At 43.5% G+C, this 144,179-nt stretch overlaps 1 protein-coding gene, 1 long non-coding RNA gene and 1 pseudogene across 14 annotated transcripts in view; 1 reads left to right on the forward strand and 2 right to left on the reverse strand.

The window, feature by feature from the left end:
* Positions 1-574, forward strand: part of LOC101907540 (uncharacterized) — a 7,761-nt gene extending 7,187 nt beyond the window's left edge. The window contains exon 2 of the long non-coding RNA XR_009496857.1: positions 1-574. This exon is cut by the window's left edge and continues 4,818 nt beyond it. This is a non-coding gene — a long non-coding RNA (uncharacterized lncRNA).
* Positions 575-11,803: 11,229 nt separating this feature from the next.
* LOC100139210 (mitotic checkpoint serine/threonine-protein kinase BUB1-like) lies at positions 11,804-14,121 on the reverse strand (annotated as a pseudogene).
* A 4,385-nt stretch (positions 14,122-18,506) lies between these two features.
* On the reverse strand, positions 18,507-106,076 carry BEND7 (BEN domain containing 7). 13 transcript variants are annotated; one of them, XM_025001001.2, is made up of 10 exons: positions 105,989-106,076; positions 104,942-105,130; positions 102,471-102,554; positions 73,929-74,228; positions 70,816-70,938; positions 66,997-67,262; positions 55,576-55,801; positions 32,937-33,056; positions 24,161-24,211; positions 18,507-20,814 (listed from the first exon to the last, which is right to left on the reverse strand). In XM_025001001.2, the coding sequence occupies exons 2-10, from the start codon at positions 105,000-105,002 to the stop codon at positions 20,753-20,755; spliced, it is 1,293 nt and encodes a 430-aa protein (XP_024856769.1). In that variant the 5' UTR covers positions 105,003-105,130; positions 105,989-106,076; the 3' UTR covers positions 18,507-20,752. The 13 variants fall into 13 exon arrangements, with proteins under 13 accessions (XP_024856769.1, XP_024856774.1, XP_024856771.1 ...); XM_025001006.2 differs by having other exon boundaries at positions 18,507-22,433; XM_025001003.2 differs by having other exon boundaries at positions 18,507-22,590.
* Positions 106,077-144,179: the final 38,103 nt, after the last annotated feature.

The following is a 144,179-nucleotide window of genomic DNA, read 5'->3' on the forward strand; positions in this document are numbered from 1 at the left end:
ACAGAAAGGAATTAGTGATTGCCTGGGGCTGGGAGGGAAGGCAGGTATGGGGAGTGATTGCTAATGGATATAAGGTATTTTTGTTTGGTTTCGTTTATCTTCATATTTACTAATATTTGTTTGGCTGTGCCAGGTCTTAGTTGTGGCATCCCGGAACTTCAGTCTTCATTTGTGGCATGTGGGATCTAGTTCCCTGGTTCTTCAGGGATCAAACCCAGGTCCCTTGCATTGGGAGCACAGTCTCAGCCACTGGACCGCCAGGAAAGTCCCCAGGGTTCCTTTTTGCAATGATAAAAATTTTCTGGAATTAGATAGTTATGATGGTTGTACAGCTTTGTGAATAGTCTCTAAAACACTGAACTGTACCTTCTAAAATGGTGAATTTTGTGGTTTACCAATTGTATCTGGAAAAAAATCAGTGAATGGTTAATGTGGAAAAAAAGAAGATAGAGAAGCCAATATTGTCATTGTAGCATCCAGAGATAATCACTGCAAATGCTTTGATGTAGATCCTTCCAGACTGATGTAAATATATATATATCAAAAAATAATAATAAAATGGTGTCATACTGTACATACTGTTGAATGAAAGTTTTGCTTTTTTTGTATTACTGTCACTTTTCAATATTAAGAAATTGCCTCTCTAGACATAGGTGGCATCTGACTCTGAATCTTCTCAAATGTCTTGCCTTTCCACTTCCCTCTGCCAAACTGTGTTTCTTCTCTTTCCAGAGTCTTCTTAGGACTTTGCAAACAAATCTGTTCACCTTGGCTCACCAAAATGTGTTCAGTGCTTGCTGTCACAGCTTGACCTATGTTACAAGCTCTGTCATTCATATCCATGATTTCAGTGGAATTGATCCCTAAATCCATATTTTTACCTTGGCCTCTACCCCTTATACTAGACCTTTATCTCCAAATGGCTACTAGAAATTCCCACTTGGACATTCATCACTGACACTATCATAAGACTAAAATCGAACTCATTATACTTTTTAGGCCTCTGGCTGGGCACAAAAGAAGATGTGAATTATGAATTTTGAAATGGAGGTTCATGCCCACACTTAACCTTTCTCATTCAAGCCAAGCTTCTTACAAGCCATGGAAGCCTACCCTAGCTAACTTAGAAAAGGTTGATTTGGAGGGAGACAGGGTGGCTCACACCATGGTCAAGAAGAGAAGGCCAGGGAACCAGATTTGGAAAAAGGGCAGGTAAATGGCCTCCCAGGGCCTGCACGGCAGTGACAACAGTGATGTTGGGCCCTGAGCACAGTCTGGGCTGCTGTCTGCTGGCTGGGATGCTAATGGTCCTCATTTACCTCAAGTAATTCCTCAGAGTGCAGAGAGGAGTCGGATATGGGACAATGTAAAGAAAAACAAACTCCTGTCCACACAGTCTGGGATTCCTTAAACCAAGGAAAACAGAAGTAATTTTCCTCCCCACCTCATGGGATTGTAAGAAAGAGCTGGTGTGTTGGAAGATAGTTTGTGAACCACGGGGTCCCTCTACAAAGTGTTCCTTACTTTGTGTACCTCTGTTCCCCCTCAGGGCTTCCATATTCCCTCAGTGTCCCCAGACCCCCCCTCACAGCCCCCACATCCACTCACTGATCCCCATCCCACTCATGGCCCCCATATCTAAGCCATAAAGTCTTGCCTATAATTCCTTCTTCACCCAGCTGTCCTTTATCATCTTCATTGGCCCTTAGAATTCAGCTGCAACAGTGAAAATCAGTCGCTCCCAAGCTTGATGATACATTAGACTCACCTGGGGCAGTAACTGCTTCAGAGGAGCCGTGAGGAGACCTCCGGAGCTGTATTTTCAAAAAACTGAGGAAATCACAGCAGGAACAGACCCACTGACCCACCGACGGAAATCTACAAATTGAGCTTGTGACACGGCGGCGCACTAGCCCTCAGTGAAAGGGTTCTGTATTGAAACGTTTGTAAGATGTAGCCTGCGACGTACCCCTCCAGAGATTCACAATTGAAGAGGTCCTGCAGGTAAGATACCTGTGAAACCATCCAATCCAGGACGTGTAAGACCTATGAGACTGCAACACTCTTTTGTCTGGGATATTGTGATTTATAGTAAGAAATAGGCCATGGTTTTCATCCTGTTTCTGGCAGAGAGCTTCCTGAACTCTAGGGATTTTCTAAGTGGTGATACCTCAAAGGTGTCTCTTGTTAACACTAGTGAGGTGACTTTTGGAGGCACATAAGGGTGGGGGCTGGTTGCCATGGAGTCTACCCTGTGATTGGAGGGTTGGAACTTTTAATCCCACCCCCTCTGACCCAGCAAAGAGGGGCCAGTGGCCAATGATGTAATCAATCATGCCTACGTAAGGCTGTCAAGCTATTAAAAATCAAAAGGAGGGGGTTAGAGAGCGTCTGGGTTGGTGAACACATGGAGGTGCTGGGACAGTGGTACCTGGAGGGAACATGGACTCTCTAGGCCCCCTTCCCTTTCCCTACACATCTTGTCAGTCTAGCTGTTCCTGAGTTACATCCTCTCCTGCTGGTGTAGTGAAATGAAAGTTGACACAGTGGACGTGAGTTTGAGCACACTCCAGGAGATAGTGAAGGACAGGGAAGCCCGGCATGCTGCAGTCCTTGGTGTCACAGAGTCAGACATGACTTAGTGACTGAACAGCAATAACAATGATCCGGTAAGTAAAATGTTTCTATGAGCTGCTCTCGCAAATGACTCGAACCTGAGAAAGCTGTGGCAACCTCTGGTATATAGCTGGTTGATCAGAAGCATAGGTGACAACCTGGACTAGTCTTAGTGGAGCAGCGGCAGTCTTATAGGACCAAGCCCCTAAGCTGTGGGATCTGATGTTATCTCTGAGTAGAGACTGTCAGAGCTGAGTGGATTTGCAGGATGCCTGACTGGGGTCCTGAGACTTACCTGTTGGTGTGGGTGCTAGAACCCATTTAGTCCCATAACATGTATTAAAAGTTCTACCTAGAGAAAATTCTGAGAAATATACTTCTACTTTGGGGAAACCCTGGCCTATAGAATCTGTTTGGAATTAGTTACTCTAGTTTCCAAGGTTTTTGACCACTTGGCTGCAAGATTTACCTCCTCCCATGTCTCTGTATATACAGTCAGCCCTGGGTGTCTGCAGGGGATGGGTTCTAGGAAACCCCGCAGATACCAAAATCCTTGCTTGCTCAAGTCCCTTATATAAAATGGCCTGCTGCTGCTCTTGCTGCTGCTAAGTCACTTCAGTCGTGTCCGACTCTTAGCGACCCCATGGACTGCAGCCTACCAGGCTCCTCCGCCCATGGGATTTTCCAGGCAAGAGTACTGGAGTGGGTCGCCAGTGCCTTCTCTGATAAAACGGCCTAATGGTTGCATGCTGCTGCTAAGTCCCTTCAGTCGTGTCCGACTCTGTGCGACTCCATAGACAGCAGCCCACCAGGCTCCCCCGTCCCTGGGATTCTCCAGGCAAGAACACTGGAGTGGGTTGCCATTTCCTTCTCCAGTGAATGAAAGTGAAAAGTGAAAGTGAATTCACTCAGTCGTGTCCGACTCTAAGCGACCCCATGGACTGCAGCCTACCAGGCTCTTCTGTCCATGGGATTTTCCAGGCAAGAGTACTGGAGTAGGGTGCCATTGCCTTCTCTGAATGGTTGCATATAACCTACCTAATGCCATTAATACCTAACACAATGTAAATGAAATGTAAATAGCAGGCCAGGCATGGGGCAAATTCAAGTTTTGGTTTTGGGAACTTTCTGGATTTTTTTTTCCTGAATATTTTCTATTGGCAGTTAGAGGAACCCGAGGATCCAGAGTTCCTGGAGCTTGTCCAGCTTCTGTAATTGTGCTGTGATGTCCTACACCCTCATCTACCCCTGAAAAGCAGGGATCACATGTTGGATACCTTAGTCCCCTTTCCTGGGGCAGGACCCCCTGCTGTAGTGGCCTGGTAAATAGCTGTCAGTTTTCTGAATGTCTTTTGGGGTTTGTGGGTTTGGTTTCTTCTCCAGCTGATGCTGCCCAACCTCCTGGGCATCATGTCTGTGGGATTCAGGGTCATCTTGGAGGGCAGAGTGCTAGTCAAGGCCGTGGAGTGGGTTATGTGACTGTCCAGGGCAACCACAGAAGGGATGGAGGGGAGGTCCAGAATGAACACACACTGAGCAAGTGGCCCACTTGCTCCCTCCACACTGGAGGGAGTGGCCAGCTAAGCATGTGGCCCAAGGGAGTGAGGGTTCTGGGGTTAGTCCCTGCCCTTTAGGGGCCTCTGTCCAGCAGCTAAAATAGAGAGGGCCCAGGTCTGAACTTCTTCACATGCTTGTCCTGCCTCCAACCAGCCACTGGGGGACTGGCACCTCCAGTAGCTTCTGAGATTAATACCTCCTGGTTTCCTCCGATCAGAAGGCCAGGGGCAGTGATCCTAGCCCAGGGAAAGTACTGAATCCACCCTGACTTGTTAAGGGAGCAAATTCACACTGTTGTCCTTAGTCACTAGTTGCTGGTTGTCCACGTTGTGCTCTGAGGTTGGGGTCTCCCCATATCTCCCAGCTCTCCTGGCGCTGTGGCTCTCGAACTTCATCGTGCATCTGGGTGATCTGCAGGCCTCGTCCAAACACACTGAGCTTCCCGCCAGATCTGTTGGGTCAGCAGACCTGGGGCGGGGCAGGAGGTTTTACATCATTAACAAGTTTCCCAGGTGATGCTGCTGCCGCCCATCTACAGAATCATACTCTGAGGGTCATTGGTTTGGGGCATCACACCCTCTGGCTTCCGCAGCCCTTCCACCTGCAGCAAATGTCTCCCCACTGACGTGGAGGGTTTTCAGTGGCTCTCATCATTCTGGGGATAGTCTGACCTGCATTTCAGTGTGTCTCCTCTAATTCTTTGAGTGGACAGATGGACAGTGAAAAGGCGGAGGAAATTAGGAATAAAAAGATAGCTGAGAGGACTTCCCTGGTGGTCTGGTGGTTAAGAATCTGCCTTCCAATGTAGGGGACTTGGGTTCCATTCCTGGTCGGGGAACTAAGACAGGCTAAGATACAGCCAAGTAAATAAATATTTAAAAAAAAAAAAAAAGCTGAGTCAGTATTTAAACCGTGGTCAATCTGATGACAAAAGTCTATCTGCTAACCACTCTGCTGTGTACATCTGGAATCCTTTTAATAAAGAACCTGTTTCAGGTTAAGACACTGGCTATTTCCCTGGCTCTTTCTGACAGTATGTTGAGGGTATTTCAAACAAGATGATTTAGTTAAAACACTTAAGGTCTGACAGAGAACAGACATTCAAGACATGTACCTAGAAGTACATCCTATAGCACAGATATTAGAAGCACAGGCTCTAGATCAGAATGCCTGGGTTTGAATCCCATCTCTGCCACTTATTAGCACTCTGGGCAAGTTACTTAAGCTAACTCAGTCTCCTCATCTGTAGAATGGGAAGAATCCTAGTAGTACTTCCAAGCTTAGAATTGAGATCAACTGAATTCTTGTCTGTAAAGTACTTAGGACAGTATTATCGCTCCTGGTTCAATGCTTTTGTGTAAACTAAAATGCAGTGTAAATAAAAATGCAATGTAAAGAGCAGGTTAGGCATGGGGCAAATTCAAGTTTTGCTTTTTGGAACTTTCTGAAATTTTTTTCCTGAATATTTTCTATTGGTGGTTAGAGGAACCTGCAGGTCCAGAGCTCCTGGAGCTTGTCCAGACTCTGTAATTGTACTGGGTGATGTCCTATGCCCTCATCTACCCCTGAAAGCAGGGACTGCATGTTAGGTACTCTTAGTCCCCTTTCCTGGGGCAGGACCCCCTACTGTAGTGGTCTGGTAAATAGTTGTTGGTTTGCTAAATGTCTTTTGGGATTTGTGGGTTTGGTTTCTTCTCTAGCTGATGCTGCCCAACCTCCTGGGTATTGTGTCTGTGGGGCTCAGGGTCACCCTGGAAAGTGGAGTGCTGGTCAAGGCACCCTGACCAGCCTTGAGGTCAAGAATAAAGGGCTTAGTGAAGGCAACTTCTATAGGCCTGGCCCTCAGAGGGGTTATTGTGAACATTTTACCGAAAGTCTGGATGAATGGGAGCTGGTGTCACACTTCCCAGATTCAAATCTTGGCTAAAAATGACTCCTTAGTGAATTGGAATAAACTGCCTCACTTTTTTCATCTGTTAAATGGGGATAAACGTAGCAGTTACTTCACAGGATGCTTTTGTGGATTAGGTGAGTTACACTGGACTTTAAAGCATTGCTTCCCTGGTGGCTCAGAGGTTAAAGTGTCTGCCTGCAATGTGGGAGACCTGGGTTTGATCCCTGGCTCGGGAAGATCCCCTGGAGAAGGAAATGGCAACCCACTCCAGTATTCTTGCCTGGAGAATCCCATAGACGGAGGAGCCTGGTGGGCTATAGTCCACGGGGTTGCAAAGAGTCGGACAGGACTGAGTGACTTAGCTTCTTTAAAGCATTAGGACAGGGCCTGGCCTGTGCTATGTGTCCAATCCGTGTTGGTTGGTAGCCACAGAAAGTGGGTGTTACCTGTGGTCCTGACAGCATCAATCCCATCTGTTAAGTCCCTGTCACTTTGCACAGAGGGTTAAGCATGTGAGTGAAGACTGTCGTGGCTTGGCTGCTCACGTCTTGGTTTCATTTATTACAGGAACCCATCAGTTTTATTTTTCTTAGGTAGCCAGTCTTCCCAAATCCCAAGGGCCCTGGTGGAATTGTCATTTGAACTGATGTGTCAGATGCATTTAGACGTCGGATGGGTTTCTTCTTATCTTGAAGCTGATACATTTTTTATAAATCATCAGCTCCAGTGTCCTTTCAAGCTACAGAGACGATATGCTTTTTGTGTTAAGCTGCAGAATGACTTTTCCCCCCATTCACAGTGGAGCACTGACTTCCCGAGCTCTGTAAATGGGTTCAACATACGTATTATTGGAGCAACAAGGTGAAGCTTTCACTGGAGCTTATATGATTCTTTGGAACTCTGTGTTATAAGACTTTACATTGATACTTCAGGTATTCCTAACAGTGTCTAAGCAGTAAGCATGACATACATACACATAATATAGACCTGTGAGCCTTTTCTTCCTTTACCTTCAAATATTTAAATTTTTATTGGAATATAGTTGATTTACAATGTTATGTTCATTTTTTCATTTTAGAAAATGATAAGTGAACCCTGGTGTGCTGCAGTCCATGGGATTGCAAAAAATCAGACACAACTGAGCGACTGAACAACAACAACAAAAAGTGTCATTTTAGAAAACTTACACAAATAATTTTTTCAGTCACATATAATTCTACCACCCAGAGCTAACCACTGTTAACAACCTCTTTTTTTCTGTGTGTGTGTGTGTGTAAATATTGCTTTTACAGAATGTGATCAGGCCAATGGGTAACACAACATCTGTACCTTTTTAAAGCTGTAGGAGGTTGTTGATGTAGGTATGTTTTTGAACATGCTGCAATTTGGCTATAGTTGCACACAATGACCATTAATCTAACTTTATAAAAATAAAGGAGTTTCTGAAATAAAAAGTAGGATCAGGCTGAACATACTGTTTAATATTTTGTTGTCATTTAGTTGCTCAGTCGTGTTCGACTCTCTGCGACCCTGTGGACTGCAGCACACCAGGCTTCTTGGTCCTTCACCATTTCCTGGAGTCCACTCAATCTCATGTCCATTGGATGCCACCCAACCATCTCGTGCACTGTCACCCCCTTCTCCTTTTGCCTTCAGTCTTTCCCAGAATCAGGGTCTTTCCCAGTGAGTCAGCTCTTTGCATCAGGTGCCCAAAGTACTGGAGTTTCAGCTTCAGCCCTTCCAATGTATATTCGGGGTTGATTTCCTTCAAGATTGACTGGTTTGAGCTCGTTGCTGTCCAAGGGATTCTCAACAGTCTTCTCTAGCACTACAGTTCAAAAGCATTAATTCTTCAGCGCTCAGCCTTCTTGATGGTCCAACTTTCACATCCATACATGACTAGTGGAAAAACCATAGCTTTAACTATATGGCATTTCTTCATGCTATAAATATTTTTCTGCACTATTAAAAAGTCTTAAGAATAACCTCCCTTTTCATTCCCTGTTCATTATAGGAAAGTTAATTTAGTAAATAACAAGAAGAAAATTTTTAAGTTCCCATAATCTAACCATTCAGAGGTAGCTATCAGTAGTTGGGCGTATGTCCCCTTAGACTTTGTTTTGAGTTTGTGTATTAAAAAAAAAAAATTTAGTATTGTTTTTGTTCATCTGCTTTTCTTTGTCTCTTGACTGTTGATCTGTGTAAACCACTGAAAATGGATGTATAGTATTCTTTTCTAAAAACTTATTGAAGTTTAGTTGATTTAGTGTTGTGTTAATTTCTGCTGTAGAGTAAAGGGACTCAGTTATACATACATATATGCATTCTTTTGCATATTCTTTTCCATTATAGTTTATCACATGATATTGGATATAGTTCCCTGCACTATAATAGGACTTTGTTGTCCATTCATTCTACAAATAATAGTTCGCATCTGCTAATTGCAAACTCCCAATCCACCCCTCTCCTACCTCCCCGGCTTGACAACCACAAGTCTGTTCTCTGAGAGTCTGTTTGCTTCATAGATATATGCCTTTGTCCTTTAAATGCCACATATAAATGTTATCATGTGACACTTGTCTTTCTCTTTCTGATTTACTTCACTTAGTATGATCATCTCTAGGTCCATCCATGTTGCTGCAAATGGCACAATTTCATTTGGATTGTTTTTATTGTTGTTGTTGAGTTGTATGAACTGTTCATATATTTTGGAAATTAAGCCCTTGTTGGTCACATTATTTGCAAATATTTTCTCCTGGTCCATAGGATGCCTTTTTGTTTTGTTTATGGTTTCCTTTGCTGTACAAAAGCTTATAAGTTTGATTAGGTCCCATCTGTTTATATTTGTTTTTATTTCTATTGCTTTGGCAGATTGACCTAAGAAAACACTGGTACAATTTATGTCTCGAAGAATGTTTTGCCTATCTATGTTCTTTTCTAGGAGTCTTATGGTGTTATGTCTTAAATATTTAAGTCTTTAAGACACAAAATGCCTGTATAGTATTTTAATTTAAGGATGTATTATAATTTAAATGTAAATTTACATTATAACATGAAAATTATTTTAATTTTTAAAAATATTTAAACAATATTGTGGTTAATACCCTGTACCTTGATTTTGGGGCAAATCTTTCTTTCTTACAGATGAATTCCTTCAGGTAAAATTGCTGGGTCAAAAGTTTTAAACAAATTTGATATTTATTTCCAAACTGCCATCAGAAATATTGTAGCAATGAACATGTCTATTCATAACGGCTAAGAGTTCCCTTCAGCACAGAGAGAAATACTGGTGGTATCTTTCAATATTTGCCAATGAATAACCATAATTTTCTTTCCACTATTTAATTTGCATTTCTTGGTTTAATTTTTAGCATTTTAATGTTTATTGGCCATTTGATTTATGACAGTTGGATATGTATAAGTATATTATTTCTTCAAAATCATTTATTCTGCATATATATTTCTCATCTTCTCACTTGCTCTTTTTCTTTGTAAACTTTTTGAAGTACACTTAAAAATTTGTAATTAAATAATTCTTAGTTGATTATTTCTTCCTATGGCATCATATTTAAGAAATCCTTTCTCTCCTCAAGCTTGTATAAATATTAATTTCAAATTTTCTAGTTTTTTGTTTAAATCCTTGAAATACTGGAATTGTCACACATAGAGTAGGATAAGAGGGTCCAACTGTACTGTAAGTTTTTAACAGCTTGATTTGAGGTACAATTCACATACTATAAAACTTGCCCTTTTAAAGTGTATAGGCAATTTTCCTGGTGTCCAGTGGTTAAGACTCTGTGCTCCCATGGCAGGACCACAGGTTTGATCCCTGGCTGGGGAGCTAAGATCCCACGTGCTGCCAAAAAATAAAAGTTTAGAAAAAGTTAAGTATACAAGTCAGTGGTTTTTAATGTTTTCAGGGTTGTGAACCATCACCACTATCTAATTTTAGAACATATTCATAATTCCAAAGGGAAACTCTGCATCCCTTAGCAGTGACTTCCTATTACTGCTCCCCATCCTGGCCCTAAACAACTGCTAATTACAATACTCCCAGTCTCTTCAGATTTGCCTAATGTGGACATTTCATATAAATGGAGTCATAGTATATCTGACCTTTGTGTCTAGTTTCCTTCACTTAGCATAATGTTTTCAAGATTCATCCATATCAGCATGTATCAGTATTTTATTTTCTTTAATTGCTGAATAATATTTCATTGTATGGGTATACCACACTTTATCCATTCATCAGTTGATGGACTGATGTCCAAAAACTTGAGTCTGAAAATTCAAGTTTCTGATTTTTGGCTACTATGAATAATGCTGCTCTGAACATTTGTGTACAAATCTCTGTGTGCTCAGAAGTTTTTCAATTCTTTGACCTTCCCCTCCACTCTTTTCTTTTAAATTGTTTTGTGGGATCTTCTTGGATCATGGATTGAATCTGTCTCCCACATTGGCAGGTGGATTTATTTTTACCACTGAGCCACCAGGGAAGCCCCATTTCCCCTCCACTCTTACTCCCCCTTCCCAGAGTCTTAAATATAGACTTGTGCTGGTGAGTCAGCTTTGACCACTTGGGTGAGGATGTTTCCCAGGGGTGATAGCACAATAAGATGGATATAACTGGGTTTCTGGATGACCACATGAAGCAGAGCTGCCTATGACCACCCTGGACCCCTACACCCACTTCTAGGCTATTATCAGTTGGAGGGAAAAAAATCTGTTTTGCATTTGAGGGCCTTACTGCGGGGAGGGGGGGCTCTTTGTTATAGCAGCTGAACATATGTTATGCTGATTATAACAATACTTTTAATATATGCTGTATAGAGACAAATTTTTACTTAAATCTCCACTCTGTTTCATGGATCTGTCTTCAATTTCAATAATTTTATGTTTAAATGGGAGAAGGATGGGAGGGGCCTATGTCTCTCTCTCAATTTCTAGAGCATTTCTTGACTTCTCTCTTGCATTCAATCTTTCAAATGAATTCAGACTCATTTTGTCAGCTTCCACCACCTCCTATTTTCTACCTCCAAAGTCATTGGGTACTTTCCAATCAAAAGTCATTTTTTGGTCTCTGAGAGTTTGCTCATTTTCTAAAGCTGTATGTCAAAATGCTAGCCTCAGCATTTTCAAGGTGTATTTGGGGTCCACCAGCCAACATCCAGGAGTCAGCTGGACGTTTAAAATATACCCAGTCCTCCATGACCGTTGAGCCCATCCACCCAGAGAGAGGGAAAGACCAGCTGTGGTCATGGCTTCCAGAGAGGCAGGGAGGACACACACACTTGAACAGTCCATGACACAAACCACAGAAACAAGCAAAATCTTACTGAGTCCAAGATGCCCACAGCTCTGGGTCTGTGTTACAGGGAGCATCTGTGAGGTCGCAGTGGAGGAAGATGGCATTGCTTCACACCAGTGAGATACTTCTCCTAAAGACAGGGCGGTGCTGCAGTGTTGATTACAAGAGAGGAAGGGGACTGTTAACTGAGTCTGATTTCCCCCTATTCAGTGGTTAGTAATACATCAATGTACAGAATTCTTAATTCAGTCATATACAGAGTAAGTGCCATCTATTGTAATGTATTCTTCCTCCCTCCACTGCTCGAGGACAGCAGAAAGCAATTCTCCTTCTGGAATGTGCAGTTGGTCCACCACTTCATTGAACCAATGTAGGATGCTCAATTTCCTTTGTAAGATGGATTTTTTTTTTTTGCTCCCTATTCACATTGAGGGCCCTCGACATTTGGAATCTGGATGGCATTGTTTTGGAGAGCGTGCACACCTGGAGTTCAGGAGTGTTCTCCATTTAACATACTTGCATCAGCTTAACTTTTTTTCTAAAATTCACTTCTATATTGTACAGATATAGAACAAATTTCTCCTTATTTTTGCTATTGTTCACATCTCCATGGGTAACTTCATAGACTTGGGCAAAAGCCCCTTCTCCAAGAAGGTGATCAGCGTAGACCAGCAATGAGCCTAATTGGAATTCAGTCTTGGGCTTGATGGCTGGAAGCTTACATGTCCATTCATAAGTATTTGGATAGGAACTCACTGGTTTAGAAAGCCCAGCTAAAAGTTTGAGAATCAACTCCTCATCTCAGGAATTCTCTCAACAGTGAAGTTTGGAGCGTCTACATTCCCAAGCAAGCCAGCCTGCATCGATTCAGCCTGGAGCCCAGCGCTGGCTTCTGATGGATCCTCTGCAATGGCAAAGTCAGGGGGTGCCACTCTGCCTTGCTGGTCAGCATGGCTGCAGCAAGCTGGCCCAGACGGAGCAAGGACGCAGAAGGGACATCTGTGGGGCACACTAAGTCTCGACTTATCTCTTCAATTGGACTGAACTTTCTCTTTCAAGGGTTCCACCTTGTTTCTTTTGAAAGAATCCAAAGCCACATGGGTGTGCTGGTGTGCTACCATATTTTCTTTATCTTCCAGTGGGTGCATGGAGTCCACGGGAAGCCTGTGGAAGGGCATAGATGCGAGCTGCATGGCAAACCTAAAGTCTCCTGGGCTCTTGGGGCTGGGTGCCAGGCTTTTGTTGCAGTGGACACCCCCCACAGCTGAATCATCCAGAAACTCATCAGTGTGAGGCACTTCATTTGGTTTTGTAGGAAACCAGCTCATGGAACGTTCTCCAAAGGTCCTGGCTCCTGCAAGTTTATTTTTTGGCTGTGGTAATCCATACTTTTCTTTGTTTCATCTTCAAATACAGGAAAAGCAGATGACAAAGAAGAGATGATCTTACTGACTCCCCAAGCCCCAGAAGATGTTACATTTTTTTGAAACTTGGTTTCAAACGCATCTTCATTTTGACTTAGAGATGGCCATTCCTCTTTGTCATCAGAAATATCAGGAACTGTAGGAGCCTGAAACATATTCACGATGAAACCAAGAGCTTACTTTGTGTGCACGGTGGGTGATGGCTACACTTTGGATGGTGTTGCCTGAGTGAGTGCCAGTGATATGTTTGGAGTTGTGTGAAAGGAACTTGTGTTAATAACTTCTGTGTTTCACACCCTCCTTTGACCTCTGCTCCACTGTGTAGCCTGAATTCATGAGTACTTTTGTTCACACACCTGGCATCTTTGCTGACCCCTGAAAACATGGCGTCCATCACTGGCTGGCCTGCCAAAGGAGCCAGGCAAGCTACACTCTGGTTGATGGCTGGGAACAACAGAGCAGTGGTGACAGCACTTGCCATGAGAGGAACAGAAGTTGCCTCTCTGGGTTTCTTGTCCACATTCTTCGAGGTCTGCTGAGGGATGGCTGGAAGACTCAGAGCTCTTAGTTCCTGCTGGGAGTCTGTGTGTGGCCCCAAACATGCTGGACTGACTTCAGACATCCCCTGGGAAGAGGGAAGGTTCTCATGAGACATCTCTGCTACTTGGTGTAACTTCTTATGAAGCTCATCCATTTTCTGTTTTAATAGTTGTTCATCAAAAGCATTTGCTTCTTTCCTTTTCATATAATGTCTCTCTTCATTTACCCATTGTTCATGCTTTCTCCATAGATTGTATTTCTGGGCTCTCAGCTCTTTGAAAGAAACCTCCAATTCTTGGCGAATAAGCTTCTCCTTGCAATACATGACAAACTGCTGAACATAAGCTTTGTCATAAGCTTAGATGGGTGTGCAGAATATCCTGATTTAGAAATCATGATCACCCTTTGTTCCATGTTCGACCCTTTATCACCAGCTGCAGGTGTTTCTCCAGAAAGTTGTGGACTCTGATTCTTAGAAATGCAGGCTATTTCCTGGATTTGATTTTGAGTTACCTTTGATTTAAAATCTGAGCATCAAGCAGAGGTTCTGAGGTTCTTGCTGGAGTTGGCAAATGGTTTCAGTGAGGTGTGTCTGAAACATCCTGTACTGTTGTTGCAGTAGCTCCCTAGGTTTGACAGAGGAGCTGACCAGGTTCTGCTCCCCTGGTTGTACAGAAACTCAAAAACTGGTGATGGTCACTATTGCACTCGGCAAATTTTAAACAATAATTGATGAACCTTGGGTCATTGTGATATCACTTCTTATCTAAAAATTCCTTCATTAGATGCTCTGATGAATTTGTTCACAACAAACTGTGGAAAATTCTTCAAGAGATGGGAATACCAGAGCACCTGACCTGCCTCCTGAGAAATCTGTACGCAGGTCAAGAAGCAACAGTTAGAACTGGACATGGAACAACAGATGGGTTCCAAATCAGGAAAGGAGTACGTCAGGCTGTATATTGTCACCCTGCTTATTTTAACTTATATGCAAAGTACATCATGAGAAATGCTGGACTGGATGAAGCACAAGCTGGAATCAAGATTGCTGGGAAAAATATCAGTACCTCAGGTATACAGATAACACCATACTTATGGCAGAAAGTGAAGGAGAACTAAAGAGCCTCTTGATGAAGGTGAAAGAGGAGAGTGAAAAAGTTGGCTTAAAACTCAACATTAGGAAAACTAAGACCATGGCATCTGGTCCCATCATTTCATAGCAAATAGATGGGGAAACAATGGAAACAGTGACAGACTTTATTATTTTGGGGTTTCAAAATCACTGCAGTTGGTGATTGCAGCCATGAAATTAAAAGACACTTACTCCTTGGAAGGAAAGTTATGACCAACCTAGACAGCATATTAAAAAGCAGAGACATTACTTTGCCAACAAAGGTCCATCTAGTCAAGGCTATGGTTTTTCCAGTAGTCTTGTATGGATGTCAGAGTTGGACTGTAAAGAAAGCTGAGTGCCGAAGAATTGATGCTTTTGAACTGTGATGTTGGAGAAGACTCTTGAGAGTCCCTTGGACTGCAAGGAGATCCAACCAGTTCATCCTAAAGGAGATCAGTCCTGTGTGTTCATTGGAAGGACTGATGTTGAAGCTGAAACTCCAATACTTTGGCTACCTCATGCAAAGAGCTGACTCATTGGAAAAAACCCTGATGCTGGGAAAAGATTGAGGGCAGGAGGAGAAGGAGATGTCAGAGGATTAGATGGTTGGATGGCATCACCAACACAATGGACATGGGTTTGGGTGAACTCCGGGAGTTGGTGATGGACAGGGAGAACTGGCGTGCTGCAGTTCATGGGGTTGCAAAGAGTCAGACACGACTGAGCAACTGAACTGAACTGACAGCATATTAAAAAGCAGAGACATTACTTTGCTAACAAAGGTCTGTCTAGTCAAGGTTATGGTTTTTCCAGTAGTCATGTGGATGCAAGAGTTGGACTATAAAGAAAGCTGAGCACTGAAGAATTGATGCTTTCGAACTCTGGTGTTGGAGAAGACTCTTGAGAGCCCCTTGGACTGCAAGGAGATCCAACCAGTCAATCCTAAAGGAAATTGGTCCTGAGTACTCATCGGAAGGACTGAAGCTGAAGCTCCAATACTTTGGCCACCTGATGCAAAGAATTGACTCATTTGAAAAGACCCTGATGCAAAGAATTGACTCATTTGAAAAGACCCTGATGCTGGGAAAGATTGAAGGCGGGAGGAGAATGGTTGGATAAGATGGTTGGACGGCATCACTGACTCAATGGACATGAGTTTGAGTAAACTTCAGGAATTGGTGATGGACTGGGAGGCTTGGCATGCTGCAGTCCATGGGGTCTGAAAGAGTCAGACATGACTGAGCAACTGAACTGAAGTATTCTTTATTCTCAGGAAAATTCTCTTCTACTCATCGCATGTAACTTTCCCATTAACCAAGTGGGTCATCACCCTTGTAGCTCTGCATATGGGCTTCAAACATTTGAAAAACATTTTCCGGGTTATCCATGGTGAAAGGACCCAGGCCAGCAGCAGTTTCAACTGCTCAGCTTCATTTTTGAAATGTGTTTTAAAGGAATTGGCCTTAGTTTCAAAGTTTAAGTTTAAAATGTCCTTCAGTTTCTCAGCATTAACAGGTAAAAATGGCAAAAAAAAAAAAAGTAAAACAATTAAAAGGCACATAAGTATTGAGTCTATTTGGAACATCAGTATGAAAGCACAGAATGCTGTGGATTATCCCACAAGGGCTCCATTTCTTTATTGTTCTTCAGCTTTCCCATTATGACTCATTTTACATTCTTTAATTTCACCGGTAACAAAATAGAAATAAATAATACATGCATGCATATAATATGTATTTTGGGAGGGATGACCAATATCATACGTTCAGAGGTTACAAAAACGCAAATGGAGTTGGTTTGTGAAAATTCAAAGCTTTGTTCTGAATCATTAGTTACCGGATTCTCCTGGGCAGCACCCACAACTCCAGCAGAGTTATGGACACTTATGAAGTGTCAACATAGGGACAGAAAGTCCACATGACTGAAGGCTATGGGACACAGAAGAGGGAGAGGGAAGTGTGTGTCCTAGTCCACCTCTGCTGGAGAGGATGAGAAGTGGGGGTCCTGAAAACATGTTTTCCCCAAGGACTGAAATCTACGTGGCCTTAAAGATCCCTGTGACATCATGATGCTTAGATTCCAGAGGGAAAACAGATAATAAACATAAATAAACAAGACAATCTCAGAGCATGGTAAGTTACCCAAAGGGACCGAAAGACTGTGACTTGATGGGGACTGGGGACTTCTCGTGAGCTGACAGACCCCTCTGTTATGATGGAGTTTAGTTCAGACTTGAGTTATGTGGGATGAATGGGGCTTCAAATCTTGATCAACTCTAGCTTGGGAGAAAGCTGCTCAGTTTAAGTTCCCTCTTCTTCTTCTGGAACTCGGGAGCTCAACAGAGTTTATGCTCTGGTGTTCCTTGGGGCTCACGGCTGTGCCCCCAGCCCCCAGCACTGTTCCAGGCAGACCCTAAGTGTTCAGCGACCACTCACTGAAAGAAGAAACGGGGTACCATGCGCACCTGAACTTGTCTGTCATCTTTTCCCAAACTGCCCCTCCCCCCATGTTTCCAATCTCACGGTTCCGAGCGGGAGACTTGGGTGTTGTCTTCCACACCTCCTCCCTCCTCCCCAAGGCTGCACTCCCTCCTCCAGCTGAGCTAGTGCATCACTGAGTCCTCTTGGTCCTCCTGTGCTTTAGCATGTGGGGCTTGGTCCTCTGGGGTCCTCTATCCATCCTTGGTTGTTCCCACTGTTTCTTAATGGGACTCCCTGCTCCTGACGTGCCCCTCCCCTCCCCTCAACATTCCAGACTTTAGCCAGACCCATCAAGGGTGCCTGTAACTCTGATCAGACCTCTTATTCAGAATCCTTCAGTGGCCCCCACAGCCGCCCCATTTTGTGGGATGGTCCCAGGCTGACAGGCTGCCCCAGCTCCAGCCCTCACCCCTTGCTTCCCAACCCTGGCTGTGCTAAATCAACACAGCACCTACCGACAACAAGTGTTCAGTAAGTGCTTGGGTAGGACTTGGAGGACAGGACTGGGAAGTGAGTCAGCCGCCATCCACCTATACTTAGTTTTAAGGGTGGGCCTGTAGGAGGGAGACAACTGAGGCAGGTGTGTGAGCTCTTATTCTACAGAAATGCAAGCGGTGTCCCTTCTGGTGGTGACACTCGACCCCCTTCCCTCACTGGATGAGAAAGCTCTTCAGGGTGTCAACCAGGAGAACTAGAGAGCACAGATCTTCACCAGGAGGTGGGAACAAAGGTGTCCCGGGGCCAAATCACATGACATAGCAATAATTAAAAAAAAAAAATACAAGTAATTCCCTGGCAAAAGGGCCATGTGTGTGGGGGGCAGGGGAGCGGTTACAGCATGAGGGGCAGGTAGGGGCCAGACCCTCAGCTTCCAAGGGTACATGGAGGGTTCATGAAGAATCGGTTGGCAGGAGTTTCGATTTCCTTTCTTTCCAAGCAGTTCACCCTCGTCACCTTCATTCCTGCAATCCAACGGCTTTCTTACCCTCCTCCCAGCTGTAGACTAGCCCACCACCCCCATCCCCTCAAACGAGGGCCCAAGAACTGGATCCTGAACCAAAGCCTGGACAGAGCTGACAGACCCTCCCGGGGGGGCCTTTGGAGGCAGGAGGGGGCAAGTGCCTGTGAAGAGTAGCACCCTTCTGTGTTCAGAGAGGAGAATAAAAGCAATTAGGTTTGAACAGCCACTTTGCATTAGAGGAGATTGACTTGTCCTTCTGATGTGTTGTTTCCATAGAAGCGGGGCTTAACCTTTTAAGTGAAGATTATGAAGGCACCTAATTCATTTAAAATTAGGCTTCAAGCATATCAGTACTTACTGCTCAAGTGTTACTGTAGGCCTTGCCATTGATCTGATTGCCAGGCAGAGCCTGTGACTTGAGATGCTCCAAGACGCTCTTTCTGGTGGCAATCTGGTCCGTGCGTTTATTTTTAAAAATTAACTTAGTAAAGAGACGATAAAACTTTCACATAAGATCACCAGAGTATTAATAAATACCTTTTAATTAATGGCTTGCATTGGCTCCTCTTCATAAATGCGGGAGGGCTGGCGCACAGGCACGAGACAGGCGAGTTCAATTAAAGTAATTTATTGTTTTCTTCCAGAACAGACATAAAGGGCGTCTTGGGACTTGATATCACAACACATGTTATACACCATTTTCACAACTAGCCTTGCGTGGAATTTTTTTTTAAAAGAACATAGTAATCTTAAAAAAATCTAAATATTTACATATTAATAAAACATATATACAGAAGATTGAGACATGATCCATAGGTATGGAATAATAATTTTTTTTTTTTTTTGCTAAGAAAGCCTATAAAAAGGATTTCTGAGTAGAGTCTGAACAGTAGTCACAGTTAAGTAAACACAAATACAGTTTTAATTTACAAAAATGATTTGCTGTTGCAGTTTTACAACACATATTTCCAATTTGTGAATCCATTGCACATATCTGTGAGCTGAACAATCCCCACCCCCCTCTCAAGTAGTGAAAAATTCAAGCTCTCGCCCAGTCTTGGCAGGAAGTGCTTTGAAGTTTCATGGTGTATATTTAATAGATTCCACAGCCGTAAGGTAAATGTTTCTACCTTTATTCCCAACCTATTCATCGTATTCATAGTATTGTAACAGAGGTGAAAGGTCACTAATTAATCTTTTCAATTCCCTTAAGACTTCCTTCTGAGAGGCAGAAGACAAATTTTAAAACACGCTTTGCAGAAAAACAAAAGCTTGGGTTCACAGTACTTCATTAGACTCTGTGATGAACAGAAGGGTGGGTTTTAGGGGAAGGGGTTACTAACTGGCCTGAAATCGAAAAGGCTGACTAAACGTGATGGAAATCATTTCTCTGAACCGTCCTGGAGGCTCCAAAAAGAAGACAAAAGACACACATGTATGAGATGCAGCACACCTAGACCAGCTTTGTCACTTCACAGGGACGCCTCCCATGGCCTTGGGTTAACTAGCTGGTCTTCAGTGGATTCCAGAATCCTCCTGGAGCTCTCCTCCTGGCTCAAGGTCAACTGCCCTGTGTCACACATATGGCACAAGTACCTTGGATGGGGTAGGAAGGAATTGAGGCTCCTGGTTTCGCTAGCCCGTTGACGTGTTGTTGCCCAGCCCAGGATGGCCCTAGCCCTCACTCCTCAGCCGCCTTACCGCAAAAGGAGGGGGTGGGACTGAGGGCCTGAGCTATAACTCTGAGCCCTAACACTCTCTGCTTTGATCGAATAAGTGTTCGGGACATGTGTTAAATGACAGTGTAGCATACCCCCTCCCCAAGGTTTGGTGTTTCTACTGTCCAAGTTCCTTTGAAGCCAACTTTTGGGCTTTGGGTCAAGTGTCAAAGGTTCACGGTAATTTGCTTTCTACAGTAAATGAGGTGTAAAAGTAATGCTTCTAAACAAACAGGTTATTTTAAATTCACCATCTCAACTAGAGAAAGGAATCTGGAGATAAATATCTCTGTAAAACAAATACCCACATGCCAAAATACTTCTTGGAAATGAACCCACATTTTCATTTGTTGGTTTTATGTCAAGTGGAGAGCACGTGTACTAGAACCGAATGAGGTGTGAAGGGTAAGTACATTTGTGGCCAGTTGCCACATGATGCCACAACCCTGGACCACTCAGAGCCATCTGTTAAAACAGTTGTTGGGTATCATGTGGAAGGCTGCTTACTCTGAGTTTCTCACCTTTCAATTAGGTATTTTGTCACTGTGTTGACACAACCTACGTGAAAGGTTTTTCTTTCCTGACAATTCATGTATCATTTGCACTTATCAGGGACATGATATTTTGGGGGGAAATGATGTCACAAATGATTTCATCTAATAGGTTAGAGTCACCCTGTTTCCCAAAACAAGTTTTCCATCTTCAAGGCTGATGACAGTTTTAATTAATCTTGGCTTTCACCAATGCTCCTTCAGTCCTGAAAGGGCCACTCTCCTTTATAAAATGCATTGAAGCAATTTATGTTAAAATGTGTGCTTCCAAACTCTCTACCATATTCACACTGAAAAAAAAAAAAAGAAAACTGCTCCTTTTTGATGGACCACGAACCAACGGAATGATATGTTGGACATCAAAATGCTGACAGTTCAACTCTAAAGATGATTTTTTAAAAATCTTAGACCAAACTGGAGGCTTGATTATTGCATATGACAAAGAAAGAATATGAAAACTCTTCAAACATGACGGGTCAGCTCCACGGAATGCCCACGCCCTGCAATGACCTGAAATGCTAGTGGATCTTTGAGGAGATTCAAGTGGAAGAGCTGTGTGTACTAAGGAGCAGGGTCACTAAAGGAAAGTCTAGGCAGTGAAAGCTGTCCCTGTGTCTTCCGGTTTTTCTCTCCTGGTGTCAAGTATATGACCTACAACAGAGACAAGAGCGTGAAGGGGGTCCCTTCTCTAGGGAGGGCTTGTATGCTCTTCCATGACACAGCCAGATGTAGGACCTCTTGGGGAGGCGTCTGTGTCTTATCTCTAAATCACTATTTCTTAACCAAGGCTTTAGGTGTGCCAGATGAGCAATTTTAGTCCATTAAAAATCTGCAATAATGATTCTTTACAGGAAAATCCATGAATGTGTGTTACTTCTAGAGGATGTTCACATCTATTATCCAGCAATAGAAAATGGCTAAATAAAATATGATTTACCTGTAAAACAGAATATTGTGCAGCTATTAAAAGAATGTGTATGGGGATTTGTAATAAAATGGAAAATTCTTGTTAGGTGGTCAGCCAAAACAGAATAAAACCTTAGGGAACCAACTGGATGGATTTGACCTCCAGCATATAAATTTTAAAAAAATACAGAGAAAAGGCTGGGGAAAAAACACCCAATAACAATGACTATGTCTGGGTGGCAAAAGTAATTAACATTTTCTTCGTTACACTTTTCTGTATTAATTTCTAAAAGTATGTAAATGGATGCCAAATGATGACCCCCAAATCTAAGCCTAGGTGCACTCTGCACTAACCTATTTCAAATTCAGAAGTCTCCCAACTCAGTGCTGATTCCTGGCCTTGCTCAAAAATGCTTACTGTAAGGGTTGAGGGAAGAGAAATTAAGAAAATGTTTTTCCACTATAAAATCTGTATCCATTTTGTTAAAACTAGACAAACAGAAGGTTGCTTAAGTGTGATGGATTGAGATCAATGTCATCTGACGCTTGACTGTAAACTTGGCCTGGTCGGTTCTGGTTCACAGAAACACTTGGGGAGTTATACCCCTGCCCCAGCCCTCCTCAACACACATGAATTTGGAAGGAGCAAAAAGACCTTAACTGGATAATAAAGGCATTGTTAAATCTTTTAAAAAAGACCAACTGTGGCTGGCTCAGATAGACCAGATGACCAGATGAGGACGATCTGGCCAGTGAGTCTCAGATCTAGGAAGGAAGCTGCACGTATGGGACGGTCTCAGACGGTCTCATTAGGAGACTCGTAAGAAGAGAGCATGCGGTGGTGGCGCTGTGTTCAGAGAAGCCCCAGGATATGAGTTTAGGTTAGAGGCTCTGGGGAGACATGCTAGTCTAATCAAGATCATTTAATTCCACAACTGCAAGATTCGGGCACCAATCCGTGACTTCTTTTCCCTTTTTTGAGGTGATTAAGCGGTATTATTTCTCATGCTGTCTAGTGATTTGTATCAAATCCCTAGCAGGAGTCTAGTGAAAAGACCTGCCGGGGGTGTCCTACAACTGCCCTCACTGGGACCTCACAGCCTCGGAATCTGAGGACAAACCCGAGAGCTGAACTGTAGCAGACTTCAGGCCGGCTTACGACGGGGCGACACTGAAATGGAATCCTACAGGGATTAGTACATCCATCAATTCTTAGGATCTCTAGGAAACATGCAGAGAAAGTTTAAGAAAGCTACGCAGTGGACCGGCTGGGAGTTGAGAGGCCTGGGCTCCGGCCAGGCCACCAACCAGCTGTGAGACCTTGAGAAAGTCATTTAGTGTTTCTGGGCCTCAGGCTTTTTTACCTGTAAAATAAAAGGACTGGATAAAAACGAGGAACGGGACTAGATGATCTCTAACGTTCCTTTTTTCTCAGAGTCCTTGAAAGTGTTTTCAGTTCCATGAGGCAGTTCTACCATCCCGGGTTCAATTTTTTCATCTGAAACATCTCTCTGCCTCCATCTTCAGATGGGAAAATGCAAAGGTATTATTTCAAGGGGAGTGGTTTTCAAATAATATACTTCTTAAAAGCCCACTGTGGCAGAAGGCAGCCAGGTGGGCAGTGCAAATGCCCTGGGGACAATGGGGCTGGTTGGGGAGGAACCCTGCAAAGTATTGGGTTAGCCAAAGAGTTCATTGGGGGTTTTCCGTAAGACATCGGAAACAAAAGTTTCCAATGAACTTTTTGGCCAACAGATACAAGTAGAACAGCCAAGGGTTCCTCCAGAGGGCCTCCTGAAAGGGGACAATTTCATCATTAGTAGCAGCACTTCATGCCTCTACTGGGAGGGGGAGGTCAGAACAAGGATAATAGGAATTGTCCTGATACTCAGAGAAGGACAGGAACAATAGAGATCATGCATTTCAGTTCTCTTCCTTCATAAATATGGACACATAGCCAAACTAGAAGAGAAACCACTTTTCTGGCATTTCTGTAATGACTCTATCCAGTGAGACCTTGATAAAAGGAGGTTGCTGTTGGCCTCTGCAGTTTATTTCATTTATCTATCCATCTGTCTGTTGCTTAGTTACTCGGTGATAGAGAAAGCACCTTCTCACTTGTGTGGCTGTGCCTACTCTGAGTTCACTAATGTGTGTCTGTGCACCTTGAAGTCAGGGTGAGTGCTGCCTGTGTACACGTGGCCTCACAGAGTTCCTACACATGCCTTTCATAGTCGCTGGCTTTACCATGTCAAAGGGAGAGAGAACATTGAGCTAAGCTTGTTCACTGACAGGGTTTTTGTCGGGGGAGGTGCAGGGTAGGGGGTGTCTGGGTTTGGTTGTTAGAGGCTCTTCAGGTATTTCGAGAGCAGTCAATACAATCTTGAGACCAACTGAGGGATAAACTCTGTCACGTGACTCACTGGACACCTGTCCCTCGGGCTCTCAGGTGAGAACTGAGGCACAGGCAGAGTCCAAGGTTGGAAGGATTACTGGAGAGTTAAATAATGAAGTTTGAAGGAAGTCTGAAGCTTATCCCTGCCGCAGATGCAACAGTGAGATGCTATATTCAGCTGATCCGGTTACAGTGTTAGCCACCCGGCTAGATGGATCAGCTTATTCACTCACTCAAAGCACAGTATTCAAAGGGTGCCCATTATAGGGAGAGTGGTGATACTGCCCCTTGAAGCCTTTTGGGGGAAGGAGGGAGAAGCCAGAACAGACAGGAGTCCCATCATAAAACAGATGATCCCTAATCTAAACAGAAATATCATTTTATGTTAAAATAGATATCTTTTTAATGTCCCAAGGTTTGGGGAGGCAAAATGTGACACTAAATTCTTAGGACTTGCTGTTCTGAGGTTTACAAGAAGATGAAACAGAATGTGAGAAAACGGTAGCTTTTCATATTCAATTTTCAAAATCTCCCTGAATGCAGGGCACTGAGCTCCTCTGAGGACTAAGGGCTGGGTCTCTTAATGGAAGTAGTTTGCTCAAGCATCGGCATCTCTGATGTTAAAAACATTTTCAACGCAAATATTTTCATATGCCATATTTTCCAGCAGGTGATGAAAATGGAAATGTGTTTTACCTGTTGGGGTTAGAGAAACACTGTCCAGCCGTTCATCACCGTCAACTGCCTCTGCTGGTTACAAACGCAAAACACAAATCTCATTAGTTTCAAGGCATTCATTCATTCTGCCTAATACGGTAATACAATTTAAAAACTCCAGCATACATAATAGTTTTCACCTTTCTTTTCCCTTCTCAGTTTAGGCTGGATCACATTAGAGATTTTAGGAGCATTATTTAAATGAAAAAAATTTTAAATGATATAAAATCTATTTTTGTGTATTACATTTTTTTTATATCTTATGATCCTTATTCTATCACTCATTGATGATTTCAGTTCATTTTCACTTATTTACATAGGCTTCAGTATCTACCCAGAATCTGGGGTGAATTGTTTAAACATGATTGTTGAAAGCATGGAGGTCAGTGAATTCCTATGGCAGAATTTTACTGGTCATCCCCAGAAACATTCCAGTGGGGCAGGCTTATGACAGCTTGGGAATGAAACCTTTTTTGATGGCTGGAAACTCAATCTAAAATTGACATAAAGTCATGGATAAAATCAGAAAGAATAATAAGCATTTCTTCAAAAGATTTGTCACTTCTATGCTTTAAAATGCAAAATGCTGCTCATCTATTTCAATAGCCCTTAAGAGTTTTCCAAAGGTACATCCTTTTGTCACAGAGAACCTTCCACCCAGTACAAAAAAAAGAAGGTGCCTATTTGTTTCCTGGTAAGTGATGAGCCTGTCAGTTTCCTGGACGTGCCGTGGACGGGCCAGAACATTCCACGGCTACTGGGATCACTCTGGCCTGCTCCCTCTGTCTGAAGGCTGTGGCCCTGTTGGAATTTCCTGCACGTGTGCCCAAGAGGGCAGTTGGGTGAGGGCTGCTGTGTGCAACACATCGTAATGCTGAGTTGGTGGTACACAGACTAGTGCTTTGTTCTTGTTCTGCTTGTTGTGGTTTTGCTTTTTTGGCTGCTTGACATCTTAATTCCCCCACCAGGGATGGAACCCATGCCCTCTGCAGAGGAAGTGCAGAGTCTTAACCACTGACTGCCAGGGAAGTTCCCAATCATTGTGATTTTAGACACAACCAGGGTTCAGAGATGGATGGAGACATTCAGAGATTTCCCCTCGTTTACCTCTCTACCATCCTGTCTGCAGATTGCCACACGCTGGCCAGTGAAAAACCCATCGCCCCTGTGGTGTGCTAAACCCACCACAAAGAGAAAACACCGAGACAGAGTAATCAAGACCAGTTTTGATTGGAGAAGATGATGATGTCGGTGAATGCTTAATAATGAAAAACATATCCAGATGGGACAAATGGTAAGATTAGAATTCTGTCAGTAGATTTATGGGCAAAATACAGCTCACACTAAAATGTTTCTCTCTGCATGAAAAGTTTATGGCTATTTAAAATTTTGTTCAAGTTTAACAAATTTTAAAATTTTATTTCATACTTAAAAAATAACAAGCATGTTATTTTCATATTTAGAAGACATTATTCTCTTAAAAATTATTTATTTATTTATTTGGCTGTGCTGGGTCTTAGTTTCAGCATGTGGGATCTAGTCCCCTCACCAGGGATTGAACTCAAGCCCCTTGTATTGGGAGTTTGGAGTCTTAGCCACCGGACCACTAGGGACATCCTGACATTATTCTCTTCTGATTGGTTTCAGTGAACTTGAATAGGAAGATGATCTTTCATTGTCTGGGATTTAAAGTTTTCTTCAGTAATAATAATAGCTCTGATAGGCATTACCATTTACTAAACGCTTACCACCTACTGAGCACTTACTATATGCACCGTGTCATCTCATCCTTAGCAACCCCTACAGGGTAGGTCTAACTCATGCCCATTTTAACAAATGAGGCAATGGATTCAGATAGTAAGAAATTTACCTAAGGTAATAAAATAGCTAGTGACTCTGCCAAGGACTTGACTCAGGTAATGCCTTGACTTAATCTCTTTGCTATTAATAGTCCAAATATATATAACATGCATCACTATAAGCTACATTTTTAAAACTTCAGGTTTTTTAAATTAATTTTTTAAATTTCAGTATAGCTGATTTTACAATGTTGTGCCAATCTCTGCTATATGGCAAAATAACTCAGTTATATACATATAGACATTCTTTTTTTATATTCTTTTCCATTATGGTTTATCCCAAGATATTGACTATAACTTCTGTGCTGTACAGAGCCTTATTGTTTATCTGTCCTATGTATAAAAGTTTGCATCTACTAATCCTACACCTTCCCTCCCTCACCCCACTTTCGCTTGGCAACTACAGGTCTGCTCTCTAGGTATATGAGTCTATAAAACTTCAAGTTTTAGTTCATTTTACACTTTAGTAATTTTCTCTACTTTCTATGAAATACTGCATTTCACTTAGTAATGACAAAAATCAGTTCCAGGGATGAAGTTGATCACTTTGTAATTCAGCTATCCTCACTTTTTAAAAACAGGCCTGTGCAAATATGTGCTCTGTAAGAACCAAACATACACAACCCCCACATCTGTAAAGGATTATATATAAATTAGCAGCTGCCCGCTGCACGAACAGGGCCAAGTGTCTAGGATGAAAAACACGACTGTTACTTAAATTTAATTATAACATCTGTCTGTAACAACAAGCTCACAGTCTTTCTTCTCTGGTGACAGGCAAGTTGTGAGATTTGAGGAAGATTGAACAAGTCCAATAAAAATGTAATAGCAGCGACAGCTTTACTCTTAGATCCAACACAAAAAAAATTGCGATTTCCGTGCCGAGGAAATAATCTAATGAAAATTATTAAAAAAAAAACTACACCAGGAAAGGAATCATTCTAGTTATCGAAGAAAAATTATTACATGTGATGAGAGCCCCGAATGAGTTTCTATTTGGATTTGCAGAACAAACTTTCAAGTCTGTGGGGGGCACTCCTTTTTTTCTGGAGGCTGTGAGGGCTGGCTTTAGCGGTGAGTTGATTGTTTTGCCCAGGTAGAGTGTGTACCTAATTCCAGGAACTGGGCCAAATACGATAAATCAGGTTGAAGCTGTGGAATACCTTTGAGACACTGTATTGTCACTTAGACCAAGAAGGAAACACAAAAAGAGCAAGCAATAGCATTGACCCCCGGCCCCTTAGTTCCCATCACGTGACGACAGCAACACACGTGGCTCCAGTTCCAGTTTGCTGGGGTCCCACTTCCGTGCCGCTCGGATAGAACGAAGTGGGGCAAGATTTGACAAAACTGGGAGACAGAGCCTACTTGATAGGTCACTGCAGAAGCGCTGCCATTTTCGCTCTCCTGTGGTTTCTATGTGGTCTCTGTGTCACCGTCCACTTCTCAGACACTGATAGAACCTGCTAGAAGGGCAGGAGAGAACTGCCAAGGTGCCAATCACAGCTCTCTGAGCAGAGAATCTAAAGACAGGGCCAGAAGTGAAAACGTCCTAAATCAGATTAGACAACGACCCCAGAGCAGGGCAGGCAGTTATCTGGGCAGGTGAGATGGGGGAGGGGGGTGGAGTCTGCACCCCATTCTGTACCAACAGGCATGGGAATTACTAATCCAAACTCTGAGATGGTTAAGAAGTGTGTTCCCTGGCCAATCTATCTGGGGGATGTGGAGGAAGGTCCCCACTGTGTGTGTTACAGGGAAGGGAATGGAGGCCAGAGCTTAGAGTAATTGGTCTCAGCATCTGACAACAGAAAAAAACAACAAAAAAAGAGGTGTGTTTATGTATAAAATATACACAGGAGCAGGGAACAACATCAAAACGGAGCTTGTTCTTCTAGTCCAGCATCTCTGAGAACAGTGCTCTCCAGTGTACTCAGCGCAGGCCCAGTGCGCTACACCCGATGCACGTCTTCTGCCTTCGAAGGTGACTCTTCAGACTAGAACTTACCAGTCCTTTAGGGATCGGTGGGTCACTTGATGTCAGTCAGGCCCAGGCTCTGGGACACTGAGCCCACTTCCTCCGGGTGGTCTCTGCAGCTCCTCAGGCAGCAGCGTCAGGATGAGAATTTATCCCATTCTTTCCCCTAGGAGCTCCGAGCACTCCCTACACCCGCCCGTGTGCTCCCATCACCCCTTGTGACACAGAGAGCGGTTTTGGTGGAAGGAGCCTGTACAGATTTGCTGGAAGCTGATGGCATGACTGGGACCAGGGTGCAGGGACCACAGGGCAGCAGGTGGCTGGATGGGGCGGCTGTGGCTCTTTGCGTCTGCTTGGGACTAACCTTGTATTACATTTCAGTCTCTTCACAGTGATAAATCTCAGTTCTCTCTGATAATAGACTTAGTGTCTTTTGTTTTGGGGGTTCGAGAATTGCTCTGAAAAGCAACAGGTAGATACAAGTGCTCACATACTCAAAACAGTTAGGATGGGTTAATGCAGAATTCAGGCAACATAAGACTTAATACTAAGAGGGACAGTGTTCAGGCTTATTCTTGAAATCTGATTAGGGATCATCTGAGACATGCACCCAACATGACACCAGTGCTCACTTAACATGGGGTGACTCACGGTGCTGTCCTTCCTAACACCTGTCAGTCAGCTGCAAAGAGCTCCTTCTTTGGAGCCTGAGATCTAAGGGGTCAAGAGTCACAAGGAGGCCTTTGTAAGGCCTTTCTTTGTAAGTCAGGCAGAGACAGGGGACCTTCAGTCTGAGAAGAGATGAAACCCGCCGGCAGAAGGCTGATCTTCCCAGGTGTTACTCAGTTAATCCACACAGCGTGAGGTCCAGGCGTCCTGACCCAGGACTCTGAAGCTTTGGGGGAGGCTGGGAGAAGCGGCAATCGGGAGGGAAGAAAGACGACTGAGGAGATGGGGGCAGAGAAGTGAGAGAAAGAACCCGAGGAGGGAGGCCAGGCATCTGGAGAGTGGCTGCAGGGGTACCCAGGACACAGCCACCCCCAGGCTCTGGGGGGTATGCGGAAGCACTTGAACCTCAAGTAAGGGACTGATGGGTTATCCTCTAGGATTTCACGTGACTGCGATGAGCTAGGAGCTGTTTGCTGTGGACTGCTGTCCCTTTGTTTCTATTCATTGGTTCGTTGGTTCATTCAACAAAGATTCCCACGTGTCCACGCTGTGGCACATACTGTTCTAAACATTTAGGGACACACAGCCTCTGCTCCCAAGGATCTCGTGGAGGAGACAGGTGTGTCCCTGTCACTATTCTGGTGGCAGGAGATTAAAGTGTCTGGGCTACCTGTGAGGCCTCCAGGAGGAAGTAACCTTTGAGATGCTGCATGTTTCCCAGGCAGAGAGAAAGTGGGTGTGGGGGTGGCAGCCAATTTTAGACCAGGGAGGGGGCTGATGTGGCTTCAGGGGGCAGAAGCTGATGGCAAGAGATCAGGCTGGCGCTAGATGGTGAAGAACCATGCATGCCATGCTGAGAAGGGTGTTTAGCAGGGATTTTATTTGGGAGCCAACAGGAAGTCAGATGTATTTAATCTGGGGTGGGGCATGAACAGACCCCATTAGCAGAGGCATAGGGAATGAAGACTCGGGTCTCAGGATATGGCCAAGCCTGGAGCCGCTCGCTGGGGATGCTGGGTCAGTGCACGTCACCAGCAAGGATGCAGAACAGAGGAGACAGGCAGAAATGAAAGAGCCAGGGAAAGAGACTCCAGACAGTGAGGGGGAATCTGGAAGAGAAACAGAATGAAATCACAGAACCTGGGGGAAGAGCAATGTCAAGAAGGAGATTCGACAGGGTAAAAATCAGTATGGAGGTCAAGTTCAACTGTTAATATAAACAAGTGAAATCTAATGATCTGATGCAAACGTGGCAAATGTTCTTGTAGAGGAGTGAAGTCAGAGGGCAAAATGCAATGGATTCTAAGCTGCTGTATAGCATGGGGAGCTCATCCAGTGATCTGTGATGACCTAGCGGGGTCGGATGGGAGGGAGGGGATTATGTATATATGTACATATAACCGATTTATGACATTGTCTGCAGAAATTAACACAACATTGTAAAGCGATTATCCTCCAGTAAGAAATAAATAAAGTGAACTGGGATGGGGACACAAACTCTGGGAACAGAGACCCTTTGGGAAGAAATCTGACCAATGATGCCAGGAGAAAGACACAGAAGTGCTTTTAAGACATGCAAGGAAAAAGGAGTCACTTTGTTTTGAGTTGGCAAAGGGAAGGAGAATAAGGTCATGGGCATTTTTTGAGCATTATTATATATCTGCTCTCCATCAGTGGCAATACTGTATCTAATTTTAATTCTGAAAACACCCCGTGGAAGGCATCAGCCTCGTTATATAAATGGAGAACCCGAGGCTCAGAGAGGTTGAGACATTGGTCCAGGTTGCCAGGAGATTGTAAATGGCAGACCAGAGCTAGCAGGGCAGCGTGTCCTCGGCACTGCACTGTGCTGTGTTTATTGCAGATGATTTGGAGATGCAGGAGGCAGTGAAAACCGGGAGACAAAGAGGAGGGTGAGGGCATGACTTACTGTCCAAGCCTGAAAACCTTTGAGAGCAAAAGAAGCATCCCTGATAATCACGCCTGGACCATAAGAGCAAAGCGGCTGCCCTGGCATAGCAGGCCGGTGGGTCTCCTGACTGAAGACGCAACTGTGGCTGCACACTGCCAAGCACGGCTGTGCCCAAAGACAGACCTCTTCTGAGAGGTACGCTAACTTCGCTGATAGACATTCCTGTACAGCACACGTCAGGAGCCTTAGGACAGCGCTGAAACTGGCTGTACTTGTCTCCTTAGTGATGGAGACCCAAGGATGAGAAGGATCTAGTGACTTGTCTGAGGGCCAGAGCTGGTGAAGAGCAGACATGAGTCCTGGGAAATGGATCTACTGACTTCTCTGTGACGTGTTACCTAAAGCGATAATCCATTTGTTTACCAGTTAAATTAGTAGTCCACTGCTCTTTTTAAAAGCAGAATCAGTTAAGTGTAAAAAGAAGCCAGAAGGGTAAAGAAGGAGGAAGGGAAGATTTTTAATAGAAAAGTCGTCCAGGAGTTGAGTCCCGCTGGCTACTTTTATAGACCTGTAAGGGTTTGTTGTTTTTTTTTTAATTTATTTATTATTTATTTTTGGCTGTGCTATGCTGCTAATGGGCTTTCTCTAGTTGTGGACAGCAGGGGCTATTCTTTGTTTCGTTGCGAGGGCTTCTCATTGTGGTGGTTTCTTGTTGCAGAGCACAGGCTCTAGGTGTAAGGACTTCGGTAGTTGTGGTGCACAGGCTTAGCTGCTCTGTGGCATGTGGAATCTTCCCAGACCAGGGATTGAACTCGTGTCCCCTCCATTGGTAGGTGGATTCTTATTCACTGTGCCACCAGCAAAGCCCAACTATAAGGTTTTTCACACTGAAAAACCACGTGGTCCCTCAGTGCTCTGTGTCCTGTCAAGGGCACTCTGAGCCTGAGCCCAGAGCTTTCCTTCCAGGGGCTGGTAACTGGGCTCCTCAGCAGGCTTGGTCACTGTTACTTCTACTCATGGTGAGAATTCCAAGAGGCTGTGTTACAGATAGTCTCCTGAGTTTGTACTGCTGTTCTCAGAGAACGTCCAGACCTCTGTTAAATCCCAAAGTGTGACATTCTAGCATCTAAAATCTGTCTCCCCAGATGATGGGAAAAGATATGGTACATATATGCAATGGAATATTATTCAGCCATAAAAAAATGAAATAATGCCATTTGCAGCAACATGAATGCAACTAGAGATGATCATACCAAGTGAAGTAAGTCAGAGGGAGAGATGCCACATGATGTCACTCAGATGTGGAATGGAAAATATGGCACAAACGAGCCCACCCTCGAGACAGAAACAGACTTAGCGAACAAGCTTCTGGTTGCCAAAGTGGGAGGGGGAGGGGTAGGCTGGGAGTTTGGGGTTGGTAGATGCAAATTATTATATTTAGAATGGATACACAACAAGGTCCTACTGTACAGCACGGGGAACTATATTCAATATCTTGAGGTTACAAGAAAAGAATGTCTGTATGAGTTAGAGCTGAGTCACTCTGTATAGCAGAGATTGGCACAACATTGCAAATCAGCTGTATTTCAAAAAAAATAAATCTGTCTGCCCAACTCTCACATCACAGCCACACAAGCACATAAGGCTCTTAGAAGGCCGGGGTCCTGAGGTTTGATTAGGAATTTTTTTTTTTTTAATAATAACCATATAATGGCAGAAAACTGACTCCAAAGGGATTCTTCATCGGTAAACTGTCCCATTGCTACTTTGGGAAGACTGCGAATTCAGATACCCAAATCTAAATGGGCAAATGCAACCGGTATTCACTTTTCCTGGAAGAATTATCCCAGAATTGCCAAGCCCAGATTGAAAAAAAAAAAAAAAAAAGGTAAGTTAATATTTTACTTAAAAAGCCCTTTCTACTTCACATGGTATTTCTGGTAGGATGATTATTGTTATTTCATTTTTTTAACCTTAAGCAACTAGTACTTTTTATAAAGTCATGCAGATCCAAATAAAAAACCAATAGGTAACAGAAGCAGATCACAAAAGAGAGACCTTGTTTCAAACATAAAACTACCAATGAGATTAGCAATCTTTTTCATTTGTGCTATTTAAAGTAAATGGTCTGATGTAATTTTCACTGTTTAATCTTAGGGTGAATTTCAAAATTATTTGAATAAGATTTTAAAACACAAAACCAAGGCACATTATATAAAGCTTCTCCTTCAAAAGACAAAAGACAATGAAGTATCCGAGAGTAAAGAACTGTATTTTGCAACATCTAAGAATTCAGTTGAGGGCTTCTGCAATTATTTTCTTGCAGCTTATTCATACCTGAGCCTCTTTTTAACCTTCTTCTCGCCAGTTTGATTTGATCCTGCAGAATCTGAACCCAGTCTCTTGGGCCAGGAAGTTTATCCACGTGATTAGCAGTGCAATATTTTTCTGTGAAGACTGAAAGAAAATATGAAATATTGTTTAACATTTGAAAAAAGAGAATGCATATTCGAAATAGGAACATAACCCCAAAAAGGGGGGGACAAAAAAGAGTATATTTCTAAAAGATGTCAGTTCTGCAGTGGCTATTCTCCAAATCCATATGACATTCTTTGGTGAAGATGGAGCTTGGCAGGGCCCATCCTGCACACCACATCCTGTGCTTCCAAATGAAACTGGCTATCAATGCTAGTAGTTCTGAAACTGCTTTTTCTGATTGCTCCAGTCCATGTGTATGTGTCTTATGGGCAGAGAAAATGCTTCCTAGGGGGTCCATTGGCCCCCTGACAGAATTCTGCAAGTGTATTAATGTATTTCACTTTTCTGTTGTTAACTCAAAATCAAATGGAGGGGACTTCCCTGGCGGTTCAGTGGTTAAGACTTCCAATGCAGGAAGTGTGGGTTCGATCCCTGGTCAGGGAGCTAAGACCCCTCACGTCTCGAGACAAAAAAACCAAAACACAAAACAGAAGCAATATTGTAACAGATTCAATAAAGACTTTAGAAACGGTCCACATTAAAAAAAAAATCTTTAAAAAAAATCAAATGGAAAATTACACAGAGAGATGATGTTCTCATGGTGATTCCAGCTAACTGCCTCAGCGCTCACTGGATCAATGCAGTTGGGTCTTAGTGAAAGCTCCAATCCTACTTTGAGTCAACTTCTTGCACCCCGAGCTAGCAGCTCCTAGAGAAGAGCTCCCTAGAAGCACAAAGGAAGCTCTGGGAGTTGTGTGCCAGGACACAAGGGAGCAGGACAATTATCTGAGCAAAGCCGCACAGCGTGCAGCGGTGCACGCGGCGCTCCGGCTGGCACTTCCGCTTCGCACTAGCGGCGCTGGGGCTGGCACTTCCGCTTCACACTGAGCTCCCCAGCACTTTTCAACCTGCTCCCCTCGAGGCCAAGGCCTGCCACGCTGCCTCTTTGATGTTTAAAATAGTGATCGTTTTAATGTTTCAAAGGTTTCTTTTAAAAAGAAAGGACAGAGGAAAATGTCATATTCAACTAACTGTAAACAATTTCTATTGAATAAAAAATAAAATTTTTATTTGAATGAGCAGAGCTAGTGGCACTAAATCCACCACCACAGAAAGAGCTCCTCCCAAATAAAAGTGTAACTTCAAGCCTCCATGGATAAATGGACAAAGTGGAAAACGTTCAAGTAACACGTAAGCCCCTAAATTGCAGAACATACTTTATACCTACTAAATTAGATAAGCGATTAAGATAATACTAATATTGATAAAATTGTGTTGACCTGGCACATGCAAGTTTGACTGTTGGCATAAACTGGCAGAACCCTTTTGGGAAATAAGATGGCTGTATATGACGAGGCATATAAAACTGTTATTCCTCTGGACTGGTAATCCTATGTCTATAAACTTATCCTAAGTAAACAGTAATGTGAAAGAAGGGGAAAAAGTCATAAACAGTCTGGAATCTGTGGGGGATGGGTTTCAGGATCCCCATGGGTGCCAAAATCCATGGATGCTTAAGTCCCGTATGTACAATGTGTATTATATGCATGCCACCCATGCATATCTTCCCATATACTTTAAATCATCTCGGGGATGATTTAGAATACCTAATACAATGCAAATACTATGTAAATAGATGCCTGCACTTGGCAAGTTTGTTTTGTTTGGAACTTTCTGGAATTTCCCCCCAAATATTTCGATTGGCAGCTGGTTGAACCTGCAGGTGCAAAGTCCGTGGATGCAGGGGTGGGGTAGGGTGGGGGGGAGTGTACAAACATCAACAATCCAGTTGTGCAGGAAGAGATGCAGGGTGGCCTGGGGCGGGTAGCTATGTGTTGCGGGGAGCACGGATGCCTTTGAGGAATGTGCATAGTCATAGAGTCGGGGTGGTGCTAGTGAAGACAGAAGGGATGATGGAACAGATGGAGAACTGGCATTTCTGGAGACTCACTTGACTTGTAAATCCAGGAGGAGGGATTGTGAGGGGATGGGCCAGATGTATTAGGCATGGTTTGGGACACTCTGAGTTTGGGGCATCTGTGGAGCCCCCACGGGGGACGGCTGGCAGCTGTTTCAACACAGATGCCTATAGTTCAGGGAAGGGGTCTCTGCCGAAGACATAGACTTCAGGGGCACAAATGTGTGTGGCTGTTAAAATGACAAGAGAAAACACAGTGGGCAGGGAGGTTTCAACAGAGCGCTGGGCAAGCACAGAACAGCAGGAACCCCTGGGGACTGAGGGAAACTAAGGCACAGAGTCAGGAAGCAGCTGGGAAGCATGGTCTGGTGCAGGTGGGAGTGTGTGAATACACTAAAGACTATGGAGAGACCCACAGTCCTGGTGCAGAAGAGCCAGGAAGGAGGTGTGGAGAGGATCCCTGGCAGCCAGCAAGGATGTGGGGAGGGTGACCAGAGATAGCACTCTCCAAACACCAGGTTTGTGGGAGCAGGGAAGAAGAGGAGGAGGAAGGCTGGGGCAGGGGAAGGCAGGCAGCACAGTTGGAGTGGGTAGGATCCAGAGAGAAGGAGGGAACAATCAGAGGAACCATACACCAGAGGAACTGGAGGTTGGGATCCTGGAGAGAGAGTGGTGACCCTCGACCAGAATCAGGAGGAAAACTTCCTCCTCTGAACCCAGAGAAGGGGAAGACAAGGGTGAACTTAGAAGTGGCCAGAGGTGGTCATCACTGCCCCTGATGCCTCACTGAACCTGGAGAGTGCAGGGACATCTGGGGTTGTAAGGCAGTGAGGATGCAGGGTGCTGAGCAGGAGGGCCGCGTGCTTGTGGTGGCAACCACAGGGCAGGCGTTTTCTCCAGGGCACCTGGCAACTCCTTGTCTGGAGTGGAGATAGTGATGGGAGGGCTGGTCTAGGGTTAGGCATTTGCTGGCTGGTTTTGGCAAAGGTACAGGATATAAAGGACAGCATTGAAGATGTTGGTGAAGATGCCTGTTCCCCTCCCCAGAATGAATTACTGCTTCCTTCAGCCATTTTCCTTTCCACCCAAATCTAGGAAGCAAGTGAAGCCAGAAAATGGCTCAGACTTGGGACGATCTAAGAGACCAGGGAATGGAAATCTCAGTGGGGTTGGCAAGGAAGTGCCAGGGAGAAAGGGCAGCAGGACATGTGGACAGTGGTGTAGGGCTGAAGTGGAGGCTGAGAGCCAGTGCGGACAAGGTCGGGACACTCTACCTCTAGGCAGTCACGTGGATGGTGAGGTGGTGCTGATGGAAAGGCTGTATCCTAACTCCCAACTGAGAGGAGGAGGAGGCAGAATTACAGTCCAGGGAAATCATCGACAGGCTGCCCACCAAAGGGCACATGGGCCATGCAAGTAAGCAGACTCCACCTGGGAGAGAGGCAGAGGGGACAACATCCTGGGGGTGGGACTGCCTGTGAGTCTCCTCTACCAGATTATAGACAACTTCAGGGGCCTGTGTCTTGTCTCCCTAAAAGCACCTACTGTGGTGCCCCCAACTAAGAGCCCCATAAACATCTGAAGGATAAACAAATGTACTTTCTGCTTTTGTTTTGGACAGAAGTAAATACAACAGCTCAGACATTTAGGCCAATTGGAGGAGCAAGGCCTATCTGAATTAATAGAAAGTTTTAATGGCATATATTTAAAGTAACAAGATTTTATTATAGTCAAATACCCACAGCAACATTTCTTATTGTGACACTTCTTAATCAGAGTTGCAGAAAGGTTCTTGAAATTCTGTTTGAATGACTAGAAAAAAGTACCTGTATTTGGCACCCTATTAGTTTCTAAGAAAATTGTACCACAAAATGATTGAGTGTACCATCTTACAGATAAACAGCTCCCTCCTTCCTCGTAATATTATTTATGTAATTAATTTCCATAGCAACCCCTCTCTTCCTAGACTGGGAAGTGCATGCATCCAAATTAGCCCGGATTAGGAAGTAAAGATTTGAAATAAACCAAATAGATTTGGATTATGCCGACATCAAAGTGATTCCCAGCAGGCACATGTTCAGGAGTAGAGGGAAGGTCCCCTAACGTGTGGGCGGCATCCAAGGGGATCTTTCTAATCTCATCCTGAGCTCAAGTATTCTGCTGTGTGTTCAAAAGGCGACAATTGCTGGCTATTTTTTTCTCCTTTCAGCAAAAGCTTATCTGCTTTCAATCACAAGAGACCAGGGAACTCTCTGTCTCCTGGGTCTGCATCTGAGACCTTTGAAGGCAAAGCATTAGGCTTTCAGGAAAAAAAATACATCTACAAACAATTATTTCCACTGAGCATATTACTGACATTCTCGTTTCTGGTTTACACTCAAACTTAAAAGAAACTTCTAACTAGAATCTACCTACAGAGGATGAAATCCTATTCCTTGTGACATGGGTAGATGAGGCCTGAGAGAGGGGCCAAAGGTTTGTGGTTGGATTGATCTGAAAACATTCCATGCTATGTGGATAGGTATTGGGTAAGCAGGACATATTTTTGCTATCTGAATCCATAGCTAAAGGTCAAGCTATTACCCTGCTAACAGTTTCATTAGGAGTAATGATGTGAAAAGAGGCATTGCAGTAATGCGTTGGGCTTCCTACTATGTTAATAGTGGGTCATTAAAAATCAGAGAACAATTTGCATTTATCCTTAGAATGCGATAGGTCCTGAAAAGAAACTTCCCTTCTCTCCTAGTTTAATATATTAAGGGGAAGCGAGGGATAATTTTACACAAGTCCAAATCATCTGAACAAGTGGATTAAGGCCAACCATTAAACTGAATACAACTGTGGAAGCATCTACTCTGCTTAACATCATCTGAGGTCCCAAGGCACAAAGATGCGTGAAGTCGCTGGGGAAATGACAAAGGTTCAGTTTGATCTGTACACAAATTAAGGACTTTTCTCAGATGCCTGCATTCAAACCCTGCCCTTTAATTGGGCATCAATAATCAATAAGCTAGTGGTAGCTGAGCGGATCCTTCCCTGGGAACCCGGGATCTGATGTCATCATCAGTGAACACAGTGGTGTGGCAGGTGTCTGGATGTGGCAGGAGAACAGGTTGGATCGGCCATGTTCCCCAAACAGCTGTCTGTCCATGTGACAGTTTCTAGAGCAGTGGTCCCCAACCTTTTTGGCACCAGGGACCAGTTTCTTGGAAGACAATTTTTCCATGGAGCCAGTGGGGGGTGGGGGGATGGCTTTGGGATGATTCAAGTACTTTACATTTTTGGGCATGTTCTTTCTATTATTACATCAGCTCAGATCATCAGGCATTAGATCCCAGAGGTTGGGGACCCTTGTTCTAGAAGGCTCTCCATGTGGGGTTTTCTGACTCTCTGCACTGGGAAAAGCAGGGCACTGTACAGATGTTGAAAGAAAGTCCCTGCATCACACAGACAATGTAAGAAGCAGGGGAAGGCTTGGGGAGCTTTCATTTCATTATGAAATTCCCCATGAATAATTCCAGGCAGCCCTGAGAGCCTACTTCTGATTGGCAGACTTGGTGTAAACTTCTGATCAGAAAAACGAGCAGAAATCAAGGTTCACATCAAACAGAACTGAAAGTGGAGTCCTCCTTAGATCTGCCAAACTCCTGGACCTCGTGAGGGGCTGGCGACTAAGGGTGAGAAAAACAACTGTCCACAGCAGGGTCCTGGGGACGTGCAAGTGGGGAGGAAGCTTGGGACCAGTCCCAGAGGAGAGGTGGACAAGCCAACTAGGTTTCCCTGCAGGCTGCTTGCACCCACATCCACCCACCTAAGTGAGTATAAGACAGCCAGCACCCCAGCCCACAACCAACCATTCCCTCTTTCCTTTGCCTCTTTCCAAGCTATGATTTGAAACTCCCCACGTGCTGAGCACGGTCTATCTCATTTAAGCTTGGCAGGAGCCTGGTGGCACAGGTATTGTGATCCTATTTCTTTTGTGATGACAAGCTGAAAGTTCGGGCAGATTAAATAACTGGTGCAAGGTGGCACAGCCAATAGGGATTATTTTCCATATAAGTTATTTAATTTTTAAGGCAGTCATGAAATTAAAAGACGCTTGTTCCTTGGAAGAAAAGCTGTGACAAACCTAGACAACATATTAAAAAGCAGAGACATCTCTTTGCTGACAAAGGTCCATCTAGTCAAAGCTATGGTTTTTCTAGTAGTCATGTATGAATGTGAGAATTGGACCATAAAGAAGGCTGAGCATCGAAGAGTTGATGCTTTCAAAATGTGGAGCTGGAGAAGACTCTTGAGAGTCTCTTGGACAGCAAGGAGATCAAACCAGTCAATCCTAAAGGAAAACAATCCTGAATATTCATTGGAAGGACTGATGTTAAAGCTGAAGCTCTAGTACTTTGGCCATCTGATGTGAAGAGCTGACTCATTGGAAAAGATCTAATGCTTGGAAAGATTGAGGGCAGAAGGGGGTGATAGAGGATGACATGGTTGGATGGTATCACTGAATCAATGGACATGAGTTTCAGCAGCAAGCTCTGGGAAATAGTGAAGGAAAGGGAAGTCTGGCGTGCTGCAGTCCATAGGGTTGCAAAGAGTTGGACACGACTTAGCGATTGAACAACAATGAGAACACAGATTCTGGAAAAGAACAGTGGTTGACTTCTCCATAGGAATAAATCTATAGCTGACTGAGGTAATGCTCATGTGTGACAGCTGTGAACGCTGGTGGTACTTTCACCCACACAACACAGAAGGATGGCAGCCATGGGGTGGGAGACCCCTCCCCGGGTCTGTGGGATCACACCTCCCCCTCCAGATCACGGGGCCCCAGGTGGCCTTGGTAAGGAACGGGGCGGGACACAGCCTCAGGCAGCTTGGGTGTACAGCAAGGATGAAATGAGACATATGCACAACAAAGACGGAAAGACCACGCCACACAGACCCGCATTCAAAGGATGGCCTAAGGACGTACCTGAGGACGAAGAAACAGAAGAAGGGTGGGAAGAACAGGAAGCGGGAGGGGGATAAAAGCGGACATGACCTGTGGGAGAGTAAGAATTACAGCAATGCCAAACTGATGGAGACTGAGTAGTACTGGCTCAGAGGCAGACAGAAGACCAAAAGTAGACACGGAAAAGGGGCGATTCGTTTATGACAGAGCTGGATTACAATTCACATTAAAAAAAAGAAAAAAAAAAAAAGGATGGTGTTAAATAAGCAACGACCCATAGGAAAAAAACACATTCAATCCCTCCCTCAAATTTTATAGCAAAGGTAAATTCCAGATGGATAAAAGACTTGAATATGAAAGAGAAAACTTGAAAACTTTGTTGGGAAAAAAAAATATATCATTACATAATCAGGGTAGGGAGGACTTCTTTAAAAGGGCACAAGAAATGCACTAAGCATAAAGTAACCCATCTGACTGCTATTCTAAACTCTGGTATGATAAAGGTCAGAAGTTTCTACAAGTTGGAAAATAAGAAAAAAATATTTTTAACACCTGAAAACAGAGTAAAGAATTCATGTAAGTCAATAAGGAACCAACAACCTGATGGGAAACACAAGAAAAGGATGGATGTTCACAGGCAAATAACCAAATAGTAATAAATATGAAATGATGCTCAACCTCACTACTTATCAGGGAACCCACCCCTGAGGTGCTACTTGAGACCCATCAGACTGACAAAAGTCAAATTTGTTAACACCAGATGTCAGTGAAAATAAGGAAAAATGGGATTTTTGGATCCATTGCTGGGGGGTGTCTAAACGATACTGTTGGCATTAGAGAGCTGTTGGACAAATCTTAGTGGTGATGACAACACTTCTACCCTGAAACTTAGTTTCACTGCCTGCTGCACACCGCTTTCCACAGAGAATCAAGAGCAAGGAGGACCAACATAACTCTCTTAACAGAAGACGGGAAAGAAAGTGCTTTGTTTATACAGGGGTGAGCAGTTAAAAGGAATAAACTAGATTTATAATGTACTGATATGGATCAACTTGAGAAAAAAGGACACAAATTTGCAAAAGAGTACAGCATGAGGCCATGCATGTACACTCACAAATTCGCAAAATAGTAAATGTGGTGAATGGATACATACTTGAGCAGTAAAGATGGAAAATATGAATGGGGAAGACTCACACCGACTTCACTGATACTCTGGAACAGGAAGGAGAAAGAGTAAGAGAGTCTGGTGGAGGAACACTGTGATTCTTAAAAAATTAAGGAGCGAGGCTGGGGTATGAAGTAAGTCTAAACATCTGTTTTCGATCTCGGTGGTAAGACGGAGAGAAAAGGAATCTTGGAAAATATCTCCAACACACTCAAGATGAAGAGGAATGTATTATTTCCACTTCTGACCTCAAGACTACTTACTGCTAATTCGGACAAACACTGTTTGTAGATCAGTCTATGAACAGATCAGACAACATCTCCTAGGATGAGGCTGTGGACATACTAGCGCTGATGGGTCTCAAGATCATGCCTTACACACACTCTCTCTTGGAATGAGCATCAGCAGCTTTCTGTAAAAGAGAGCTAGCAGGGACTTCTCTGGTGGTTCAGTGATTAAGACTTTGAGCTTCCACCGCAGGGGACACGAGTTTGATCCCTGGTCGGGGAACTAAGATCCTGCACGCTATGCAGCATGGCCAAAATAGGAATAAAAGAGATCCAGGAGAAGTCTGGGTGATTTGCCTGCTAGAAATAACAGGTGAAGGTGAGAATCCATCATCCTGCAGGTCTCAGCTGAAGTGTGACCTTCTCAGGAATGGCCTCCCTGAGTTGGTTAACCAGTGGTTTTTATATCATACCATCTAGTGATCGTCTGGACTATCAACTCAACAAGCGCAGAGATCACAGCTGTCTTGTTTGTGGCTGGCACATGACAGGGAGCATAAGTGCATGGTTGGTGGAAGAATAAATCGGAGGAACTCTTTTTCTCAGGTCTGTGACTTAACTCAAAAGAACTGAAGGAAGAATTCTTCAGTAAATAGTCATCAATCTTGAAAGACACTGAGTCCTGGAGTTCATTTTGGGTTTGATTTAACAAGACTGAGCTTAAGTGTATCAATAAATACACCTAAACATGAAGTCTTCAGATTAGAAGGAAAGTTAAGGTGAAGCAGTCGTGCAAACAATAATGTGTTTACTGATGAGATCAGAATATCGTACTGAACTGCATACGTAGGAGCCTGCAGGGCAGTCAGCTGGCCCAGCAATCATCGCTGACCTCAACGACCATGGAATGCTTTGTCCTTGGTGCTGAGCCTTCCACGGGGCGTGAACTTCTAGTGGTGGTTGTAATGAAGAAGACTTTGGATCGCCATAAAACTGATTTCTGAACATATTTTTTAATTATGAGAATTTGGACAAATTTACTGAAGGTGGCGTGAGTGGTAAAGAACCCGCCTGCCAAGAGACATGGGTTCGATCCCCTGGAGGAGGAAATGGCAACTCTCTCCAGTATTCTTGCCTGGAGAATGCTATGGGCAGAGGAGCCTGATGGGCCACAGTCCATGGGGTGGCAGAGTTAGACACGGCTGCAGTGACTTAGCAGCATTGAACCACAGAATTTCTGAACTGGAAGCAAGTTGAAAAATTAGCCAAGTCACGCTTCCCCGCCCCCCCCCCCCCCCCCCCCCCAGGAGAGGGTAGTGTCTCGAGACCTTACGTGGCAGTTGGGAGTAAGTCTACATCCCACAATGCTCCTTTCATTGTCCCCAAACTGGTGGGACTTGGAGGTTTGAACAGTCTTGGGGAATCAGCCATTCTCAAAGATCAGAGGCCAGAGAAGAGTCTAGAGGAAAAGAACTAGATCCCTTGTCTCTTTTTTGTAAATTTGGTTTTGGCTACAGTGGTGTCTGTGTCTAAGAGGAAGTGCCTCTAGTGGTGTCTTACATTAAACAAATTTAATTTTAATTTACTTTTATCTAAGGAAGCCCTCAAGGTCTTCCCTGGTCTCTCAGCAGTTAAGAACCCTCCTGCAATGTAGGAGATGCCAGAGACGTGGTTTCCATCCCTGGGTCAGGAAGATCCCCTGGAGGAGGAAATGGTCACCCACTCCAGTATTCTTGCCTGGAAAATCCCATGGACAGAGGAGCCTGGTGGGCTACAGTCCTTGGGGTCCTAAAGAGTTAGACATGACTGAGCGTGAGCACACACACATGAGGAACCCCTCAGTAGGGCTCATCTGTAACACAACTAGTGAGAAATGTAATACTTTCCTTTGGCTTGTGGTGCAGCACGTGGCAACATGTTCACTTCCTGTGCTGGATGTGTTTCAAGGGGATGAATTATACCTGCTAAATATTAAGGTCTGGTTAATAACAAACTTGGACCTAATGGTGTTTCACTATATACCTCCTTTTTTGGCAAAGAGAAATGTTTCAAGATCATAGATGAAATTCTGCTTGCAAGTCATCCTGGAAATAATATAACTCCTTTACTTCAGAGATCAGGAACTGAGAGGTTCGGGTGAAATGAAATTTAAAAGCTCAGGAATCATCAACTCAAATAGTTGGGCAGTGGCATAAACCACGCACCCACTGAGTGGCTAAGCATTGCTTGCCAGGACGCTTCTCTGTGTATCTGTTCTTTATAGAAACAAATGAAGGGAAAGTGCTGAGTTTTCCTCTTGGTTTTTAAAGCTAGGATTCTTGGCTTGTGAACTTTTGAAGTCATTCCATGAGATCCTGAGTGCACCTGCTGGCCAGTTAATAGTCATAGGACCAGAATGAGTGATGACATATTTGGGAAACTCAGGGACCATTCTGTCCCTCACCACCACCTAAATTCAGAGACGGCTGAGATGGGAAGGACAAGAATGACGAGATGTGCGAGCAGTGGGGGTGCTGAGGTCTCGCCCATGGGAATCAGGTCAGCAGAGCAACACACTCACCCCATCCCTGCCTCCATCCACCCGTGGCTGATGTTGCAAGTGAGCATGGCAGTGAAGATGCTGGGCGTTAGAACAGGGCTGATGCCTCGGAGCTGGGGTTCTATTTCCTCTTCTTTCTTAATGGTGAACAACTCCTTTCTAATTGAGATTGGCTTAAGGAAATTTGGGAGTTATGTCAAGACTGACAAGAGGAAGTTCTCAATCTTTCAGTACTTTCCTTTTGAGCCACCGAGGTTCTGTGATGACAGATGCTAAGAAAACACAGGGATGGATAAGTATGCTGACATTATCAAGAAGCCTTGAGATGGTAAAGACAGAAAATGGCACATTTAGCTTGCTTTGGGATTCAATTTGGGAGTTTATTTAAAATCAAAATCCCATGAGGAAATTATTTCACTTTACCTTTTGGAGATGATTACTTTCTGGTGTGAATGAAAGTGGGAAAAACTACACTTCCTATATTGCATACTGTGGTGGCTGCTCTTTGATACATAATGATAATTCATGCTTTCAGAGGCGCCACAGAATACAAATTAGGTTTTACATTCAGGATCACTTTGATGGTCTTGACTGACAAGATTTATACCATCCTCAACTGCTCTATACCACCTGATTTGTCTGTTACTGTTGTTTCTTCTATCTTCAAACTGATAATTCTGCCTTCTCTAATTTCAGTGGCTCTCTTCCAGCTGGTCATGGAGAAGTTTTGTGCTTTCCCTGGTTTCATGTCCTGTGGGGTAGAGTTGTTTTGATTTTTAAGACACCAGCTTTTTCAGTGAGGATGAACTGACTGCCTAATTCCCTCTATCCATCTTTCCTTCCTTCCTGCATTTATTGATCATTAACTGCATTTCACATGCCAAGTAACATGCAAAGCAAATATCCCCCATGTAAGATTTGCCCTCTAGGTGCCCATAGTCTTGGAAAGATAAGATGTCCCAGCACAAGTAGGATGTCCAAAGATCCAGATTTTCACTGGAGAGTTCAAAATGCCTGTTTTCCCCGTGAAGCGATTAACAGCACCATTTTCACTCTCAAAGGGTCCAGTCTGGACAATAAATGATAGAGCCATCCTCCACCTAAACCATGAGTAGCAAAGCTAAGGGTTAGGATGTACTGCTAAGCTGTATAAAGGTAACGTGTGCTATAAGAATTTAGAGAAAGGAAAAACCGATGGAGGCTCAGGCACCAGGAGAGAGTCTCACCGTCAAGGTAATGAGACCTGGGCTGGACCAAGAAGAATGGGCAGGATTTGTCTACAAAGAGAGAAGAGCATTGTAGCCTGGGGAACATAGCGAGACTCAAAGTCCAAGACAAGCAAGTGATGCTTAAGGAACAGTGTCAGTACTGGGCTGGTTCACCACGTAGGAGCCTGGGGGAAATGTGGTCAAGCTCTGGGGAATCTGGGGAAAGGCCAGAGACTGCACTTGATTTAACAGGCAAATAGGAGGTAGGAAAAATGCCATGGGCTCTTATCTTACAAGTGGCTGTTAGTATACCGTTAGTACAATGTAGATGAAGAAGTGAGGGGTAGGAAGTATATTTAAAAAGTGTTTCTGCAGAACTTCAGGGTCAAAGTGATAGACAGCTGGACTAGGATGGTGTCAGAGAAGCTGAAGCAGGAGAATGCTGATGCTGCTGTCAATAATGATGTGTCTGGTGGTCCAGTGGTTAAGACTCTGTGCTTCCACTGCAGGGATTGTGGGTTTGATGCCTGGTCGGGGAACTAAGATCCTGCATGCCAAGTGGTACAGCCAAAAAAAAAAAAATTCCTGCCAGGGGATGTTAGTGTAAGAAGGCCCAAGCCACCTTTCAGGTGTTGCACGCTTCGGTAAGAAGGACCAGCCCTGACTCTAGAAAGAGGCCAGGGCAGGTCCCCTCATCTTCTAGTGGTCAGGTTGGATGGCCTGCCTGTCTTGGTTCCTGCTGTCGCCTGTCTCCTTTGCACCTGGTTTCCATTCACATTTCTAGTTAAGATTTTCCCCTACTTAGTTGTAGGTGGCTAAGCTGCTTCCATGTGGGACGGGTGGTGATGGAGAGATGTGGGGACTCCTGTACGTAACATAAGGGCTGCTGGATGGACTCTGTGATCAAAAGCAAAGGGTTGACAAGGGGACGATATGGTTCTGAGAAATACCAGGAGCTGATGATGGAGAAGCATCACAATCAAACCAAGTGCCAGAAGGAAGAAAGAAGATCCTGGAAACACAGTCAGCATAACAGAGACTTGACTATAGGGAGAGTCAGTACGAAAACCAGACTAATTCCAAGAGGCAGCGTCTCTCTTTTCTAAGACAGCTGCAGCCAGGCCTGCTGTTATACGGAGATGTCTTCTAGGCACCCACAATCCATGACAGCTTTCAGTTCAATTTGAAATAAAGGCCCATGGATTTTGAGGCATTTTCTTAATGGAAACTGACATGTATCCTAGGTTTTTTGTGAGCTGACCACCAGTCCCTGGTACCACAGTGACAGCAAATATCCCACGATCATTGCATAGACATCTGTGGAGCAGCTGTCCAAGCGAATGTCAATTCCCGAGTCTCAGAAGTCTGCTGAGTCTCTTGTAGGAGACAGTCAATAACTGTTCATGGAAATGAATTAAAATAATTGCCAGATCACTAGCACCAATGATAGGTCCAGGAGAAAAGCAATGAGGAATGTAATTTGACTAGTTTGGGACTTATTATCCAATTCCGCTTCCTGGAAATGGGAAGGAACAGAGACGAGGCATTACCTGAAGATGCTGATGAGCATTTCAGATTAGCCGCGCAATTCAGGGATTTAAAGAATGGTGAGGTGGGCTAAGCAGAAAATACTGCTGCTTCTGTCCAGGGCTGTGGCTAGGCCACGTCATACTGTGCTGTGGCTAGAAATTAGAAAGGTACCTCTCCCTTGGGACATATGACTAGCATCTGCCAGAAAACTGTCATAAGAGATAAACAAATCGACAGTGTCCACCCCAGGAAGGGTGCCTGTAACGTCACAAAGTGCCTAGTCACGTTGTGGTGGCCCTGCCTGTGCGTCAGAAACCCACCTCTTTTGACAGGAGGCTGTTTACTTCAGCCCCAGCTGTGGTGTTGAAAGGCAGGCTGGGTGAGAATTCAGTACCCGGGACTTAGAACTGAGTCCCTGTGAGTTAATCCATGGCGGGCTCCAGTCTGATGAAATGGGGTGAAGACAACATCAACAAAAGCCACAGCGTCCTTCTCAACAAACATCTCTATGTGTCCCTTTGCTCCTTATGTAGATGGACTTGTCACTTTGAGGAAGGGGAGGAGGTTCCTTTTCTGAGCTTACAGATGATCAGTGACAAATGAGGGGCAATCTGGCTACTCCCTATGGCCCCAATCCCAAGTTTTCTGGTTCATTAAGTCTGGGATGGGGCTGAGGCAGCTTTAAGAAGCGCAGCCCCAGGTACTTACTTCCCTGGCAGTTCAGTGATTAGGACTTCGCCTCCCAATGCATGGGGTGCAGGTTCGATCCCTCCCACTTAGCTGGGGAGCTAAGATTCCACATGCCTCAAGGCCAAAAAACCAAAACATAAAAAACACAAGCAATATGGTAACAAATTCAATAAAGACTTAATACTTAAAAAGAATAAAAAAGCACAGCCCAGGTTGAAAACTCCTGAGGGTAAACTATGTTTGCATCCATGGCAATTGGCATTTATATTCATGAAGTTAAACACTCGAAGGTAAACAGCTTGGCGAGGACTCAGGCCCTATGCTTAGAAAAGACTTTAAACTGTTCTGGAGGTGAAAGGCTCCAATGTCTTACTGTGTTGAAGGTTCACTAATCTTACTCTGTAAGTTAACCTTTTCCATTCTCTTTGCATCTAGGACACTGCTCATCCTTCAAGGTTGAGTTCCAACGTCACCTGTTCCGTGAGCCCTTCTCTTAACCGGGATTTGCAATCACTCCATCAGTAATGGGCACCTGATGTACTTTGGCCACCTCATGCGAAGAGTTGACTCATTGGAAAAGACTCTGATGCTGGGAGGGATTGGGGGCAAGAGGAGAAGGGGACGACAGAGGATGAGATGGCTGGATGGCATCACTGACTCGATGGGCATGAGTCTCAGTAAACTCTGGGAGTTGGTGATGGACAGGGAGGCCTGGCGTGCTGCAATTCATGGGGTCGCAAAGAGTTGGACACGACTGAGCGACTCATCTGATCTGATCTGATCTGATGTTCATTCTGTCCTGTCTTGGAGATGGTGCTAGGTTCAGCTCACGGTTTACAGCTCTGTCGCTCTGCGGGACTGCACACCCTGAAGGTCAGGGCACCTTTTCCCAGCTCTCAACGGGCCGGTAATAAGCCTGAGTGTTGTTAACAGAAATGTCTTGCCTGCTGATGATTTCTAAGTTTGTGAGGTCAATGAAAATACTGCAAATGTTTGGGTGGTCTTGTTACTTAACTGGAATCAGAAAAGCGGCCAAGACCACATCTTCTGTGTGACACTGTTTGGTGTGGAAGTTGGTGCAAAGTGCTCCAGATATGCCATTGAGGAGGAGTCTGGGCAAATGCTTGCCAAGAACAGAGATGACTCTCTGTGTAGCGACAATAGAGCCTCCCAGCATACTACACATGTATTTATTGATCCACACACTAGTCTCCGGCTGAGTCTGGCTATGCCCTTTTTCCACTTTGGGAAACGAGGCAGTTCATCCCTCAAGTCCTGGGGAGCCACTGAGGGTGTGTCTGAAACCAGAACCCTTGTGTCAGACGACAGGAAAAAATCAGGTTAAGCCCCAGACAGTCTAACGGTGAGAGCTGTGGACATAGGTTATCTTGTCATTTGCTCCTGGAGAGACGCAGGGCAGGCTTCAGAAAAGACACACTCTTAGCAACAGAGGGGGATGGACATGTGCAAGAGGGCCAGGCAGCCCAGACAGATGGTGTCTCATTGGAACCAGTCATTACAACCTGAGCTGGAGTGGCGCTGCTCTGCCAAGTATGTGTGTTAGTAACTCAGTTGTGTCCAACTCTCTGTGACCCCATGGACTGTAGCCCACCAGGCTCCTCCATCCACTGGATTTTCCAGGCAAGAATACTGGAATGGGTTGCCATTTTCTTCTCCAGGGGATCTTCCCAACCCAGGGATGGAACCCAGGTCTCCTACATTGCAAGCAGAGACGCTTTTCCGTCTGAGTCATCAGGGAAGCCCTGCCAAGGGGGTTGTCTGGAAACAGCTGCCATCAGTCACCGGCAGCTGCTTGTTCAAAATCCAGATTCCTGGACTACCCTATACCTACTGAATCAATCTCCAGGAGGGGACCCAGAAATTGGAATTTTGAACCAATACCTGCGGTAATTCTGATGCACCTTGAAGTACGAGACCAGCTATGGCAGGGGTTGAACATATAGGGTTGCAGGTGCAGAATGATCAAGGTTCAACATCACCCACGTGTTGCTGGGCCTCCATAAAAAGAGGGAGAATGCCAATAACAACAACTAGGTAGTAGTCACAGCCAAGTTATGAACGTGACGTCATTAAATAATCTCTTAGAGTCTGTCGTCATAAAGTATTCAGGCCTGTCCTGTTTTAAGCTGACCTGATGCATAAACCGATGAACAGACAAATTCACAAATGGTTCAGTTCAGTTCAGTCACTCAGTCATGTCCGACTCTTTGCAACCCCATGGACTGCAGCATGCCTGGCTTCCCTGTCCGCAATGGTTAGTCATCTTCTAAAAGGATTCTTTTTTAAAGTAATTTACTTTTTAATTGAAGGATAAATTATGTTTATCCTTTACAGAATTATGTTGGTTTCTGCCAAACATTAACATGAACATTTCCAGTATACAGAACCACAAGAACCACAGAGAAAGAGCATGAAAGTTGTACTGTGACTTCCAACGTTGTAACATGGAAACTAAAAGGATTCTTGAATGAAAGCATTCATCGATTGGCTCCAATGGGCAAATGCTTCACTAGAACTGAATTTACATACAGTGTTGGAAGTCACACGTGCAGTGGGGCTTGCATGCTCTTTCTCTGTGGTTCTATGTCCTGAAAGTGTCTCTATCCCTAGGGAAAGGATCATGCTTCTATTTTCCTCCCTACTGTCAATGGGACTGATCCTCACTGTCTTCAAAGGAAGACCTGCCCTTGAAACTAGGAAATAAACAGAAGGAGAGCTAAGCTTATCTAGAAATTCATTCTGAATACCACACAACTCACCAGTCATTTCAAATCATTAGCATGGCCACCTTCCCAGTGGAATTTATAAAGAATCCAAAATGCTAAAATTTAAGATAAAAATTTAAAGTGGAGATACCTTTCTTTCTTTTCAATAGTCCTCATAGAAGAAACGAAGTAATGGCTTTGGAGAGAGGCCTGGGGTTCAATCTTGGTTTTCCCACTTACTAGCTGTTTCCTTGGAGAAGGCAATGGCAACCCACTCCAGTACTCTTGCCTGGAGAATCCCAGGAACAGAGGAGCCTAGTGCGCTGCCGTCTATGGGGTTGCACAGAGTCGGACATGACTGAAGCAACTTAGCAGCAGCAGCAGCAGCTGTTTCCTTTAAGTTTACTTAACTTCTCACAGTCTCAGCTTCCTTTCCCATAAATGGAACGAAAATCATCAGCATCACAGGGGTATCTGAATGCAAGCTGATGTTTCAGCCTTGTTCTTAAAGAGAGCTCTCAAAGCTCAAAGAAGTTACTATCAAGAAATAAGTAAGGGCTTCCCTGGTGGCTCAGTGGTAAGGAATCTGCCTGCCAATGCAGGAGACACAGGTTTGATCCCTGTTCCAGGAAGATCCCACATGCCGTGGAGCAACTAAGCCCATGTACCACAACTGAGCCTGTGCTCTACAGCCCAAGAGCTGCAACTCCTGAGCCCATGTGCTCTAGAGCCAGTGCTCTGCAATAAGAGACAACATTACAGTGAGAAGCCGGCGCACTGCAATGAAGAGTATCCCCCGCTAGCAGCAACTTGAGAAAGTCCTTGCAGTAACAAAGACCCAGTACAGCCGAAAATAAATAAATAAATAAATAAAAGTATTTTTTTTAAAAAAGAAATGACTAAGAAGTCAGATGTAGATTCCACCCCCAAACATATTAAAGTCTATTAGAGACCAGATAGAAAACAGCTATTCACTTTTGGGGGATAAATCCAAGGAAATAAGTAATGATAAAAAAGTGGAGAATAAAGGAGTTCTAAAATGGCAGGGACTTCCTCGGCAGTCCAGTGGTTACGACTCTGCGCTTCCACTGCAGGGGGTGCAGGTTTGATCCCTGGTCGGGGAACCAAGATCCCACTTGCCAAGAGGCACAGCCAAAAAGTTCAAAAAAATAAAATGACAAATATAGACCCTGGATGTCTCTTGAGCTGCTGGAATAAAAGGAGAGGTTTTGGTGGTCTGTTCAGCAGAGCCTATGAAAGGGTGGGTCTCATGAAGTGTCAGAAACACCACCACCCAAGGAGAGCGCCCTCCTGGGGATGTGACGATCCCTGTGGACCATCCCAGCAGGTCAGCAGCCTAGATGCCCCCAAAAGCAGCATCAAAGTTTGTGCTGCATCATGTATTGCATGGAGTGAGCGAAGGGCAGTACAGTGGTTCCTGCAATTGACAAGCAGACATAATTTGCTTTGAATGCAAGAGGATTCAAGAATCTTGTTTGTTGGATAGTACCAGGTTGGCCCAAAAGTTTGTTCAGATTTTTACTCAAGACCATGGAGAACCCTAACGAACTTTTGGCCAACTCAATAATAAAACTCTCTCAACTAATTACTATGAAGCTGAATTAAAAACCAAAACCTAGGCTCTAAAAACAGCTTTACTGCAACTATACTTTCTGAAGAGCCTTCAGACATTAATGATTATGTCAATATCTAACAAAACTCTAAGTCACCCTGCATGGTCTCCTGGCATAAGACATCAAGAACTAGGTGGTCTCTGGCAGGTAAAGCATGAAGGGAGGAAGGCCTGCCTAGGTCCTGACCTCAATGCTGCATCCTGGCTGTAAGATCATTTCCAAATTAAATCTAGGATACTAAACTCTCCTCAGCACCAAAACCCGAGACTCCACTTAATAAGATCCTAAGTTGCTTCTTCCCAGAGTTAAATTCAAAGTGCTTAGGTGGATGTTTCTAATTAAGGGTCCTTCCATCATCAACACCTCAGGTCATAACCTATAAATGAATTTTTATAATGAATTACCAATAAGTGTTAGCTACCATAAGACAGATGAGACTACGTTGAAAGCATGATCTCTATAAAGAGGTTTATATTTTATTTTCCAGATACTATAGTATGGGGAATATTAATTATCACTACAAAGAGCTATGTTAACAATCCTACAATAAACTCTTGTTTTTTCAGCACATTTCTGTTCCTATCTGTAAGCATTTTACAGGTTTTCCTTCATCTTTGTTCCCATTCTTAACCAACCTTATCACTTTAAAACAAAATCCAGCCCCACTATTGTTTTTACTTTGAAGGTTTTATAAAATTGACTGGTCTTTGTATATCCCTAAGTTGTAAAACTTTGCAAATTAATATAGTATTGGTACACTGTCCCATAAAGGACAGAGGAAGAAAGACAGAACACTTAATATTTGCAAAATCTTTTCAAAGTATGTGGTAGACAGCAGGGGCTACATGAGTAGTCTTGCCATAATTATAAAGAAAGAAACCATTTTATTACTTTGCCAGATTACTGAGATTCAAAAGACTTGGTTGGGGAAATAAATTTCTTTTTAGCTCTAATAAATAGCAAGAAAAACTGGGTATAATTATTCTGTAAGACCTTAAATTAAGAGTTGCTTAGATTTCTTGGGTCTCTTTCATGTATGCATGTTATTTTGTTATTTTCTCTCTCTCTTTTTTTTTTTTAAAAGAACTTTGGGAATCCCCTGGTGGTCCAGTGGTTAGGACTGCGCTTACAGTGCCGGGGATCAGGGTTTAATCCCTGGTCAGGGAACTAAGATGCTGCAAGTCACACAGCGCAGTGATAACCAAAACAAGACAAAACAAAAAAAGAACTTCAGTTAATGACTACTTCCAAAAATCACTTTATATTGTAGTATGTATGTCAATAAATTTTTAGTGAGTCAAAGTATGATATGAAAAGAAGAAAATTAGGGCATTAAGAGAAGTGTATTCAAATTTACATTCAATTTTTGTTTCCATATTTTTGGTTTCATTATTAACTTTATTAACACGTAACAATTTACAGCAACATCTGATGTCAGCTGTTCCAAATTAGGTGTGAGAAGCCCTGAGGATGGATGTTTAGTACTAGGCCCACTATGTCAATAAATTAAGGCAAAGAATCCCAGGGACAGAGGAGCCTAGTGGGCTGCCATCTATGAGGTCGCACAGAGCCGGACACGACTGAAGCGACTTAGCAGCAGCAGCAGCAGCAGCAGCATGAGAAACAAAAACTTACGTCCATTCACCCTGCATGTATTTATGGAAACCCGACTGGGTGTAGAGCTCTCAGTGAGGTGCAACAGGTAATAAAAAACAGGATGACAAAGCTCGTCCTCAAGGTGCTTGTAAGAAATTGTCAGAAAAATCATGTAAAAATGCTGGCTGATCAGTATGAACAGAATGTTCTCGTTAGAGAGACAAAGCCGACAACTCATTCATAGTTTGAACGAAGATTATAGGAATGCACACAGACCCTCTGAAGAGCGGGATGATGGAAGCCTTTCAGCTTTCTGTGTTTTTTCATGGTTTGGATTTCTTTTTTTAATAAGCATGTGTTATTTTTGTAAGAAGGAAAAGAAATCAAAATAAAAATGTTTCTATGAATCAACACTGGAAGCAAACAATGAATATATGATATCTGTTGACTTAGGCTGTTGGTGCCTTATGGGTGGATTTCTGTCTGTCTTAAAGTTATTGTGTTTGCTTGTTGCCCTAAAAGAATTTTTAATGCCAGGTTTAATTCAACAAAAAAAGAGTATGGAAAATTAAAGTTCTTTGGTTTGAATAATCTGCTCTACAATGAACTAGGTCTGAAGAGGGCTCATTGCCATTTTTATTTCTAGCTAAAGAGAAGAGATGTGAAGAAGATTAAGGTGTGTTTTCTACTTCTGTTTGTAATATACTTTCTCAGGCTATGGTATCATGTCCAGTCTAAATGGAAAATGGTAGAATAAAACCCGTATCGGTTTGATATGTGTAATGATATATTTCATTATTATATATGATTAGGGTAACTCTTCTACTGTCATTAAAATGAAACATGGTCTTTTATGATTCCCTAATTTCCAAACACTTTCATATTGTTAATATACTGCCCTGGAAAAAAAAGAAAATTAAAACAATTCTTGGCTACATTGCAGCATGTTTAAGAGCTTCAGCATGAAAAGCATCATCAGCCTTGACCTTCATGTTTCCACAAGCCCCAGCCACATTAAATCCAAACGGGACCCTTCTTCACTTCAGCAAGTCCTAGTTACATCACTGACTATTTTTCAAATTCTGTAATCTTGTTTTCAGTGTCACTTCAGGCTGAATCATTCTTTTCAGAAGTGGCACCGATTGTGATAATCTCTGTAGCTTATTTACTACAACTCAACTGTCACTTTAAGTGAAAAAACTCTGTTGGAGAATAAGAAATTTTCTGCTAGTGAAGGCTCATGTGCTCCTGGCCATGAACAAAGGCTGTGTGGTACTTGCTAGCTCCATTTAAAAATTGTATTATTTTCAAAAGTCAGTCGTGGGTTTCCAAGTACACTCTAAGTGCTATTACATTCATTGACTCATTTTGCGGGGACCAAGAGGTAGAGGCTGGGGGTGCTTTCTGCGTGCCAGTCCCAGTCCACAGCCAGGAAGGAACATTCCGGTCAGTGATGCTAGAGGGACTAAGGCTTGACCCCGAATTTCATGTTCATGGTGGCTGTGTTTTATATTTGCCAATTCATTGACATTCTTCCTGAAATTCACACTGAAATGCTTCTATTACCTAAAATTACTTTTATCAGAATCCTAAATAAAGACGTGTTAAAATGAAGGAATACGAAAAATTAAATTAAAAAATACATCCAGGATGTGGAACTGGAATTAAATGAAGATCCACGTATGCATGCACCTGGCTATCCTAATGCAGTGAGATTCAGACACAGCTTCACAGGTGTGAATGGGGAGACACAGGGTCTTGTCTACATGTAACTGGCACAACTCATGTCACAAAACCCCAGGGAGCAGAGTAGGGTCTGGCTTCACACTGGGTTCACTTCCACTTAGGGTGTTTTTAGAAGCAGTGACCCGGTAAAGCAACTTCTCAACTTTGGAGAGAACTGTTTTACCTTCTTTCAAAAGAGCATCACAGCTGTATTCCTTCTGACAACTAAAAATCTAAGTAGAAATCCTATGTTGAGGAAGTTCTTAGTGTGAAATGACTAAGAGGAAAACGTACTTTCATTTTCAAAGTTAATTAAGGAACGACTTTGTTTTGGTTCTGCAGCAGATCAGACTGGCTTTTAAATTCTGATTTTAACAAGTTAACATCACCTTGAAACAGCAAGTTCTAGTGGTATCTGGGGCGGAGGGTTAAGGAGTTCATACCCAAAAGCCATGCCAGTGGGCAGACGTCCAAAGGCAAGTTAAGTTCACCTCTAAGTTCACTGACTACAGTTGCAGCTGCATCTTTATGGAATGAAGGCAAAGCTTAACAAAGACCCCGTTAAAATGAAATGAGGCAGACCAACCTTTTATTGCACCCACAATATTTTGGTCTAGTCCTTTCCGGTTGTCATTGAGTCCTCTTTTCCTCTTCCCATTGGGTAAGGAGTTAGCCAAAGTCTTGTCATCAAAAAATGCACACACCAGTTTTCTAAACAGAAGGCTTCCTGAGCGAGTGTAGTTTGACAATATAGAGTCCAGCTGAGATTTAGGCATAAACACATCGAAGCCTTCAGCAAGTTGCACTTCTGGCTACCAAAAGAACATAAATATGTCATTAAAAGCAAGATTTGAAGTTACCAACGTTGGGCATATGTGCAACAAAAAAACATCACCAGCTCTTGCAATGGCCATATATCGTGAAAACCACACAGCCTCAGCTTTGTGTGCCAGTGTTTGAGATTTACAAACCCAGTGACTAGTTGTAATTCACCAACAAAATGCTCTAATTCCAGTATTAAGTCTCGTCAAAAACAGTGCAAAGGAGTATACTGAAAAAGCATTCTCGTCCTCAGAAACTGAGTTAAGAGAAAGCTGGATAATTTCCAAAGCATTTAAGTCTAGAGCTACCCAGGGGACTTGAGATTTCTGGGTGAAATGTCTTCATTTTGTAAAGGAAGGAACTCAGGCCTAAAGAGATCATAACAAAAATAACTTAAAAAAATAATTTCGAGGTATTCAATTGCATTACAGTTTACAGATCACTTTCTCCTGCATTAAATAATTTGATCTCATTTGCCTATGGACATGGGGCTACCCCAAAGGTCTCATGCTCTTTGTACTAAGCCAGTGGTTTTTAGCTGTGGAACTGTTCTTTTTTCCCCCCAAGGAAAACTTACGTCAACTAATGTATAAAATAAACAAAAATCCTGAGCAGATGCCCTGACCCCTGCTTTGGGGAGGGAAATCTGAAGCTCTATTTCAGAGCACCATTGGGAAACCAGTGCTTCCCTGCTGGGGATTTCCTGGCTGGGGGATACTGGGTCAGAGGACTGATAAGGGGCCTTTCAACCTGAACTCTACCATATAAGCTCTGTGTATATGCCATGGATGTTTACAACCCATCCTTTCATCTTTCAACCCGCTCATACCATTTCCTTTTCAAAGCTTTTCTTAGCTCCTTCTTTCCCAAGGAGACTTGGGGGAAAAAATTTTATTCATTCATTCATTTATTGGCTGTGCCAGGTCTTAGCTGTGGCACTCAGGATCTTCAATCTTCATTGCAGTATTCACAATCATTTTTTTAGTTGCAGCATGTGGGATCTAGTTCCCTCAACAGGGATCGAACCTGGCCCCCCTGCATTGGGAGTGTGGAGCCTTAGCCACTGGACTATCAAGGATGTTCATATTTATCTGATTGTATTTATTATACTGTATTACAATTATTGATTAGATTGTGGCCCTTCCTGATGTCTAGAACTCAGGCTTTATGTCTCCAGGGCCTGGAACACAGCAGGCACTAAATAAATTCTTGTTAAATGGATAAAAGTTCGTTAGTCATTACATAAACTACTAAGTCATTTACTACTGATTAGAACATGATGACTTTAAAATAGTAACTTTAGGGTGAAGAAATGCAATTGGTAAACTTTCCTTTGAAAAAAAGTCAGCAGGAAATCTCACTTAAGATATATCATAAAAGCTAATTCTTAGATATCTTATTGCAAACTTGGCTAACCTGATGCTACTTTGGATTTTTTAAATCATATGAGACATGTGAGGATTTGGGTCTTGTTTTTCTCCTGGAGAACAGGAATTATTGTTTGTCCTATTGCTTCTCAAAATGCATAGCTATGTGCACTATGCCCTGTGGTCAGAGCAAAGGGTTCAGGGCTCATGGTCAGTCACTGAGTCGTGGCCAACCCTTTGCGACCCCACAGACTGTACCTATCCATGGAGTTCCAGTCTCCTGCATCTCCTGCATTGGCAGGCAGATTCTTCACCACTGGTGCCATCTAGGCTTGGGGAAAGGCTTAAATGACTCAGACTGTGTGGGGACCATCTAGGGCCCTGCTCCTCCTCCCAAGTGGAATTCTCAACTGGATTTTCCAGAAAATCATCTCTCTTCTCTGCTTTGCTCTCCCATTTGGCTTTTGGTCTCTGAATGCGCAGTGAATATCACTCTAAAAACAGTGTTGCCGGGTGGGTCCCTGGCTTTTTGCCCCTCGATGCTGGTGATGGTCTGCAGAGGAAGCTGACGGGAGCCAGAGTCTGGGCCCCCAACTCCTGGGACAGAAGCTGTACACTTGGGCAACTCAAGGCACATCTGTTGAATGACTCAATGTAGAAATGTTAGGATTGAAGGAATTCTACATCAAAATCTAAGATAAAGTTGTATCCATAGCCACAATTTTATTTTGCACATCCTATGGTTGCCTAATTTAGACCTTTTATGCTAAATGAACTGACCAGATTTTTGCTGAATGCTCCTATACCATTTGAAAACCATTTAAAAAGAATCCCTGTCTACTTTATAGAAATAGCAACTCACAGCTATTTGAAGATCCGGGGGTTTAGGCGGGTGGTACAGAAGCTCTTAAATTTGCAAGAGAGAAAAGGGAAAGATGAACCATGGTCTCTCATTCATGTATGTCTGCTGGACTGATAACCACCAAGCAGGGGTTTAGAGCAGCCACCCGACCTCTGAGACTCCTAGTACCTCCCCTTGGATTCATCGTGTAGGACTTGAACCTGGTTTGAGAGACTGACCTAGACTAGCCCACCAGGCAGGACTGGCCACTCCTTTCTTCACAGGCGCAGTGTTTTCTATGAACTACATTTCTGGCAATTTTTATGATGCATTGGTTTAGTTGGGAGTTTGTGTTTCTCATCAGAATGTGTACTGTCTTTGGCATTCAGAGTGCCAAACACCCGGCTAGCAGCGCCTGATAGATTTTTCTCAGAATGAACAAAACACTATGGAAGAATTCATTCAAAATGACTAGTATTGATTTCGAGGTCTTTTATCCCCACATAAAGGAAGTGGCTGTGGAAGTCAGCTGTGCCCTAGTCCAGCCCGCCAGCTTTCTCCTAGCAGGGCCCGTGCTGGCTGGGGGAGCAAGCTACCAAGAGAACACGGCCCTGACTCAATCAATATTTACTTGGCATCCTCCATGTGGAAGGAGTTTAAGGTCGGGCTCACCAGATGAAACATGTACATAAACCCCGATCATACAGAGTGGAGAATGACCAATGCTGCAAGAAGGGTAAGGACCACTAGGCAGAGTTGGCCGGTGACGGGAGAAGGGATTTGGGTAGAGGGGGCAGGATAGCATTTTATTAGGACCTTGGAGGTTTTAGGACTTCGGAGAGATGCAGTTGCTGTTTGGGGCATCTGCTCCGACTCCTAAAACTAAGCATCTGGAGGTTTCTGTGGAGCTGAGACTCCCTATGGGATCAGAGCAGTGTTCTGATTTCTGAGATGCTATCCCGATGCATGAGCTGTCAATACTTTGTGCTCTGCTTTCTACTGCCAGATGATTGTTGTTATTTTGAAGACTTCCCTCCAGATCAAGGAACACAAACTCGCCCAGTTATGCCTCCTTTACAAAGGAGTCAGTTTTATTTGTGGAGGCAATAGCCAGGGGCAGCAGCAGAGGCCAAGGTGACTGGTCTCTGATCCTCCCTGCTCCTCAAGTCTTTTCTTTCAAGCAGACTTCTTAGCTGGTTGTCAGTGAGCACTAAGGTGTCACAAAACTACAAACCAATTCCTTAAAAAAAAAAAAAAAAAAAGGATTGGGGAGCCTTACTTCCTAAGACATGAAGAATTTGATGGTTGATTAATCTCAATGTTTTACAATGAAACCTTTTTATCGCCTCCATTTTATAAATATAATACAGTGGCCCTGGTAGTGATCCACAGCTTTGTACTTACATTTAAAAATAGGTTAAAACTCTATAATTGTATGCTTGAATCTCTTCTTTTTGTTTACTGTCTAGTCTAAGTGAGATCCCTCTGCTTACTGATGATGGCTATGATAGAAACCACCACTAATCCAAATGAATATCATTTTAAAAGCTAGACTTCCTTTGACAGAATTACTGTCTGATACTCCAGCGAGGACAGCTAATACACTGATTTACAGATTCTATTGATTACTGAAGTAATATGATTTTTAAATGATGACATTCAAAGTATGGGACAGGATTTACGGCTCTTGGAGTCATCTTTTTTAGAGTCAAGAGTCTGAATGCCCACTATAAATTTGGATTCCCATGGATGGCTTGCCTATTTTCAGTACCTCAGCCACTTAGCACAGTAATGTATCAAATGTTGAATTTTCCTATCCAATGGTATTGTATCTTATACCCAGTGAAGTCTGGGAGGCAAAACTGCATGTAGTCATGACGATGCTTAAAAATGTTCCTGGACCCAGGCCTGTAGACATTAACTATCTTGTTTCTCTTCACAGTTGCATTTCAACTGTGGTCTCCCTTTGATTAGAAGTAGGTGGGGTCAAGATCTAGTTTGGTTGAGGGATCCCATAACACCTGGTAAATTAACAGATTTCCCCAGGGACTTTCCAGGTGGTCCAGTGGTTGAGAGTCTGGACTCTGCAGGGGCCACTGCGGGGGCTGGGGTCAATCCCTGGTTGGCAAACTAAGATCCCACATGACGGAAGGTGTGGCCAAAAAAGAAAAAACATTTTTCCCCTAAGTCTCTCTGAGTATATGACTCCCCTGTATAATCTAAAGAAAAATACATAAAACAATTTTGAGATCATACAAATTAATCACAGAGGCAATATTTCTGATATTGGCTGTTTTATGTAAGGCACTGTTGGCTGCAAATTATAGGAAGATATGTAAAAAGTGACATATAGTCATCAGGTTAAAGTAAACAGAAGTACAGGAATATTCATATTGGGCATGAGTCCCAGATTTTCAATCTCAAATTAATTATACACAATAGTTTGTAAACTTGACTTGCTACCTAGTCAAGTTTCAGACTGGCTCAAGATTCAAATCTATTAGAAAACTATGGATGAAAAGTTAAGGAGTCTTTCAAGTAAGACTAACTGCTTTTGAATGGAAAACGTATAACAAAACTTATAAGAACAGTGAATTCAACCCTTCTGTTCATAACATTATTATATACAATGATCCTTTATTCTCATTTGAGAGTTTATTTAGCAGTGCACTAGATGTACTTCTAGGAAAATACGCTTTAGTTTATGAAATTAAAAAAAAAAACACCCACAAAACCCTTTCATAACTGATTTTGTTTTGCTCACAAATGTGATCTGCCTCTTTTTGAGAAATACTGAAAATGTTCCCTCTAACTCAGGTCTGCTCCAGGTAGATTTAGCAAGTGTTACTGTCACTATTTATTAAGCCATGCCAAGATCATGGCCAGTGAGCTGGGTAGACTCAAGAACCCACTGGATTGAAAGGCAGACTGTATATTATTGGTTCAGCTGTCACAGCCCAAAACAGTGTGACCTGCGGACATGGCGGAGCCCTGAACCACTGCTTTGATGGGGCAGAGTGGGTGGACCCATTGTGTAAAAAGGATGTTCGGTAATGAGTAAAAAATGCTCAGGCAGGAGCTGTATCAAAAAGTATATAGTAATCTCTTAGACTAGTGTACACTGAATGTTGAACAGGGTGATAATTACCAGGAAGTCATTAAAGAGCCAATCCTTGATTGATTTTTATTCAACAAAATGTTGGTAGAATTTAAAGTGAGAAAAGAAAACAGAGAGGGGCACTCACTGGCAGTCCAGTGGTTAGGACCCAGCTTTCACTGCCTAGGACCCAGGGTTCAACCCAGAGTTCAGTCCCTGGTCGGGAAACCATGATCTTGCAAGCTGCAAGGTGTGGCTAACTAACTTAAAAAAAAAAAAATAAGGGAAAGGCGGTACAGTTTGAAAATGACCCCATGCACCTGCAGAATGAGATATTTCAGCCTTCCTTTCTCAGGTGGCAAATTAATGACTCTGAGGACTTGGGCTTGATTGATGCTCATGCTATTTGAGCCAAAATGTTTCATAAGATTTCAATCACTGTGGTCTAATTTCTCCCATCACAACTCCATGGAAACTGCTCTTTGGAGAAAATGGCCACCTCAGAGAGCCTGTCCTTAACACCCCGGGCAGAGGACAGCTCCGCTTACATCCTATTACACTGTGATTACTGCTTATGTGTTTTCCTCATATGGTCCTTGAAGGGCGAGGACTATTTTACTCATTTCAGTAGCCCTTGACAATGGTGCAATAATTAGCATGTCCATCCCGCATTACATGGGTTTCCTAATTTAATTCTCATCATCCTATGAAGCAGTCACTTTCATGATCCCCAATTTGCAGATGCAAAAATTAAGGTTTAGAGAGATTAGGTAACTTGTTAAGATTATCCATCTAATAAGTGGTGAAGCAGTGCTGTGAACCCAGGCAGTCTGCACTAGAACTTTAACTCTCAAGCACATACTGCCTTAAATTTCAACGTGTCAATGAATAAATTAAAAATTTGCTTGCTTGATGGATCTGCTTTACTAGCTCCCAGTGGGTTACTTTACTTATTGGGCTATGAAGAAATTAAGAAAACAGATTCTGAATTCAGTAGCTATTTATGTTGAAAGCACCAATGCATTTTAAATTATTTAAGAATGACATAAACATTAACAAAATTATCTGAAGTTGATGGATATGTAGCTTTATCTTCTGACAACTTCTGTGTGATCTGGGATTACTGGAAAATATTCACAGTAACTACAGAAAATAGAAAAACATTTTCTATGTTTTTAAAAAATATTTAAAATATATAAAAAAACTGATCTTAGTGTTTCATCAAGGCCAATCAATAAGCCAAACAGGAAGCAACAAGGAAGTAAACCTAAGCCATGTGTATCTACCCTGAAAAAAAAATCAATAAATCCAACTAGGTAGGGAAAACTGTCAAACATTTACACCTGTCTTCTGTGAGTCCTGACAGAGTACTGGGTTGGGAACTCCTGAAGAAAGAATTGAATATTGTATTTATATCTGAAATTTGGTTTGGGGTTTCTGTTTTTGCTTCTGTGCAGTTCAGATTTCAGTTTTATTTAATGCACTAACTTAAAATGGGTCAAGTAATCTTGCCCCCAGAGAGAACCATTTCTGGCCACTCTCTTTTTAAAAATATGATTAGTTTGTGTGTATTTGCTCAAGTGTATACACCTGTAAGTTTACTTAACAAAGTTATATTTATCCCTATAAAGGTACTTCGCTAGGACTGCTAAGGTTTAAAAAGGAACCAGTATTTACTGAGTGCTTAAAAAGGTCCCAGGTACTATTCTAAGTGCTTTACATAGATAATGTCATTTAATTCTTCCAGCTGGCCCACACTGTGAGGTCAGCACTATTATTACTCCCATTTTGCTCAGGGAAAACGGAGGGAGGTGAGGGTGGGTACCTTTGTCAGGGTTACACGCAGGGCTTCTAGTCTGGGCATCCTGACTAGACATCCTAGACATTTCAGAGCTATACCCTTGACCAGGAAGGTCTCCCCTGGAAACTTCCAAGTAAACAGCATACACGGGGACTTCCCTGGCAGCCCCGTGGTCAGGACTCTGTGCTTCCTCTGCAGGGGGCACGGGGTCAATCTCTGGTTGGGGAATTAGGATCCTGCAAACTGTAGGGTGTGGCCAAATAAATAAATAACCCAAACCAACCAACCAGCCAGCATACAGAGCCACAGCCTAACCTTTCTCTTCTTTGTGTACCATCATCTCAAGAACAGTGAGCGGTGGTCACACACCAGAGCTGGGCCAGTGCAGGCACTGAGTCGAGCACTGGTGGACAGGGTGCACGCAGCCCTGGTCTGAGAACCAGCTCCACCTCTGACTGCATGGGCTCGAGCAGACTACTTAACCCTTTATGCCAGTCTTTTCATCTATCAATTTTTAAAAAATGTATTTATGTGGCTGTGCCAGGTCTTAGCTGTGGCATGTGGGATCTAGTTCCCTGACCAGGGATAGAACCTAGGCCCCTGGCATTGGGAGCATGGGGTCTTAGCCACTGGACCATCGGGGAAGTCCTTCCTTATCTATAAACTGAGGATAATAATAATACCTCAAAGAGTAAGGATGAAATTTGAAAAATTACTTGGCAAAGGATAGCACACAAACACAACTACAACTACTATTATTGTTGGTATTTTTTAATTTAACCCCTGCCCTTGAGAAGCAAAGGGGGAAGGAGGGAAAATCACATTAAATTGAGGAGAGGGTTCTAATTAAAGCCAAGTCCTAGAACCAAAGTTCTATAAGGTGATTTCGCATACTGTGTTTGATGCAGCTGCGATGCATGGCTGTTTACTGAGCACCTTTTCTGGGCCAGGCACCGGGGCAGGGTTCCCTGCGTGCCTGAGGCTCTTGACTGCGGGTAGTGCTGACTAGGATGCCCTGCTTTTCCACACTGAGCAGGGCTGCCCATCAGGTGTCAGGGGCTCGGTGGTCCCCTTGCAATGATCCACAGCCCCTCAGGTTCCTGCTTGTGCCCAGACACAGAAATTTGTATTTGGGCAATGCTAAAAGCCACAGCATAAAAAAGATAACTTCATATATTGTGAACTTTAAACAATTTACGGTAATTTTTTTTTTTTTTTACATTTAAAAAGCAATAAAGGAGCATCCCTGGCAGTTCAGTGGTTAAGACTCTGCACTTCCACTGCAGGAGGCACGGGTTCCAATCCTGGTCAGAGAACTAAGATCTCACACTCTGCAAGGTGTGGCCAAAAATAAATAAATGATTTTTTTAAAATTCTGATAAAAAAAAATTGTTTTAAAGCAATAAAGGCACAGGTTTTATGTGTCCTTTTATTCATTGCTTCTAGCTCTAATATTTTTCCTGTGCTCCAAACATCTACTGGACTTTTTGAGGATACTCAACCTCCTGTTACTTCCCATCCAGAAATGAAGGCCTGCTCCCGCCTTCCCTGTCTCAGTTAAGGAAGTCAGTACTGACTAACCTCATTTTCCAGGATAGACATGTGGGGCTTGCTTCTCCCAAGGCACCAGGTCCCCTGTGGGGGGTACCTCCTGGGCGCTTCTCACTTCTCTGTCCCTTCACTGCTCACGGCTGGACTCTACCCATCTCTTGCCTGACTGCCTGGAATTATCAGTCTCCTGGTCTCTGGTCTCTCCTCTGTGTTGATCAGTCATCCACAAGACACTTCCAGATTCCAGTCTAAACATGGATATATGACTATTCCTCTACTTGAAACCTGCAGTGGCTCCCTAGTGCCCACAAGATAAAAAAGCCAAGGGCCTCGGATAACACGTCGGGGCTTTCACTGTCTGATACACTGCTGAGCCCATGTTCACATGATCATGTGCTACCAGCGCAGCCACGAGGCTGCCCCAGCCACACTGGCCCACATGCCCACTCCTACAATTCTGGACCTAATCTCCCCAACACTGGGTATTTTCAGAGCCTGTCTTCAGACACATAATGCCCATCTACTTACATATAATCCTGCTGTATTACTTTTTTTCCAATCAGTTTTATAGAAGAATTCCTATAAGATTATTATCTATTTTCTATTTTCTCCTCTGGACTTCCACCAAAGTATAAAAGGTTCATGGCTAAGGAATAATAAAAGACGAGAAGGGTGTCTAAATTTAGACACCTTTAACACTGATGGACCCACCACCTAAGGGGCCAGCCTCATCCATGCCAGCAAGACTCTCTGAGGACAGTTTCCAGTAATGGGACTCACTGTATGGTTCTCTAAGGGCAGTTAGTTTCCATTCAACAGATGAATCAAAGGGCAAAGCAGTTGGATAACATAAAGATAACATCTACATACAGTTTTTGCTTTTTTTTTAAGAAGCATGTTATTCTTCTATCAAAGATAGTCAGCCCTTAAGTCTTCATGAACAATTCTAAATGTGCTTTATTAAATTTAATAGTTCTTGTTAGGAAAACTCATCATGAATAAAAAGAAATTATTTTTTTGGCATTCTGATATTGATAAAGGAAAGTTCTATTTCACTAATGTACATATAGCCTTTATCAGATCTTTCTCAATTTATCTCTGAAGTATGTTTAGAGCTTAAAAATTTTTAAAAGAGGAAGTTCAGTGATTAGAATGAGATTGACTCATTTTGAAGATGATTTTCACAACTCCAGTGATTGCTCCTGATACACTAATGCCTATTACAGGAAAGAAGGCTCTAAATAATTCAAGAAAAATATAAAAGTATTGTGAAAGCTGCTTCAGGCTGAATGTACTTTGTGATGGGGTATCACCTGCCTCTGCTTCCAAATGTGTGATTGACATGGGTTTTGAACCTAGGGCCTAAGCTACAATAACAACTGGATAGGAGGAAATGAACCAGCTAGTCCAGGGTGGAAGGCTGTCACCATTAATGATTTTCTAAGGCTAAGTTTTTAGTCTGGAAGAACTTCTTAACAATCGTGCGTGTGTTCATGGATAAAAAACAAACATGAACTCTTCTCATCAAGGAGGAGATAAAAGTTCAAGTGATTTTCTAGTCTAATAAAGTCACGAGACGATCATTTTCATTGCCTCCCTTTATTAAAGACCCAAGCTAGCAGCTTGTCTTTTTCCAATGTGAAAGGAATGCTGTTTTAAAATAGCAATGTATTTCTTATTTAAAGTTGAAGAGTAGGACCACACTTGCATCCTATATAGGCCTGTGGGAGTTCTCAGCAGGGTTCTCATCCTATGCCATCTGGTAATAATAGCCCACTCGTTCTGGTTTATTTTAGGAACTCTCCCAACAAGTTGGGGTTCACAGCATCAGTGTACTCAGACACTAAGGCGAGTTCGCTGTGGCTGACAGAACATGTCGCTAAGTTCGTTTATGGCCGTGTGACTCTAAAATGGTAAGTCAGACAGTTGTCTTAGATGTCATTTAGTATCTTGGGCTGTGACGACCTTCGAGCTATGATATTAAAATAGAAAAACCTTTGCAGAGTGTTAACCTATCATTACAGACTCAATGGCACGGCACTGCAACCCAATTAGCAGTGTGGCTTGCATCCTCGCATCTATAAAATAGAATTAGCGTGAGCACTGCTCTTTTTTTTATTATTAGTTTGTGTTTCTAGAAAGGTGTGACTTATCTGTAGGGTTCTGCTCATTTATGTCCATCTACAAAGGATTTAATTACATTCTTTTAGCTCTCTATGCTGAGGAAATTGAAAACGGCCGCTTCGAAATTACAAATGTTAACGAAATTAGTGAACAGAATATTTACTCCATCACCCTCTCCTTTCGGAGAGAATGGAAACAAGCTGAGGTAAATAAGGCCTAAGATTTTCAGAAGAGAAAATTCTGGGCAAGGAGAGCATTAAGAGTTCTCCTTTCCTCTTTCCCACGTGTATTCTGCAAGCTTCTCTGGTTTTCTTGGGCAGAACTAGTGAAGGGCAAAGTGTATAAATATGGCACAGTGTCTGAAAGTTACATATTAGCACGAGCAGCTAGAAAACATCACTTACATCGGAGGCTGGTGATTCAAGCACGATGCCGAATCCTAGAATGTGGCTCTCCCCAGGGGAGGCGTGCTCGGCCACGGGGAGACTGGAATTCTCGGGGGCCCCTGCAGCCTTCTTCTCAGCTTCCAATGCACTGGGCTTCTGTTTCACAGTGAGAGGTTCCACAGTCTTTGGGGGCACTTTTTTCTTTTTATTTCTCTTGCGTGAGACGGCAGTTCGCTGGGAGCAGATAAGGGAAATTGGGGGTTGTTGTCTGTTTTGGGTTCCAACTGTGAACAACAAACAAAAACATGGTACAGGCACATGTGTCTAACCTAGGAGAGTACCCTTGCTCCATCAGCTGAGGCTGAAATGGGTTCACTGGAGGATGGGGCACATCGAGATCAACCTCACACTGGACCTGAGCATGACCAAATGCTGCCTCAAAAGATCTACAGGCAGAAAAAACCCAAGAGAAAACTCTCCTCCAAATCCTGGTGGCTAATTGATTACCTGGTGGGTAATCGATAGGAGGAAACGATGATGAGCTATAAGAAAACATTGAACCATGATTTTACGCATCACATGACATTTTTGTATACCCAAGAACCCCAGAACTTAAATTGAGGTGTAGACATCTATGTTTTTTGGAAAGCCAATCTCGGGAATACTCCACTTGAGATTTAACTGATTGGTAGCCAGCAACCGACAGGTGCCGAAATCAACAAAAGTCGGGTAACGATGCTCATTTGGGCAAGTCTGATCAAAAGCATCACTTGAGAATGACCAGTAAGCATGTAGGCTAGGTCTGTTGGTCAATTTCAGGTCCAGTTACTCCTGCTTCACAAACCAATACTATCCACACATCAGCCATCTCCACAGACTATGCTACTGGGTTCTGACCAGGCTGTTTCTCCACAACCCGGTTTTATGTAGCTGAAAAATAGGAAAAATATAGTTCAATACAAGAAGAACAAATCAGTAAGGTCCAGGAATGGTCTGAATTCCAAAGACGAGAAGCGCTGATCGAGAGCTGAGTGCTGATGTTGAATATATACTTAAGGGAATCAAGGATGGTAATTACAGTTCTCAGAGGTGCCCTTCAAGACGTAGTGTTTGTTAACCATTTAAAAATACTCTGATCTAAAGTTTAGTAGGGAAATATGGCATTATTACTTAAATCTGCATGTGTTAATATGGTTTTTAAAACTATGACCACAGCTGCTTTTTCACAGAAATACAGCTCTAAAAATAAGCCAGATGAAAACCTAAAACTCTTGACATGCACATAATATGGATCATTTCTCTTCAGGTCGTAAATGGGTAATATTTGTACTCTGAACTTGATATCTGCATCTCTAGGCTGGACAGAAATTTATAATAACTATTAGAAACACTATTTGCACTGCAAATGAGCACTGCAAAGTTTTTTAATCACGCATGCAGTAAGCAGTCTAGCTCACTGGTTCTCAACCTCAGCTACACATTAGTTTCACTGGATTCACCTTAAAAAAAAAAAAGAAAGCCAGTGCCTCAGCCTCAATCTAGACTAATTCAGACTGGAATTTCCCAGGGAGATGCCTGGGTATCGGGATTTTTTAAAAGCTCCACCAATGATCCCCAATATATAAGCCGGACTGGGACTTTTCTCTGTTAGATCTGAATTTTCAGCTGAGGCTAGGTCTCCATTTGCAAAGTTAGACAACTGAAGCAGTTATCAATGATCTAGGACTCCAGCCTCACCAAGTCTCACTTTCCAAAATTAAAAGTGAAAATGTTTTGAGTTTAAAGAACACAGGGTCTGAGGTTTTCTTCTCCTTCTGCAAGTCTGGACAAAGCTGTGTTCTTTCGAATCAGATCTTAATCGCTTGATCTTATTCCTTGCCTTCTCCCTGAAGTAAAGGTGAAACTTTCTAAGTAGAAGGTAAATCTACATTTTATAGGTAATAAACCTTAAAGTCAATCTACTCACTCAACACATATTCTTCAGTTTAAGAAAATTAAAGGAGACTAATTTATTCAGTTTATCCTCTGGGATCCCTGACAGCTCTGGGGTCGTTTACTGCCCTAATCTGCAAAGGTTCATAAAAGGAAACAGGGAGACACAGTGGCATTTACTTAATAGATTCTCAGAAGGCTTCAGTCAAGGATTTAAATGGTTGCAATTTGTAGTTTGCCATTTGGGGAGTAAGGAGCTTAAGTAACAAAATAAATCATTACCATTTCATACGCATATTTTCTTAAGTGCTAACAAATTCTTCCTCTGAGGAAAGAAATCTGTACAGAATGAAGTAACCTTTCTTTCTGAGCTCCTTATTTAGGAGATGTTAGCCTCTGCTGGGTTAATAAGAACACAGATTATCCTTGTGGAACAAGGTGAGTTAAATGCTTACTGGCCTGACCAAAATGTTTTTATTTTTTCCCTTGGGATAAGACTAAATCCAGTGCATAAAATTAGATGTTGCTTCTCAGAAAGCCTTTCGCTCATTTCACTTGCATGTGATCTTGGGTGACTGATATGTTTAAGTATTAAGTTTTTTAAGTATCAAACCACATCACTGAATATTAAAATTTTACTAGAATTAACTAAACGGCACCAAGGACGATTTCTGAGCTGTCTGAATACCTTTACAGTGGAAAGGGGGGAAGTTAGGTATATATGACTGGGCCATTTACCAGCTTAAGGAGCAGTTTTCCCTGATGAAGTGGAAGGCTTAATGAAATGATTTATTATTTTCTGTTGCTGTTGTTCAGTCGCTAAGTTGTGTCTGACCCTTTGGGACCCCATGGACTGCAGCACGTGAGGCTCCCCTATGACAAAAAAAGCTTTTTCTTTACTAATTTTGGAGACTAGAAATCACAGCCACTATAATAAGGACCTAGACTTCCAGACTTCTAAGAAATGCTCCAGGTCTTTGTAACAATACTCACAAAATAGCTGAGGCTCAGATCATGCTTTACCAAGTTCAGCTGCATTTACTATCTCTTCTATTTTCAAAACAACCCTGTGAGTTAGATATTAATACTCTAGTTACAGATGAGAAATCTGAGGTTCAGACTGGGACTCTGACCCTAAAATGCAAGTTCACTGCTCTTCTGTTCCTCAACTTGTCTAACAGGAGCGAGAACAACAACAACAACAAAAGCATCCTGTAAATAAAAAGACAAAACCGGAGGTGTCTCAGAGCCTCTCTGACCTGAATGTTAGGGAGAAAAGCCACAAGCAGAGCCTGAGGGCCAACGTTTCTTGTCAGCTGATACTCTGGAATCTTTACCAGCAGAGCCCAGGCTTCCTAAGGGCTCCTCTGCATGTACAGAGCTGCCTGGCTCCTCACCTGTCACAGGGAGCCCAGTGTTGGAGGCAGGGTGGGCTTGTGCAGAAGCGAGGGTTGTAAGATGCACAGAGCCCCCTAAACCGAGCCCCTCAGGAGGGAAGATGAGCCATTCTCACCTCTTTCCCCATCACGAACCTCCTTGTCAATTTACATTAGGGAGATGAGCCGAAGGGCTCTGCCCACCTTCGGGTATAATTGTTTCAAAGTTTAATTAGCTGACATTTGTGAAGCACCCGAAGCACATGTACAGAAGGAGTGAGCAGTATCAGCCAGAAAGCATTTGTGAGACTGGCTAACAGGAAGGTGGGTTCTGGAAAAAGCAGAGAAAAATGGATGCTTGAAGAAGTACACCATCAACTATACTTCCATAAAATTTTTTTAAATAAATTATATATATATAATTTCCTTTATATATATAAAAAGGAAACCTTGCTGGGAGACACAGCGTAACCAAAGCATAATGAACATCCCCACTGAAGATCCTCCCTCTGAGGCTGGATCTGCGTACCTGCCTGAATCTGCATCAGTTTCCGCATGGTCTTGAGCTCTTGGAGGATGGCCTGCAACGTCGACTGGCAGTTACAAGTGCAGCAGTTGGATCCAGCTGATGAATTCACCACTGGAAGTTCTCCTGAGCATGAAAAGAGAGAATGATGGCCGCCAAGCAACAGCAAGAATATAAAGAGGAAAATAAAAAAGGCACCCGGTGATTTTCACAGCCTGAATGCTGGGGTCTGACTTTAGCTAACCGTTCAGGTTTCTCTACTGTCAGGCGTGTGTCGTGTCACAGGGTGGCGGAGCCTCTGTGAATGGACACACACAGTTTGCTGTCACAGCGCCGCCCCGCCCCCCCCCGTCACCCCAGTTCATCTCAGATAATGATAGAGAAAACATTGACTAAGAACACACTCGTGCTATTTTGCACAAAAAACTAGCTCTGTGAACAGCCTTTATCTAAAACCAAACAAACTGGGTAGCTGCACATGTCCTGAGAGTTCATACTAAGAGTTAAATGTATCTAACTATTTAAAAGATAGTTTTAGCATTAACCACGTGATTCTAGAAATTAAGAACTGTCAACACATTGCTTTTGTGCTGGGTGTGGTATGTCTGGGTGGCGGGGGCAGCAGGGTCTGGGAGGGTCCATGTGAACTTAAGGGGTCAGAGGCTGCTGGTGTGTTGGCTCTTCTCCAGCTTCATAGAAGAGTGCCCTTCTACATCGTCCATTCCCCATTCTTCAGTTTCATTTTAGTCTCGTTTTCACTGTTTGAAAGTGAAAGTCGCTCACTTGTGTCCAACTCTTTGCAACCCCAGGAACTATACAGTCCATGGAATTCTCCAGGCCAGAATACTGGAGTGGGTAGCCTTTCCCTTCTCCAGGGGTTCTTCCTAACCCAGGAATCGAACCCAGGTCTCCTGCATTGCAGGCAGATTCTTTACCAGCTGAGCCACAAGGGAAGCTCAAGAATCCTGAAGTGGGTAGCCTATCCCTTTTCCAGTGGATTTTCCCAACCCAGGAATCAAACCAGGGTCTCCTGCATTGCAGGCGGATTCTTTACCAACTGAGCTACCAGGGAAGCCCTTTTCACTGTTGAATATGCCATATAATTGTCCTACTCTGTTTTCCTTACATGTAAACAAATACCTTCCTGTTATTGCCGGAATAAAATGGGACATTTGGAAAAGCATGCTTTCAGTACAGTACCCCTGGCCTCAGTATCCAAGTTCCCTTAAAGGCAATCAGGATAAGAGATGGCTCTCACTTGGTTTTTTCATAGGTGGAAGAGGGAAGTTCTATAGTTTTGGTCCACCTATATTCTTTACTATATATTAAGTGTAATTTACATCCTGCAATATGCATTCTTTGCGAATATTAATTATTGAAAGTTTCACCACAGCAAAACCATGGAATACTTAATGTGTGGAGCAGCACAATTATTTACATTCAGAGTTGTAGCAAAATGAGATGTTACAACTTTAAAACTACAAATGATTAAATTAAAACTCCAATGAGATACCAAATGTATTCCGATCAACAATACGCCATTAACACAGAAGTATTTTAAAACAAATATGGGGGAATTTAGGTTTGTAACTCTGACCATTACTAATATTTTTCAAAGTAAATCCACCATCCTTGTTGGGGCCTGGAAAATAGAACACTATTCACCCAATACTTCCTGATGGGGGCGCTTATTAGCTTCATAGATACCTGAGGCCATTTTATTTCTCTAGTCATTTCTCCCATGGGAGTAGAGTTAGGAGGACTTTGTGAATATTCCTAGTCACTATTTCAAGTCTGTATCATTTTAGAGGACAAAACCAATCCTTTTCATCTTGTTATAAATCATTTTCTAATTTTAAAGAGAACTACCTTTTTATTTTTATGGAGGACTCTTTAAAGAGCCATCTCTTTCTAACGTGGAAGCAAGCCAGCATGAGAATCTGATATTGGCTTATGTAATATTAAGAGAGACAGAAGACACCCATACATCTCTTGGGGTCCCTCCCCGTCTCTTCAGCAGTGGCTAGTGATGGCTTTTTATACCTTTGAACTGGTTATCACAAACTGTGTTTAAAAAAAAAAATAAAATCACAATAATTGTCTTTTCCTTGAAGGATGATGAACAGGGGGGAAAACCCTTAACTTTTTAAAGAAACTAGAAATGTGTTCTTCCTTTCTTCTCATTCCCTTTGTTAAAACGACAGATCTGCACATCTGTATGTAATTTATAACACGAATAACAGTGTCACTGGAGGGAAAATTAACATGAATGGAGAAATCAAGTTTTTCCTTATGTTTTGGGAAAAAAAAATTTGCCATTTGAGTTTTTTTTCCCCTAACAATTAGGAATTTAAAATAGATAACTAATAAGAACCTACTGGATAGCACAGGGAACTGTACTCAATATTCTATGGTGCCCTACATGGGAAAAGAATCTAAGAAAGCGTGGATATATTTAGGTGTATCGCTGATTCATTTTGCTGTACACCTGAAACTAACACAACACTACAAATCAACTATACTCCAATTAATTTTAAAAAACCCATTAGGAATTTAAAGTAAGGAAATTTTACTTTAAAGGAATAATTTTCAACCTGAATGAAGCAAGTTATAAAATATGGATCATCTGGTTCAGGAGCTTGAATGGGAGGTTAAAGTCAAGGTGTCACTTGACTGGCGGGGTCATCAGTCCTCCCTTTAAGTGACTCGTCCTATAATGAAGAAAGCCCAGGACTTAGCAAGGGGATGTGTTAAGAATACACCATGTGACCAGGAAGATTCTTTTAATGCCACAGTGGAGCTCTTTCTGCCCTAATGTTCAGTTGTTTGTGACAATAGTATCCGTATCTCAGACAGTGATGGCTTTGACTTCTTAAAGAGCTAAAGTGTCTATCAAGAAACTATCCCTTCTAATAGAGAACCCCTAGTTTTTCCTGCATCTCAAGTCTAGATTTTTTTATACTCTTTTTCCTTTATGTCTTCCCTGTCTTTTAAAATAACTCAATTAAGGTACATGATTAAAGGAGGGTTTACTCTATAGAATTCAAAGAACATACTGAATGTTTATAGACAGAAAACATATTGGGACGACTGTGAGCATCTGATGAGGGCCATACCATTGGAGCTCCCAGCAGTGTGGGGCTGGCTCTGAAAGGTTCTGGAGCGGGTGCCATACTGCCCTGAGAACTGCCCGCTCTGGGGTGGCAGCTCGTTCCACGTGCCCCGGGAAGATGGGTGGAGGCTTGGGGGGGCCTCTGCAGAGTTCAAACGCTGAGGCCAAATCGCATCCAAATCCTGGGGTTCCTCTTTAAGTTTCTCCCCCTCCTTGCCCACACGCTGATATATCCTCCCAGCGCTGTCATTCAGTAATCTTCTCATTCCTGTAATTTGTTTTTTAATTTCCATGCTTTCATCTCCTAATGGAAACAGGGCCAGAGATAGCACTGTAAATTAGTGAAAGAAAAAATAATCCACTACCAGAAAAAAAAACAGAATAAGACACCCCCCCTTCCTTCTTTGGAATCGGGGGAGGATTACTGACCCCAGATGCAAGCTTCTCTTTTAAGAATCTTCTTTCCTCAGAGGATTTTTTTTTTTTGAACCAAAGTATCTGTATTGCACAGAATAAATATTACTTAAAGATGACTCTGAAATTATACAGATATAAAATATTTTCTATAAACAATATCATTAAAGGATCTATTAGATCTAGATCTATTAAGGGCTATTTCACACACGTGTGCATGCTTGCTCAGCCTCTCAGTCGTGTCCAACTCTTTGTGACCTCATGGACTGTAGCCCACCAGGCTCCTCTGTCCATGGAATTCTCCAGGCAAGAATACTGGACTGGGCTCCCATTCCCATCTCCAGGGGATCGTCCCAAAACAAGGACTGAACCCTTATCTCCTGCACTGGCAGCTAGGTTCTGCAGTGCTGAGCCACAAAGGAAGCCCACCGCAAACATACTATCTTTTTAAATTGTCATCAGCCAGTAACTTTACAAAGGTTAAGGGAAGTAGTCTTTTCTTTTTTTTCTCTAACCTGGGTTTTAAAATAAAAGTCTAATGCCACGGTACACACTCATACAGTCACTCTACTAAATGCTTGAAATTTCAACTATGAAGAAAGGAAAAGCCCTGCAGAAAGCATCTATTACAAAAAACAGCTCCTACAAATAAATCTAGCACATTTATTTATTTATTTTTAATTTCTGGCCGCATCTGTGCTGCATGTGGGATCTTAGTTCCTAACCAGGGATCAAACCCACGCACCCTACATTGGGAACTCAGAATCTTAACTACCGGACCACCAGGGAAGTCCTGAGTACATTTAATATAATCATGTTGTAATACCCTCAGCATCATATTAGCCAGATTTCTCTATCAGACTGGTAACTGCACAATGAATGTAGGTATTCTGCATTGTCTAGTTAGATATTTAGCTTATTAATACACAAATACGTTACTGAATGTAGTGGAGAAGGAAATGGCAACCCACTCCATTATTCTTGCTTGAAAAAGTCCGCAGGGTCACAAAGAGTCGGACACGACTCAGCAAACTTAACAACAACAGTAACAAAACTGAATGTAAGGAAACTTTTCTATTTTTATGCTGTGAAGTTAGTATCTTAAATTTTTTAAATGGTAACAAAAGTATTAATTGTCTTTAATATCTAACACGAACAAATGCAGAATTAATACAGATTTCCAAATTTACAATACTGCTCTGTGTTGGCATATGCTTGAGAGGAGAAATATTTTACTTTGTCATAAAACTCTTTCCATTTCAAACACCTGTGAAAATGACAATACAGAAACAATAAATCATGTTCCAGATTTTTATGAGAACGAATGACCGAGCACAATTGAAGAAATGCGGAGCCAGCATTTACAACTTTCTCAGGATGTCTGGGGAACAGGGTGTGTCTGGAAGAGGTCCCAGAGGAATTCTGAGAGATAAATCTATAAGCCAGTGTGGCTGCTATTACTTTCAGCATCCAAACCCGCCCTTTCCCGGCGTGACTAACAGCACAGCTTGGGCAGGAAGGAGCTTCTTTCCTGCAGGGCTTTTATTCTGGACCAGGGACGTCACACACGCATCCAGGCTGCAGCGTGCTGATCTCGGTTGACACTGGCTAGTGGCTGCCACTCCCCTCCCTCCCAGGGCCCTGGCAAGAACCACACCAGCCAAGCCAGGCAGAGGCGGGCACGCTGCCTGGGGCCTGGATCAGTGCCAGCTTACTCCCCACATGAACTCTGACGCATCACAGCCAAAGGGCCACTCTCTTTTCAAAGGTTCCACTTATGCTCCAGTGACTGAATCCTATGATAAAGTGCTGTCTTCAGAAGGAGGGAAAAAAGGTATGAGGATCCTGGAACTTTCTAAGATCAAAGTTGCTTTGTCATGAGCTTAGTTTCACAGTCCCAGAACCTACAGCTCTGAAACTTACAAGACTGAAAATACAGTGTGAATTCTGCACACTTGATACTTTCAAGAGGACAACCAGGATTGTGGAAGAGGGAGATCCTGGCTGTGGGCTGACACTTAGAAACATTTCTTACAAAATCAAAACAAGAGGCAAACCATGACAACAGATTAGGACCTGGGACTGAGGAGGAAGAAAAACAGGGGGCTGTGAAGGCAGGTAGCAGAGCTGGCTGACTTTCTGAGAAGAGAGCTCACAGTCTATCCAACTGTGGGACAGCTGAAAGGACAGAAAACAGCTAAGTGTAAGAATTGCTGGAGTCAAGGAAAGCTGAGAGACGTGGAAAAGGCTGGAAACGGGCTGGTTGCAGGGCAGCCTCTTAGAGGTGACAGGCTGGGTGTCCCCAGAGGGCAGTGGGATGAGCTGTCCTTCCTTTAGCCAGAGAAGTCAGGAGCAGCCCTGACCACACTACCTGGGCGGGAGGCCCTAGAACCGTATCTCTCTCTTTTGAGCTCTGTCTCTGTCTCTCTCTCTCACACACACACGGGGCAGGGGTGGGGTGGGGATGATGCACTCTGCAGAGAGAGGGGAATTGAGTCCTCACACATTCAGGAGGGATGCAGCAGAGGATCAGGAGGGAGACCTAAAGACTAGAAGTGGCGACGACAGAGAAAGCTGAGCAGCCTGCACACACTGGGATGGAGAGGGTGAAGCTTGCAGGCTTGGGCCACGGATGCTAGGGGGTGGGTCAGGGACAGGCTGGGGCCGGGGCTCCCAGACCTGGACTCACTTCCCAACTGTACTGACTTGCTACCTGATACGAGACGAGCCACCTGCTATTCTCAGGCTTCAGCTTCCTGAACTATAAAAGGGAATTCTGAACCAGACCATGCCTGGCATAACCCAGGGGAGCAGTCAAGGAGGGATGTAGGTTTTTCCCATTACCAAGATGTTCACAGGGCACCAAACAGCTCTAAAAGTCACGTATGTCCTCCTCAGAAAGAGTGGGCTTATTCTGATTGCTACAAGTGAAGCCAAGTTCTCTGACTCAAAAAAAAAAAAAAAGGGATAAATTAAGATGTTGAGATCTGAAGCATTAGTTGACCTCTTTGTCTTTCCAGTTCTAATAAGTTGATGTCTTCCCCATGTATAAATGCCAAGAAAAAGAAGCTCTAAAGAAGCATGATTCCAGGGAATTCCCTGGTTGCCCAGTGGTTAGGACTCCGCACTTTCACTGCCAAGAATGTTTCAATTCCTGGTTGGGGAACTAAGATCCCACAAGCTGTGCAATATGGGCAAAAAACAAAAACAAACAACAACAACAACAAAAAGAAGCAACAATTCCATAAGGAAACCTGTTCACTTTCCAAACCTAACCATACCTTTTTTCATGTTTAACCACAAAGGGCTGGATCTTTTTAGAGAAAATGAACAGGAATCTTACAAATATGGATCCATGGTGTGTGGCTGCATTATAGTAAAACAATCTTAAATGAAAAATGGTTTGTATGTTTAGTAACTGGACTCCTTGGACAAGACTGAAAAAAGATTACAGGTTGGATTTTACCCTTTGCTAAATTTCAAGACTCCCTTTCCTTTACATAGATTACTTTCCTTTACGTAAATAATTTGCATAATACAGAATAGAGAGTCTTGAAACACAGAAGTCATCATACAGGATGACTTGGTCAGGAGAGAAAAACATATTACACAGAACACGATAATTCATTGTTTGGGGTAATGAAAGAAAAAAGGCAGTAATGCTCAAAGATAGAGTGAGATGATGTGCCTTAACATTATATATCCATTTCTATATGCCTTCTTTTCACAAAGACTCAAAATAGTCACCATATCTTTGCATCGAAAATTAACTAGTGTTGAGCTGTAAGTCATTTCATATACCTTCTTTATGTAAATGAAAGAAATGTTGTATCACAACCAGAATGAGGTCTAGTAGAATTAAATGATACAGGATGCTTGGGGCTGGTGAACTGGGATGACTCAGAGGGATGGTATGGGGAAGGAGGTGGGAGGGGGGTTCAGGATTGGGAACACGTGTATACCCATGGTGGATTCATGTTGATCTATGGCAAAACCAATACAATATTGTAAAGTAATTAGCCTCCAATTAAAATAAATAAATTTATATTAAAAAATAAATTAATTAAAAAAAGAAAAAACAGAATTAAATGTGATACTAAGGTTTATAAACAAACCATATACAGAGAAAAATCCGAATGAACCTTTTGGCCAACCCAATATTAATAGGATGGAGTGAAAAAGTACCAGAAATACAGTAAGAAGAATAAGTTACTGAATAAGATGAATAAAGTTTGGAATAAGAGGAATCAAGTTACTCAGATCCCATTCCCTTGGGGCTGGGGAGGGTGGCCCCTGAGCATCACTCTTGCAGGCAAAAGCTCACTGTCTGGGTGGATGGCACAGCTGTACCACTTCCCCTCTTATTCAGTAACTTATCAATCATCTCCTGGGCCCCAGAGATAGAAAGATCATCCTGTTCAAATTTAAAGGTACTCCCCTTCCAAATCTTTCAACATCTTTTACTCACATCCTTTTGTACGGGTTGGTTATTCTGAAAAATGGTCCTGATTTTCCCCAGCCTGCTGACCTGCACCTCTTTTAAGTATGTGCCCCCAGAACTCCAGCTAGAAGACTACCCTGCTATCTGTAGACACCTCTGATTTCTTGCTAGAGCTAAAAGGTGGACCTTCTCTGAGGACCCTGCCTCCCTGAAGTCCCCTGTGTGAAAGTTATTCACCTCCCATTCCCTTGGGGCTGGGGAGGGTGGCCCCTGAACATCACTCTTGCAGGCAAAAGCTCACTGTCTGGGTGGATGGCACAGCTGTACCACTTCCCCCTCTTCTTCCTGAACAGCAGTCTGTGTGCCGGGAGTTTAAGGTTCATAAAGAAAAGTGGCAGGTGATGAAGTCAACACATACAGTGAGGTCATCCCATTAAGGTGCCAGGTTAAGGAAGAATAATTTTGCACTGGAGATATTGGGTTATTGCTCTGGGTTATTTATTTCAATATTTTTATTTATTTATCTGGCTGTACCAAATCTTAGCAGTGGCAGGCAGGATCTTTAGTTACGGCATGTGAACTCTAGGTTGAGGTATATGGGATCTAGTCCCCTGACCAGGGATCGAACCCAGGCCCCCTGTATTGGGAGCACGGATTTTTAGCCACTGGACCACCACCCTGAGGCTAGTTCTGACAAAGGAAATTTATACAGTCAGCAGGCAGTTGGGAATATACAGGAAGCTGATGGTGATGAAGTGGGAATACTGTTGGCAGCAGCAGCTACTGTTGCTACCAGTGGTACCTGGCCCCTTTGCACTGAGACAACCCCTTGGGCTCACAAACAACTCAGGGGGTGGCAGGACACCTTATATAGAGATACTAGGTTTCCTGTTAATCTAACACGTAGAGAGCTCAGTACCCTCATTTCAACATTAAAAGCTATGAGCTCATGTGTGTGTCTCGGCTGGCCAAGTGAGTTCACCTGCTCCTCCTGGACTGAGTCCCCGCGGCAGGCAGCAGTCACCGTGGTCACAACTGTGCCATCTCTAGCTCCTTGCGCGCCCTGACCACCATCCAGTCCATCTCCAGGGTGCCACTCCCTAACTCATGTATACAGAAGGACTGAGGGACACTGAGAGTACTGAGGTACAGTCACCACTACATCCAGTATGCTTTGGCTCTTACTGTGGTATCATGTCCAGCCTTTTTGTTTGTTTTTGGCCGAACCACACAACTTGGGGTATCTTAGTTCCCCGACCAGGGGTTGAACATGGGCCACGGCAGCGAAAGCACAGGGTTCTAACCACAGCCGCCAGGGACCTCCTGTCACGTCCAGTTTTGCACTCTTTTAAAGAGGCTGTGAAAGTGCTGCACTCAATATGCCAGCAAATTTGGAAAACTCAGCAGTGGCCACAGGACTGGAAAAGGCCAGTTTTCATTCCAATCCCAAAGAAAGGCAATGCCAAAGAATGCTCAAACTACTGCACAATTGCACTCATCTCACATGCTAGTAAAGTAATGCTCAAAATTCTCCAAGCCAGGCTTCAGCAATACGTGAACCGTGAACTTCCTGATGTTCAAGCTGGTTTTAAAAAAGGCAGAGGAAACCAGAGATCAAATTGCCAACATTCGCTGGATCATGGAAAAAGCAAGAGAGTTCCAGAAAAACATCTATTTCTGCTTTATTGACTATGCCAAAGCCTTTGACTGCGTGGATCACAATAAACTGTGGAAAATTCTGAAAGAGATGGGAATACCAGACCACCTGATCTGCCTCTTGAGAAATTTGCATGCAGGTCAGGAAGCAACAGTTAGAACTGGACATGGAACAACAGACTGGTTCCAAATAGGAAAAGGAGTACGTCAAGGCTGTATATTGTCACCCTGTTTATTTACTTATATGCAGAGTACATCACGAGAAACGCTGGGCTGGAAGAAACACAAGCGGAATCAAGATTGCCAGGAGAAATATCAATAACCTCAGATATGCAGATGACACCACCTTTATGGCAGAAAGTGAGGAGGAACTCAAAAGCCTCTTGATGAAAGTGAAAGTGGAGAGTGAAAAGTTGGCTTAAAGCTCAACATTCAGAAAACGAAGATCATGGCATCGGGTCCCATCACTTCATGGGAAATAGATGGGGAAACAGTGGAAACAGTGTCAGACTTTATTTTTCTGGGCTCCAAAATCACTACAGATGGTGACTGCAGCCATGAAATTAACAGACGCTTACTCCTTGGAAGGAAAGTTATGACCAACCTAGATAGCATATTCAAAAGCAGAGACATTACTTTGCCAACAAAGATTCATCTAGTCAAGGCTATGGTTTTTCTAGTGGTCATGTATGGATGTGAGAGTTGGACTGTGAAGAAGGCTGAGCGCCGAAGAATTGATGCTTTTGAACTGTGGTGTTGGAGAAGACTCTTGAGAGTCCCTTGAACTGCAAGGAGATCCAACCAGTCCATTCTGAAGGAGATCAGCCCTGGGATTTCTTTGGAAGGAATGATGCTAAAGCTGAAACTCCAGTACTTTGGCCACCTCATGCGAAGAGTCGACTCATTGGAAAAGACTCTGATGCTGGGAGGGATTGGGGGCAAGAGGAGAAGGGGACGACAGAGGATGAGATGGCTGGATGGCATCACTGACTCAATGGATGTGAGTCTCAGTGAACTCCGGGAGTTGGTGATGGACAGGGGGGCCTGGCGTGCTGCGATTCATGGGGTCGCAAAGAGTTGGACATGACTGAGCAACTGATCTGATCTGATCCGAAAGAGGCTGTCGAGAAACTTGAGATCATGCAAAAGTCAACAAAAAAGATGAAAGGATCAAAGAAAGGTTAAAGAAGTTGGGTCATTTCTCTGAGAGACAAATAGCTACTGAGTGACTCCTCTTCAAACACTTGACGGGTTATCACGAACACTGTTCATTATCCATAGGAAAAAGTGGCCTCAAACTGTAGCTTCTAGGCAGGAGGCTGGGCAATGTTATGGTCTTAAAGGGCTGACCCCTCCAGTTCTAGAAACAGAGGAGGAACCTCTGAGAAGATGTGCCGAAGGAGTGGCACTAAGGATGCCTCCCGTCTGGGATGTTGAAGAAGTGCTGGAAACACTGGCAATGACTGCATACCACTGTGAACATCCTTTTTGGAAAAGGCCTTTTAAGGGAACTTCCTGGCGGTCCAGTGGTTAAGACTCGGGACTTTCACTGCTGTGGGCCCAGGGTTCGATCCCCAGTTGAGGAACTAAGACTCCAAAAACCACAGAGTGCAGCCCTATAAAAAGGTTTAAAATTCACTGCAAACGAACAAACAAAAAAACTCCTTGCATTTTGCAGGTAATGGTAGTTAAACAGAAAAAAGTTGAGTTTATCAGTGAGAAATACTGAGACAACCATGATTTATATTGAACAATGCAAGTACCTCCTTCTCAAACACTAGCAGAAGCTGGCATGGAGCTGTGTTGTAGAAAAGGCTGAACTCCGACCTGTCAAATGACAGCAGTGAGAAAAAGAGCAGGAAAAAAGGAAGCAGGGCCCATCAAGACCACACAGCAGCTCTCTCCACCACAATGCTCGACACGTGAGTTGAATAGCCAGGCACCTGCAGTGGACTCTGCACTCTCAGAAGACCCGGGTTAGCATCATTGCCCCAAACCTGAGCTGACTTGCAGACACTATCAAGGACCTGACAGGCTGTCCCTGGGGGTGGCAGCCATGTTCACCAGGGACACGCAGGCCTGGGGGTGCTAATGGCAAGAAGGGTCTGAAAAGCATAGAGAACACAGTGATGGCTGCCAAAGTGAACCCTTTGTTCCGAAGCAATCTGAAGTGGAATCCCCCAAATAAAGAGGAGCCAAGATCTACTGAAGAGAATGTGTCAGAACCTGCATTCCCAAAACAGTCCTTGGAGTCCAGCTGAGAACACTGTGTAGTCTAAATGCCACTGAGAAAGAAGGATGCAAACCTCGGCTGCAGGATCAGTGAACTGGTGGAATCAAATGTGTTGATAGGGGGAGTTAACCCACATGCCTGCTGCCACGTGCTGGGGGACCCTCCTGTTCAACTGAAGTGTTAGGTGGAATATAATTAAGTAGCCCAGGGCATAGATGGTGTTTTCATTGAAAAGACGAGGTTCCTTACAAATCTGTTTAGATAACATCAGGTTCATTCATCTATTCAATAAATATTTACTGTACTACCACTACTAAATATGAGATTTCTGTAGGACCAAAGAAAGAAAAAGACAAGAAAGACAAGATACCATCTCTCCCCTCCGGGAGTTTACAGCCTCGCTTGGAACCCAGATGAACGCACAAGGATTCCGAGGACCCAGGGCCTCTCTCCTGACACGTGGGCAAGCTCACCCAGCCTGGGACACCCATAGCCAGCATGGGAGGCAGGAGCTTTTTTTAACTGAGGCTGAGGAAGTGATGCCAAGACAGGTCCCAAGACAGAATGCCATGGGTCCAGGCTGGGAAAATGGGCCTGCAAAGCAGAAAGGGGAAGAAGGGCTTGAGATGGGTAAGAAGGGCCAGGGGAGCAAAGAAATACCAGGACATGAATCAACACGGGCTGTCATGCTGCTTCTCAAATGTGTCCCTCAGTGGGACGAATTGAGAGAGTAACACTGACATGCACATTACCGCGTGTAAAGCTGACAGCTGGTGGGAAGCTGCTGTACAGCATGGAGAGCTCACTCAGCTCAGTGCTGTGATGACCTAGAGAGGTTAGAGAGGTGGGATCAGGGTGGGGTGGGAGAGAGGTCCAGGAGGGAGGGGATATATGCATACATATGGCTGACTTCACTGTACACCAGAAACTAACACAACATTGTAAAACAATTATCCTCCAATTAAAAATAAATTTTAAAAAGTATGTCCCTCAAAGAACATCTACAGACAAAATAGAAAAAGCATCCATGAGAAGTTTAGGGGCAAAGCCCTAAAAGGGGATGAAGGAACAATTTTCTTTGATGGCTTCATGCTTTATCCAAAAAAACAAATGCAAGTATCCTCTGCTTTGAGCCCACCGAAATATGCAGATCCCTATCTCCATGGAACAACCCAGGGCCCCATGGTCCCAACTCAGAACCGTTACAGAAGGCAAAGGGCTGTTGCGTATGACTGTCCCCAGCTACGTGCTCTAGGAATACATTTATAGCATGATCAGACCGATCAAACTGAGAGAACACAGGATAAACGCCTTGGATGATGCCTAAATTATGAGCGTTTTTGGGAATTGACGAGATCTCTTTGTGAGGATTACAGCTGACTCCATGAAGACAGAAAGACCTGAGTTGGTGAAGAACATGTGGTCAGCAAGTCTGTGGGCGCTCTGAGGGAGAGAAGAGGGAAGAGCACTGGAGGCAGAGGAGAAACCAGGCAGGCCGTGGTGAGAAGCTGATTAGCTGGACTGAATGATCACTGAATTCGCAAAACAGAGAACACAGGGACCTTGATGTTTTTACTTTATCCTGAAAATGACAGGACATCAATGAAGAAAGCAATAGGATACCACTAGAACTATCCAACCAATTCAGAGAGTTTATCTACTTTTCTCTTTCCCAAATGTACTTATAACAAGGAAAAATTTGATTTTATAACAAATAGAGCATGGCCTCCCAATCGAATGTTCCTTCATCAGACATGGACTGTAACTCCAGCCACATTAAGTGGGTAGGTCAGAAACCACCACTTCAAATAATGTTAAGGAATAATCAAACCAAAGAGTTCAGATCCCAAATGTACAGGAGAGGTCTTACACATCAGTGAAGAAGATGACGACACACACCTACTAACAATGGGAAATGGGCACAAGACAGGAACATGCAATTCACAAGGGAAATAAATAGTTCAAAGCTCTTAATGTCCCTAATGACTGATGTAACAAAAATTACACAATGTGAAATTCTTTGTCTATTAATTTGGCAAAGACTATAGATTCATACGGACCAGGCAATGGCACCCGACTCTAGTCCTCTTGCCTGGAAAATCCCATGGGCAGAGGAGCCTGGTAGGCTGTAGTCCATGGGGTCACTAAGAGTCGGACACGACTGAGCGACTTCACTTTCACTTTTCACTTTCATGCATTGGAGAAGGGCAACCCACTCCAGGGTTCTTGCTTGGAGAATCCCAGGGACGGGGGAGCCTGGTGGGCTGCCGTCCATGGGGTCACACAGAGTCAGACACAACTGAAGTGACTTAGCAATAGATTCACAGGGCGTCCCAGATGGTGTAATGGTAAAAAATCCACTTGCCAAGCAAGAGACTCGATTTTGATCCCTGGGTTGGGAAGATCCCCTGGAGAAGGAAATGGCAACCACTCTGGTATTCTTGCCTGGGAAATCCCATGGACAGAGGAGCCTAGAAGGCTACAGTCCATGGGGTTGCAAGAGTTGGACATGATTTAGTGACTAAACAATGACAAAGAGATTCAAAAAGCCCATTTTTGATGAAGGTGTAGGGTTACAGTCCCTCTCATAGGCTGCAGGTATGGGTCCTTTTCGGGAAAATTCAGCAATTCCACTCATAGGCATTTATCCTACAGAAACATTTAGACAAGTATTTATGACATACTTAAAAGAACATACACGGTAGCATCATTTTCACTAGTGAGACATCGCAAACCACCCAGACATCAATCAGTGAGTATTAGATAAGTGAATTATGACGTATCTATAGACTGAGATTACAGTGTATCTTTACATGTCTGAAAAGGATGAAGTGGACCTTTTTACAGTCATTTGGAAATAAGTGCAGGATTATCCTATAAACTCCATGAAGGCTGAGACCATGATTATTTCCTTCAATACTGGATAGTCAGAGCCTGCCTGGCTTAAACTAGGCACTCAACCTGTGTGGAACAGATGGAGATTTGGTTAAGCAAAAAAAAAAAAAATTACAAAACATTATACAGGATAATTCTATTTTCCTTTTTTTAATGGTTAGTTTATTTTCCATTCATTTTTGGCTGTGCTGGGTCTTAGTTATTGTGTGCAGGCTTCCTCTAGTTGCAGAGAGCGGGGGCTACTCTCTAGCTGTGGTGCTCTGGTTTCTCACTGCAGTGGCTTCTCTAGCTGTGGAGCATGGACTCTAGGGTGCACGGGCTTCAGGAGCTGCAGCTCACAGGCTCTACAGCGAGGGCTCAGTAGTTGTGGTGCATGGGCTTAGTTGCTCCACAGAATGTGGAATCCTCCTGGACCAGGGATTATCGAACCTATGTCCCCTGAGTTGGCAGGTGGATTCTTATCCACTGCGCCACCAGGGAAAGCCCCATTCTCCTTTTTGTAACACACATGCCTGTATTTTTTACACATACTCTATGGTTATTGCTGGAGAGGGTGACTGGGACAGGACTTTTTAAATTTTATATCTTGTTCTCAACTTTATAAATGAAAACTGTAAAAAATGATTTTGAAATGAATATGTATTAATTTCTGTAAGAAAAAAATAATCTGTAAGAATTATGTACATTCTTTTCCCTGTTGGATTGTAAAGTTGGGTATAAGGCAACTGGTGGAAACAGTTTTGGACTTAAAAAAATCTTCTTTGATGAAGCTGGGCAGGAGTGGGAAGTAGGTGGCCAAAAGGAAGTCAGGGAAGGAAGGGGCTGCCTAGGGTGCACTTTGAAATCCAGGGGTTCAGGCCTAAGATGATTTTCTCTTGAAGCTTACAAACCATGGTTGTTGTTTTTTTTATTTAACATTTATTTTGGCTGCATCTGGTCTCAGTTGCAGCTCGCTGGATCTTTGCTGCACCATGTAACGACTGCCCTTGTTCTGATGCACAGACTTTCTAGTTACAAAACACGGTTTCTCTAGTTTCAGTACGTGAGCTTGGTTGCCCCATAGCCTGTGGGATCTTAGTTCCCCAACCAGGGATCTAATTCACGTCCCCTGCATTTCCAGGCAGATTCTTAACCATCAGATCACCAAGGAAGTCCCAAGCTATGTGTTTTTTAAAGGAATTTGGACGTGCTTAGGAGGAAAAGGGTTAGAGTCACCATTTACGGACCACCACTTGCTATGTACGGGGCCCTTGGGCAAGCACACTGCCTACCTGATCACAAACTAAGAGGTTCAGAGGTTGATGAATACATCTTCCCCAGGAGAAAACAGAGACTTTGAGTTTAGACATTCGAGACCCATCACGCTCCAAGGTCCATGAGCCTCACTGTTCTACCAGGATGGGCAGGGAACTGACCAGCTGGCCGGCAGGAAGGGCTCCACCCATGAAGCCCACTGCCCTGCATCCAGGAAGCTGTAGAGACCTGCGCTGGGCGCTGCATGGGGTCGTCAGCACCTTAACCACCCACTTATCTTAGTACACATGGTGGAAACAATGAAATCTTTGGACCACACTATCTCTATGGAGTCCAACTTAGTTGTGTGGTTTCAAACTAAGAAGGCAGCTCAGAAATGTCCTTTAAATTCAAAACAGGGCTCATGTGAGTCCTGTTAGTCCTACAAAGGATGAGAATTTATTTGTGCTCATGGTTCTCTGAGACATAAGGCAAAAGTCTTCAAAGGTTGACAACACACACAGGAAAAATATAACAAGACTGCAGACCAAGAGCTGCTTTCATTTTCCAAGAGAAGTATAAACAAAATCTTGCCCTCGTTTAATCAGAAATAAAATGTTCATAATTGACTGTCTGGAAAGAGACAATCTGTTTCCATATAACCTGAAATCTTGACCCTCTGCTCTGCTGCACAGAAAACTCTTAAAGAACGCTAGTACAGAACTGCACATTGCCCCTACTGACTTAAATATTAACTTACATATCATATAAGGTCAATTACGGAGAAGGCAATGGCACCCCACTCCAGTACTCTTGCCTGGAAAATCCCATGGAAGGAGGAGCCTGGTAGGCTGCAGTCCATGGGGTCGCTAAGAGTCGGGCACGACTGAGCAACTTCACTTTCACTTTTCAGTTTCATGCATTGGAGAAGGAAATGGCAACCCACTCCAGTGTTCTTGCCTGGAGAATCCCAGGGATGGGGAGCCTGGTGGGCTGCTGCCTATGGGGTTGCACAGAGTTGGACACAACTGAATCGACTTAGCAGCAGCAGCAAGGTCAATTAAGGATGAACAAGAGTAAGTACTGGCAGTACTGTTTCTTCAGTCATTTAAATTTTTAAAAATATTCCAACTTAAAGTACACATGCTGTTATACAGTTTCATCTTCAGTATCCAGTTCAGTTCACTTGCTCAGTCATGTCCGACTCTTTGCGACCCCATGAACCGCAGCCCGCCAGGCCTCCCTGTTTATCACCAACTCCCAGAGTTTACCCAAACTCATGTCCATTGAGTCGGTGATACCATCTAACCATCTCATCCTCTGTCATCCCCTTCTCCTCCTGTCTTCAATCTTTCCCAACATCAGGGTCTTTTCAAATGAATCAGCTCTTCGCATCAGGTGGCCAAAGTATTGGAGTTTCAGCTTCAGCATCAGTCCTTCCAATGAACACCCAGGACTGATTTCCTTTAGGATGGATCTCCTTGCAGTCCAAGGGACTCTCACGAGTCTTCTCCAACATCTTCAGTATAAATAATGTTAATGAGGATGAGAAATGTATGACGTTCACAGCATCTTTCTCTTCCACAAATCTCAAGAAACTGTGGGCCCGAAGGCACCTGAAGACTGGCAGTGGCCGCCTTCCCTGAGCGAGGCCAGGGATGAGGTGACTGCGGCTGTAAGCAGCAGCTTCCAAACTTTCTGGACTGTGAATCACAGCAAGAAAATCAAAGTTTCGCAAACTTATCCTTCCTGCATGCAAGACACTCTGATACTTTCTATCTATTTCTCTTATTATTATTGTATTGATATTTTGTGTGAGTGACAGTCTGCTAAACTAACTTCATGACCCACTTATACGGCCACTGCCTTAAATGCTGTCGTTTTCTTGGACCCTGTCCCACGTGGGCCTCTCCCTCTCCACACACGTCCTGGACTCACCCCATCCACCCCACCTCTCTTCTGGCTCCAGTGACCATATGTCTGTGAGGACTTCAGCCCTGATCCTACTTCTAAGGGCTCCAGACCCATACATCTAATTGCCCACTGGACAGTTCCACTTGGACATTTCAAAAGCAACCTTAAAACTACGTCCAAGAATGTATTTTATGATGACTGTCACCAAGCCTTGATAAACAGCACCAGCTTGGCTATCCAAGCCAGAAAACTGGGCCTCATCTTCCATCTCTTCCCTCCCACAGCCACTTAAACACTGAGTCCTGCTTATTGTAACTTCTAGATTACTCAGGAGTCCTTCCACTCCTCTCTCATCATCACTTGATGGGGCGACGGCCAAAAGCCTGCAGCAGTGCTCCACCCCACCACAGTCCATGCTGAAGCCAGGGTGATCTTTCGGAAATGCAGACCTTGTCAAGTGACCTGCCTCAGTGGGAGGTGATGGGCCCCAGCTCTCGCACTGGGGGCTTCTCCAGCCTTGGCTCTGGCCACATCTCCCCCTGTTCTAGGCGGTGGCTCTTGTGTCTGATACACATTAGAATCACATGGATAGCTTTAAAAAAACCAGGCCTAACTTCAGGACAGTTGAATCCAAACCCCATCAGTGACTATACTGGATGGCCAGAGGGCTCCCCATTTCAGCTCTATGGAAGGTCTTCAGGGACTTCCCTGGCAGTCCAGTGGCTAACACTTCGTTCTTCCAGTGCAGAGGGCAGCAGGCTCAAACCCTGGTCAGGGAACTAAGATCCCACATGCCATTTTCATGGCCAAAAAAAAAAAAATGTTTTTTAATAAAAGAAAAAAAGAATTACTCTAAGGAGGGTCTTTGGCTCCTGGGACAAGCTCTCACTTCCTTACTGTCTCACAGCCTCAGTCCCACCTTATACTTATTCTTTAGGTTCTTCTTTGCTTAAATGTCCTCTTCTCAAGGGTCACCTCCCTTCACCCTCCAGGTGAGGTCCCCTGGCTCTGTCTTTCTATCACAATCTATGGGCTGTCAAATCTCCCAGCCTGGCACCAAGGGCTGCTCAATAAAGACCTACCAATGGGTACAGAAATGGTTAATTCTAGAATCAGATATGCTGAAGCTATTGTTGAGGAAAGCTGGGAGGGGAAAAAAAACAACCCCCAAACACCACTGATGTACAAGGCATAAACTGACATCTGTAACAGAAGTTCTCCTCGTTTCCGTGGGGTGCGTGGGTTTGGCCAGATGAGGCTACTTGGTGCCTGAAAGTGAAAGTCGCTCCGTCATGTCCGACTCTTTGCAACCCCATGGACTCTATGTCCATGGAATTCTCCAGGCCAGAATACTGGAGTGGGTAGCCTTTCCCTTCTCCAGGGAATCTTCCCAACCCAGGGATCGAACCCAGGTCTTCTGCATTGCAGGCAGATTCTTTACCAGCTGAGCCAGTAGGGAAGCCCAAGAATACTGGAGTGGGTAGCCTATCCCTTCTCCAGAGGATCTTCCCAACCCAGGAATGGGATCAGGGTCTCCTGCATTGCAGGCAGATTCTTTACCAACTGAGCTATCAGGGAAGCCCTACAGTTGACAGTGTCTTCCTACAAAAGCTTCCCAGGGGAACATGTCTCATTCTCTGCCTCTTCCCAGTTCACCCAGGACAACAGACAAGAAATCTGCGCCCCCAGCGCCCACCAAAACAAACGAGATAGGGGCTTCCCTGGGGGACCTTCCAATGCAGGAGGTGGTGGTGGGGTGGGGTGGGGGGGTGATGGTTCCATCCCTGGACGGGGAGCTAAGATCCTACATGCCTTGCAGCCAAAAAACCAGAACCTGAAACAAAAGCAATGTTGCAACAAAGTGAATAAAGACTTTAAAAATGGTCTACGTCAAAGACTTGAGTTGCCCAAAATGACCAAAGGAAATCAGAGGAAGATGGATTAGGTCTGGGTCCATGTCCCTGCCTCTCACAGGAGGAGTTAAACAGTTCACAGGGACACCTCAAGCTCCCACTCCTGCAGCAACGACGGCACCGCTATATTTCACACGGCGCTTATTAAGGTACCCATTAAAGTCTTGCTAGTAATTGAAAAAATTATATATGTGCGAGGAGAATGAGTTAATGTTCACAGAAGAACCTTTACTCGTGCACCTCCTGACTCTTTACTTTCAAGGTGTGCCTTAACCTTGCATTTTTGTGGGGTTCTTTACATCTTATACGTGGGCGTAAAGTCACATTTGAGATATAATTCCATTAGCCACACAAGCAACTTCAGAGGCTATTATGTTGCATCAACTTTTTCTGTAAAAAATAAATTGTTCGGGATATTATTCCTGGAACAGAATAAATTCTTGGAATTACCGAGTAACTTATGTGCCGCACCACTGTTCCAAGAACACATTACTTATTTTATCATGACAAAGTCAAGTTATTAATCTTCTGGCTTCCATTTCAACAATGAGAAATTCTGCGAGATGCACAGCAGACACCTGCATTCCATCTCAGTTCAACTTTATATCGTCCATAAACATCTCTGTTTTGGACACCTCATCCAAACAAATGCTCACGGAATACTCGATGTAGCATTCGATTTTATGAAACTATAAAAGCTCCTTGCTGTTAATTACAGAGACAAATGTCCCATCACACATTTGGTTACCAGATAGCATAATTAGTTTTCTCCATTAACCTTTCAGATGTAAAATTTGATTTCCAAGTTAAAAAAAAAAAAAACAAAACATTGTAAACCCTTAGAATTCAGAGAACACACTATATATTTGTACATGCTGGGGGAAAAAAATGCAATACTAAGAAAACAATTTTATGAATTCTTATTTACCAGGATACTGTCTGGAATCTTGAAAGAAAACCTGTCTAAACTTCTTCCCGGTTTTAAAATATATGCTCAGATACATACGCAGTTAGCCGTCCATCGTGTGGAAAGGAGGTGCAGTAACCTGACCATGAACGGAATGTGCCCTTTGATCTCTCCCTTCTCGGAATGGTGATGCAGCTGAGTCAGTCCATCACAGCCTCTGTCTTTGTTGTCCCCCCTCTCTCAGGGCATCTGAGAGAGAATGGTGAAGGAAGGGCATCCAGGCTTTTTCCCCACTCAAAGCTAAAGGACCTGGACTTCCCTGATGGTCCAGTGGTTGAGAATTGGCCTGCCAATGCAGGGGACACAGGTTCAATCCCTGTGTCCGGGAAGATTCCACATGCTCCAGGGCACACAAGCCCATGAGCCGCAACTACTGAAGCCCATGCATGTGAGTGCCGGGCTCCACAGCAAGAGAAGCCACCGCAATGAGAAGACCACACACCGCAAGAAGAGAGTAGCCCCCGCTCGCCACAACTAGAGAAAACCGTGTACAGGAACCTAAGCCCAGCACAGCCAAAAACCATTTTTTAAAAAGCTAAAGAACCCCACAACCCTGGCATGCTAAGGACCACACTCTGGCTCACATGTGCTGGAGGCTGATGGTCACAATGACCGAGTGGGAAGCTCTCGACCTGCATGTGTATTTATGATGCTAACATCCAGAGGGTGCGATCCTAACCTCCTTCAAAGTGTAAGGCAGTCCTGCCCAAGAAAACCTGCTCGGCTTAACAAACCATCCCACTCGGATCAGCTGATAACTGGAGGCAAAGTACATTTCAACATGTTTTAACATGGTACTCATTTATCCAAAATTAGCAACCCAGAGTCTACTTGTCGCCAGGTATTGTGCCCTAGGAACAGGAAGCTCAAAGTCTTGCCCTGCAGGAATTCAAGCTGAGACTCGAGAGTCAACAGAGATCTCACAGACAAGGCAGTTAAGTAGACGTGATGGCAGGCAGGGATCAGCGCCACAGTACTGCAATATTTCAGGGATACCTTCACACGGTGGGGTCTAAGTCTGCAAGACCCTGGGGCAGGGGCAGGAACACACACAAGGGCATCCTAGTCTTGAGTTCAACTTTAAAAGGGGGCCAGCTATTAACTTAATAGGAAAGGAAAAAACGTGTAATGAAAAGTAACCGTGGACTTCCCTGGTAGTACAGTGGGTAAGAATCCACCTGCCAATGCACAGAACACAGCTTCGATTCCCTGTCCCGGAATATTCCACATGCCTCAGAGCAGCTAAGCCTGTGCGTAGCAACTACGGAGTCAGCACTCTAGTGCCTGTGAACCACAACTACTGAGCCCTCATGCCTTGAGCTCCACAACAAGGGAAGTCCATGCACCAACCCAACAAAGAGTAGCCCAGCTCTCTGCAACTAGAGAAGGCATGCGCACAGCAATGAAGACCCAGCACAATCAGAAATTTTAAAACAAATGGAATTAATTACTTTAAAAATGATTATTTTCAAAAAAGGAAAAGTAACTGTTCCGTTGGGTATTTTACTCCTGACATGTGAGGTCCAGGTAACTCCTGAGACGGACACGTAGATTTTCATCTTGTGAAGCCAAGATGGGAGCTTGGAGGTAAAAGAGGTGAATGATAAAGCTTCAGAGTAGCTGATCTCACTATTTTTAATTTGAAGTGGAGCTCCTCGCTGATTCACTGAGCATCCTTGGATGTTTGTAATGTGCCCAGCATGGTGCTGCGAAGTGGGGACACAGGAAGAGAGAGAGAGAGAATTAAACTGGCAGTGCCTTCACTTTGGTAGAAATGGTGTGGAAGGAGATGGGAGGGGGGAATCAAAGAAGACTGCCTGGAAGAAGCAACGTCAACTTGGAGTCTTCAGGGATAAGAGCTAGCCAAGCACAGAAGAGGGAGCATGGTGCAGGTGCAGGGTCGCAAGCAGAGGAGGTGGTCAGTGCAGGAAGTAAAGAGGGGAAGCGAGGCGGCTGCAGGAGTGGAAAGTGGTTTGGAGTGGCTGAAGCATAGGAAGTGGGAAGAGCTGTCTCAGGAATCAGCCTAAGGCAGGCAGGTGGTAGTTCCTGTGGGGTCTTAATCTGTCTTCTGAGTCCTGATCTTTGAGCCAGAGACAATAGGAGGTTCAGCTGGGGGCTGGGGAGAGTGCGATCCTCCAAGGGCCCTCCAGGCGCCCCTGCATCAATTACCATGGGTCCCTGCAAGCGTCCTGCTACTGCATAACCTTCCTTTGCAGGTAGTGTTCTCTCCAATACTGTTAAGAATAACAGACGTGCTGCGTAAATGTCCTAGGTCTATTTTTAACTTTGAGATGCGAAACACACTGTTCCCCAGTCTTTTTTCCCCTTATGAATGACCATACTCTTTTCCTCCAAAAGGAAAAAAATCCATATTCCCATGGGAACCAGGGAGGCTAAACTGTTAAGACACCTCCTTAGAGTCTGTCCCTTGTGAAGATTTGTTCTAGCGATGTGGTGGTGATCGGTGGGGGCAAAGCCAACTCTTATAACCCCACAAGTTTCACTCACAGGGCGGTCGCTGAACCACCCCGAGCTTTTAGGAGAAACAGAAAGAGGTGTGTGTAGACGCACACATCGGGGGTGGGGACGGGGGATCCAAATGGGACAGTTCCAGGGTCTGTTGCCATCTGATGCATGGATTTTCTTAAATGCAGGTAGGAAAACCTGCTCCAAGTGGAGCCCGAGAACCAGTTGGTTGTAAACATGGGCTTACGAACAGGGCAGGACCATCTTCAGCCCCTTTGTAAAGTTCTGCCAAGATCGCGGTGAATTACAGAGCCAGCAAAACATGTTATTTTTCAATTTGGGTTTTCAACACGTCGTTGCTTTCGTATGTGAGTGCCCCTCCTTTTTTTGTCTTTACTAGATTTGAAAAATAAAAAATTAGGTTTCAAGTTGTCTCTCACCCATCAACATCAGAAACCCCCAATTTCTATGCTAGTTTAGTACACGACCAAAGCTTCTTTGGTTAAATGAGACGTGTCTTTGGCTCACTGCTGCTGTGGCTGCTAAGTCGCTTCAGTCGTGTCCGACTCTATGCGACCCCATAGATGGCAGCCCACCAGGCTCCTCCGTCCATGGGATTTTCCAGGCAAGAGTACTGGAAAGAGTACTGGAGTGGGTTCACTAACCATCTCTAAAATATGAGGAGGGTGCTGTATTTTAAAGCACATCTTCAGAGTCCTACACAACTGTATCAGTGTCCAGTATACTCACGCACGGAGATAACATGGATTTGAGTACCCATCATGTGGGGTACTTACTGCATTCAAACAAATCACTGTGCTAAGTGATTTGTTTCTAAAGCAGTGGTCCCCAACCTTCTTGGCACCAGGGACCTTTTTGGTGGAAGATGACTCTTCCATGGACCGGGGGGGGGCAGGGCATGGGCTTTGGGATGATTCAAGGGTATTAAGTTTACTGTGCACTTGCTTTGTAATCTAACGCCACCCCGCTGGTCCGACAAGAGGTGCCAGTGCACGGCCCAGAGGTTGGGGACCCCTGCTCTAAAGGATTCAAAAAAGAGTTCAGGTCCCACTTTCTCTGACCCTCCAATGCACAGGAGCAGAGGTGGGTTAAAAACAACCAGAGTCAACATGGGTGTTCAGGGTGACATGAAGCACAGAAAAGCCGCGTACAAAACAAGGAACTACTATAGGCAGTCTGTGGTAAATGCTGCAGGAGAGCGGTATTCCTATTCAGTGCTGAGGTGCCCAGAAGAAAAGATAACCTCTAATTCGGAGAAAACGGGGACAAAAACAAATGCAGTGTTTTCTAGTTTGAAAATGTGTTTCACCGCAAAGGATGTGTTGTGTGCTGTAGGGGCACTGGATGAGAGATTAGGATCTCCATCAGCATTTCATTATAGAAGAGAAAACCCTCACGAGTCTGTCCAAGGTGTGCTGAACTGTTAACCTGAGATTCAAACCAAGGCTTCACCGACCACAGTAGACATTAAACAAACCTGAGTCTCTTTCTTCCCAAATAGGTCCCGGGCTTCCCCTCTACCAAGCTTTTGGCCACGCCGTTCCTTCTACCTCCGGTGGGGCCCCCTTTCTCACCTGAAATCCTACTTTGCTAGGGGTGGGGGGGGGGTAGTGGGGCCCAGGGAGGTGAGTTACATCGAAGATGAAGATGGAGATGGAGATTAGGGGCAGATTGGATACACTGGATATACTGGATAAACACTAAGTTAAGGGGTTTCAACTTGACCCTAGAATCCATGAGAAGACAGTTAAGTGTCTGAGCATGGGGTAAGATGATGAATTACATGTTAAGATCAGCTTTTGTGAGAGGAAGGCGGGGATGGGGAGGCAGCTCCGGCACAGGGAAAAGAGGACAGAATGAGATGTCAAAGGATCCAATTTTAAAGCCTAGTCAGCTACTAATTCCTGTGTGACTTTGGGCAAGTCGCTGTCATCTCTGAGGTCAGCTTCCCATTTGTATTCATCTAAGGGATGTAACACCTACCTTCTGGAGGGGTTGTAGTATTAACTCAGTGATTAGTGGAAGTATGAGACAGCCTAGCAGCAAAAGCTCTCAAACTTCAGGCAATAAAGTGAGTCCTCTCCAAGGACGACTAAGCCTGCACCCACAGCCACATAAGCGCAGGTACTTATGAGCACTTATGTTCAAAGAAGCCACCAGTCCTTAAGGCTCCTCAAGAGGCTCTCAGATTGGACTTTGCTTGCTCTTGTTTTTGAAACCATTTCTGGACCCACAGTAGAACCAGACATAGCATCAGTGCTGTAGGAATTCTCCAAAACCATCTGGACCAGAGGCTTTTCCACGGTGCTGAGGGCACCCTGACCGTTCTGCAGAGGCCAGCAGAGGAGGTGTGACATGGGACAGGTGTTCGGGACATCCTCCACCTGCTCCTGGCTGCTCTGCTCCCCTCCAAACTTTGTACCCATGGGAGTTCATTTCAACAAGCTTACCACGTGGATAAGAGAGTTTTGGAGACAACAGACCCTGGTTTGGATCCTGGTTCTGTCACTGAGTTACTCCATGAAAACCTCAAATTTCTCAAAGTGGGAATAATAATACTTTTGAGGGACAATTAATGGGATAACATGCAAAGTTCTCCACATGGGGACTTCCATGGTGGTCAGGACTTTCACTGCTGTGGCCCTGGGTTCAATTCCTGGTTGGGGAACTAAGATCCCACAAGCCTTAAGGTGTGACTCCCTCCCCCCTACCCCCAAAAAAACTCCCAAAGCAAAGTTCTTAGCGTGGTACCTGGCGCCCAGACAACTTGATGAATGAAACTACTCTGGTTGGCTGGATTCCTAACTTCAGGAGACTCTTCGACGAGATTCGGGGGACCCTGAAAGGGCTGGCTGTCGTCAAGAAAGTCATTGAAAGATTCAAAACATCAGAGATCTCAACCCTGCTTGCTCAGCTCGGCCTACTGCACCTTGAGCTTCGTCTTCCGAAAGCTGTTTCACAGACTCAACATTAAAGAGAACAGCCAGCACAGCATATAACCGGATCTGACTAAACAAATGAATGGGACCAGACACCTGAAAAGACATGTTTCACATCTACTATAATACTAAACCTAGGACAAAATCTAGATATAAAAAGATTTTCCAAAATGTTTGCTACTGTTATGGATAATAAATTCATTCTTGCATTAAAATACTTCCTAAAAGTGCCCCGATGCTGGCTGAGGTCTCTCCAATGATCCCTGGATTTGCCCGGCTCAACCAGGCAGAGGGAAAGACCTTGGGAGAGGAGTCCTGGGTTTAGTCCAGGATCTGCTACTTATGAGCAAGTCACTTAACTCTGAGCTTCAGTTTCTTCCTCTGGGCAATGGGAATAATGACATCCACCCAGGCTACACACAGGTCCGTTGTAAAAGTCATGAGATTGAACTTCCCTGGTGGTTCAGTGGTTAAGAATTCACCTGCCAATGCAGGGGACATGGGTTTGATCCCTGGTCCAAGAAGATCCCACATGCCACGGGGCAACTGAGCCCACAAGCCACAACTGCTGAGCCAGCACTGTAGAGCCTATGCTCTGTATCAAAAGAAGCACCACAGTGAGAACCCCATGCACCACAACTACAGAGTAACCCCCGCCTGCCAAAATTAGAGAAAGCCCACACCCACGGCAGCCCAAAACAAACAAAAAAAAAAATCAGGGGATGTGGACCTCCCTGGTGTCCAGTGATTAACACTCTGTGCTCCCAATGCAGGGGGGCTGGGTTCGATCCCTAGTCAGGGACTAAGATCCCACATGGTGAAACTAAGAGTTCGCATCCCGCATGTTGCAACAAAGATCGAAGACCTCAGCTGCCACAACTAAGACCTAGTGCAGCCAAAAAAAAAAATCATGACAGCTGGGCCAGTACTGTCCAAACTACAGAGCGCAACCCTCACTTAGAGTCTGATTATAGTGATACTCAGCTCTCTTCTGAGGCTCCCATCACCTCTCCCACCTGGAATCTTCTCCAGCTCCCCTGCCTATTCAAACCCTCCCCAAGGTCACAGTGTCGCCTTTCCAGCACTCTCCAACCCACCCGCATTGTGATCCTTTCCTTCTAGCTCAGCTTTTGCCCTAAAGGCTAACGTCTGTCATTTAACACACACACACATGCTGTGCTGTGGGGTGTTCCCAGCTCACACAGACTGGTGAGGTCCCAGTGATGGCACCTGCCCCTTGGGAGACCTGTGGCAGCCTCCCTGACACCTCTAGTGAAAGTCCCTCAGTCGTGTCTGACCCTTTGCGACCCCATGGACTATAGAGTCCATGGAATTCTCCAGGCCAGAATACTGGAGTGCGTAGACTTTCCCTTCTCCAGGGGATCTTCCCAACCTAGGGACTGAACCCAAGTCTCCCGCATTGCAGGCAGATTCTTTACCAGCTGAGCCACAAGGGAAGCCCAACACCTCTAGTCTTGTCTACAAGCTCGGATAGTGAGGACTCTTAGAGATTTGCTCTGAGGGGTAAATGAGATCCTTCTTGTCAAGGACTCGACTCAATGCTGGGCACACAGGAAGTGCTCAGACTACTGCAGTTGTTCGGATGACTGAATTTTGCTCCTTCACTGTGTCCTGAATTTGTTCAACTGGATTTTCTATATTTTTGGCTGCACCAGTTGTTAGTTGCAGCATACGCAATCTTCACTGAGGCATGTGGGATGTAGTTCTCTGACCAGGGATCGAACCCAGGCCTCCTGCATTGGAAGCACAGAGACTTAACCACTGGACCACCAGGGGAAGTCCCTGTCCAGCTGGATTTTAATCATTGAGAGCAGGATCCCTGTCCTATCCACTTCTTTGGTTGCCCTCAGTCCCACTCCCATTTCAAAAAAGTGCTGACTTTGTCATACATTCTCAAAAAAAAGAGAGAAATCTGTTACATTGATCAAAAGGAATTAAATTGTTTTTCTCCAAAATAGTACTCAAATCTTCATAACAACCCATCACGGCCAGCCGGACAAAGCACATGTCCACAGGGTAATCTCTCCTGACCCTGTCAGCAAGTTAAACATGTGGGAGGGATGCTCAAAAAGCTCCCAGTCAAGTTGTTCACACCACTGAGCCATCCTACCCTGCTGAATATGCTGCCTTAGTCAACAGCCTAAAAATATCCCAGGGAAATTGATTTGAGGTGGGAACCTCTGCCAAATTCTGGAGTGCTCTCTTTCCCTGAGACATGAACTGTAATCTTACAGGTGCAGATAGTATCAGATATGACACATATGGACATTTGAACACAGAAAATCCCATGCAGCATGCCAAAGGCCCTGTTTGAGGAATGTGTTACAGGTCAAACAGTTCTGCTGTTTTGCTAACAATCTCCCTTGCGTGTCACAACCTCATGCAGAATTCTATACCACAATGAGTAATATCACGGGTGGACTCAAGCCATTTACAAAGCAAACGTGAATGACATTTGCAAAAAAGAAGTATAACCTAAAAAAGTCCACTTTATAACACCATCAACAACAGAACTGTGTTTCATACGTTATCAGTAACTATTACTCTAGAAATCAGGTTTGCATAATCGTTTGCTCTTCCAGTTTTGTTTTTTTCCAAATTGACCTGAAGATCACAAAATAGAAATGTTCTATGGAAGCCATATCCCACTTTCCCCAGAATGAGCAAAAGACTGAGAATAACCCAGGCACTTTCACAATGTTCCATCTTTTGTCTCTTGATGTCTAAGGCCTCTGTGACCAACAGCGACTCAGAAACTTATCGCAAGCCTGGCCTTGCACTGATGTTCTCTTATCTTCCTGGGCTCGAGCTAGGAAAGATGAAGCCAAGAGGCCTCCCCCTTGGAGAGTTTACCTCTTACCAAGTCCCAAGCACTGGCGCCTGCTTGCTCTACATCCTTCACTCTCTCGTACCCGGAGTCCACCCACTGTATCGCATCCTCACCCTTCTCCAAGTACCCAGCAGACAGGGGGAACAGCCTGCTGTGTCGGAGAAGAACTAAACCAAGGATATGATGTTCCTTTTTTATGATAAATGCACCTCTTTTTACTAATTGGCAAGTTCTTCCTTTCAAATGGTTAGATTGAGTGGTGCTTTGATACAGAATTCCGACTGATCGAGGTAAGGGAACTGAAAATACAGGATTCTGAATAAGTGGAAGGAACTGAACAGAGTACAGTCCAGGAATGTTCTCCTCCTGGGTCTCAGCACCTCTCTTGACTGTGAACCTTTTGGGTTCTAGACCCTCAGAACAGAAAACAGGTGCTGAGAGCAGTGCTGGCCCCAGCCACAGTCTCTGCCTGGATGGAAAGATCCACACACCTTCGGTGCTTGCTGGTGGAAGAAATGTCATTCCCCTCCTGTTTTACCTCTGTTCCAAGTGGTTCCCCACCTGTTTGGCACCAGGGACTAGTTTCATGGAAGACAATTTTTCCATGGACTGGGGTGGGGAAATGGTTTCAGGATGATTCAAAAGCATTCCATTTATTGGGTACTTTATTTCTATTATTATTACATCAGCTCTACCTCAAATCATAAGGCATTTCAGATCCCAGAAGTTGGGGACCCCTGCTCTATTTAGTACCCATTTGACTTCTCAGTCCTTTGCCACCCGCCCTTTCTCTTCCTTCAAGCAAGATCAAGAGAACCCTCAACTGCCTGGCTTCCTTGTTGTTTTAACTGGCAGTACCCTGAATCTGAGCACCCATCTTGCTTCCAAAAGACCTACTATGTGTAAAATAGATAGCTAGTGGGAAGCTACTGTATAGCACCGGGAGCTCAGATCACTGCTCTGTGATGACCTAGATGGGTGGGATGGAGGAGGAGGTTCAAGAGGGAGGGAATATATGTATACATTATAGCTGATTTACGTAGTTGCACTTCCCTGGTGGCTCAGATGGTAAAGAATCTGCCTGCTATGCAAGAGACCCAGGTTCGATCCCTGTGTTGGGAATATCCCCTGGAGTAGGGAACGGCAACCCACTCCAGTATTCTTGCCTGGAGAATCCCGTGGCCAGAGGAGCCTGCTGAGCTACAGCCCCTGGGGTCACCAAGAGTCAGCTACAACTGAGCTAACACTCACTTCTTCACTTTTCATAGCAGAAATTAATAAAATACTATAAAGCAATTATCTTCCAATTAAAAAAAATTTTTTTTTTAAATGACCTATCAACTCTCCCCAGAGACATGGCCATTCCGGCCCTTGCTTTCAATGGCTCTTGCCAGGACTGTCTCCCACTTCTGCTTCCTCATGGGGCACCCAGCTCTCACACTGCCACCCAGGCTCTAGGAGGTGTTGGGGAAGGGTACAGTGGAGACCCAGGGCCATGATTTGTCCTCCACTCCGACCTCACAGGTACTTCATCCTTAGTGGCAAAATCCTAATTTGTTTCATTTTTGGTTCCTCTGTCCATGGGAATTTTCAGGCAAAAATACTGGAGTGGGTTGCCATTTCTTTCTCCAGGGGATCTTCCCGACCCAGGGATCAAACTTGTCCTCTTGTGTCTCCTGCATTGAAGATGGATTCTTTACCCGCTGAGCTACTGGGGAAGCCGTTTTGGCTTATGGTCCACAAGTAACAAACTGCATGGATGGGCAAGGCCCCTTGGGTACAGTTTCTGTACTAAAAACCACACGTGGACAGAGCGGCATCATTTTAGGGAACCTACTCATCCATCACGAAGTGACTCTTGTCGGATGGCCTCAAGGTGCTGCTTTGCTCCACTTGGCCCTGGGGTGGGTCAGGAAGGACGGTGGTGAGAGCAGAGACTGGCCTCCCCTCTCTGACATGGTGTGAAGTGAGCATAGAGCTGGGCGGATGAACGAGGAGTGGCTCCGTGATCACCAGTCCTACCTAGAGATGGTTCGACGGACCATCACACTTTCCTTTTCCTTCTGCTTTTTGGCTGGAGAGTTAATTTAATTTTGTCATGGCAGGATTAGCAACCAGGCCACAGTGGTGAAGGGACATTATCATCAGACAGCATATTAATCCTCTACCCCACCCAAGGAGGAAGCAAAAACCAAACAAATAGCAGCTTTCTGGAAATTGAATTTCTGTTATCCAGATGTCAAAGATGTAATACCCCAATTACACAAACTATTGCCAATGAAGCATGCCAGCGAATATGCGATGTAAATGGGGTGAACACAGAGCCACAAAACTGCACGGTCAGCTTCTGGCTCCGGGAGTGAGTGATAATTAGCACTGTGTGTAGACACTAATAAACATTTATGTCTGAAATTACAACTCTTAGCCATGTTAATAAGGGATCTATTGGCAATCTGTAAAATAAAAGGTCTTGAAAAGAATGTCATACATTAAGCGGTGGCAGACATTTCCCATTCTGGCACAATCTTTTCTTTTCCCCCCTTCCCCCTAATTGCAAATGGCCACACTGTTTTGCTGAGAAATTAATTGACATAAGAACCTACCTAAAAAAATGGGTTGTGTCTCTTTGGCCTCCCCATTAACATCGCTGCTGAAGTCTGAGATCTTATAGACCTCATGGTGATAATCTGGGGTGAGAAAACAGCCAAAAATTAGAATTCTAATGACCTGCAAGATATGAATAAGCAAGAAAGGCGAGAATCTCATTATATACATTATGTGTAAGCTACACTTCATAATTTTTTGAGATCTCAGTTCATCACAGAATTTGCAGTCCCTGGTAATCCCTACCGCTCTGCTTACTCTGGAGAAGTACACAAGCTTGAAACTATTATTTTGACTTTAGAAAACAGCTCTGCTTGATCACACAGTTTTCACAGGAAATTTGGTCCACAAATGCCAATTACATACCAGGCTTCTTTTCTTCCAAATGACAAGTATTTTTATAAGGAAAAGAAAAAACCTTGCCCAATCATAGGCCAGGAGAAGATTCCAAATTTATCTCCACAACCCATTTGCATGAGTAGATGATAGTACGCTTCAGAGTTACCTGGTACTCTTAGTTTATCCAGAGAAATCCTAGCCTTTGAGCAGCTTGCAGGCAAGCACACATGAAAAATACTGATTTGTTATTTCAAATATAGTATAATTTGGAATAAGTAAGCGGGTCTTGCATTCGGCTACCACACTTCAACATACAATCGTTTAAGTTCTAAAAATGCACCTGCAGAGCAGAGAGAAAAATCAGACCCGTAATTTTTTTTTTTAAAAAAGGAAAAAGACAGACTTGCTATGTCAGTCAGACTTTAAAATACAGTATTTTACAAGCTTCTCTAAAGAGGCTACTGCACTTTGGCAACTGTTTCCAAAAAGTAGGATTGCTTAAGTAAGAAACTAGACAATCCTTCTTAACAGTGATTCCCTTTTGGGGGCCTTAGCCCTCCCAGAACAAGGTTTACAAAACGTATCTCACTTTTAAGATAAAGTAGTAAGTTCCATGAGTTTGAGCAAACTCCGGGAGATAGGGAAGGACGGGGAAGTCCGGCATGCTGCAGTCCATGGGGTCACAGAGTTGGACGCGACTGAGCAACTGAACAACAAAGTAAGTTCCCTGAGGTCATAAATAAGAAAGCCACCTAGATTCCAAAATGAATCAGACAGACCAACAGGCCAGTCATAAATGGAGGTGCTTTTAAAGTACAAATGACTGAGAAATCAACCCTGCTGGGGATAAAAAAACTGTACAGGGTAAAAAGCAAAGCCAAATATTTTGAATATGTACAACTACGCCAGGCTTTTTTCATCAAACAGTATCCAAACTAAATCGGAGTTAACAGATAGGAGTAGATCTTCAAAATGTCTATAATCAAAATCAGTTTCAGACTAACCGAAAGCAGGCTTTATTGAATCTACACCATAGTTAGCTTAGCTGGAAATTGCAATCGCCCTCTAATTTTCATCAGCTTACATGTGACTTCTCCAGGTTGGTAAAACAATCGCCTTGCTCTCTAGTCTGATGCCAATGCTAGATACTACAACAGAGGAACAAAGTGGACAGGTTCTCTGGTTTGGTTTTGACTTCAAGCTGACTTAAAGACGACACTTAAACAGGATTATTCTAAACTCAATATTGGGACTTGTGACATGACGGGGAGAAAAAGTCACCTGCCTCTAATTTAAAGTGACACAATGCATTTTGATAGGCATAATTTTTTGTCTGCCCTTACATTCTTATCGTTTTTTGAAAAGTCAAATCAGGAAAAATAAAGACTCTTTAACAAGTCACCGAACACAGGCAAGACTATTCAACTTTCCTCTCCCCTCATAAAATAAACCCAAGCCCAGAGACCGCGGTGTACACCTGTTAAATCGTCAGGGACCGGCTGGATTTTTTGTTTTTGTTTTTTTCTTTTTAATGATATTTATCTGACTGTTACGTGATCTATTCGAAAACATCTTTCCTGCCCAAATAACATACTCGGGAAAGATGCTGCATGTCATCAATTCTTCTCTGGGCTTGGACACCTAATGAGCTTCTTTCTCGGTCTTACAACAGCCACCACCACCTTTTCTCCTTTTTGCAGGAGGGGAGGAAAAAAGCAAACCAACCCCAAACCACCACGACCACTGGTCCGGGTGGGTGTCCGCACGGCCTGATGGACACGCGTCCTCCCCCACCCGGCCGCCAAACCACAGGAGAGGAATACCAAAGAAGGCTCCCCGCTCTCCAAGTGTCATTGTTTGCTAATTTCCTGATGTGCCCTCCGACTTGTTTACGCGGAATCACATCCTGCCTCCCCCCTCACCCGCAGCCGCACAACTTTCCTCGCCGCCCGGCGTGTGTGCGGCCGAAGCCCGACTCGGGGAGGGGACCCGGGGCGGGGGGAGGGGGGGTACCAGGAGCCCCGGCCCTCGGAGTTGGCCGCACCGGGGGCCGGGGGCTGTTTACGCGGCGGCCAAGTCCTCCCTCGGCCGCCCGCACGCCCCCCGCCCGGCCCGGCCCGGCCCCGCTTACCTCGGTTCACCAGTTTGAAGCTCTGGGATTTCCTGCTCCGCTTCCTCTCCGAGAACTCCATGGTGCGGCGGGCGGGCAGGGCAGGGGCTGCGGCCGGGCGGAGGGACAGAGGGAGCGGCGGCAGAGGCGGCGGCGGCGGCGCTGGCTCTTGTCACCCGGCAGCGGGAGCGCGGGGACCAAGGTCCGTCTCTTGGATCCGCAGGGGGGAGGCACAAGCAAGGGAAAAACCACTCGAGCCCGCCCGGGGGCTGCGGCCGGCGGGGCCGGGCGGGAGGCGCTCTCCCGGGCGAAGTTGCCCCCTCCTGGCCGCCGCTCAGCTCGCCCCCCGACCCCGGCTCATCCCCGGCTGCCGGGCTAGACGCCGCCGGAGCCGAACTTTCCGTTGGGGAGCGAGTTGGGGGCGGGGAGGGCGGGCCGGGGCTGCCGGCGCCCTGGGCGCTCGCCGCGGGCCGGCCTGGGTACAGCTCCGGACGCGGCGGCGGCGGCGAGCGCGGCCCCGGGGACGCGGCGGGAGGGCCGAGGGCGGCGGCGGCGGCGGCGGCGGCGGCAGGGTGCGAGCCGGGTCGGGGCGCTGACCGCCCCCGCGGGAGGAGGGGCGCCGGGAGGAGGCGGCGCCGCCGGGACCCCGGGGCCACCTGCTGGCGGAGCGCGGCCGCCGCCATCCCCCGGGGCCCGGGCAGCCGCCACCCACCGGCCTGGCCGCGCAGCGCCCGGAGGAGGAGCCAGAGGCCGCGGCGCAGCGCCCTCGGCCCGGCCGGCCCACCCGCCCCCGGGGACCGCCGTCCCTGCCAGGCGCTGGGATCCCGACGCCGGTGTCTCGGGGGCCGGCGAGTCGGGGTGCGGCTGCCCAGGGGGGGCCTGGCTCCCGGCTCCGAGCTCGCCTGTATCTTCCCGGGGCCGATCTTGTTCTCAACGACTCTGGGTGTCGGCGACCCTTCTGGCCAGCCCACTCTTCTCGCCGTGAGGTTCAGGGTGTCGGAGGGCCAGACACTGGTTTCAGGCAAGTTTTAGGGGGGAAAAAAAATCAACCAAAACCCAAAAACTTACCCATCTGAACTCTGCAAGGAAAAGAGATTTTAGAATTTACTGATCAGCCGAGTATGGAAAAGAGTGAGCTTTAGTTCTTTACTCCAATGCGAGGAGGGATGTAGGAAGATTGGGAGTTAAGTTCAAGGAGAGAACTTCGAATGTGGGGCTTGGAGACGGTGGATGGGGTGAGCAATGCGACGTCAGTGGGTGCCCCACCTCTCTTCTGACTCTTAGGGAAGACATGGCCAAGGCAGGTGCAGAGGACTCTGCCATTGGGTGTACTAAAGCCAGAAAAATCGGCAGGAATGGAAAGCTTGTGTTAGTTTTATATTGTATTCTTTTCTAGGGAGTTAAGAGTACACTCCATTGCTTTTTCACAACAACTTTATTGTGGGGATGGAAGAGAATTCTATACCAGCGGGGACTGGCAGGTCAGAAATGTGATCTGATAAGCTGAAAAGTACCGCCACCAAACTGGGCATCTCTAGACGCAAATACAAAGAGAGTAAAGAGATGGACGTCGGAACCAGCACTGTGACAAGTTCAGGTGACCTCAAAAGAGTGGAGAGGAAATAAGGGGGGAGGGTATGTTGATAAATGCGGTAACACTGCCAGTCTCACTCAAATGAGGAGGCTCAGGACTCACTCTTTTTCTTTTTTTATAATTTAATGTATTATTTATTTTTGGCAGTACTGGGTCTTCCTTGCTGGGCAGGTTTTTCTCTAGTTTTGGTGCTCAGGCTTCCCTTTGCAATGGCTTCTCTTGTTCTGGAGCACCGGCTCTAGGGCTCAAGGACTCCTTAGTTTCAGTTCCCAGGCTTTAGAACACAGGCTCAGTAGTTGTGAAACTTATTTGCTCCGCAGCACGTGGGATCCTCCGGTATCAGGGATCGAAGCCGTGTCTCCTGTATTAGCAGGCAGATTCTTTACCATGGAGATACTAAGGAAGCCCCAGGAAAGAGAAAAAGATAAGTTGGAGGCAACCTGCATAAGCATATACACACCAGGAAATCAAGGAACCAGGTAACCCGTCAAATGGCAGAAGCAGAGCCTGGTATACCTTCTGAGGTCTTACATTAGGTGGTACATATGTGATAAGTGATATGGGAGGCTTGTTTCAAAGTGAGAAAAAGGACCGTTCAGGGGACTTCCCTGGTGGTCGGGTGGTTAGGACTCTGCACTTAATGCGGGGGGCTCAGGTTCCATCCCTGGTCAAGGAACTATGATCCTGCATGCCAGTGCAGCAGGGGCCAAAAAAACAAGAGGAGTGTTCCTTCTGTTCGATAAAATGAACCCTTAAATAAGAGGTTTTAAATTTTTTTCTCACTGTCTCCTTGGAGATTATATTCAGAGTTCAGGGCCTTTTCCTAGAAAATATGTGTAGGACAAACAAAATTGTATACATTTTTCGGAGTTCTAAAAGGTAGCAGAAAGGATTAAAGTGATAACAAGGGTTGGTCAACTACTCTATTTGGTTTTCTACTGGGTTTTTTTGCCTCTCTTTCTTTAAAATACCTGAAGGTGTTTTGAAGATTTCTAAAGAAACAGAGCACCTGATTCTGTCCCCTGGGCAGGGACCCCTTCTTTCTTTTTTTTAGTGCCTTTAAAAATGTTATTCCAGAAGCCACAGGCTGAGGACTGTACTGATTGAAGAACATTTAGGATTGTTCATGCCTTGGAGCATAAAATGAGACTTTATTATGCTTGCTATGATAAAATCATTGAAGGTACCATACCAAGAAGCAGATCCCTAGGGGGATATTAACAACTTAGCATTTTCAGTTCAAGTGGGAATATGAATTCCGTTTGCTGAAGAAAATATTTTTTATATAGTTAAGAAAAGATATTTCATTGTGATAATGTTTTAAAATAATGATTGTTCTTCTTGACCCTTCTTCCTGGCTCAACAGAAATGGTCTGTGAGCAAGTTGGTCTACAGAGGCCATAGATCAGGCCTGTCCTATTAACAGGTAGAGAAAATCAACAAATATTTGTTTATTCTCCACATTGTGCAAATCACCATGCCTTTATATAACAAAAAAGATAATATATTCAAAATTACCGTTAATAAAAGATCTAAATAAGAGGGCTTCCCTGGTGGCTCAGTGGTAAAGAATCTGCCTGCCAATGCAGGAGATGCTGGTTCAATCCCTGGGCCAGGAAGATCCCCTAGAGAAGGATATGGCAACACACTCCAGTCTTCTTGTCTGAAAAATCCCATGAACAGAGGAGCCTGACGGGATACAGCCCATGGGGTCCCAAAGAGTCAGACATGACTTAAGCGACTAAACTAGAACAAAAGATTAATAATGATGTTTAATTAGAGATTGCTTTAAGTGGTAGATATTAGTTGCTTGAGCTGCCATACAAAATGCAATAGATGAAGTGGTTTCAACAATTGAAATTGACTTTCTCATGGTTCTGAAGACTAGAACCCTGGATTCAGTTCTGGCAGAATTAGTTCCTGGTGAGGGCTCTCTTGTTGGCTTGTAGACAGCTGCCTTCTCACAGTGGTGGAAAGAGAGTTCTGATCTCTTCTTATAATCCCATCATCAGTGCCCCACTCTCTTGGCCTCATCCAAAACCTGATTACCTCCCAAAGGCTCTACCTCTCAGTACCGTCACGTTTGGGGGTTAGAACTTCAACATAGGAATTTGGGAGCAGGGAACACAATTCCGTTTGTAGCAGTGTTTTGTTTGGTATTTGGTTTGATTTGGTTTTTTTGGCTGCCATGCAGCATGCAGGATCTTAGTTCACTGACCAGGGAACTTGTGCGCCCTGCAGTGGAAGCGCAGAGTCATAACAGCTGGACCACAGCAACAGTATGTTGTTTTTGAGTTTTTATGTAGGGGTGTTCTGCATAATCCTACCGGAGATGTATTAAGGTCATTTCTCTGTCTCAATAGTTCAGGTTTCTCCAAAGATTTTAGAACCACAGGTTCACATATTATTAAAGCTCTGGCAAAACTGGTCAAATATTTTATCATATGACCATTCTAAAATTCAGTTGATTATAGATAAAGATTAGGTTTTAATCTCTGATAAAGGCAGGTAATTTGGCCAGAGAATATTTAAGCAACCTTAACCCTGATTTTTAAAAATCCTTTTCTGAAAACTCTGTCCTGAGAAGAACAGCATTATGAAGATCTCCATCTTTATTTAGAGCCCTGCTGTCCAATAGAAATATAATGCAAGCCATAAATGGAATTTAAGGTTTTCTATTAGCTATATTTTTAAGAAGAAGTAAAAATAAACAAGTTAAATTTATTTGAATAATACTCTTATTTAACCCAGTATATTAAAAATATTATCATTTTGATATACAATCAATATAAAAATACTTAGTGATAAACAATTTACATTTCTTTTTCTTTGTACACTGTTTTGAAAATGGTGTGTATTTTACACTTAGAGGACAAACCAATTCAGATTAGCCAAGTTCACATATTTAATAGCCACATGTAGCTAGTGCTACCACATTAGACAGCTCAGATTTCCAGGAACTATATGATTTGAACCACACTATGTGCGTAGATATGACTATAACCTGGCTGTTGTTTATGTAATAACCCTCAAAAAGATAAGTGGGATGGTATTATGGCTTGAGGCTGTTTATAATCTTTGATTGGAGTCTCTGGAATTGAAAATCGTGTCAGTTGATTCTGGAATCCTTCAGGAAGATTAATAAGTATAAATACTAACTTTTCATTTTGTGACGATCACCCATCAGAAGGGTCATGGAAAGAACAGAAGTAAGCCCTACTCTAGACTCAGTTTATCACTTTGTTGGTGGCGTAACTCAAGTTTCCATTTTCTTTTACTTCATGGATTTTAGCAATTGTAACTTAGAGGAGGTAATATCTATAAGAGATTACTTAAGTGAAAATGAGATCTTGAAATGTGCCACCAAGAACATTACTGTATATTTATAAGAGGCTTCTCATATAGGAACTCAAGAATACTTATACATCATCTAATGCTCTTAATTGCTATAGGAAGTTGATAGGTATTAATGTTCCAAATTTGCAAATGAGGAAAATCCATTTTCATGAGGTTTTTTTTTCAGTGAAGCACAAATGCCATACAGGTTTCCTGACTCTTAAGTGTGATGCATTAACCTTACTTACTTTCTGCCATTTCTTTAAAATAAAGATTTAATGTTCTTTAAATGAAGATCTAACATATATAGTAAAGAGCATGAATCTTAAGTGTTCACCTCAATGAGTTTCTTTTACTTACGTCTACATCCGTATAAAACCACCCTCTGCCAGCTTAAGATGTAGGACATTTCAGCTCCCCTGAGGTCCCTCCCAGCAGAGAATCTCCCAAGGACACCATAAGTCTAACTAACCACTATCACCAGAGCTTGGTTTCCTGTGTTCCTGAACTTCATATAAATGGAATCATACAATGTGTACCATTTTATATCAAGCTTTTGCTCAGCATTATGTCTGTGAGAGTCATTCCTCTTGTTGGGTACAAGAGTTCATTCATTTTCTTTGCTCTATATTATTTCATTATATAAATATACTGCAATTTTTTATCCATTCTACAGTGGATGGGTATTCTTGTACATTTTAGTTTATGTCTTTAGGTAGACATAAGCACACTGTATCTTGTGTATATGTTCTGTTCATGAGTGGAATTTTTGGATTAGAGTGTGTGTGTGTATTAGTATGTTTGGCTTTAGTAAGTATTATCAAATAGTTTTCCTGAGTAGTTGTATCAAAGGTTGTACAGTGGTAAAGAATCTGCCTGCAGTTCAGGAGACTTGGGAAAGTTAGGCTGTATCGCTGGGTCGGGAAGACCTCCTGGAGAGGGAAATGGCAACCCACTCCAGTATTCTTGTGTGGGGGAAATCCCATGAACAGAGGAGCCTGGCTACAGTCAATGGGGTTGCAAAAGAGACATGACTGAGCACGCACTCACGCACTCTCACCTGCAGTATATGAGAGTGCTAGCTATCCCATATCTTCACCAACACTTGGTGTTAATTGGAGCATAGTGGTACATTTTTGCCTCATTGGGATTTTAATTTGCATTCCCCAATCGTCCAATGACACTAGGCACATTTTCATGTGCTTATTGGTCATTTGGACGTCCTTTTCTTTCACAAGCCTGTTCAAGTCTTTTGGCCATTTAAAATTTTAATTTTATATTGGAGTATAGTTAATTAACTATCAGTGGGCTTCCCAGATGGTGCTAGTGGTAAAGTACCCACCTGCCAATGCAAGAGATACAAGAGACACGACTTCAATCCCTGGATTGTGAAAATCCCCTCTGGAGCTGGGAATGGCAACCCGCTCCAGTATTCTTGCCTGGGAAATCCCATGGACAGAGAAGGCTGGCAGGCTACAGTCCAGGGGGTTGCAAAGAATCCAACACACCGAGCACATGCAGCACATGGTTAATTAACGTGTCAGTTTCAGGTATACAGCAAAGTGATTCAGTTATACATATACATGTATCTATTCTTTTTCAAGTTCTTTTCTATTTAGGTTATTAGAGAATATTGAGGAGAGTTACCTGTGCTATACACCTTGTTGGTTATCTGTTTTAAATATAGCAGTGTGTATACATCAATCCTGGGAGAAGGCAATGGCACCCTACTCCAGTACTGTTGCCCGGAAAATTCCATGGATGGAAGAGCCTGGTAGGCTGCAGTCCATGAGGTCACCAAGAGTCGGACACGACTGAGCGACTTCACTTTCACTTTCCACTTTCATGCATTGGAGAAGGAAATGGCAACCCACTCCAGTGTTCTTGCCTGGAGAATCCCAGGGATGGGGGAGCCTGGTAGGCTGCAGTCCACGGGGGTCGCACAGAGTCAGACACGACTGAAGCGACTTAGCAGCAGCAGCAGCATACATCAATCCCAGTCTCCCAGTCTATCCCTCCTTCCTACCCTTCCCCATCTGGTAACCATAAATTCATTCTCTAAGTCTGTGAGTCTGTTTCTGTTTTGTAAATAAGTTCATTTGTATTTTTTTAAGATTCTGCTTATAAGCGATATCATATGATATTTGTCTTTTTCTTCTGACTTCACTTAATATGATGATCTCCAGGTCTAACCCTGTTGCTGCAAATGGCATTATTTCATTCTTTTTAATGGCTCATTTACCAGTTGTTGGTCTTTTTTCTTTCATTTGAAAGAGTTCTTTCTATATTTGGATATAAGTCCTTTGTAGAATATTATTTTGCAAATGTCTTCTAATCTGTAGCTCGTGTTTTCATCCTGAATGTTCTTAAAATTCTGAATTTTAATGAAGGTAGCTTTACAGTTGACCTGTGAACAACTCCGTAGTTACGGACACTGACTCTTGGCATGGTAAAAAATCTGAATATAACTTAAAGTCCACTTTCCACCTATGCAGTTCCTCTGTATCCACAATTCCTCTGTATCCAAGGTTCCACATGTAAGGATTTAACCAAATGTGGGTCATGCATTACTGTAAGACTTAGCACTGAAAGCACTCCAAGTATAAGTCCGAAAACACTCCAAGTATAAGTGGACATGCACAGCTCAAATCAGTGTCGTTAAAGGATCAATCATGTAGATCTTTTCCAGTCACATAAGAAACTTAAACTTGAATTTGTCAGTGTATTAGTTTCCTGAGGCTGATGAAATTACCACAAACTCTGTGGCTTAAAATAATGGTAATTTATTCTCTCCTAGTTCTTGGGGTCAGAAGTCGGAAATGAGTCCCTTGAATGGACCTGACCTGGCATCACAGTTCAGGTGGCAGCAGGGGACTGTGTGCCCTCCTGAGGCTCTAGAGGGCATCTGTTCTTGGCCTCTTTCTGGGCCTCACCTCTACTAGCTTCTGGAGACTGCAGGCATTCCTTCGCTTGTGGCCATGTCATTCTGATCTCTGCCTCTGTCTTCACGACACCTTCTCCTCTGTGTGTGTGAAGTCCCACTCTGCCTGTCTCTTTTATTTGTTTAACTGGCTGTGTCAGGTCTTGGTTGCATCATGCAGGACCTTTCACTGTGGCACCCAGACTCTCGAGTTGGGCCACAGAGGCTCCAAGGACTAGGACGGGGGTCTTGCCGAGATCCAGTTTTCAGTCTCTTGGTCATATGGACTCCAGAGTAACTAAGCTTCAAGACAAGACAGTCGTATTACAAAGTCCCAGCTGGGAGTTGGGAGACGAGTACAACTGTGCATGTAAAATTTTAGTGTCTCTGGGCCTCAATTTCTGTATCTATAGGAATAATAACATATGCCTTATCACCTCTACAGAGTTGTTTGGGTCAAATCATGTATGTGAAAGTGATCTAAAATATTAAAATCTATGGTGGTGTGTGGTTTTGTGCATGCTAAGTGGCTTCAGTCATGACAAACTTTTTACGACCCTATGGATTGTAGCTTCTAGGCTCCTCTGTCCATGGGGGTTCTCCAGGCAAGAATACTGAAGTGGGTTGTTCTGCCCTCCTCCAGCGGATCTTCCCCACCCAGGGATCAAACCTTTGTCTCTTCTGTCTCCTGCACCGGCAGGCAGTTTCTTTACCACTAGTGCCACCTGGGAACCGCACTTGAGGAGGTACATTTGAGTACCTTCCTCTAACACTTATTTTTTGCCATTGAGTGAGATTCTAGGTAAGTAAGTACTTCCTGTGGCATGAGTGGTGTCCAGGCCATAGGGGAAGCTAACCTGAATTTTCTCCCAAATGTTTGAGACAACGTAGCATGGAAGTTTGGAGTGTGTCCTCTGGTTCCAGATCTCCTGGCTTTGAAGCCCAGCTTGATTGCTTCCCACAAGCAACATCTTGGGCTGCATTGTTTGATATAATATAGCATCTTCCCAGCACTCTTATCTGAGGACAATTTAATGTAAAGGCTTGGTAATTAGTAGAAGGAGCTGAGCTACTAAACAGGGTAAAAAGCATCCGAGGGCTACAGAGGCTGCAGCCATGACGTCTTGGCTGAAGGAGAGGGGACAATAAAGGGACAGAGGACCAGGGCAGGGGCCACCCCAATCCTACCCCTAAACCCAAGGCTAAGAGTCCACCTCCTTCAGAGAGGCTGTGGCTACCTCATGTGCTGCAGTCCATGGGGTCGCAGAGTCAGACACGACTTAGTGACCAAACAATGACAACAACAACCTCATGTGGGGGAAGACATTCCAGAAGGTGGAGCCAGAGCTGGACTGCAGAAACTGTTCCCAGTGAGGACAGAGTGGCCAGAAGTGCAGCTGACTCCTCCAAGCTGGCCACCAGCCTCCAACATCAAATACCAGCTATGGAGGGCCAGAAGGTGAGCAGCGTCTTCCTGGGGCAGAGGTGTGTCCCTCTGGCGCCCTCTGTTGACAGCCTCGCATTCCACCAGCCTCCAGCTCAGAGAAGGGCGAGTTTGGAGCTGGGAGACACAATACATTGGTAACTGCCAATTTTTCAATAATGCTCTTAAAGCCTTAAATGTTATGAGCTGGAAACTGGAGGGTAAGACTTGTAACCCTCCACATAGAATTATTGTAAAAAACAGTAATTGAATTAACACATAGAAATGCCCAGATCAGGGACTAACACAGTCCAGGCCAGCTATTTCAACTGGTTCTTATTTATTACCTTATCCCAGGTCCACATCATGAGCTGGTATCAAGAGAAAAATGAGACACTGTCTCTGCCTTCATGAGCCTTGTCTTCAAGACCGTCATTAGATGGACAGATCTTAGATGCTTCCCAGTTATCTTTAAGGACTAACACTATCTTAAAGCCTACCTTTAGGAAATTAAAGAGCTTTTCCCCATTCTGTATTGGTTTTAGGGGGGAGAGTTAGCTTTTTTTAACAGAAAAGTATGCATGGTATCTTTCTGTTTTGTTCCTTAACTACAGAATCACTGCCAAGCTGTATCTTCAAGCTGTATTCATTAGCTGTCTATTCTGTGTCAGGCCATATCTAGGTCCCCTGGTTATAGAGGTGAGCAAGACAAAACAAAATTTCTGTCCACATGGAGTTTGAATTCTAGAAGGGGTTGGGGGAAAGAGTCAATAAAAATAAAGATATAGAGTAAGTAAGTGATAAATACTATGAAGTATAATAAAAGTAGGAGCAAAAATGAACTTGATCATTTTCCCTAAGTGTCACTACCTAAAAAGATGTGTGTGTGTGCATGCACACACATGCATTTTGGTGCTGGTTCCATGTACATGCTGTGGTTCTGTATCAGCTGTGAAAACCAGAAACTCCAGGATCCCTGGTGAGCCTATGCTGAGAATAGTTTCCTTTCCACCTAGCAATTTTGGTAAATTTGAGTTAGATTCTCCTTTTTAAAATCTTTCCTTTGCAATATAAACACATTTGCTTCTCAGTGAACTCAGACTCATTTACCAAGTTGCACAAATACTCAGTGGGGGAGAAAGTCCTCTCCTGCTTGTCAATAGTCTTAATTCTCTTTCTTGCCAGATTGGTGGTGATGATGTCTGATGAGTCGCTAAACCCAGTTTTTCTCACATGTATGTCTGAATGTCAACATCTCCGTAAATCTGAGTAGGTCCTCTGTGTTAAATTCTCTTTTTAAAATTCTTCCTCTTTTAAATATTCATGGGAATGGCTGATCTCTATCCCATGAAATAAAAGTAGAAATTTTAGACTAATCTTCCATTTAATTCCTCCATTCCAAAGACCTTAGAAAACAGGCCTGAAAATTATATGAACCACAAATTTAAAAAGTGTTAGTTTGATATGTCTGAAATTAATGCTTTAATTTATTCACTACAGAATGTCTTCACACATCGCTGTTTTCTGTAATTTATACCATATACTGTCTACTCAAGTTAATGTGTGAAGCATGGTTAAATTATGCCTAAAAAGGAATGTGAAAACGATCCACAGTATGGTGACAGGGGACGGGTCTAAGTAGGAGTAATGGGGCAAAATTGAAATAAGGCAAACTGAAAGGAAAATCTCAGAATAACTCTCAGGTGTCGAAGTTGTGCCTAACTGGAATAAGGAAGCTTTCCCTGATGGTTCAGTGGTAAAGAATCTGCCTGCCAAAGCAGGAGATGCAGGTTTGATTTCTGGTTCGGGACTGTGCCCTGGAGTAGGAAATGGCAACCCACTCCAGTATTCTTGCCTGGGAAATCTCATGGACGGAGGAGCCTGGTGGGCTACAGTCCACGGGGACACAAAGAGTTGGACACTACTGAGTGATTAAACAACAACAACTGGAATAAATTCTTCAGAAAAAGACTGAAACAAGAGCAAATCTACCAGAAATGGATTAGACAAAGTTCTAGAAAATATTTCTAGGGACTTCCATGGCAGTCCAGTGGTTAAGACTTTGCCTTCCATTGCAGGGAGTGTGGATTCAACCCCTGGTCAGGGAACTAAGATCCCACACACCTGGCCAAAAACAAAATTTTAAAACAGAATCAATATTTTAACAAAATCCAATAAAAGGTTTAAAAAATGGTCCACATTAAAACAATTCTTTTAAAAAAAGTAGAAAATATTTCTCTAGGGAACACACAATTTGCACACAGGGCCAAAAAATGTGGCTTACATAATCCAATGGGCTTTTGTTTGTTTCCTATCTTCAGTTTTCAATCTTTGGTTAATCATGTCAAAGAAGGTTTGGGAGAAAGATCAAATGAACAAATTTTATAGAAAGAGATGAATTTTATCAATGTGATTTCATTTGTTCTTTCCCCAGTATATGTGACATGCTAACAGGAACTTTATTCATTTTGTGTCAGCTGATTTCATGCTGGTCAAAGTTTGGTAAAGCCGCAGCCGTACCTTCGGTGTCTGCAGTCTGTTTTCCTCTCCCCTGACCTCATACTTCAGTCTCATTCTGAAGGAGTCTGGGTGAGAATTGTGAATACAGAGGTCAGGACAGATCCCAAGAATAAAAAGACCTACTTTGCATCCCTAGCAGGATGGTCTCTGTGATTCAGTCTGGTTTGTTTTTGGAGATTAATAATATACTGCTAGTTAGTGTTTGTAAATGTTAACCATTTGGAGAGTGCATTCATTAATTCACTGAAACTCCTATCTATGTGCAAAGCACTTGCTTCTAGGTTTTAGAACCCTAGGAAATACACATCTGAGAGGCTTCTCCTGCCATCAATGAGTATACACTTTGGTTAGCTGCCAAAGTGAGAAAAAGCTGCTGTTTTTCACATGGACTGTCACTTCTAAAACTGAATGAAAAATAGGAAATGGAATTTAGATGGTGAGCGGTTGGGGCTGGGCAAAGAGGATGTGCCAGAGGAGGCCTCCAGGTTGGCAAATATGGGTTCATTTCCCTCTGTGATGCTTCATGGACTTCTTTTTACTCTCCTATTAGGTTTTTCCCAGAGAAATAGAACCAGTCAGTTCTATTTTTTTCCACCCACCCTTAAAGAGAGCAGCTTCCTTGTGGCTCAGATGGTAAAGTGTCTGCCTACAATGCGGGAGACCTGGGTTCAATCCCTGGATTGGGAAGATCTCCTGGAGAAGGAAACGGCAACCCACTCCAATACTCTTGCCTGGAAAGTCTCATGGACAGAGGAGCCTGGTAGGCTACAGTCCATGGGGTTGCAAAGAGTTGGACACGACTGAGCGAATTCACTTCACAGGGTTTTCCCAGAGAAATAGAACCAGTCAGTTCAGCTCATTTCAGTCGCTCGTCATGTCCAACTCTTTGTGGACCCATGGACTGCAGCATACCAGGCTTCCTTGTCCATCTCCTGGAGCTTGCTCAAACTAATGTCCATTGAGTTGGTGATGCCATCCTGCTGTCTCATCCTCTGTCATCCCCTTCTCCTTCTGCCTTCAATCTTTCCAAGCATCAGGGTCTTTTCCAAGGAGTTAGTTCTTCTCATCAGATGGCCAAAGTATTGGAGTTTCAGCTTCAGCATCAGTCCTTCCAATGAACACCCCGGTCTGATCTCCTTTAGGATGGACTAGTTGGATCTCCTTGCAGTCCAAGGGACTCCCAAGAGTCTTCTCCAACACCACAGTTCAAAAGCATCAATTCTTTGGTGCTTAGCTTTCTTTATAGTCCAACTCTCACATCTATACACGACTACTGGAAAAACCATAGCTTTAACTATATGGACCTTTGTAGGAGCGGTATAGCTATAGATATATGGGTACTATGCAAATGAATGAAGGGAAACTTCACTGAAATGGAGTTGGGAGGCAGAAGAGTACTCACACACATGCCACTTGAGGTCGATGCAGATACCAACAATAAGAGACCTTTTTTGCATCCCTAGCAGGAAGCGACACTACTTTTAATACTGACAGCAAAGGCAAAAAAATTTTCTCTCTGCCTGGCAACAACTCAGCCATTCAGATTGTTACAACCCAACCAATGATTATGCAGTGGAAGTGAGAAATAGATTTAAGGGACTAGATCTGATAGAGTGCCTGATGAACTATGGATGGAGGTTTGTGACATTGTATAGGAGACAGGGATCAAGACCATTCCCAACAAAAAAATGCAAAAAAGCAAAAATGGCTGTCTGAGGAGGCCTTACAAAATAGCTGTGAAAAGAAGAGAAGTGAAAAGCAAAGGAGAAAAGGAAAGATATAAACATCTGAATGCAGAGTTCCAAAGAATAGCAAGGAGAGATAAGAAAGCCTTCCTCAGTGACCAATGCAAAGAAATAGAGGAAAACAACAGAATGGGAAAGACTAGAGATCTCTTTAAGAAAATTAGAGATACCAAGGGAACATTTCATGCAAAGATGGGTTCGATAAAGGACAGAAATGGTATGGACCTAACAGAAGCAGAAGATATTAAGAAGAGGTGGCAAAAATACACAGAAGAACTATACAAAAAAGATCTTCATGATCCAGATAATCATGATGGTGTGATCACTCACCTAGAGCCAGACATCCTGGAATGTGAAGTCCAGTGGGCCTTAGAAAGCATCACTACGAACAAAGCCAGTGGAGGTGATGGAATTCCAGTTGAGCTATTTCAAATCCTGAAAGATGATGCTGTGAAACTGCTGCACTCAATATGCCAGCAAATTTGGAAAACTCAGCAGTGGCCACAGGACTGGAAAAGGTCAGTTTTCATTCCAATCCCAAAGGAAGGCAATGCCAAAGAATGCTCAAACTACCGCACAATTGCACTCATCTTGCATGCTAGTAAAGTAAGACTCAAAATTCACCAAGCCAGGCTTCAGCAATACATGAACCGTGAACTTCCAATGTTCAAGCTGGTTTTAGAAAAGGCAGAGGAACCAGAGATCAAATTGCCAACATCCACTGGATCATGGAAAAAGCAAGAGAGTTCCAGAAAAACATCTGCTTTATTGACTATGCCAAAGCCTTTGACTGTGTGGATCACAATAAACTGTGGAAAATTCTGAAAGAGATGGGAATACCAGACCACCTGACCTGCCTCTTGAGAAATCTGTTTGCAGGTCAGGAAGCAACAGTTAGAACTGGACATGGAACAACAGACTGGTTCCAAATAGGAAAAGGAGTATGTCAAGGCTGTATATTGTCACCTTGCTTATTTAACTTCTATGCAGAGTACATCATGAGAAACGCTGGGCTGGAAGAAACACAAGCTGGAATCAAGATTGCCGGGAGAAATATCAATAACCTTAGATATGAAGATGACACCACCCTTATGGCAGAAAGTGAAGAGGAACTAAAAAGCCTCTTGATGAAAGTGAAAGTGGAGAGTGAAAAAGTTGGCTTAAAGCTCAACATTCAGAAAAGTAAGATCATAGCATCTGGTCCCATCACTTCATGGCAAATAGATGGGGAAACAGTGGAAACAGTGTCAGACTTTATTTTTTTGGGTTCCAAAATCACTGCAGATGGTGATTGCAGCCATGAAATTAAAAGACGCTTACTCCTTGGAAGGAAAGTTATGACCAACCTAGATAGTATATTGAAAAGCAGAGATATTATTTTGCCAACAAAGGTCCGTCTAGTCAAGGCTATGGTTTTTCCAGTGGTCATGTATGGATGTGAGAGTTGGACTGTGAAGAAAGCTGAGGGCCAAAGAATTGATGATTTTGAACTGTGGTGTTGGAGAAGGCTCTTGAGAGTCCCTTGGACTGCAAGGAGATCCAACCAGTCCATTCTGAAGATCAGCCCTGGGATTTCTTTGGAAGGACTGATGCTAAAGCTGAAAGTCCAGTACTTTGGCCACCTCATGTGAAGAGTTGACTCATTGGAAAAGACCCTGATGCTGGGAGGGATTCGAGGCAGGAGGAGAAGGGGACGACAGAGGGTGAGATGGCTGGATGGCATCACCGACTCCATGGACATGAGTTTGAGTGAACTCAGGGAGTTGATGATGGACAGGGAGGCCTGGCATGCTGTGCTTCATGGGGTCGCAAAGAGTTGGACACGACTGAGCAACTGAACTGAACTGAGCTGAACCAATGAAAAGCCGATACTTCCTACTTTCAGTTTCCCCCATTGGACTCTGTAATAACCCCTCCCAACTCTTTATTCTACTCTATAAAAAAAGTTTCTTCTCCTTTGTTTTACCATGTGGTTTACCATCATTGTGTGCCCTGAATGGCAATCCTTTGCTGCTCCAGAATGAACCTATTTTACTGGTAAAATAACTGGCTGCTTTATTGTTTTAGGTTAACAATATACATGTAGGTAAAGAGATTTATTTGAGGAATTGACGCAAGTCATTACAAAGGCTGAGAAGTCCCATGAAATGCATCTATAAGCTAGAGACCCAGGAAAACTAGTGGTGTAATTACAGTCTAAGTCCGAAGGTCTGAGAACCAGAGGAACTGATGTCATAAATTCTAGTTCAAGTTCAGGAGAAGGTCAGTGTCCCAGCTCAAGGAGGTAGGAAGCAAAAAGGGTAAATACCTCTTTCTCTATTCTGTTTAGGATTCTACACCAGCCTATAATGAATTGGATAATGCCCACCAGCACTTGGGAGAGTGATCTACTTTAGGGAGCCCACTGATTCAACTGCTAATCTTATCCAGACACACCCTCACAGACACACCCTGAAGTTATGTTTAATCAGACCAGTCAGGTTGACACATAAAACTAACTGTCATGGCTCCAAAATCATATTTCAGCAGAATAGAGTCTGTTTCCTTCAAACAGAGAGTTGAGCATGTGGAGTCGTTTTTGGACTTTTTCAAAGGAGACATAAACAGCACAATCTTACCTGTGACTACCTGAGCCTTCACTCTAAAGCCTCCTCCTGCTTCATTCTTTTTACTTGCTCTAAACACCTCTTCTGTTTCACTGATCTGTTCTCAGGGAAGCTCTGCTTTCACTTGGGCTAAATCTCATCATTGACTCAAACTCTATTCATGCTACAGGGAATAGCTGTGGGTGCAGGAAGCTGCTTCGCATTACGTAGCTACTGCTACCATTGAACTAGCACATGTTCTGTTCCATCCTCGCTGGGAAGCCAAACAGTCTCATTTCACCTGTAAAATCCTTTGTAGTTAAACTCTTGCTCAAGAATGCTTTGATACCTCTATCTAGTAGAGGTATATATTGATAGTCTTTAAAACAGCAAAGCAAAACAAATAAATTGGATATCTGCTATGAAACTTAGGTAATTTGGTGATTCTTCTGGTTTCATAATTTGATGATTAATAAATAATCCATATAGATACATCTGTGTTGTTTAGTTTCTAAGTCCCATTGGACTCTTGTGATCCCATGGACTGTAGCCCGCCAGTGTCCTCTGACCATGGGCTTTCCCAGGCAAGAATACCGGAGTGGGTTGCCGTTCCCTTCTCCAGGGGATCTTCACAACACAGGTATCGGCAGGTGGATTCTTTACCACTGAAACCACCAGGGAAGCCCAGATATATCTATACAATGCTAATAACTTTCAATAATTTAACTGAAATTGTTTATAATTACATAAACATATATTATGTATTTATCTTTAAAATAATGATTCGGCTCCATGAAGTGACTCTGTAATAGTTTCATTCTCCGAAGAATTAGGGTGAGATTCCTTATTTCCTCCTTTTTATGAGAATAATCAAGATTGAAGATAAGAAAGTGAGAACTAGCCAGATTAGACTGGATTTATCACTTCAGATTTTCACTTTTCTACTCAGTGTTTTTCAAGGGGGAAAAAAAAATCATGTTTTATTTTGTTTTGTTTTGTTTTTACACATTGCCCGATGCCTACCCTCATCCCTTTTAAGTTTTCCAAGTCATTGTAGTTTCATTTTATTGTAGGATCTTTGATCTATATCATCTCTCAGTTTGGCAATGTAATTTCCCTCAGATTTTTAAATATTCCTATAAGCATTTTGCTTTGAAATTCCCAACTCCCCCTTCCAGGAACCAAGAAGAGACTTTAAGCTCATCTATACTTATTGACAAGTAAATTTTCATGTGCCTACAACACCATATACTCTTTTAGGACAAGCTGACTTGGTCTCTATCTGTAGGAGACCAATAAAATATGTCTAGCTACTTAAACATCTTAGTGCTACAGACTCCCTCTGTCTGATCTTGGTATTTTCAGAGGCTGCTTTTTTTTTTTAATTAAAGAATAGTTGATTCACAGTGTTGTGCCAGTCTGCTGTATAGCAAAGTGACTCAGTTATATGCATACAGACATTTTAAAAAGCATTCTTTCCCCTTATGGTTTACCCCAGGATGGTGAATGTAGTGCCCTGGGCTGTGCAGTAGGACCTTGTTGTTATCCATCCTATGCATAGTAGGTTTCATCTGCTAATCCCAAACTCCCAGTCCTTCCCTCCCCCTTGGTGACCACAGTCTCTTTCTGTTTTGTAGAAAGGTTCATCTGTGCCCTAGTTTACATCCCACCTAAGAGTGATACAGTATTTGTCTTTCAGAGACTGCTTTCTTGATATTTTGATGTTTCAGATACATTTTCTTGTGGGCAACTCAAGAGGCAGTTAAGGTTTTTTCACTCTTGGTTGATTCTCATAAATTAGGGTTACCAGACCTAGGCAAGAACAGATAATCAAACAGGAGCATCCACTTAAATTTGAGTTTCACATAAAGAATGAGTGCTTTTAAAAATAAGCTTATCAATATTGGGGGCATACTAAGAAATTGTTCATTCTTTATGTGAAATTTAGGCTTAACTGAGTGCCCTGTACTTTATTTGGCAACCCTGTAATAAATAGGAATTTCTGCTCCTGCAGCTTCCCTACACTTCAGTCCTCAGAACTTCACCCAAGGTTCAGAGTCCAGAGAGAGCAGAAGGGTGTGGGGATGTAGGAGGGTTCTTGGCACTTTCTGAAGCTTTAGACACCCTTTCAGGCCTAGAAAAGTGGGGCTGAGGTATCAAATAAAAAGAAGGGGTCCTGAGGAATGAGGTAGTCCCAGGCATGAGATAGCTCCTTGTATGTAGTGGTAGTAGTGTTAGTCGCTCAGTCGTGTCTCACTCTTTGCAACTCCATGGACTGTAGCACCAGTCTCCTGCCCATGGAGTTCTCTAGGCGAGAATACTGGAGTGGGTTGTCATTTCCTCCTCCAGGGGATCTTCCCAACCCAGTGATTGAACCCACATCTCCTGCATTAGTAGGCAGACTCTTTACCACTGAGCCATATTTTATGTAAATGCATGTAAACCCATCCATGTAAATCAATGCCAATCTAATCGGCTCCCAGCAGGGCTGCAGCCATATTTCTCAGTGAATAAGTGGTCCCTGAATTGTTCACCTGGACTCTATAGCCAGGCCTTGTTGTACCTGATGATGTCCTAAGAGTATATCTGGTTAAGGTTATCCATCATAGTTTGTAGTGAAATGTAATTCTGCCTGTCAGATGTTGGTATGACAAGAAACAATAATAATATTTGAGGATTCAGAGCCTCACCCCCTTGTCACCTTCAGTCAGTTCAGTCGCTTAGTTGTGTCAGACTCTTTGCGACCCCATGGACTGCAGCACCCCAGGCATCCCTGTCCTATCACCAATTCCTGGAGTTTACTCAAACTCATGTCCATTGAGACGGTGATGCCATCCAACCATCTCATCCTCTGTCATCCCCTTCTCCTACTGCCTTCAATCTTTCCCAGCATCAGGGTCTTTTCAAATGAGTCAGTTCTTCACATCAGGTGGCCAAAGTATTGGAGTTTCAGCTTCAGCATCAGTCCTTCCAATGAATATTCCGGACTGATTTCCTTTAGGATGGACTGGTTGGATCTCCTTGCTTCTCACCTTGGCAAGGCGAATTCTGTCTTCACCAATGCTGTGTCCCTGGTCCCAGGAGTGCACTGGACCAGGTTAATGGGAGAGAGAGGGAATTAAAAACAGTTCAAAACAATTACATTGATCTCAGGAAGTGACAAAACAAGAATGGAGCAGATTCAGAAGATAAGAGCGGTAGTGCAGAAAAGGAAGAAGTCGGTGTATGTATGGAAGGGGGATATGAGACAGAAGTGGAGAAGGAAGATGGCAGTGGGTGGGGGGGAAGGTGCAAGGAAATGTAGAGAAAGACCAGGACGGTGTTCCTGCCAGGCCCAGTGACATACCAAAGGGGAGAAAGCAAGCGAAGATTTTCAAGAAGTTTTGCTCTGGGTTTTAAGATCTATCCCCCATTTGGCAATTTTTGAAACACTGTGGTTACTATTTATATTTATCCAGTGACTTTTTGCCATCACAACGATGCTTCCTCTGAGTGTAAAGTGTCCTCAGGTATCCCTACCTACAACCTAGCATATGCTGTTTAGACAAAATGAAGAGAAAGGAAGAAAGCAGGGCCATAAGGGTCCATTAAATTCTGATCAAACGAACGTTGGGCAGCAAAACTGTAGCACTAGTGCTTCATTTATTCCATCTTTATAAGATTCCCTGGGGGCACTAAAACAGTGATTCTCAACAGGAATATTAGAAATTAAATTGACATTATCTATTCACGTCTTCATGACATTGTGGATTTCCTCTTTACTGTCTTCCCATTATCCTCATATAGATAAATATGTGTGTTACATGATGTGTAACCATGATATAAACACATTTTTGTCATGCCAAGTAGCACTAATACTCCAAATGGAGTTTTTCTTCAAAGTTGTCAACATGTATCCATACGTCATTGCTTTGCATTGCATTTGAACATTGCATTGTTCAAAAACATGCAGGTCTCTGTTTGGAATTACCTTCAGAGTTTGTGTCAAATTATTTCAGTTTTCAGCAATGAAAAATTTTCATCCTTAAAGATGCATTGGACTTTTGGAAACAGTCAAGGACAATTTGGAACATACTTTGGTGGTTAAAGTATATAATCATAATAGGTTACACTTTTAGATAAAAACAAGATAGCAAAATTAATGAAACTTTCTGTATTGCTCCTCAACTGAAATGAAGCTGAAATAAAAATGTCATTCTAAATTATTTTTTGAGCAATGGATTGAGTTGAATGAAAGTATCAGTTCAGTTGCTCAGTTATGTCTGGCTCTTTGCGACCCCATGAATTGCAGCATGCCAGGCCTCCCTGTCCATCACCAACTCCTGGAGTTCACCAGACTCACATCCATTGAGTCGGTGATGCCATCCAGCCATCTCATCCTCTGTCGTCCCCTTCTCCTCCTGCCCCCAATCCCTCCTAGCATCAGAGTCTTTTCCAATGAGTCAACTCTTCGCATGAGGTGGCCAAAGTATTGGAGTTTCAGCTTTAGCATCAGTCCTTCCAAAGAACACCCAGGACTGATCTCCTTTAGAATGGATTGGTTGGCTCTCCTTGCAGTCCAAGGGACTCTCAAGAGTCTTCTCCAACAGCAAACATTATCCTCAATGGTGAAAAATTGAAAGCATTTCCCCTAAAGTCAAGAACAAGACAAGGGTGCCCATTTTCACCACTACTACTCAACATAGTTTTGGAAGTTTTGGCCACAGCAATCAGAGCAGAAAAAGAAAAGGAATCCAAATTGGAAAAGAAGAAATAAAACTCTCACTGTTTGCAGATGACATGATCCTCTACATAGAAAACCCTAAAGACTCCACCAGAAAATTACTAGAGCTAATAAATGAATGTAGTAAAGTTGCAGGATATAAAGTCAACACACAGAAATCCCTTGCATTGCCATACACTAATAATGAGAAAATAGAGAAATTAAGGAAACAGTTTCATTCACCATTGCAAAAAAAAGAATAAAATACTTAGAAATATATCTAAAGAAACTAAAGACCTATATATAGAAAACTATAAAACACTGGTGAAAGAAATCAAAGAGGACACTTCAATAGATGGAGAAATATACCATGTTCATGGATCAGAAGAATCAATATAGTGAAAATGAGTATACTACCCAAAGCAATCTATAGATTCAGTGCAATCCCTATCAAGCTACCAACGGTATTTTTCACAGAGCTAAAACAAATAATTTCACAATTTGTATGGAAATACAAAAAACCTTGAATAGCCAAAGCAATCTTGAGAAAGAAGAATGGAACTGGAGGAATCAACCTGCCTGACTTCAGGCTCTACTATAAAGCCACAGTCATGAAGACAGTATGGTACTGGCACAAAGACAGAAATATAGATCAATGGAACAAAATAGAAGCCCAGAGATAAATCCATGCACCTATGGACACCTTATCTTTGACAAAGGAGGCAAGAATATACAATGGAGAAAAGACAATCTCTTTAACAAGTGGTGCTTGGAAAACTGGTCAACCACTTGTAAAAGAATGAGACTAGAACACTTTCTAACACCATACACAAAAATAAACTCAAAATGGATTATAGATCTAAATGTAAGACCAGAAATTATAGAACTCCTAGAGGAGAACATAGGCAAAACACTCTCCGACATAAATCACAGCAGGATCCTCTATGACCCACCTCCCAGAATATTGGTAATAAAAGCAAAAATAAACAAATGGGACCTAATTAAAATTAAAAGCTTCTGCACAACAAAGGAAACTATAATCAAGGTGAAAAGACAGCCTTCAGAATGGGAGAAAATAATAGCAAATGAAGCAACTGACAAAGAACTAATCTCAAAAATATACAAGCAACTCCTGCAGTTCAATTCCAGAAAAATAAAGGACCCAATCAAAAAATGGGCCAAAGAACTAAACAGACATTTCTCCAAAGAAGACATACAGATGGCTAACAAACACATGAAAAGATGCTCAACATCACTCATTATCAGAGAAATGCAAATCAAAACCACAATGAGGTACCATTTCATGCCAGTCAGAATGGCTGCTATCTAGAAGTCTATAAGCAGCTGGAGAGGGTGTGGAGAAAAGGGAACCCTCTTACACTGTTGGTGGGAATGCAAACTAGTACAGCCACTATGGAGAACAGTGTGGAGATTCCTTAAAAAACTGAAAGTAGAACTGCCTTATGATCTAGGAGTCCCACTACTGGGCATACACACTGAGGAAACCAGAATTGAAAGAGACACGTGTACCCTAATGTTCATCGCAGCACTGTTTATAATAGCCAGGACATGGAAGCAACCTAGATGTCCATCAACATATGAATGGGTAAGAAAGCTGTGGTACATATACACAGTGGAGTATTACTCAGCCATTAAAAAGAATACGTTTGAATCAGTTCTAATGAGGTGGACATAACTGTAGCCGATTATACAGAGTGAAGTAAGCCAGAAAGAAAAACACCAGTGTAGTATACTAACGCATATATATGGAATTTAGAAAGATGGTAATGATAACCCTGTATGCGAGACAGCAAAAGAGACACAGATGTATAGAACAGTCTTTTGGACTCTGTAGGAGAGGGAGAGGGTGGGATGATTTGGGAGAATGGCATTGAAACATGTATAATATCATATGTGAAACGAATTGCCAGTCCAGGTTCAATGCAGGATACAGGATGCTCGGGGCTGATGCACTGGGATGACCCAGAGGGATAGTATGGGGAGGGAGGTGGGAGGGGGGTTCAGAATGGAGGACATGTGTACACCCGTGGCAGATGCATGTTGATGTATGGCAAAACCAGTACAATATTGTAAAGTAATTAGCCTCTAATTAAAATAAATAAATTTATATATAAAAAAAGAGTCTTCTCCAACACTACAGTTCAAAAGCATCAGTTCTTTGGTGCTCAGCTTTCTTCACAGTCCAACCTGAATGAAAGTATAGTCACCTACAAAAGTATTTTTTAAAAGCCATGTGTTTGGAATTGTGTTTATTCCTTTATTTACCCATTCTTCAATAGACATATCTTGAGGACCTACACAATCTTTGGTGTTGGCTTTGAGAATGCCAAGATAAAAGGACAAGCTGTGGCATTTAGCTGCCATTTCTTTTTATTCTATAGATCAGAGTCAATCAAGAAAAGCTCACTGTGGAGATGGACATGAGTTGTCAGACTGTCCCTTTTTTATTTAAATCTATTTTTATTTGTTTATTTATGCTGGTTTCCACAAGTGAACTTTCAGCTGTGGCATGTGGGATCTATTTCTGTGACCATGGATTGAACCCGGGCCCCCTGCATTGGGAGTACAGAGTTTTAAGCCACTGGACCACAAGGGAAGTCCCCAGACTGTTCCTTTTCTAATTCAATTTTTTATCCAAGTAGTGCATATATCATCTTTACAACGTGAAATAGCACAAAGCACAGAATAAAAACCAATGTGCTCTGTACCACATCTCATTATCCCAGTCTTGTTTCATTAAGTTGCCCATTTTCACTCCTGTAAATGATTTCTTCTGGGATTTACCTGCACGACCTAAGTAATGTGCTCCATCTGTTATAAATGGCAGAAAAAAACAATTGAAAATAACTTAAATAAGAACATATATTCTCACATAACAAGAAATTCAGATTGGACAAACTTCAGACCCTGTGTCTGCCTCCATCTCAACTGGCTCCTCTCGTGATCATAAGATAAATCCTTTGGTTCCAAGAGTCACATAGGAAAAAAAAAAAAAAAAAAAACTCCAGTGGAAAGCAAAGGAGGACTATCCTTACTGCAAGTATTTGTTTTATTTAGTTTATCAGCAAATATTTTTCAGAAGCTCTCCAGCTTTCTTCCCCTCCTGTGCCTTTGGCTGACTTGGGTCAGTGGTCTGGGTTGGATTATCCCTCGTTGATTTGGCATCATCATCACCCCTGCTAAGTTCTCCTTTGCTTTGAAGAGGAGAAGCCAGGAACTACATTTGCCAGAATCCACTTTATCATATGGTTCCATATTAGAGCGTGTGTACAGGAGGAACCCTTGAGCCAGAGTGATGGAAAGATCCTTACTCTCCAGTCTGTTTCAGCCAGAATTGTGAGTGGATGTGGTACTCAGAGAAACTTCAAGGTGAATTTTGAGAGCCATCTGCTTGAATGCTTCAGGTTGAGAAGATGAGCAGTGATTTATCTGACCGTTGCTCTGTTAGGCCTTTTTTTTTTTCTTCTGAGTAATCTACCAGTTTCCTATATTAGAACCCTTTATACCTAGCCTGCAAAACATAGCTTCTAGTTTCCTGACTGATAGATGACCCTTCCTAAACATATGAAGCAGGGAAGATGAATTACAACCCTGATCTAAATGAGTCACAGTTTACCCCCAGAGATATGTGGGAGGAGAAAGGACATTTAAAAAATATTTATACATTTGGCTGCATCGGTTCTTAGCCGCGGCACTCGAGATCTTTGGTCTTTGTTGAGGCCTGTGGGATCTTTAGTTGCAGCAGGCAAACTCTTAGTTGTGGCATGCGGGATCTAGTTCCCTGACCAGGGATTGAACCCAGGCCCCCTGCATTGGGAGTTGCAGAGTCAGCCACCGGAAAGTCCTGAGAATGGACATTTTAATAAAATTCATGTATACATACATTCCCTCCCTCTAGAGCCTCTCTCCCTCCCTCCCATCCCACCTGTCTAGGTCATCACAGAGCACCAAGTTGAGCAACCTGTATTATACAGCTGCTTCCTACTAGGTATTTATCTATTTTACACAGGATAGTGTATATATGTTAATGCTGCTCTCTCAATTAGTCCCACCCTCTCCTTCCCCTCCTGTGTCCACACTTTGTTCTCTTTGTCTGCACCTCTATTCTTGCCCTCCAAATAGATTCATCAATACCACTTTTCTAGATTTCATATGTATGCATTGATATATATTTGTTTTTCTCTTTCTCACTTACTCTGTATGGCAGCCTCTAGATTCATCTACATCACTTCAACTGACTCAATTTTGTTCCTTTTTTATGACTGAGTTATATCCCATTGTATATATGTACCACATCTTCTTTATCCATTCATCTATCGATGGACGTCTAGGTTGCTTCCATGTCCTGGCTATTGTAAATAGTGCTGCAATGAAGATTGGAGTCTATGTATCTTTTTTAATTATGGTTTTCTTAGGGTATACGCCCAGTAGTGGGATTGCTGTGTCATATGGTAGTTCTATGTTTAGTTTCTTAAGGAACCTCCGTACTGTTCTCCACAGCAGCTGTACCAATTTACATTCCCACCAACAGTGTAAGAGGACTCCCTTTTCTCCACACCCTCTCCAGCATTTATTGTTTGTAGATTTTTTTGATGATGGCCATTCTGACAAAGAGTTCTTAAATATTAGTAATCATGAGAATATACCGATTTTGATGACAGTGTTGTGATCATGCAGGATAAAATCCTTTTCTGTAGGAAATACTATTTGAGAGTGAAGAACATGATATTGGCAACTACTCTCAACTGGTTCAAGGGGGACTGTACTTTACTTTTTCTGCAACTTTTCTTAAGTTTGAAATTGTTTCTGAAATAAATACCCACTTCCAACAACAAAACAAAATAAAACCCATGAGATGCCATTCTAATGGCTAAAATAAAAAATAGGGTGGAAAATGTTGAGAGGAGGATGTGAAGCAACTGGTGGGATGTAAAATTATAATACCACCTTGGAAAAGGTTTGGTAATTTCTTGTGATGTTATCCCTTTCTTTGACCCAGCAATTCCACTCCTAGTTATTTACCCAAGAAAAACAAAGTTGTATATCCATTCAAACATATGAACATGGAACACTTGCAGCAGCTCTCTTCATATTAGCCCAGATCTGGAGATAAAATATCTATCAGCAGGAAAGTAGGTTAAAAATTGTGATATAATCATACAGTGTAATACTAGTTAGTAATCAAAAGGAATGTACTACTTATACATGCCTGAATGTCACAGGCATGCTGAGTGAACAAAGCTGGAATACATACTATTTGATTCTATTCAGTATCTTGCCTGGAGAATCCCATGGACAGAGGACCCAGGTGGGCTACAGTCCATAGAGTCGCAAAGAGTCGGACATGACTGAAGCAACTTAGCATGCACACATATTAGGTTTTAGAAAAGACAAAGTTAATCTATGGTGGAAAAAAATCAGAACAATTATGTGGAAGGGTAAAGGACCTAAAATATCCAAAACAGTCTTAGAAAAGAACAACATTGATGGTGTTCCTCAATTGCTCAGTGATCATGGGCTGTCCTTTTACAGTTAAAAGTCAGATACTTTATAAGTCCTACTTGGCAACTCAATGAGTATGAACAAGGCTTGTTGTCTGGTGTGCTTGCTTCTGCTGCTGCTGCTGCTAAGTCACGTCAGTCATGTCCAACTCTGAGAGACCCCATAGATGGCAGCCCACCAGGCTCCCCCGTCCCTGGGATTCTCCAGGCAAGAACACTGGAGTGGGTTGCCATTTCTTTCTCCAATACATGAAAGTGAAAAGTGAAAGTGAAGTCACTCAGTTGTGTTCAACCCTTCGCAACCCCCTGGACTTCAGCCTACCAGACTCCTCCATCCATGGGATTTTCCAGGCAAAAGTACTGGAGTGGGTCGCCAGTGCCTTCTCCAGTGCTTGCTTCACTGTAGGATAATAGGCAGGCATATAGCTGTTTTATTGGTTGACCTTCAAATGCAAATGTATGTGCACTTAATCTCCAGGAAGTTAGAGGCAGGGATGGGGAACAGTGGTGAGACAGGTTGGTGGTTGGTGGTCTAAGCTTGGGAGATGACAATGGGGTAGGGGACCTTGGACTATACCATTCACTATACAAACTTTCATGCAAAGAAATCTTAGGGACATTTCTTCACTGCCTTCCTCTACTGTGTCTGGTGTCCATGTGCAGATTGTAGGGTTAAATTTCTCCAAAAGTAAACCTCCCACTCTTTCTCTGAGTTGGTGAGGAGCACCCAACTTCATGGAGTATGGAAGAGATTTTTACAGCCACTTTCAACTAATCCATCTATTAAAAATTTTTTTATTTATTTGGTTGTGCAATGTAAGATCTTTTTTTAAGTTGTAGCATTCAAATTCTTAGTTGTGGCATGTGGAATCTAGTTCCCTGACCAGGGATTGAACCTGGGCCCCCTGCATTGGGAGCGCAGAGTCTTATCCACTGGACCTCCTGGGAAGTCTTGGTCCCTCTATTTCTAGTTTCAGTTCATGCCTCCTTCTGCCTTATTTAGTGCCTCTAATTTCCAGGGCTTCCCACGTTTCTTTGAGGTGAATAGCTTGCTTCTTATTGATATCCTATTACCAACAAGTCTGGCTGATTTTTAGTTTCTCCTGCCTACTAAGTAACCCACTCCAGTGTTCTTGCCTGGAGAATCCCAGGGATGGGGGAGCCTGGTGGGCTGCCGTCTGTGGAGTCGCACAGAGTCGGACATGACTGAAGCAACTTAGCAGCAGTAGCAGCAGCAGCCTACTAAGTAAGTTACCTCTACCATCTGTTTTCCTGGGTCTTGCTGATTAGCCTTTGGGACCCCAACACACTTCCACTTGGTCTATAAAGGTTATAATAGATTAGTCAAATTATACCAGGTGATGGAAGGCAGACAGAGAAGGATATCTTAGGTAAAGAAATTGACGTGACGAAACTGGCATTTTTGGATAATTAATCTCTTAGTGTTATGCAGGATAGATCAGAAGCTACGGAGACTGACTAGCATGTGAATTCATTCATGGAGCTATGTGATGCTTAAGATCTGGCCTAGAGTGGTAGTAAATATAAGAAGTAATGAATCTAAAATACTTTATGCAAATAAAATTCCATTTGCATAAAGATGTTCACTGCAGAATAATTTATAATAGCAAAAACTTGCAGTGATCTAAATAGCCAACAGGAGCAGAATGATTTAAATTAATTTTGGTTATAGCTCACTTAATGAAATATTATATAACTAAATAAACTTATGAAGACTATTACTCAAAATGGAAAAGTGCATATGATATAATATTGTTAAGAAGGCAGGATATGAAATAATATGCATAGAATTATTGCAAAGTCTAGAAATATGCTTATAAAATATGTATATAAATGTTATCAAATGATAGCTGATTATCTGATAGAATTCAAATGGTACCTGATTTTATTTTGTTCTATTTCCAAATTTCTATGATATAGTTGTATTCATTTGAAAGATTCTATAATCCTTACTTCCTATTTAGACTAATGCTTTCTTTGGTTTAAATAATTCTCTTTTTTTTTTTTTGGCTCCGCTGGGTCTTCTCTGCAGTGTACTGGCTCTTTGTTGCTGTGTGTGGGCTTTCTCTAGTTGTGGTTCTTGGGCTTCTCATTGCAGTGACTTCTCTTGTTGCAGAGCATAGGCTCTAAAACGCAAGGGTTTCAGTAGTTGCAGCTTGTGGGCTCAGTAGTTGCAGATCCTGGGTTCTAGAACACAGGCTCAATAGCTGTGGGGCCTGGGCTTATTTCTCCACGGCATGTGGGATCCTTCCTGAACAAGGATTGAATCTGTGTGCCCTGCATTGGCAGGCAGATTTCTTAACCATTGGACCATCAGGGAAGTCCCTAAATAATTATTTTCATAAACTTATTGCTGTCCTGGTGTTTCTTGGGTCCTGGAATGTGCCTTCGTGAGTATTGTTGTTGTTGTTCAGTTGCTAGGTCATGTCCAGCTCTTTGTGACCCCATGGACCACAGCACCCCAGGTTTCCCTGTCCTTTGCTATCTCCTGGAGTTTACTCAAACTCATGTCCATTGAGTTGGTGATGCCATCCAACCATCTCATCCTCTGTCATCCCCTTCTTCTCTTGCCTTCAATCTTTCCCAGCATTAGATCTTTTCCACCTAGTCATTTTGAGAAACTCATTTAACCACCAAAATCAAGGTTGGCTCTTGATTAAAAAAGTAAAAACAAGCAGCAACAACAAAAAAACTTCTTTTTCCAGGCCCCTCAACAAAGGTTTATGGAAAATCCCCATACTGGATTTAGATGGATTCTAGAATAGCTAGGTCCTTCTAGGCCACCAGGTGCCCATCATTTATACTCACTTTCTCTTCCCTTTTGGCTGTGATTGGAATTAATGTTGAAATCAGCAAGCCCTGACCAGTGTCTGACTGATGTGTCCTTCAGCTGTGCTTTTTGTCCCCCAAGACTGTTCTCTACCTTGAGGCAGTACTAATTTTGTTGGTAAGATCATGGACTTTGAAACAATGCCAACCTGGGTTCAAGGTTGTCTGCTCAGTGCTATGTGACTGGGCAAGTCACTTGATCACACCGTGTGTCTTTGCCCAGGGGGTGTTATTATTTGTTTCATGGGATTGGTGGGTGATTGCAACAAGGTCAAGGAAGAGTATTGATAGAGCTGTCCCTGTGCTGAGGGGGAAGGGGACTGACCCCCAGGTGGATCCTCTGTCCCCCATTCTGGGGAGGTCAGGGCAGGGCTGTGCTCAAGGACCCTGAGGCTTGTGACTTAGCAGGCTCTGAAATATTGTCTGCATTAATGACTCTCCTGGGACAGTTTGGAATTCACCATCATCAGTGCCCAGATATTCTTATGCAGCTATGCAATTTATTGAGGATGACACTTTTCAGAGGAGGTTGGGACAGTGGCAGTCTTTGTATTTAATGCCAGCAAAGATGAACAGGTAAGTGAGTTATCCAGAAATAACAGCTCCTGGAACTCACCTCCCCTGGGTACTCCCTTTTGTGGTATTTACAGTTTACCTCCACCTCTTCCTGGTAGTGGAGAGTGAAAAAGTTGGCTTAAAGCTCAACATTCAGAAAACGAAGATGATGGCATCTGATCCCATCACTTCATGGCAAGTAGATGGGGAAACAGTGGAAACAGTGTCAGACTTTATTTTTGGGGGCTCCAACATCACTGCAGATGGTGATTGCAGCCATGAAATTAACAGACGCTTACTCCTTGGAAGGAAAGTTATGACCAACCTAGATAGAATATTGAAAAGCAGAGACATTACTTTGCCAACAAAGGTCCGTCTAGTCAAGGCTGTGGTTTTTCCAGTGGTCATGTATGGATGTGAGAGTTGGACTGTGAAGAAAGCTGAGTGCCGAAGAATTGATGCTTTTGAACTGTGGTGTTGGAGAAGACTCTTCCTTGGACTGCAAGGAGATCCAACCAGTCCCTTCTGAAGGAGATAGCCCTGGGATTTCTTTGGAAGGAGTGATGCTAAAGCTGAAACTCCAGTACTTTGGCCACCTCATGTGAAGAGTTGACTCATTGGAAAAGACTCTGATGTTGGGAGGGATTGGGGGCAAGAGGAGAAGGGGACGACAGAGGATGAGATGGCTGGATGGCATCACTGACTCAATGGACCTGAGTCTGAGTGAACTCCGGGAGTTGGTGAGGGACAGGGAGGCCATGGCGTGCTGCGATTCATGGGGTTGCAAAGAGTCAGACACGACTGAGTGACTGAACTGAACTGAACTGAACTGAACTTCCTGGTATCATCCTAAACCTCTGTGAGCCCAGCTCCTGGTCAGATCCCTGTAGGCACTCAGGTTGCTCAGAAACATCTACAGGCCTCCATTAGCATGACAAGGGACATTACAATCTAAGGCCCTGATCAGTAAGTACCAGATAGCAAGGGGAGGGATTCAGATGGGAGAGCTGCTGACTCTCCTTCCACCATCCACCCCATCTGTCTTTACCAGAGAGTCTATTACAAAGTTCAGAATTACAGTGTTCACAGCTCTGATTGCCTTCCCCATGCAGTTCCCCTGGTATGTGCTGTTCTACACATTTCAGCACCTGGCCTCTATTATACACCCTGAAGACTGACTCCAGCAGTCTTACATGAGGCCCCAGGTAAATGCTTAGTGAGGTTGATGTAGCCACAACCTCCAAGACCTGTTCCCACTCTGGTCCAGTGGGAGGGGCCCCCTGAAGGGTGCCCTTGGATACTCATACACACCCAAGACAGCAGCTCCGTCCTCCATCAGGAAAACTCAGATGGGCAACTCTGGGTCTATCCTGTCTGATAGGAGGGATCTCTTGGACGAGATTCATCAGCCTGTGTCCTTAAATTGGTTAGCTATCCTAGCACACGAGGCCATGCTCTGACATGCTGTGCATGCCTAGTGTTTATTTCATGATTGCACTCTGCTTCATGAAAATATTAGAAATATTCTGGCTTTGATCCCTTGCCCCTCCTCCTATTTATGGCCTTAGACTTGTCTCTCTGATCCCATGCTTGATGCTGTCCTTTTAGCATGAACTTCCAATTTCTCTTCACAGCAGTAACTTGCATTTACCCCTAAGATTGCCTGTGCGTCCACCTCTCTGAGTCAGTACTTCTGTCTGGTCCAATCCAGCCCCCGTAACGCCTGACATGATCTTCTCATTCCCTCAGCTCTGTTAACAGGAACTACATCTAAGAAGCTAACACATCTGTCTACCATCTATGCTAAGGACTATAAGCAATTTTCACCTCTTACCCCGCAAAGTCCTAGTTTGATAGCTCTAGGAGAGCTATCAGGAGAAAGGTCTTTAATAAGGATCAGAGCAAGAAGGTATCTAAGTATGAGCACTTTAAGACTGACAGGATAGCAAAAAGAGGTGTGGAGTGCTGATCAAACCAGAACCTGTAAACCTTTCATTCATTAACTGTACCCTTGTGAACGCTGATCTCTGCGCTTTGTTACCTATTTTTCCTCTCTATCTGTTCCTGAGTCTAACCTATTTCCTCTTGGCATATCATGAACTTGCAGGTTATTCTTCTTGTCTCACCTCTTCCTCTTGGCATTGCGACAATGGCCCATATCCTCCCCCACGGCTTGTCCCCCACCCCACCTAACCAGTATGGACCATCTGGTCTTCCCCACTAACCTGTCTTTTGTCTCAAGGTCTAGCTCTCATTGAGCACCTCACCAACACTGGCCAGAATTGATGCCCCCAAACACCCCAGCTCTGTCCTTTGGGCAACTTATTCCTTTGAATGAGGCTAATATCCCCTGTGGGGGACTTAGAGCAAAGGTGGTTGAGTGATAGGGGAGGGAATGAGGCGAAGAGTTAGTAGGAAGTGGAAAAGAGTGAAGCCGTAAGGAAAGAACCAAGGGAGAGGAAGAATTATAAAGCCGTTCTAGTGATAATTTGAGGGGGAAAACACTTGGAAGAAGTATGAATGGTGAATGGAATTCCATGAGAGCAAAATTAAGTGTGTGGAGGTGACACCTGAATTAGGAAAATAAAATAGGTGTATTAGGGACTTCCCTGGTGGTCCCGTGCTTAAGAATCCACCTTGAAATGCAGGGGACATGGGTTCAATCCCTGGTTGGGGAACTAAGATTCCACATGCTGTGGAGAAACTAAGCCCGTGCATGACAACAACTTAGTCCATGTGCTCTGGAAGCTGTGCCACAACTAGAGAGTCTGTGCACTGCAACGAAAGACCCTGCATGATGCAACAGAAAGTCCTCACGTTGCAACTAAGACCTGACACAGCCAAAATAAAATAAGTAAATTTTTAAAAATAGTTATATTAGTCAGAAGGGAGGTATAAGGCAGGAGTGAAGGTTGGGGAAATGGGATGCAGGGTCATTTCACAGTGAAATCGTAAGGTGGACAACTGAAACAGCAAAGATCTGCCATTAAAAGGCACTGTCATTGTTCTTATCTTCAGGAAAGGTATATTCTAAAAGATAATTTAAATACATACAAAAATAATTACACAATAAGGTGGACTATTAGCCACACTAAGAAAAGTATAGTTAAAGGGTGATGGGGATACAAAAAAGGGATGCCATGACAGTTGACATTCAGTGCCGTGTCCTGAGTGCAGGTCATGCTCAACAAAATGACGTCAGGAGAGAAGCTGACATCAGAAAGTGTATTGTTGCAAGCGTGTGGTTTTTAAATAGCATAGGTGGTGTTTCATTTGCTACTAGTGATTCTCAGTATTGGATCACCTGGAAAGCTTTTAGAATGACCAATGTCCAGATTCTGCCTTAGTTATTCTGGGATAAGGCCTGGGCATCAGTGTTTTTCAAAAGCCCCTAGATGATGCTACTGAGAAGCCAGGGTTGAGCAACCTCTGGTCTAAAAGCATGTTTTTCCTTTTGAAAGGCTAAGGGGCTTGGAAGCAAAGGAAGACATACAAATCTGAGAAACAGGAAGTACAGATGACGGATGTAGCACTAGTGCCCATTAATAAATCTTGGATAACTTCCTTTCTTCAATACAATAAAAAATCATATCTAAATCCAGAGTAATATTTATCTCTAGCTCTCTTAGCAATTTTACTAAAAATATTCATCAATCAAAAGAAAATAATTTTTAAACTAAAAAAAATTAAAGTGTAATTGACATATATTAGTTTTGGGGTACCATGTTATTCTTTATTACAAAATCTATAATAATGAGTCTACTTATAATAATAAGTTTATGCATCTTGACATACAATTTCATTTATTTCTCTCAAAATCTGTGCCAGTGTAGTATTATCTTTATTTTGCAAATGACTGCCTTACAATAACACCTCCTTCAGTAACGAAGCCACTTTCAATTTCTCTTTTTTCAGCCTTGTGTATTTTTCTAGATCATTATTGGCATGCAAACAGCTGGTATATTCTATGATGAATCAATAGTATTGGTTTTAATATAAAGAATAAAACCTTGGCTCTGTTTTCAACTAACTGCTTAATTGGCAAGATACTGGAACAAATAAAATACATTGAGGATGGTAAATAGTTGAGGAGAGTATGAAGAACTGGTGTTTGTTACTGGCTATTTCTAAGCGTATTAAAAAGACATAAAGAACAGTGACAAAATACAATAAACTATCCAGCTCCTAGCATCATAACTGCTAAAGATGCTTGTTGAAAGAGTGAGTGAATGAATGAACGTAGTTTTGAGTATTTACAGAAATGACTATAATGATACATAAAATTATTGTGTATCACCATATGCCAGGCTTGTTTTTAGCCCTCACATGTTTTCTTATGTCTTTTTAGTCCACGTACTTATTCTATTAGGTGGGTATGATCATTACCTCTTATTTTACAAATGAAGAAAATGAAGTTCAGAAAGATAAGTAATTATAGTGGAGAAGCCCTGTCCTCTCATCCCCTAGTAGCACTGTGGCAAGTTGCTTAGTTATCTAATTTCATAATGCAGTTGGCCAACCATACTTTCCCTCACCTGCTGCTGCTGCTGCTGCTGCTAAGTTGCTTCAGTCGTGTCCGACTCTGTGTGACCCCATAGACGGCAGCCCACCAGGCTCCCCCATCCCTGGGATTCTCCAAGCAAGAACACTGGAGTGGGTTGCCATTTCCTTCTCCAATGCATGAAAGTGAAAAGTGAAAGTGAAGTCGCTGAGTCGTGTCCGACTTTTAGCAACCCCATGGACTGCAACCTACCAGGCTCCTCTGTCCATGGGATTTTCCAGGCAAGAGTACTGGAGTGGGGTGCCATTGCCTTCTCCACTCCCTCACCTGCTGCTGCTAAGTCACTGCTAAGTCGCTTTAGTTGTGTCCGACTCTGTGCGACCCCATAGACAGCAGCCCACCAGCCTCCCCCGTCCCTGGAATTCTCCAGGCAAGAACACTGGAGTGGGTTGCCATTTCCTTCTCCAATGCATGAAAGTGAAAAAATAAAGTGAAGTCGCTTAGTCGTATCCAACTCCTAGCGACCCCATGGACTGCAGCCTACCAGGCTACTCTGTCCATGGAATTTTCCAGGCAAGAGTACTGGAGTGGGGTGCCATTGCCTTCTCCACTCCCTCACCTGAGCCAGGCCCAAATCCATCTATTTGTCTTTTCTGTGGTGCCACCTGCTGGAGATAGGACATGCTGTTACCTTTCCCTAGCATTATTTCTTCCAACTTGTTCCTGAGTCTGTTGGCAACCATTTGCCAGGGTACCTCCTCAGCTTTAACAAGGGACAGGAATAAGTGGGGAAAGGGCTGTTCATTTCAAATGTAACATGAAGACTCCAGCCCAGGGCATGGTCTCAGTTCTCTGGATTCAAACTTTGCTCTCATCTCTCCTTTCTTATCCCAGAAGCCACTGCCACATACTGTGCATCCTCTGTCCAGCCATCTTGCAGTTTATTGACTCTGGGGTTTGCCATTAGTTCTAAGGTGCACTGTTTGAAAAAAAAAATGACAGAATGACCTCTGTTCGTTTCCAAGGCAAACCATTCAATATCACAGTAATCCAAGTCTATGCCCCAACCAGTAACGCTGAAGAAGCTGAAGTTGAATGGTTCTATGAAGACCTACAAGACCTTTTAGAACTAACACCCCAAAAAGATGTCCTTTTCATTATAGGGGACTGGAATGCAAAAAGTAGGAAGTCAAGAAGCACCTGGAGTAATAGGAAAATTTGGCCTTAGAATACGGAATGAAGCAGGGCAAAGACTAATAGAGTTTTGCCAAGAAAATGCACTGGTCATAGCAAACACCCTCTTCCAACAACACAAGAGAAGACTCTACACATGGACATCACCAGATGGTCAACACTGAAATCAGATTGATTATATTCTTTGCAGCCAAAGATGGAGAAGCTCTATACCGTCAGCAAAAACAAGACCAGGAGCTGACTGTGGCTTAGACCATGAACTCCTTATTGCCAAATTCAGACTTAAATTGAAGAAAGTAGGGAAAACCACTAGACCATTCAGGTATGACTTAAATCAAATCCCTTATGATTAGACAGTGGAAGTGAGAAATAGATTTAAGGGCCTAGATCTGATAGATAGAGTGCCTGATGAACTATGGAATGAGGTTCGTGACATTGTACAGGAGACAGGGATCAAGACCATCCCCATGGAAAAGAAATGCAAAAAAGCAAAATGGCTGTCAGGGGAGGCCTTACAAATAGCTGTGAAAAGAAGAGAAGTGAAAAGCAAAGGAGAAAAGGAAAGATATAAACATCTGAATGCAGAGTTCCAAAGAATAGCAAGGAGAGATAAGAAAGCCTTCTTCAGCGATCAGTGCAAAGAAATAGAGGAAAACAACAGAATGGGAAAGACTAGAGATCTCTTCAAAAAAATTAGAGATACCAAGGGAACATTTCATGCAAAGATGGGCTCTATAAAGGACAGAAATGGTATGGACCTAACAGAAGCAGAAGATATCAAAAGAGGTGACAAGAATACACAGAAGAACTGTACAAAAAAGATCTTCATGACCCAGATAATCACGATGGTGTGATCACTGACCTAGAGCCAGACATCCTGGAATGTGAAGTCAAGTGGGCCTTAGAAAGCATCACTACGAACAAAGCTAGTGGAGGTGATGGAATTCCAGTTGAGCTCTTTCAAATCCTGAAAGACGATGCTGTGAAAGTGCTGCACTCAATATGCCAGCAAATTTGGAAAACTCAGCAGTGGCCACAGGACTAGAAAAGGTCAGTTTTCATTCCAATCCCAAAGAAAGGCAATGCCAAAGAATGCTCAAACTACCACACAATTGCACTCATCTCACATGCTAGTAAAGTAATGCTCCAAATTCTCCAAGCCAGGCTTCAGCAATACGTGAACTGTGAACTTCCAGATGTTCAATCTGGTTTTAGAAAAGGCAGAGGAACCAGAGATCAAATTGCCAATATTCACTGGATCATGGAAAAAGCAAGAGAGTTCCAGAAAAACATCTATTTCTGCTTTATTGACTATGCCAAAGCTTTTGACTGTGTGGATCACAATAAACTGTGGAAAATTCTGAAAGAGATGGGAATATCAGACCACCTGACCTGCCTCTTGAGAAATCTGTATGCAGGTCAGGAAGCAACAGTTAGAACTGGACATGGAACAACAGACTGGTTCCAAATAGGAAAAGGAGTATGTCAAGGCTGTATATTGTCACCCTGCTTATTTAACTTCTATGCAGAGTATATCATGAGAAGCGCTGGACTGGAAGAAGCACAAGCTGGAATCAAGATTTCTGGGAGAAATATCAATAACCTCAGATATGCAGATGACACCACCCTTATGGCAGAAAGTGAAGAGGAACTAAAAAGCCTCTTGATGAAAGTGAAAGTGGAGAGTGAAAAAGTTGGCTTAAAGCTCAACATTCAGAAAACGAAGATCATGGCATCTGGTCCCATCACTTCATAGCAAATCGATGGAGAAACAGTGGAAACAGTGTCAGACTTTATTTTTTTTGGTTCCAAAATCCTTGCCGATGGTGATTGCAGCCATGAAATTAACAGACGCTTACTCCTTGGAAGGAAAGTTATGACCAACCTAGATAGAATATTAAAAAGCAGAGACATTACTTTGCCAACAACGGTTCATCTAGTCAAGGCTATGGTTTTTCCTGTGGTCATGTATGGATGTGAGAGTTGTACTGTGAAGAAGGCTGAGCGCCGAAGAATTGATGCTTTTGAACTGTGGTGTTGGAGAAGACTCTTGAGAGTCCCTTGGACTGCAAGGAGATCCAACCAGTCCATTCTAAAGGAGATCATCCCTGGGATTTCTTTGTAAGGAATGATGCTAAAGCTGAAACTCCAGTACTTTGGCCACCTCATGTGAAGAGTTGACTCATTGGAGAAGACTCTGATGCTGGGAGGGATTGGGGGCAGGAGGAGAAGGGGACGACAGAGGATGAGATGGCTGGATGGCATCACTGACTCAATGGACGTGAGTCTCAGTGAACTCCTGGAGTTGGTGATGGACAGGGAGGCCTGGCGTGCTGTGATTCATGTGGTCGCAAAGAGTCGGACACGACTGAGCGACTGAACTGAACTGAACTGAAGAAAAAGAAACACAGCCAGTTATAATTGCATGATGTCATCAACTGAAGATGCATCCCTGTTTCAGAGAAGTTAAAATATGAAAAAAAAAAAAGCATCTTAGAGTTGATGAAATATAACATATAATTCGGAGAAGGCAATGCCACCCCTACTGTTGCCTGGAAAATCCCATGGACGGAGGAGCCTGGTAGGCTGCCGTCCATGAAGTCGCTAAGAGTCGGACACGACTGAATGACTTCACTTTCACGCATTGGAGAAGGAAATGGCAACCCACTCCAGTGTTCTTGCCTGGAGAATCCTAGGGACAGAGGAGCCTGGTAGGAGGCCGTCTATGGGGTCGCACAGAGTCGGACACGACTGAAGCGACTTAGCAGCAGCAGCAGCAGCATATAATTGTGCTTGAAAGATTTTTCTAACACTCAGGCTGTTCATAGCTGGCTTTTCTCATCATCATCGCTTTTGCCAACTTGAAATGCTTTGTCTCTCATTACGAACTGTAGTGACTGTGGTCACAAATAATGTCCTCCTCAACAGTTAAACAGGGAAGTGTGCATATTTTGGGTTAGCACAGGACAAGAGAATGGTAGAGGGTACTAAGGAATGGATGCAGTTGGAGGACTATGGAATATTTCGGGTGATAGGAAGTTTAGGGGGTGTCTGCTGCTGCTGCTGCTGCTAAGTCGCTTCATTCGTGTCCGACTCTGTGTGCCCCAGAGACGGCAGCCCACCAGGCTCCCCCGGCGCTGGGATTCTACAGGCAAGAACACTGCAGTGGGTTGCCATTTCCTTCTCCAATGCATGAAAGTGAAAAGTGAAAGTGAAGTCACTCAGTCGTGTCTGACTCTTTGTGACCCCATGGACTGCAGCCTATCAGGTTCCTCCGTCCATGGGGTTTTCCAGGCAAGAGTACTGGAGTGCCATCGTCTTCTCCGTTAGGGTGTACCTGGAAGTGTTTTGTGTTTTTTTTTAACTTTATGATATAGAAATAGTTCCATCCCCCACAAAAAAGCTCCTTCCTGCCCCTTTGTAGTCAATTGCCAGCAAGTCCTGCTCCTAGTTGGAGAAGGCAATGGCACCCCACTCCAGTACTCTTGCCTGGAAAACCCCATGGATGGAGGAACATGGTAGGTTACAGTCCATGGAGTCGCAAAGAGTCAGACACGACTGAGTGACTTCACTTTCAATTTCCTGCTCCTAGTAATCACTAATGTGCTATTGATCACTGTAGTTTTCATTTTTAAAGAAATCATATACACGGAATCACGAAGTATAAGGTATTTTATGTCTGCAATATTTCACTTAGCCTAATGATTTGAGACTTTTTCATGTTGTTGCATGTCTCAGCTGTTCATTCTTTTTTATTGTGGAATAATTATTCTTTGAAAAGATCATACTACCATGTGTTTCTATCCATTTAT

The sequence above is a fragment of the Bos taurus genome, chromosome 13 (assembly GCF_002263795.3).
Source record: "Bos taurus isolate L1 Dominette 01449 registration number 42190680 breed Hereford chromosome 13, ARS-UCD2.0, whole genome shotgun sequence".
NCBI classification, from domain to species: Eukaryota; Metazoa; Chordata; class Mammalia; order Artiodactyla; family Bovidae; genus Bos; species Bos taurus.

Bases quoted from the DNA above. Each gene is read 5' to 3' on its own strand.
- BEND7 (XM_059892428.1), bottom strand. From the start codon at position 105,002: ATGGAGTTCTCGGAGAGGAAGCGGAGCAGGAAATCCCAGAGCTTCAAA. The intron at 67,263-70,815 runs GTACGCAGATCC...TGTTGTTCACAG, and splicing joins ACTGATGCAGATTCAGGCAG to TTGGAACCCAAAACAGACAA. The intron at 33,057-55,575 runs GTTGGTCTGCCT...ATTTTCTTTCAG, and splicing joins TATTGTGGGTGCAATAAAAG to TCTTCACAGAAAAATATTGC.